The 144,179-nt window shown below is 45.2% G+C and overlaps 1 protein-coding gene across 5 annotated transcripts; it reads right to left on the reverse strand.

The window, feature by feature from the left end:
• Positions 1-15,445: 15,445 nt before the first annotated feature.
• Positions 15,446-89,433, reverse strand: SNX20 (sorting nexin 20). Of its 5 annotated transcripts, XM_077458405.1 has the most exons (6): positions 89,302-89,420; positions 87,949-88,215; positions 67,434-67,582; positions 60,961-61,079; positions 39,197-39,348; positions 15,446-16,507 (listed from the first exon to the last, which is right to left on the reverse strand). In XM_077458405.1, exons 4-6 carry the CDS (start codon positions 61,070-61,072, stop codon positions 15,848-15,850), a joined length of 924 nt encoding a protein of 307 aa, XP_077314531.1. In that variant the 5' UTR covers positions 61,073-61,079; positions 67,434-67,582; positions 87,949-88,215; positions 89,302-89,420; the 3' UTR covers positions 15,446-15,847. The 5 variants fall into 5 exon arrangements, with proteins under 5 accessions (XP_077314531.1, XP_077314532.1, XP_077314533.1 ...); XM_077458406.1 differs by lacking the exon at positions 87,949-88,215; XM_077458407.1 differs by lacking the exon at positions 67,434-67,582.
• Positions 89,434-144,179: the final 54,746 nt, after the last annotated feature.

Consider the following 144,179-nt stretch of genomic DNA (forward strand, 5'->3'; position numbering starts at 1 on the left):
AAGCTACAGAACACTTTTTGGATCAACATTTTCCCCTGTTGGGTGCCCAGAACGAATTTGTGGTGGAATTATTAGAATTTATGTTAAACAACAACTACTTTCTATTTATGGGTAAATATTATCAACAAATGAGGGTCACGAGCATGGGAGCACCATGGGCTCCTTCGTATGCATGCCTCCATCCTGTGCTCTGGGAGGAGGAGGTTGTTTATAAGTCCTCAATGTACCTCAGCCACTGCTCTTTGTGGCTGAGCTACATTGATGATGTTTTAATGATATAGGCGGGGTCACCTGAGCAATTGGAGGAATTCATGTCTCAATTAAATCTAAATGACAGAAATATTCGCTTGACGTTTACATATCATACTGAAACACTTCGCTTTTTGGATTTACAATTAAGGAGACATATGGAGGAAATAGTAACCAATATGTTCCATAAGGAGACAGCTGCAAACACCCTCCTCCTGGCCCAGAGCCACCACCCAAAATCCCTCATTGACGGTATCCCAATAGGAAGTTTCTTCGTATTAGAAGAAACTGATCTGAGGATGAACAATTTCAGAGTGAGGCACATGACCTGTATCAACAATTTAGACAAAGAGGGTATTCCCACAATGTTCTCAAAAAAGCTAAAAGTAGGGCACAAAACAAAAAACGGGAGGACCTCCTGATTAAATAATCAAAAAACAGTCATCGAAGATAATAGACACAGGACAAAGTTTTCCTAGGATTATCACTCGATTTGGCTAAGAACTGTCATATACTTAGTTCTGCGCCATTGCTGGCGGATATATTGGGTCCCAGACCTCTCCTCACTGCGAGAAGGGCTCGAAACCTGGGTGATTCTGAATATGTAAAAAGTGATAACTGGCTTATTAGAATAAAAGCTCCAAATGGAATGTATGCATCTGGTCACTGTAATATATGCAAATATGTTCATCAAACTGACGTGTTCACCAATCCCGAGGTGGAAAGAACTATAAAATCAAACAGTTTATAAACTGTTGTACTGCTCATGTTATATACATGTTAAGTTGTCCGTGGGACAAGCTTTACATAGGAAAGACCAAGCGACAACTCCGGGTTAGGATTGGTGAGCACGTCAGTAGCATCAGTAAGAAGGATGATTATCGTCCGATCCCTTTGCATTTTGCAAAATTCCATAATGGTAATCCCAGGGGCCTCTATGTAAAAGGTATTTATGTTCTTAATTTACCTACACGAAGGGGAGATTTTGATAATATACTTTTACGTAAAGAAAAAATGTGGACATACTATTTAGATTCCCTGGCACCTAAAGGGTTGAATACTGAATGTAGTTTGCAGCCATTCCTAGAAAAATAATTACTAAAGTAAATCGAGATCATTGGAAACAATCTTGATCTCTCTTTAGGTAAGTCCTGTGCTGTATAAAATCCATTATGAACGATATTTGGACAATAACCTAAATTAACTGTTGTACAGGACGCCGTGGCTGGGTCCTGGAAGGACGCTATGTTTCCCCTCTGTTTGGACTGTGGTCCCTTTAATGGAACAAAAGTGGTTAACTCACCTGTAAGAGGAAGTGTGTTTAAAAACAAGACAGGAAGTGGTAGATGGGTGTGGAGGAGTGTAGAGGACATGGTGGATGGTGTTGGGAGTTTGTTCTGGGTTGCAGCAACAAAAGTGGACAGCAGTGTCCTGCCTGGAAGCTTCCTGGCAGGGGAAGCTACCGGCCATAAAAGATCAAGTACTGTTTGGTTGAGACAGCTATTCTGGACTTTGCAAGTCGGTGAGACTAAAAACCTTTTCCTTTTGTTTTTTGGCTGCTGTAAAGCTGTTTAAGTTTAATAAACCCCTTGTTGTGTGAAAAGCCTGTGTCCTGCGATCTACCTGATCCCCCGAACATTACAAGTGGTGCTCGAATGCGGGCAGAACAAAGTAACAGCCATTTTTCTTGCTATTTTTTTTTTTTTTTTTGCATTGGATTTAAACTGACATTTAAAGGGACAGTACAGTGACTTTATGTCCTGGGTTAAAGCTGCACAACTGTTGAAAGCTGAAACAATGGAGGAGCTAATTAAACAGCTGTCCTTGGCTAATATGCAAGCGCAGACTCGCCATGAGGAAGCTAATCAGCGCTTAGCAGGCCAGCAAGCGACCCTACAAGGGGTTATGCAGGCTCAGATGGCTGCCTTAAAAGAAGCAATGCAACAGCTTTATTAGAGCCGTGAACAAGTGGCCGTTGCCTCTGGCAACCAGGTGACCATAAGGGCAAGCCATTTTTTGCAGAAACTGTCCCCAAGTGATGACGTAGAGGCGTTTCTGGTTACATTTGAGAGGACGGCAGAGAGAGAAGGGTGGCCCCAGGACCAGTGGGACGGCTTAATTGCTCCTTTCCTCACCGGAGATCCTCAAAAAGCCTATTTCGACCTACCACCAGAAGACGCTAAAGATTATCAAAAATTAAAGGCAGAAATACTGGCTCGGTTGGGGGTGACTACGGCTGTCCGGGCCCAATGAGTGCACCAATGGAAGTATCGTCCAGATCGGCCACCGCGGTCTCAAATGCATGAACTGGTGCAACTAGTAAAAAAATGGCTGCAGCCCGAAGTGTTGTCTGGTCCCCAAATTGTGGAGCGGGTCGTGCTGGACCGATACTTAAGGTCACTGCCAGATGACCTTCAACGGTGGGTTAGCCATGGAGACCCCAAAACGGTGAACCTCCTTGTCGAGATGGTGGAACGATATACAGTGGTGGAGGATCTGCTTGGCCCTACCAAGCGTCAAGGGCCCAGTCTGCCACGACCTTTCTGACTAACCGCCTGCCTTCGAAAGGATGTCCCCAGGAGCCCTGGAACCAACACCCCAGAAGGCCAAGAGTCACACCCGTTACCCCCTCAGCGACATGATCCTGTTCGGAGAGGAGGGGATGTACAATGTTGGCGATGTCATGCCTGGGGCCATACCCGGGCCCACTGCCCATTGCAGGAAGAGCCCATGGAATGCGGGGTTCTTCGAAGGGGGTCGTTTTATGCCCATGAAGCCTGTACAACACATCTTGACCTTGGAGAGGGGAAATTTGAGTGTGAAGTCCAAGTGAACCACCACCCTGCATGGGCTTTGCTGGACTCTGGAAGCATGGTAACCCTGGTTCACCCTAGAGTAATTGGGAAGATCGGTCCGGTAAGCAAAACTTTGCGGGTTGTGTGCATTCATGGGGACACTAGAGAGTACCCTCTCATCTCAGTGTCCATCTCCACAGCATTTGGCACTGGTACTCAAGAGGTGGAGGTGGTAAAGAACATGGTACATGACGTTATCATAGGACGAGACTGTCCATTATTTGCAAAACTTTGGGGACAAGGAGAACTATCTGAAAGGTCCAGAGACTGGGAAGAAACTAGTCCCTCTGTTCCTGTTGTTGAGGGTAATAACCCTGAGATGCCACATATTCGTAATATGGACCCAGTTGATAAAAATGCCAAGGCTTTGGTTAATGGTGATGAAAATAGTGCTAATACTGTTAAGGATGTCAAAATGTGGGGTTCTCAGACCTACCTGAACACTGAGGGGGGGGGGGACCTTCCCCACTCAGGTAATGCTGGGGGAAGAGGATGAGGAAGTGGCCTCTACCCTGCCTTGCCAGATTTGGGTGTTCCCCAGGGGGAATTTGGTACTGCCCAGATGCAGGACCCCACTTTGGCCAGGGCATGGGAACAGGTTGTAGTAATAAATGGGGAGCCCAAGAGCCAGGTGCTAATAAGCGGTGGCCACATTTTGCAATATGTAATGAATTGCTTTATCGGGTTACTAAAGTGAGAGAAAATGTGGTAGAACAATTATTGGTACCCCAGCAGTATAGATGCAAGGTCCTGGACCTGGCCCATGATGATGTTTTAGGTGGACACCTTGGAGTTGAAAAGACGGAGGTACGGATCGCGGACCGGTTTTACTGGCCAGGCTTGAAAGCAGAGGTAAGGAGATACTGTACCTCTTGTCCCACCTGTCAGTTGACCGCTCCGGCAAACCATTTCCAGAGCCCGTTGGTCCCTCTGCCCATAATTGAGGTCCCATTCGAGAGGATAGCCATGGATATAGTGGGTCCCTTGGTAAAGTCGGCTCGAGGTCATTCTTACATACTGGTGATCCTCGACTATGCCACTCGATATCTTGAGGCGCTACCCCTGCGGAATACCTCCTCTAAGGCTATTGCCCGGGAACTATTCCAGTTGTTTACATGGACAGGTTTCCCCAAGGAAATATTCACAGACCAGGGCACCCCGTTTATGTCGAAGGTTATGGCTGATGTATGCAAACTGTTTCGGATTAAACAGCTGCACACATCGGTCTACCATCCCCAAACAGATGGATTGGTGGAACGTTTTAATAAGACCCTTAAGTCTATGCTCAAGAGAGTGGTACAAAGGGATGGGAAAGACTGGGACTATCTGTTACCAGCTCTCCTGTTTGCTATCCGAGAAGTGCCCCAGGCCTCCACTGGGTTTTGACCCTTTGAACTGGTATATGGGCAGGGAGACCTCGCAGACTACTGGACTTTGTTAAAGAAGAATGGGAAAGTGAACCAATTCAGCATAAGAGTGTTCTTGAATATGTCTCTCAAATGCAGGAGAGGATCCGAACTATGATGCCCCTAGTTAAGAAACAATTAACAAAAAGCCCAGGAGGCTCAACGTCGGGTCTATAATAGGGCAGCCAAAATAAGGAACTTCCAAGTGGGGGATCGAGTAGCAGTGTTGATTCCCACTGTGGAAAGTAAATTCTTGGCCAGATGGCAAGGCCCTTTCGAGGTTGTAGAAAAAGTGGGCGAGGTAAATTATAGAGTCCACCAGTCAGGCAAGAGGAAACCCTATCAGATATATCATGTAAACTTGTTAAAGCCCTGGGCAGACAGGGAACCAGTGACCTCCCTGGCTAGTACAAAACTTGAGCCTCGGGTTGGGGTGGAGAGTGTCCAAGTAGCAAATACCCTGTCTAAAACCCAAAGTCAGCAGGCAAAGGAGTTCTTGCAGAGAAATAACGAAAAATTTTCAGACTTGCCAGGGCTCACTAGTGTCATAGAGCATGATATTATCACAGAACCAGGAGTCAAAGTTTTTGTCCGGCCCTACCGCATCCCAGAGGCTCAAAGGAAGGCCGTTGCCCATGTGACATAAAGCCATGTGACACCGCCCCTTGTCCCTATATAAGTGGCCGCGCAGTGCGTCCCTGGCATTCCGGCCGGAGAGATCGTCGAGGCAACATCTCCTGGAGAAGAAGAAGAAGAAGAAGAAGAAGAAGAACGGAAGGCGGCGGCGACGGCGGCGACAGAAGACCGGGCCACCGCCTGTAAAAGAGCTATAAGAAGGCGCGGTGGCCCTGCAGAAGAACCGAAGAGGGGGACAAGACCCCCGAAGTCGGGAGAAGAGGCCGGCGGCGAGGAAGAAAGCCGGACTCCTCCGCTAGCAAAAGAGCTACAAGAAGATAGCGGAGGAGTCCGGCGAGAAGACCCCCGAAGACGGAAGACCCCCGGAGCTGTGCAATAAAGTATTTTATCTCGTGTGTTGTGTTTTTTTTGTACTTTTATTTTACAGGTGAATGGGTAGGGGTACATTGTACCCCATACTCATTCACATAGGGTGGGGGGCCGGTATCCGGGGGCCCCCTTATTAAAGGGGGCTCCCGGATTCCGATAAGCCCCCCGCCCGCAGACCCCGACAACCAACGGCCAGGGTTGTCGGGAAGAGGCCCTTGTCCTCATCAACATGGGGACAAGGTGCTTTGGGGTGGGGGGGCCGCGCGGCCCCCCCTTCCCCAAGGCACCCCCCCATGTTGAGGGCACGCGGCCTGGTACGGCTCAGGAGGGGGGGCGCTCGCTCGACCCCCCTTTCCTGGCCGACCGGGTAGCGTGCTCGGACAAGGGCCTGTTGTGGACTTGGGGGGGACCCCCACGCCGATTTTTTTCGGCGTTGGGGTTCCCCTTTAAGTCCATACCAGGCGGCGGGGCCAGCGACGTCTCCTTCGCGGGCCCCGCCTACCTGGAGACGCACTCGAAATGAGCGGACTTTCCTCCACGTGTGTGGGCGAGTCCGTTCATTTCAAAAGTAGGGCGGATAGTATGGCGGACTTAGTACGCCGTATTAGTCCGCTCAAAAAGTGGTGTGTGTGGTCAAGTCCGTTCATTCGAAAGTATGACGGACTGTCCGTCGGATTGTCTGACGGACTAAGTTGGCCAGACAGTCCGCCCCGTGTGTACGCGGCTTAAGGCTGCTAGAGAGAAAACTGTTTTTTCTACAACAGAGGGGAGTTTTCAGTACAAAAGGATGCCTTTTGGATTGCAAACTGCTCCAGCCACGTTCCAGAGAGCAATGGATAGGATTTTACGACCTCACCGGAAGTATGCCTCAGTGTACTTGGACGATATAGTCATTTTTAGCAAAGACTGGGAATCACATTTGCCCAAAGTTCAGGCAGTTCTGGACTCTCTTTGGAAGGAGGGGTTTACAATAAACTCTGAAAAATGTGCTTTGGGAATGGAGGAGGTGAAATACCTGGGTTATATGGTGGGTAGAGGGGTAGTGAAACCTCAGGTCAACAAGATAGAGGCTATACAGAATTCGCCCCGCCCCCTCACAAAAAAGCAGGTACGTGCATTCCTGGGCATGGTGGGATACTACAGGTGATTTGTACCCAACTTTGCCACGTTGGCGGCTCCGTTGACCGATCTGACTAAGGGTCGGAAATCGGTCATGGTGGAGTGGAATGCAGATGCTGAGAAGGCTTTTTTGGAGCTCAAGTTGGCACTGTGCCAACACCCTGTCCTGGTAGCACCTAATTTTTCAAAAGAGTTTGTTGTCCAGACTGATGCTTCCGATGTAGGATTGGGAGCGGTGTTGTCACAGGTTATTCATGGCGAGGAACACCCGATAGTCTTCCTCAGCAGGAAGTTAACACCAGCGGAGAAAAACTATGCCATAATTGAACGAGAGTGTCTGGCCATTAAGTGGGCTCTGGAATCCCTCAGATATTACCTTTTGGGGAGGAAGTTTAGGTTGATTTCTGATCATGCCCCTTTAACATGGCTGAGACAAGGAAAAGGGACTAATGCCAGGGTCACTCGGTGGTTCCTGGCACTCCAGGAATTTAAGTTTGTAGTGGAGCATAGGCGCGGGAGACTGCATCAAAATGCAGATGCCCTCTCCCGAGTCCATTGCTTGAGCTTGTTGGGGCACAGGGGGGGGGATATGTACAGGACGCCGTGGCTGGGTCCTGGAAGGACGCTATGTTTCCCCTCTGTTTGGACTGTGGTCCCTTTAATGGTTAACTCACCTGTAAGAGGAAGTGTGTTTAAAAACAAGACAGGAAGTGGTAGATGGGTGTAGAGGAGTGTAGAGGACATGGTGGATGGTGTTTGGTGTTTGTTCTGGGTTGCAGCAACAGAAGTGGACAGCAGTGTCCTGCCTGGAAGCCTCCTGGCAGGGGAAGCTACCTGCCATAAAAGACCAAGTACTGTTTGGTTGTGACAGCTATTCTGGACTTTGCAAGTCGGTGAGACTAAAAACCTTTTCCTTTTGTTTTTTGGCTGCTGTAAAGTTGTTTAAGTTTAATAAACCCCTTGTTGTGTGAAAAGCCTGTGTCCTGCGATCTACCTGATCCCCCGAGCATTACACTGTGTAAATATAAAGTCTTTTATTTACATAGTGTTACCTCTATTCTGATGTGTTGTTACTTTGTATTTGTTATTATAAAAGTTTCCGAGGTTCACCTTCACTAATAATCATTACATGTTGCAAACAAGAAACCATGCTGAATGTTTGGCGTTGAATGTTGGTAAACATGACATCTAATGGCCAAAGATAGTAATTGCAGTATCGAAGGCCTATTTATACTAGTTAATGTTAACTCCTCCTTGCTCTGAAGAAACCAACGGCAATTGGTCGGTGAAACGTGTCAGCAGTGACGTCAGCATGCTATAGCGAGACCGCGCGCTGCTTAAGTTGAAGCTCTCTGCACACAGCGATGTTGGCATTTGGCTTGGACACTTCCAGATAACGATTGCAGACATACACAGACACCGAAAAAGTGGCTACAGTGTGCGATCTGAAGACAACTTAAATATTAGTAGCCGTTTTCACTTGGAGACACCACAGGGTAGAGGAATTAGTCTGACGGACGGAAGCATAATACAGTGGTGTTGAGAGTATCATAAGCTGTGTGTGATATCGTTTTTGTAATGAAAAGATATCTTTTGCTTCAAGTACTCCCCCAACGACTTTTATGAATTACCTGATGATTCTCTAGAGTTCTGTACATAACATTATCTATTAAAAATTAGCCATCGCCTATGCTATGAACACTAGCTATATACTAAAAGTATGGTGAGGCAGAGATCATCCATCGTATTGGATAAAAATACATTCACTTGTTCACCTACCCAGTATACCTGTTATACCATCTGCTATTGAGTGAACTCACTGGCAAAATATTTCTATGGACCTTTGAATAGTCAGTGGTATTTTGCTTGGTATGGTGACTGTGGTATGAGTGGAATGTATGCAGCCGTGGCCCCGTCTGTATATTTTTAATACAGTTGACAATGTTATCAATGTTTTTAAACAAGTTTGTGATATTTGTAAAACCTTTTTTCATATGGTTTTGTAATAATTAAAATAGTGGGTTTATGTAATAAACATTGATTTTGCACTAACTCCAGTGAAAACTTGTGGGTTGACACGCGCAATGGAACTGCTGTAATGCTAAAACCAATAGGAGAAAAACAGCCAGAAACTGCTGCCCCTACTTGCCACCACCCTAAGGTGGGGTAGAAGTGTAGGGAAAAGATATGATACAGTAGGTTTTGGCGCTGTTCCTTAAGCTTGTAAAACAATATCTATATGTGATATTCCTTATAGCTGACAGTTTTTACAAGGGAAAAATACTATATACTAGGCTAGAAAAAAACTTCATAAATGGTGACTCATCCCAAGACTCCAAGTGCCCTTATCGTATTTCAAAAAAGAAAATAAGAAGAAACAAGAAAAAAAGAAAAAAAATGTATTCTAAAAAAAAAAAAAAAATGTATATTTATGTTAGAGCCTCGGCCTGCATTTAATTATTGTCCACACAAAAAAACTTCTTTTAGGACTTTTTCCCTTAGATTGGGTAAAAAAATAAAATGTATATATATATATATATATTATATATATATATATATATATATATATATATATATATATATATATATATATATATATATATATATATATATATATAGTCACTTTTTTTACCCAATATAAAGGGAAAAAGTCCTAAAGAAGTTTATTTGTGGACAATAATTAAATGCAGGCCGGGGCGCTAACACAAATATAAATATAAATTTTTTTAGAATACATTTTTTTTTTTAAATAAGATAAGGGCACTTGGAGTCTTGGAATGAGTCACCATTTATGAATTTTTTTCTAGCCTAGTATATAGTATTTTTGCCTTGTAAAAACTATAAGGAACATCACATATATATATTCTTTTACAAGCTTAAGGAACAACGCTAAAACCTACTTTATCATATCTTTTCTCTAGTGTTCATTAGGGACCTACTTTTGGAGATATTATTTTTTCTCCAATTCTGTGGGGTCCCAGTAGTCTGGGCCTCAGCAGGTGCTGGATTGGGTCCCTGGAGAAGACTGCTAAACAATTTTTGCTGAAGAACATCATTTCTGGAGTTTTGGTCTGGAGATAGATTCCTGGCTTTCTCACTAGAAACTGGGTAGCAGACAGCTTATAGGACATTGTGAGAAAGACCTTGTTTTGAGATCTGCCTGTTCCAGAGGGAAGTGAGTGCCAGTAGTTGCTGTATGGTCTGAATCTGCTCTTATAAAGTTCTGGAGTTACTGGCCCTTCCCTACCTCCTCCAGTCAAGGCTGCTGTTAGAGTATTTGTGTTAGGTTTGTCCTCCAAATGTTTTCCTATATTGTTTTAGAGGATCCTGAACCCTTAAATTCCCCCTGTTTAAGTTTCTGTAAAAACAAAAAAATTATTCACAAAAAGACATTACCTAGACTGAGACTGTGTTGTCAGTGTGCTTGGAACTGTGACTGTGGCAGGCTGCCTCTGTACTAGACAGAGACAGAGACTTGGGTCAATTTTCCACTTCCCTTCCAGGGGTAAGCGCTACAGAGGTTAGGATGTCAGAACTAGGGATGAGCCGAACACCCCCCGGTTCGGTTCACACCAGAACTTTCGAACGGACCCCAAATTCGTACAAATGTTAGAACCCCATTGAAGTCTATGGGACTCGAGCGTTCCAAATTAAAAGTGCTAATTTTAACGGCTAATATGCAAGATGCTGTCCTAAAAAGGGTTTGGGGACCTGGCTCCTGCCCCAGGGGACATGGGTTAATGCCAAAAATGTTTTTAAAAATGGCCGTTTTGGCGGGAGCACTGATTTTAATGACGATTAAAGTGAAAAAAAAAGTGAAATATTCCTTTAAATATGGTGCCTGGGGGGTGTCTGTAGTATGCCTGTGAAGTGCCACGTGTTTCCCTGTGTTTAGAACAGTCCCTGCACAAAATGACATTTAACGGAAATAACATCATTTAAAACTGCTTGCGGTTTTAATGTTATATCTGGTTCCTGCAATATGGTTGAAAATCATTGAGAAAAATGGCATGGGTAGCCCTCCCTGCCCATTACCAGCCCCTTTGGGTCTTGTACGCATATTAAGGGGAACCCCGTACCCATATTAAAAAAAGGAAATGCGTGTGGCCCCCAGGCCCTATATACTCAGAACAGCAGTATACAGGCGGTGCAAACAAGACAGGGACTATGTAGGTTTGTTGTGTTAAGTTGAATCTGTTTGTAATTTTCAACAGGTACATTTTTAAAGTGTAGCTCCAGTCAAATAAAAAATATTTTTAAGCTTTTTGGAAAACATAGGGAAGGGTTATCACCCCTGTATAATTTGTTTTGTCGTCCATCTTTTTTCATCTCACTTGCTGTTGTCTCCTTCCGTTTGCAAGTAGGAGATGTTTGTAAGTTGGATGTTTGAAAGTAGGGGCCTGCCCTATATGCTCTGCAGAAATGGCGGAACAAGGTGTTGGTTTTGCCACAACATTGTAAGCTCTCAAAGTGACTCTTGGTGGGCGCTGGAGCGCCCTGCTGTGAACGATTATATCAAGAATTGTAATTACATGCCATTGTTGAACAGTGGTAGAAAAATTGACCTTTGGTGGTTGTGGTGCTGGTGCCACAACACTGTAAGTCCTCACAGTTACTCTGGGTGGGCACAGGAATGGGCCCTCCTGTGAAATATTATATCAAGAATTGTAATTACATGTCCCTGTTAAACAGGGGCAGAAAAATTGGGCCTTAGGCACTGGTGCTGGTGCCACGACACTGCAACCTCTCCCATATACTCTAGTTTTAGTGCAGGAATTAGCCCTGCTACAAAGCATTGCATCAAAAATTGTAATTAAATGCCCCTGTTAAACAGGGGCAGAAAAATTGGGCTGATGGCATCACCCAGAACCAAAAATGTTCTTCCAACATATCAGCGGAGGAGGAAGAGGATAGACAATCAACATAACAGGACAGTCACTCAGCATCAGCATAGGCAGTCTTGAAGGGATGTGATATTTCAAAAAAAATGATTCCGTTACATCAGCTTCAGGTGCTTGGTAGCTGTGGGTGATCCAAGACTGATTCATCTTGATGAAGGTCAGTCGATCAACTGATTCGGTGGACAGGCGCACCCTGTGATCGGTAACAAAGCCACCAGCAGCACTGAAGGTGCGTTTCGAAAGAACGCTGGATGCAGGACAGGCCAGTAGCTCAATTGCATACTGTGCAAGCTCTGGCCAGGGATCCATCCTCAAGACCCAGTAAGCCAGAGGATTTTCGGTGGGAAAGGTGTCCAAGTCTGACCTTGCCCCTAGGTATTCCTGCACCATGTAAATCAGACGCTGGCGATGGTTGCTGGAACCGATCATACCTTGGGGCTGCGGACTAAAAAATTGTCTGAAAGCATCGGTCAGGCGGCCACCTTCTCCACCGCTCCTTCTGACCGATGCCTCAGCAACCCGTTGTCCAGGACCAGGAGTTTGTAACCTCCCAGTCTCTGGGAACACGTTGCACAGACCTTTCTGCAAGGCCTCCCAGAGATGTCTCATCCTCTGCTCCCTCTGCGATGGCAAGATAAGGTCGGCAACCTTACTCTTGCCTTACCGTGGATCAAGGAGAGTGGCCAGCCAGTAATGGTCCCTCTCCTTGATCCGAAGAATACGAGGATCCTTCCGCAGGCTTTGCAGGATCAGGGAGGCCATGCAGCGTAGGTTAGCTGAGGCATTCGGTCCGGAGTCCTCTGGGTCACTAAGGACAACATGATCCGCAGCTACCTCCTCCCAGCCACATACAAGTCCACAGGTTTCTTGGGACTGTAAATCATCCCTACAAGACTGCTGCTGATGCTGAGTGCCAGCCTCCACCTCCATGCTGACACAATCATCCTCCTCCTCCTCCTCCTCCTCCTCTTCATCCTCTTCCTGTGTGATGGGTGGCACAGCAGGAACACTGTCTGGATAAAGGTTGCCTTGAGAGGCAAGGAAGTCCTCCTCTTCCTGCCTCTGTTCTGCCTCAAGTGCCCTGTCCATTATTCCACGCAGCGTATGCTCCAAGAGGTGGACAAGAGGTACAGTGTCACTGATGCATGCACTGTCACTGCTCACCATCCTTGTGTCCTCCTCAAACGGTGACAGGACAGTGCATGCATCCCTAAACATTCCCCACTGGCGTGGTGAAAATAAAACCGAGCTGCCCTGACCCTGTCCTGGTGCCGTAGTCACACAGGTACTCATTGATGGCTCTCTGCGCACAATCTCCTAGAACTGACTGCAAGCTCTATTTAAAATGAGCAAGATAGCTAGCTATATAGATGGATATAGTGGTGTATACTGGGTTCAGAGCACGCAGACAGCACGCACAATCTCCTACCACTGACTGCAAGCTCTATTTAGAACTAGCAAGATAGCTAGCTATATAGATGGATATAGCGGTGTATACTGGGTTCAGAGCACGCAGACAGCACGCACAATCTCCTACCACTGACTGCACGCTCTATTTAAAACGAGCAAGATAACTATCTATATAGATGGATATAGTGGTGTATACTGGGTTCAGAGCACGCAGACAGCACGCACAATCTCCTACCACTGACTGTAAGTTCTATTTAAAACGAGCAAGATAGCTAGCTATATAGATGGATATAGCGGTGTATACTGGGTTCAGAGCACGCAGACAGCACGCACAATCTCCTACCACTGACTGCAAGCTCTATTTAAAACGAGCAAGATAGCTAGCTATATAGATGGATATAGCGGTGTATACTGGGTTCAGAGCACGCAGACAGCACGCACAATCTCATACCACTGACTGCAAGCTCTATTTAAAACGAGCAAGATAGCTAGGTATATAGATGGATATAGCGGTGTATACTGGGTTCAGAGCACGCAGACAGCACGCACAATCTCCTACCACTGACTGCAAGCTCTATTTAAAACGAGCAAGATAGTTAGCTATATAGGTGGATACAGCGGTGTATACTGGGTTCAGAGCATGCAGACAGCACGCACAATCTCCTACCACTGACTGCAAGCTCTATTAAAAAAGAGAAATATAGCTAGCTATATAGGTGAATATAGCGGTGTATACTGCGGTCAGGGCACACAGACAACAACCACTACAGAAGAGCAAGAACGAAAAATCGGTCGATAACGATTGGTGTATACTGTGTTGAAGGTACACAGAACACCCACTAACTCCTACAGACGCCAACACACTACACAAGGCCTCCGCGCTGGCGGCCTTATATAGTGTGGGGCGTGTACTACACAGCCTGAGCTATAATTGGCCACAGGCATCCTGCCTGTGGCCAATCATGGCTCTCCTCGCTGCCGGCGCTGTGAATGGCCAAACATGCGGGGTCACAGTGCATGCTTGGCCAATCATGAGCCAGCAATGCACTGCGATGGCACAGTGCATTGTGGGCCGTGAGCGCCACACGAATTTGGCGCGAACGGCCCATAACGTTCGGAATTCGTGCACATGAAAAAAAAAAATCACAGATTTGACCTACATATATAAGCAATGAGTACTGTTCATGTCCAAGTACTGTCTTTCTCTGTCACATTTGCACTAATACAGCTACAATCACCTCGTATAAAAGCATTGAAATCAGTTTTTATACTGATTTGCATTCTGTTTTTTGCACCTTGGCATGAGTGGGTGTATGTTTTATTTAATGCATTTTCCCTATATCCTGTATCCTCACTTCCTTTTGCCTTTTTGTGTTGTGGATTGCATTGTATTTATGCGCATTTACGTGTATTTTACATGTGTTTCTGTGAGGAAAAATGCAGATCCCTGCAAATAGTGTAAAAAAGAAAAATGTTATTCCTATGGTGAAATGAAATGAAAAGGCAGAGATTGCTTTTCAAAAGCTAAAGGTAGAATTGTGTAAGGGACCAGTGTTAATCATGCCCATCTTCAGTCAAGAATTTATTGTGCAAACAGGTGCCTCTGATGTTAGCCTGAGAGCAGTCTTATCCCAGGAAATTAAAGTGGTTTTAAACCCTTCCACATAACTTTAGCCCATATTAATCATCAGTGAATAAACTGCAAATCGCTGTGTGTAAATGTTACTATACCCTCTCTGTTTGCTTGTTATCAGTCCTGTTCTATTTACTGACATCGCTTGTGCATATTGTCCCTGATTAACAGTATGCTATTTGTGTCGTTAGTCCACTAATATGTATCTGTCTCCTTCATTTCCTCTCTCTGCGGCACTGCGCAGAGATACCGTGAGATTTTAGCCCCATTCAGACCTGTCTGAAACCCATGTGACCTGGATCGTCAGAACAGGCCTGCTGTGATAGGCGGGACACAGTTGCCATAGCAATCCCAAAGCTAGAACGAGGCTTGGCTAAGGAAGCATTGAGCACGTGCGAGATTACAGCTAGGAATAGAAGAGAGGGCGGAAGTATATTACAATGCAGACCATACTTAAAATGGAAGCTGGCTTATACCAGGAAGCACAGATTTTAAAACTGCTGGAAAAAAGAAGTAACACACAAATGGGGTTAATATACTGTAGCTTATGTTGGAATACTTTATTATACTGGTTTATTTTAAAAACCACATCTGAGGGGCAGAGTTTACTTCCTCTTTAATAAGGAATAGTAACCAGTGGCATATCCCACCTGAAAACTAACCCCTGCAGAGAAGGGTTCAATAGTAAAAACAAAGCATCTGGCTATAAAGTGGACTCTAGAGTTTTTGAGGTATTATTTTTGGGTAGGTGGTTCAGAAATGCAAGGCATTATCCTCTACAGAGAACAATGCAAAGGACCCAAGATTGTTTCTGACTTTACACGACTTTACATTGTATGCAGAACACAGGCCAGGGACTCAGCAAAGGACTGTTGTAAGTATATTGGCCATAAGTACCAATACAAGTTGAACATGTTCATCTTACAATATATATACAATGTATCTTACAATATATAATACATAACGTACACCACTGAACAGGAAGAATCTAGCAGCTAGTGATACAAAATAACCAGAAGTAAGCCTTTAATACATTTTAGTGCTGAAATACATTGTCTGCTCTGTCCAAAATCTTCATAGGTCCAGTTGAATAAATCAGCCAGGGTATGTGCACTGCAGGAGCATTTATTACTTAGTTCCCTATTATATATGATATGCAAAAATAAGGTGGATTTAAAAACGGTTACAACAACAGTGATTTTAGACATTTCCTCGAACAGTACAACAAAAAAAAAAAACATAAATATATTTAACACACAACTGCAACCATTAATCTGTAGGTACTCTCTCCTTTACTACAAGCTCCTTCAAAGTAATCATTTCACCTTCAATTTTTTCTAATTTCTCCCTTAAAGACAGGAAGTCTTTTCCTAGTTTGTATGCTAATGATATCAAAGTGTCCAATAATGGGTTGTTATATCTGTGTCTTGGGTGTTTCTGTAGAAGTTCCAGTGCTTTCATTCCAGTCTCATAAGCCTTTTCTAATTGGTCCATATCCTTATGGCAGACAACTAGGGCACACAGGGTTGGCACCATTAGGATAGGACAATGTTCAACCAGTTTTTCTTGAAGATAAAGAACTTTTTCCAATGTCTCTGTAGCTCTTTTGTACTGTCCTCCTCTAATACAGCTGTATCCTTCCCCTAAATCTGATTCTATGAAAAATGAAACAAATTGACAGGATTTCCTTACATATCGTATAGCATACAACTCTCCAAGGTAGTCTTTAAGGGCAAGCATCCTCATACGAATTATCTCCTCAGTGAGGTTTCCCATCAGAATTTTCTTAGGAAAGACCACATCTTCCATTTCATCCTTAAAGTCTTTTAATAGGCTTCTATGAAGTCTCTCAAAATCTGAGTATCTTCGTTCAATGAAGACTTTTTTTCCATCAAAACTTCCTGTCTTGATGATCACAATCTTGTACAACTGTTCAAGGGAATGGGTATATATAAGTAATAATAGTGTAAGTAATATATATAGTCAATAAGTATATTGGGTTATTGCATTTTCTACCTTAAAATGTCTTTTCAATTTTGCATAGAGTTAGAAAGTGTAAATACCCCCATCTGATTGTATTGCTGTCAGAGTCCTCGTTGAGGAGATTCGCCCTATTTGTCTTGGTGACTGTTGTGTCTGAAACAGAAAGTGGTAATCCAAAATGTTGTCACAAGAACAAGAGCCGAGCAAGAATCTTCCAATGGGGAAACTGGTTTCTGGCCGGTAGTCTTACAAAATGTCGAACCTGGCAGAATGAGCAACCTTCATCACTTACGTTTTCTTTAAATAAACCATCATGAATTGCAGATTTTGACAAACTGCTGTTTATTTTCATAAATTGTTGTTTGGATACAACACTGGCTACTGGATAGAGTTCCGGTGCACAATATTATGAGTGGGGATTGTTACTCTACCCCGAAACTAACCAAGAAAATGTTCGCCTCCGAGGCGGTGACAACTTTGTCCTCGTTAGCTGCCGTGCTGTGAAACAGCAAAATCTTCCTGTACCAGACTGTATTCAGTAGCCAGTGTTGTGTCCAAACACCAATTCATCCAAATCAGCAATTACTGATGGTTTAAAGAAAGCGGAAGTGACGTAGTTAAATTTTCTGCCAAGTTGCCAATTTTGTCAGGACACCAGGACTGCCTAAGAGCAGATAGCTCCTTACTTTTTAGATATTTCCTCTTATGTTCTGTTGTGTCTCTTGAGCAACTAGTGAAGGAAAATCATTATTAGTCAAGGATGGGGGGGGGGGGGGGGGCACAAAGACATTACCAGCTCCAGTAATGTATGTACCCCTCCGTCACTGGAGTTTGAGCAGTTATACCGGGATAATGCCTGAAGGGCTAATAAAATTATCATATTGTGACATTTATCAAAATATAATGATATGCAGCTTCCACACACCCCATTGTGCAAGTAGACATCCCATAACTTTGCTGAAATCAGTTTAATGTTTAGAATAATCTTTTCACCCACAAATCCTACTCTTGTGTAGACTCGTAGCATACTTCTTTATTTCACTTCCCTTTTTTCACTACTTTTGTAAACACATTAAAAAAAACACTCCCCTTTGTGTGATCAATGTACATTGCAGGGATTTTATCACACTTTGTTGCCAATTCCTACCAGTTTGTGCTCTGAAGAAATAAATAGCTCTTTGATTATGTCAATGTGCAAATTGAATTTTAATGGGTGTGATTTTTTTTATTATTCAGCTGATGCAGATGCAGCATTTTCATTTGGAAAGTTGCAGTGTCTGCATCCCTTTAGAAGTAATTAACCCTCAGAGTATCTAACCAAAAATTCAATTTGTGTTGCAGAGGATGCCTAAAATCTGACTTTGATCATAGTGTAGGCTTCTGTGGAAATCAGCGAGCCAATCACACAAGTAGGAAATTACATTTCTGGTAGTGTTCTGTACACCAACAGTTTACTGAAGGCCTCCAGTTGAATTTTACAGAAAAGTACAAAACTTCAGATTGAAAAGGAAAGCTACTTTTTAATATACCTTTTAATATTCAATTACAATATGACTTGAGTCGCAATTGTAGGCGTATATATATATATATATATATATATATATATATATATATATATATATATATATATATATTTTGCTATTTTTTTCCCATGAACGTGAAGTTACCCTTAACAGCCCGTTCACACCTGAACGTTTTGTAGCCCTACGCCTGAAGCTACAAAACGCTGGAAAGGAAAAAATCCATTATTCTCAATGGAGATGGATCGCGCGAATTGGGCTGATTTGGGCGTTTTCATTCCCATAGAAACTAATGGAAACGCTCGATTCGAGCGTTTAGTGCGACAACGAGCGTTTCTACGGGCGTTTTGACGCTGTATCTGCTCAAGAAAAAATAAGCAGATGAAAAATATTTTTCCTATTGGCTGAAAAAAACGCCGAAGTTAAAAAACGCTCATTGTCGCGCGTTGTAGTGTGACAAAACGCTCGTTGTCGCGCGTTGTAGTGTGACAAAACGCTCGTTGTCGCACGACAAAACGCCGGTAAAAACGTTCAAACACGCTACGCTCAGGTGTGAATGCAGCCTAAGGGTCCTTTCACACGGGGCGGATCAGTTCTGATCCGCCCCGTGGATGTCCGTTTGCTCAGCGGGGATCACTCTGCCGATCCCCGCTGAGCAGGGAGATGACAGGTCTGTCTCTGCACACTGTGCAGGGACGGACCTGTCACAGCGCCGCTCTCCCCTATGGGAGATCGGATGACGACGGACCGCAGTGCCCGTCGTCATCCGATCCGATCCGCAGACGGATGGAAAAATAGCTTTTTCCTCCGTCACACTTTTTCGGATCGGAGCGGGTCGGATGTCAGCGGACATGTCACCGCTGACATCCGACGCTCCATAGAGCTCTATGGAGCACCCGTTCAGGTCCGCCTGAAAAACTGACAGGCGGGCCTGAACGGGACGTTAGTGTGAAAGGGGCCTTAAAGTCACACTGAATAAAAATCAACAAAAATCACAGCAATAAGATGCCTATACTTATTTTCCTGAAACGTCTATGCTGTTTACTCCTGGATAAAAGTAACTAAGCAAAGTAAAAGCATGACTCCTGACATCTTGTTTTTGTTGTTTTGGATGGAGCAAATAACACTTAACATGTTTAACCACTTGCCTAAAGGCACTTTTGTCCCCTTCCTGCCCAGGCCAATCTTCAGCTTTCAGCGTTGTCACACTTTGAATATCAATTGCGCCATCATGCAACACTGTAACCATATGACATTTTTATAATTTTTTCCCCGCAAATAGAGCTTTCTTTTGGTGGTAGATAATCACTGCTGAGGTTTTTATTTTTTTGTTTAAAAAAAAAAACGAAAAAATACCAAACAGGTTTTAGTTTTTCTCCTTTACTGTTGTGTGCTGATGAGGCTGCACTGATGGGCATGGATGAGGTGGCATTGATTAGCAGGCAATATTATACAGCACTGATTGGCACGGATAGGCAGTACTAATGGGCACTGATAGGTAGAACTTATGAGCAAAGAAAGCTGTCACTGATGGATGTCACTAATGGGCTATAACTATTAACACATCATTAAGGGATCTAAATATAAAAAAAAATCGCTTTTTTGACTGCCTCAATATTCACATGATAATCACAAATATTACAAAAATTGTGGGTATTATTTGTGAAAAGTCAGTTTCTATTGCCTTTTGCAGTACAAATGTAACATTCCCTATTCCCTAACATTTGAACATTTGACTGGAAGAGGTAAAAATCATTCAACCAATGAGAAAAGTGGCTTACACTATAGGTTAGTACAATCGACCAGAAGGGAAAATAATGCAAGAGAGCTGCACTGTATATAATATTATATGAGCTGCAGATACATTCACTGTTTGGGAGGTCCAGCAAACAGCTGAACAAAAGGGAATTTCCAGCTGATAAGTGAATGTAAATAAAGGGGGGGGGCAGCGTGAAAAAGATGATGTGGGGTCTCCCCTAACATTCATACCAGATCCTTTAGGACTGGTATTTTAAGGGGAACGTCACAAAAAGATGCCATAGGTTTACTTACAAAATCTAAAATCCAGACCCTTTCCTGATCACACAGCTGGGCATTCCAGGAAAGGGGAGAAGTTTTTTTTAATCACTTTTTCAATATTTTTTCACAGTGCTTCTGGGGAAGGGGGTGGGGGGTATGTGGCAGTGGATGGGGCCAGTAGTTTTTTATTTTTACGTATTGATTTTTTACAATTTAAATTATTTTACAATTTTTACAATTCTTTTTTGGGGGGAGTGGGTTGAGGCAGTGGACAGTGCTGGTAGGATAGCGGTGAATGGTGTCAGTCGTTTTTTATTTTATACTTTTAATTTTTGGGGGGCTTTGGTGAGATATCAGGGGTCTTAACAGACTCCTGACATCTCCCCTTTGAGACAGAGAAAGGACTAAGGACGCAGATTCCCCAGTCCTTTTCTCAGCACTGAAGATGAATGGAGAGGAGACAAAGGCTCCTCTCTATTCATAAACTGAAGCAGAGTAACATACATTGATTAAAATGATTCTGTTGGCTTGTCATTTTAACATAATTTTTTAACATAAAAATAAATGTTAATTAATTTACTTTGATATTTTAAGTACCTTACTTAATTTTCATTAGTTCTAAAAACAAACCTTTTACATTTACAAAAATAATGTATAATATTGAGTAATATAGACAAAACTTAAGGTGCGTGCATTTCCATATTCTAATTGAGTTTCATTTACTTGAAAAACATATCTTTTCATTTGACTGAAATTGTGGGAAGCATATATTTGCCAAACGTGCAACCGCATGAGTTTTGATGCTGTATATATTAAGGAGTTTGACATCTTTTGTAACTTTGAAAGCCTGCACAAGACAGTTCCCATACGTTTGAGGCCCATTAGGACAAAAGAGCGTCACCAGTGACAAGAATTTTTCCAAGTCACTCCAATGCCATTGAAATGTAAGATTGAACATTGAACAAATTATTGTTCGCATGCTTTAAGTGCCAGTTCACACTGAGGTAGCACGACTTGCAGCGTGACTCCCTCAGGAGACCTGGACACGACCGCTGCGGCGACTTGCAAAACGACATCTCTATATAAGTCAATGCAAGTCGCCCCCAAAGTCGTACTTTTTCTAAGTCGGAGCTACTTCCGTGTTGGTTCCATTGTACAGAACGGGACGCTACTTGTCAGGTGGCTAAGTCGCCAGACAAGTCGCCCCCAGTGTGAACCGACCCTAAATGTTGCTTAACATACCATCCAAAATGTTTATTTTATTTGCCGACTAATATATTTATAACAAATGGACATATATCTGTTGTATACACCTATGGGCCAACTCACTTGTGCGCACCCAAAGTTTGAACTTACTGCATAAGAGCAGAACGCAACCAAGATGCAGGGTGAGGGACCGCCATGTGTTAAGCTTAAAAACTATTTTGTGCCACAAAAATGAACATTTCAGCCGGGTCGGCTTTTGAGATATTGGAATTCAAATTCAGATTATGCAACATCAAGCCCCAACCCCCTTGCACCCAATGTTATTAAAATGTATAAACAAAGATAGCATTCGTTTGCACTGCATATGTGCCTATTTTTGCTGCAAAAACAAAGGTATGTGCTGGTTTGATTTCAGAGATATTGTGCATTATAGTTAATGAAACCTCTCCCACTTTGCACCACATTATTACATTTTAAAAACAATTTGTTTTTGCTGATTTGTATCACAAAAACAAACTTTCTGTTTGTTCAGTTTTTGAGATAGTGGACATTCAACGTAACATTATGCCCACTTTTCACTATGTTATTACATTTCAAAAACAAATGTACCCTATTTATACTGCATTGTCAGGAAGAACAAGCATATTGGTATAGTGTATTTTTTTTCATATACAGTTTGCAAAGGTATTCACCCCCCTTGGCATTTTTCATGTTTTGTTGCCTTTTTTATTCACCCCCCTTGGCATTTTTCGTTTTTTGTTGCCTCACAACCTGGAATTAACATGGATTGTTTGAGGATTTGTATCATTTAATTTACAGAACATGTCCACAACTTTGAAGATGATTTTTTTTTTATTGTGAAGCAAACAACAAATTGGACAAAATAACAGAAAAAGTCAATGTGCATAACTATTCACCCCCTAAAGTCAATAGTTTGTAGAGCCACCTTTTGCGGGTATCACAGCTCCAAGTAGCTTTGGATAAGTCTCTATGAGCTTGCCACATCTTACCACTGGGATTTTTGCCCATTCCTCCCTGCAAAACTGCTTCAGCTCCTTCAAACTGGATGGTTTGGGCTTGTGAACAGCAATCTTTGAAGTCTGACCACAGATTTTCTATTGGATTGAGGTCTGGGCTTTGACTAGGCCATTCCAACACATTTACAGGTTTCCCCTTAAACCACTTAAAGTGGTTGTAAACCCCTTACAACCACTTTAACCTAAAAAGGTTTAGATGATATTTGCAAAAATAGTGGCACCGATGTCTACGGTGCATGCGACTTAGACATCGGGTGCAGGCACACTGAGTGTGCCGTTTCTAATGGCGATCATGCCGTTAGTGGCGACACCAGTGCGCATGGGCGAGAGTGACATCATCGTGGCTCTGGCCAGTCACAGCGCCGGAGCTACGATATCTGGAAGTCACTCCAGGTATCATGGCGGCGACAGAGGTGGTGACCGAGGAACGCTGCGGGGGCTTTGATCTCAGATAAGTAATTCATAATGAGCTAGTATGCTATGCATGCTAGCTCATTATGCCTTTGTCTTTTTGTTTTTTCTTAAGAGACTTTACTTCCTCTTTAAGTGTTGCTTTAGCAGTGCGTTTGAGGTTATTGTTCTGCTGGAAGGGGAACATCTGCCCTAGCCTCAAATCACACACAGAGTGGTACAGGTTTTGCTCAAGATTATCCCTATATTTAGCACCATCCATCTTTCCCTCAACTCTGACCAGTTTCCCAGTCCCGACTGCTGAAAAACATCCCCACAGCATGATGCTGCCACCACAGCATGGGTGATGTGAAGTGTTGGGTTTGCACCAGACATAGCGTTTTTTTTGATCTCCAAAACGATCAATTTTATTCTCATCAGACCAGAGCACCTTCCTTCATACATTTTGGGAGTCTCCCACATGCCTTTTCGCAAACTCAAAACGTGCCATTTTGTTTTTTGCTGAAACAAATGGCTTTCTTCGGGCCACTCTGCCATAAAGCCCAACTCTATGGAGCGTACAGCTTATTGTCGTCCTATGTACAGATACTCCAGTCTCTGCTGTGGAACTCTGCAGCTCCTGCAGGGTTACCTTAGATCACTGTGCTGCCTGTCTGATTAATGCCCTCCTTGTCCGGTCCGTGAGTTGATGGCGCTCCTAGGGATCAGATTTGATAGATTTGATGGCGCTCCTGGGGATCATCAAAGATTTGGATATTTTTTTTATAACCTAACCCTGACTTGTACTTCTCAACAAAATTCTCTTGTCTTACTTGTTTTGAGAGTTCCTTGGTCTTCATGGCAGTGTTTGGTTAGTGGTGCCTCTTGCTTAGGTGTTGCAGCCTCTGGGTCCTTTCAAAAAAGTGTGTATGTGTAATGACAGATCATCTGACACTTAGATTGCACACAGGTGGACATCATTTCACTAATTATGTGACTTCTGAAGGTAATTGGTTGCACCAGAGCTTTTTATGGGCTTCATAACAAAGGGGGTGAATACATACGCACATGCCAATTATACGTTTTTTATTTCAGAAAAATAGTTTTATGTGTTTTTCAAATTTTACTTCACCAACTTAGACTATTGTGTTCTGATCCATCACATATAATTCAGATTAAAAAAACATTGCACTAAAGGATGTAATGTAACAAAAATAGGTAAAAAGCCGGGGGGGGGGGGGGTGAATACTTTTGCAAGGCACTGTAGCACCCTCATTTTGTGTCAGAAAGAATGATTATGGGACTCATTTATGCTTTTAGCTTGTGCTACCCTGAAAACCTAAAATATACCTTTGAAGTTTTTCAGAAGATCTTTTTAGAGCTAGATGTGGGGAATCCATCTTCAAAGGTCACACTTTAACGGCTTGCTGACCAGTCACCGTCATTATACTGTGGCAGGTCGGCTCTTCTGTGCAAACCACTGTAGGTGTACATCAGTCTTTGCACAGGAGATAGCGGGCATGCATGCACCTGCAGTTCCAGCAGACTCGATGTCCACCAGCGACCCGCAATTGCAGTGTACAGAAGCAGAACGGGGAACTGCATATGTAAACAAGGCAATTCCCCGTTCTGCCAGACGACATGACAGAGATGTTCTGTTCCCAGTGATTATCTCTGTCATGTCCCTGGTAGCCCATCCCCCTACAGTTAGAACACACCCAGGGAACACACTTAACCCCTTACCTGTTAGTGTCATTTATACATTGATCAGTGCATTTTTATAGCACTGATCAATGTACAAATGTCACTGGTCCCCAAAAAGTGTCATTTGGGGTCAGATTTTTCTGCTGCAATGTCGCAGTCTTGCTAAAAATCGCAGATCACCGCCATTACTAGTAAAAACAATAAAAAATAAATAAAAGTCCCTAAATCTATCCTATAGTTTGTAGATGCGATACCTTTTGCGCAAACTAATCATATGCCTATTGCCTATTTTTTGAACCAAAAATATGTAGAAGGATATATATCGGGCTAAACTGATGAATACTTTTTTTAATTATTTTTTTGGACATGTATTATAGCAGAAAGTAAGAAAAAAAAAAAGTATTTTTTTCTTTATGGCGCAAAAAATAAAAACCGCAGAGGTGATCAAATACCACCAAAAGAAAGCTCTATTTCTGGAAAAAAAAGGAAGTAAATGTTTGTTTGGGTACAGCGTTGCACGACTGCACAATTGTCAGTTAAAGCAACACAGTACCGTATCACAAAAAATGGCCTAGTCATTAAGGGGGCAAATCCTTACGAGACTGAAGTGGTTAAAGTGCAAATTACTTTCCTAAAAGGCTTTAGAAAAAGCGAATACATTCTCTATTCTATGCTCTTTACAGATGTACTGTATATACATTTGTGTGTTACAGTTTGATTTGTTAGCTGAGAAAGGCATTTTTTTCTCTCTTTTTTTTTTTTGCTTACATTTTTACATTTACATTTGATGCTGCTTTAACCAGTTCCCGACCAGTTTTACTGCGGCAGAGTAACACAGGTGGGTGAAATGACGTTACCTTATGTCAGGCCCTAGGCGGCCACGATAATCGGGTTTGTTTCAAAAACGATCAGTCTCCAGGCCCAGGCCAATGATTTCTGGCCTGGACCTGCTGATCCATTCTGACTAATGAAATGCTTCCCCTGCCTATAAGTGTAAATACAGGCAGGGGAAGTGATGTCATCTCCCTCTCTGGAATTCTTTTCTATTCCAGGGATAGGAGAAAGGACATCCAAACGTGAGTTGCACCAACACTACACTACATGTAGGCACACATTTCACACCCCAGTTAACCCCTTCATTCCCAGTCGCTGTGTCCCTAAATGCAGCGTTCATATTTTTCTTTGATCACTGTACTGGTGTCATTTGTGACACTAATCAGCATTAGGGTACTTAGTAGTAGGCCTAGATAGTGCTAGGGTCCCCCCTAAACCCCCCTAATAAAGGTTTAACCCATTTATCACCTCCTGTCACCAGTGATCACCGTATAAGTGTCACAGGTGACGCTGGTTAGTTATTTTTTATAGCGTTGGGGCACCCGCCATACATTACCTAATAAAAGGTTCAACCCCCCCGATCCCCCGGTGAGTTTTAGCGTCAGTTAGGGTCTGCGTCACACCAGGCAGCGTCAGATTAGTGCCAGTAGTGCTAACACCCATGCATGCATCATACACCTTCCTTAGCCCTTGTACACACGGTCGGAGAATCTGTCGGAATGAGTCTTATCGGACCGTGTCGTCAGATAATCCGACTGTGTGTGGTATGCATCGGACTGATTCCGTCCGAATCTCCGTCCGACCCAATTTTCCAACATGTTGGAAATATTTCCCGACCAACTGGGCCGGACGGACCTAATCCGATCATGTGTAGAGCATTTTCATTGGACCAAGTGCCACGCATGCTCAGATCAAATTCCTACATCAAAGCTATTGGCTACTAGCCTGAATGTAGTCCCATAGTAACGAAATTACGTCATCACGTTCTGAAAGATCGGATTTTTCGCCAACTTGGCCCGACCGTGTGTATGCAACAGTTTCGGACACAATCCGTCGGACTAAATCCGACGGGCAAAATCCAATGGATTTGGTTGCCAAAATCTCCGACCGTGTGTACGTGGGCTAAGTAGTATAGTGTCTGAACGGATCGATATCTTTGATCTGATCAGAACTATATTAGCATCCCCAAAACATGCCTCTCAGCAAATAGCTTGGGGTGTCTACTTTACAAAATGGGGTCATGGGGGGGAGGGGTTGTGCTATCTTGGCATTTTATGGCCTTCAAAACTGTGATAGGTAGTGAGAAGTGAAATCAAAAATGTACACCCTTAGAAATCCTGAAGGCGGTGCTTGTTTTTGGGGTCCTGTACACAGCTAGGCTCTCAAAAAGTCTTACACATGGTGTCTCCATACTCAGGGGAAGCAGCAGAATGTATTTTGGGTGTAATTCCACATATAACATGGTATGTGTGAGCAATATATCATTTAGTGACAACTTTGTGTCTTTTTTTGTAATTTTTCAATTGCTTGTGACAAAAAAATAAAAATAAAATATTCAATGGGTTTAACATGCCTCTCAGCAATTTCCTTGGGGTGTCTACTTTCCAAAATCTGAATGTACAATGTGTAGGTAAATTGATGTTGCTGTATAAATACTTCAAATAAATAAGTTAATTTATGTGTTCCTAGCTTAAACTTTTCTATAAACTGGAAAAATTGAGTTGGCTTTACTTGAACCTATGGTCTATAAACTGGAAAAATTTAGTTGGCTTTACTTAAAGTGGGGTACCCCTTAAAAAAAAAAAATTAAAAGTCAGCAGCTACAAATACTGCAGCTGCTGGCTTTTAATAATCGGACACTTACCTGCCCCAGGGTCCAGCGATGCGGGGGAACGAAGCCCCCCCCTCGCTCCCCGCTCCGCTCGCGGCGCCGTCATGCATACTGTGGGCCCCCGGCTGTGGCTTCACAGCCGGGCACCCACTGCGCATGCGCGAGCAGCGCAGGGCGCCGTGATACGCTGTACAGTCACCTGGGACACATGACAGGTCCCAGGTGAATGTGCGGCGCGAGGGGAAGTGATGTCACCAGCCCGGGCAATGAGGAAGGCAGATTACGAGGGACCCCCTAGCAACCGGTATTTAGAGGTGAGTAAAAAAATTTTTTTTTGCCAATTATTTTTTTTTTTTTTTTTTTACGAATTTTAAGCAGTTTTAATTTTTTGGTGGCAACACCACTTTAAGACAACAAAGTTGAAAACATGAAAAGTCTATTGAGTCAGACAAAAATAAGTTTAGTTGAGAGTACTTAAAAATCGGATGTAAATAGTTGCCTCAATTTTTTTTTTGAATAGACCCAGCACAATATTTTTTACAGTGTACAGTTTACTCTGCTCAGTTATCACAGGACAAATGAAGGAAAAAAAAAGAAAAGGAATGCAGCCAGCACATAAGACTGTTTGTTATTGGTCTATGATAACCCTTGCAGAGCAGGGCAGCCCACTACAGGGACCATTGTTTCCATCCTACACCAATGTGACAGACAGCTGGAACACTGCTGGGGACCACTCTATTGTACGGTTGTCATGGAGTGCCAATAGAAAGCTATGTGATCACTGCAAATGTGCAGAGGATATGGGAGGGACACAGCAATGGGCAGCAATCTCATGTGTTGGATGACATCCCTGCCTGGTTGCAGGCACTACATCACCACAGCAGCGATACCTACAATCCACTCACAGGCACTGTGCGGAATGTGGGAAAACACAGGCACACCTTCTCTTTTGTGTCCGCGAACCTGAATGGCAGATTTCTGGCCCACTCCCTGGGATGCTTTTGTCAGATGCAGTTTGGTTGGCTATGCTCTCAGCTCATTCTAGCTCTTGTCAGTTTGGAAAATGAGGGGAAAGCATCTATTAGGGATCTGATCCGCCGCCCGCCAAGTGAATGGCATGGCTGTGGTGGCCGCTTGGGCTGCTGTGTGGCTGCAGGCTGAGTGACAGTGCAGGCTCAGCTGGGAAATCGTGCCATACTCACAGGTGTCCGAGAGCCCACCGTCAAATACAAGAGACTCCCAAGAGTCACGGGAGACTTGAGATGTCTGTGAACCATACCAGGCTACATGCCCTCAACATAGGGTGGGTACTTTGCCGGGGGAAACCCCCAGCAAAGTAGCTTATACCCATGCTGATGATGATAATAGACTCTTCCCCACAACCCTGGCTCAGTGGTTTTGTGAATCTGTAGACGGGGCTTATCAGCATCTCAAAGCTCTCTTAAACAACGAGGGGGCCCTAGATACCAGCTTCCCCAGTGTGGATGAATATAATGTATATAGTACTCCTACTCATTCACAAAAAAATAATGTAAACAGGAAAAAAACACACAGTTTTTGTTTAGAAAAAAAAGTCTCACAAGGTAAATCCATAATTAAGCATGTTGCCTAGCAGTGCAGATTTATGTCAATAACAATTAGCGATGTCCATCAACCTGCCAAACAGAAAACCCTACAATAGCTAGGGGATAGGTCTCCCAGGTGATATCCCATGGTCATTGGCCAAATACAAGGTAGAACGCAACCCCTTGACCAGGGTAGTGGGGAAGAGGTCCTTATCTTCATCCACATGGGGACAAGATGCTTTTCCAGGGGGGTACACCACATGTTGATCCCCCCTTCCTGACCTATCAGGCTACATGCATGGATAAGGGTCTTTAATAGATTTTTGGGGGGCAGTGGATGGGTCCCTATGCCATTTTTTATGTATTTTTGGTGGTGTCTCCCTTGAAAGACCTAAATTACCTGGTATTAAATGTCATTTTTCACACTTTGCACCCCTTTATTTACATTTACTTGTCACTTAGGAATCCCTGGCTGACAACTCAACACTGCCGGGCAAGGATGTGGTTGGTTTTTAGGATGTCGGCAGGTGCTGGTTCCCTGTCAACCATTAGCCCTGAGCAGGAAGCTCACATTTAGCATCTGTATTAAAAGGGGTTATAAACGCTCAGCGTTTTTCACATTAACCGGTTCATAAATGGCTCACGTACATTTACTGCGGCACACACATTATTGGGCGGCACAGTGGTTTAGTGGTTAGCGCTCTCACCTAGCAGTAAGAAGGGTCGCTGGTTTGAATCCCAACCACGACACTACCTGCCTGGAGTTTGCATGTTCTCCCTGTGCCTGCGTGGGTTTCCTCCAGGTACTCCGGTTTCCTCCCACAATCCAAAGACATGCAGGTAGTTTAATTGGCTTCTGTCCAAAGTCAGCCCTAGTATATGAATGGGGACCTTGGATTGTGGGCTCCTTGAGGGTAGGGACTGATGTGAGTGTGCAATGTGCAGGGATAGGGGCAATTGTAGACACTCACTCTGGTTGAACTGGATGGACTGGTGTCTTTATTCAACCTTAGCGACTATGAAAGACTATGAATGGTACCACTGCATGAAACCCCGTATATATGCAGGGTTTCCTTTAAGAGCCACCAGAGGGTTGCTCCTAAATTTACCTGCCAGGTATCATTGCCTTGACCAATTGTAAGGGATCAATTGATTTGACCCTAAGTCTGGAATTGCTGCACTTCTCTCTTCTGTCACTATATGGCCGGAAATCTGGTGACATTAGATAAGACAAGGGCATTAAAAGCACAGATTAGGAATAGCTAGGGTATCTCAGCCAATGGGCAAGGATATTCTTGGGTACCTTGGCCTACTGGGAGAGCCTATTTATTTGGATGAGGTCAGATGATCAAGGTTCTGTGCCACCTGGATGGCCTTTTGGGTGGACGTATGTTGTGCTGCCTGGGCTGCCAGGCTAGATTTTGGGTCTATCCCAGGTACATCTGGCTGCTAGGCCGTCTGAGGACCTATCCAGAAGCAAGAGAGCGGCTTGCAGTACAACCAGAAGTGACGGTTCTGGCAGTCGGAGAACCTGTAGTGGTCGGAGGTAGAGGGGAAGCTGTCGCCAGTAATCGACCAACTACCTTGTTACCAGGGACTACAATGAGTAGCTGAAGCAAGTACCAGAGCAGTATTCTCACCAACTGGAGACAGTGTAGAATCTGGAAACTTCAGCAGGTGCCAAGCCAAGGACCCAGCAAGTGGGGTGATGAGGAGTATCTGGAGTGTCAAGCCAGGGACCCAGCAGGGAAGCGGGGGTGATGCTTGAGGAAGATACTATAGTAAGAAGATTAGAAGAGCTCACGGGATTCAGTGACAGTGAGTCAGCAAGTCTAGTGCGAGAGACTGTGAGCTCAGTGGGCTGAGAGTCTACAAGAAGTGACTGTATAAAAGCAAAGGAGTTTGTTACAATTTGTGTTAGGGACTGTTCTAAGACTGTTGCCATAGGAGACAGCTCTCCTACACATGCAGATGTGGTGTCTTGCTGGATGCCTTTCCCTGCATGGCTGTCTGCCTGTAGAAGTCTCAGGGTCTGCTAATTGACATTGCAACTTTCTAAGGGTGTCTTGGCACTAAACGCTCTCTCCCACTGTTCTGTTTAAGAGAAAATAAATCTCTTTGCATTCAAGAAGTGTCTGGCGCCCATTGATCTACCTTAAAGGGTTGTAAAGGTAAATGTTTTTTCACCTTAATACATTCTATGCATTAAGATGAAAAAACATCACAGTGCCGCCCAGTCCCCCCCGTTTTACTTACCTGACCCCTCGAAAGTCCCGCGCTCGCCCCCGATGTCCTCTTCGCTACTCAGCTTGGCCGCTGATTAGCTGGAGTGGATGGATTGAAAGCAGCGCAACCATTGGCTCGCACTGCTGTCAATCACATACAATGACGCGGCGCGCCGGGGGCGGGCCGTGTGATACAGCGAGCGGCTATAGCTGCGGGCTGTATCACAGGAGCATGCCCGCAGGTGCTCGCATGAACATGAGAAGTACCTGCGGGAGGAAGCAGAGACAGCTGCCGAGGGACCTCAGAAGAGCTGGTTCGGGGCCACGTTTAAAAAAAAAAAAAATACCTTTACAATCCCTTTAAAGTACACCCACTATGCCTTGCAACCCACTCTATTCAGAAGGATGTCAGCTGTCCCTGGCTCTGGAGGTTCTCATTAGACTAAAGGAGGCCCGGGACTTTGCTACATAAGTAAGGCTTATATTATTTTTTAGTTATATTGTATTAAGTTTTATACATGCAAAAAAGTGTGTGATCAGGGATCATGTTAAAGATAGTAATTGTCACTGTGTATATAAGTGACCATTTTGTTCTGTGATTAGTCATTTTTATCTTGGCACCAAATGGATGTTTCCCACCGCAGAATTTTTTTCAGCAAAAAAACAAAAAAAAAAAAAAACCCTATCAGCACTGAGAAAGCAGTCGTGATGCAACAGGTGTATAACAACTTTCCTATTTAGCTGTTAGGCATGTGCATTTCATCTGATTTATGAATACTTTTATTGAGGTGAGATATGTGCCTTTTGTTTGATTTATGCAACTTCGACAAGTTCAACCTGAACACAATTCTGTCACATAAGAAGCAGAGTGTCTCTGTACTACAGGTCTAACCTAATCTACATGTAGGACAAATACTTTATTATTATTATTATTATTATTATTATTATTATTATTATTCACGATTTATATAGCGCCAACAGTTTATGCAGTGCTTTACGATGTATGGGGGTCAACACAATTACAGTACAATACAAAAGGTACAGGAGGGCCCTGCTTGTAGAGCTTACATTCTAAAAGGGAGGGGGGGGTGGTACAAAAGGTAATAGCTGCAGAGAATGATTTGATGGGGGTGGCTCAGGGACAGTTCGGTGGGTGTGGGATAGGCTTCCCTGAATAAATGAGTTTTCAGGGAACTCCTAAAGGTGGACAGGGTAGGGGCTGATCGGACAGACTGGGGCAGGGAGTTCCAGGGGATGGGAGAGGCTCTGCAGAAGTCTTGAAGGCGAGCATGAGAGGAGGTAACAAGGGAGCTAGAAAGCAGGAGGTCCTGAGAGGAGCGGAGGGGACGATTTGGGCGATATCTGCAGATGAGGTTGGTGATGTAGATGGGGGCGATGTAATACATGCATATGTGTTAGGAGCAAAAATATGTTAAAAGATAAATACATTGTCAAAGCACCCATAGCATCCACAGACTTCTACGGGACCATCGCATAAATGTTTTCAGCTTCAGAAAGTTGCCCTATAGATTCTCAGAGACCTAACTGCAAAGACATGGCCAAAGAACGTTTGGGTTGCAGAAGGTAAACATAATGGAAGCCTGTAGCTCTGATACTCAGTTAAGCAGCTGGGGTGACAATTGGTAGTTTAACTTAATGGAGCTAGGAAGGTGTGCTTACCTATTTAAAATGCAAGTATAAGGTCTTGCTTGAGTTAATGTTCTGAAAACCTGGAAAATGAAAGTGGACCTCAACTCAAAAAGCAAAGATTTTCTGCCCTATAAGGTAGGGCTAAAAATGTAAAGTCCTGAACTACTAGCCAGGCCTTATGGGTTACTCGTCACCAGTTTCCCTGCCCCTAATTCCGCCCCTAAACACACCCTCATAAATTATCTCATTGAATGACACGTAAACGTTTTATGCAGGATTAAGTTACAAAAATAAATATTAACAACAACTTTATCAGTGCCCATCAGTGCAGCTTCACCCGTGCTCATTAAAGCAGCCTCACCTGTGCCCAACAATGCAGCCTAACTGTGTCCATCAAGGCGGCTTCACCTGTGCCCAACAATACAGCCTACCTGTGCCCAACAATGCAACCTACCTGTGTCCATTAATGCTACTTCACCTGTGCCCAATAATACAGCCTACCTGTGTCCATCAATGCCGCTTCACCTGTACCCAACAATGCAGCCTACCCATGTCCAATACTGAAGCCTACTTGTGCCCATCAATGCAGCCTACCTGTGCAAGGGAAGAGAGCAGAGGAATAGGATTGCCGGCTGGATCATCAGAGCGCCATGGAACATCGCTGTAACAGCTTTCATTTGAATTACCGAGTGTTCCCGCCGCTCACGGTCACATAAAGCCCCGCCTCCTGGCCCGGGTACTTTGATCTATATCACATTTCCTGGCATTGGATGGGTGATCCATCTATCAAAGTACCTGGGCCAGGTACAAGTGTGGGGGCCAAGTGTGGGGAACACTCAGCAATTCTAATGAAAGCTGCTACAGCGATATTCCTCTTCGTATTTATGATCCGGCTGCCTGCTCTCCTCTCTCTTCCCTGGGGTGATTGCTGGGAGAATGGCTCCCAGTCAACCCTGCCTGCCAGCGGTACCCCGCCCCCCGCTCCAAAGCAGCCCACGCTCACCCTTATTTTCATCTCGCAAAATGCGAGTAGAAAATTTGAGGGCTGCTAAAAGAAATATTTGAAAATTGTAATTTTACTTAAGCAGCACTCTGACGTATATACCCTGGCAAACAGATGACATTAGAAGTCTCAGGAGACACAGCCCTACTCCTGAGTGAATGTGGTGTAAAACGAAATCCCTGCAAGACTTTGCCTTCTACAAATCTGCCCTTCTCAAATACAACTCCTGCCTCCACACTGCAAAACAAACCTACTACATCACTCTCATTAAAACCTTTCTATCTTTAACCCTTTCATGACTAAGCCTATTTTTGGCATTTGGTGTTTACAAGTTAAAATCCATATTTTTTGCTAGAAAATTACTTGGAACCCCCAAACATTATATATATTTTTTTAGCAGAGACTCTTGAGAATAAAATGGCGATTGTTACAATATTTTATGTCACATGGTATTTGCGCAGCGGTGTTTTAAATGCAACTTTTTTGGAAAAGGGACACTTTCATGAATTAAAAAAAAATGAAACAGTAAAATTAGCCCAATTTTTTTGCATAGTGTGAAAGATAATGTTACGCCGAGTAAATAGATACCAAACATGTCACACTTTATAATTGCACGCACTCGTGGATTGACGACGGTACCTAAAAATCTCAATAGGCAACGCTTTAAATTTTTTTTACGGTTACCAGGTTTACATTACAAAGGAGGTCTAGTGCTAGAATTATTGCTCTCACTCTGACGATCGCGGCGATACCTCATATGTGTGATTTGAACACCGTTTACATATGCGGGCGCGACTTCCATATGCGTTTTCTTTGCTTCGCGAGCTCGCGGGGACGGCGGGTGCTTTAAAATTTTATTGCTGTCACAATGTAAACATCCCTTGTGACAGTAATAGGTGGTGACAGGTACTCTTTATGGAGGGATCAGGGGTCTAAAAGACCCCCACCCCTCCTTTACACTTCAATGTACTCAGATCGCCGAAAACGACGATTCTGAATACCGTATATTTTTTTTAAGCCGGCGCCATTGGCAGCCGAGTAAACGGGAAGTGATGTCATGACATCGCTTCCGTGTTTACAATTAGGATACTGGAACGAAGCTGATTACGGCTTCGTTCCAGTTCCTCCCCAGCAGCCGGAGGCGCCGGATCTTGAATCGGTGATCCCGATCGAGCGGGAGCACCGGTAACAGCGGCGGGAGGCGGTGGGAGGCGGCAGGAGGGGGGGACGTTCCCTCCCGCTCCTCCGACATAACAACTTTTAGCCACTTCGGTTGTTATGGCTGGATAGCCAATCGCCCGCTGAAAAAAACGGTACCGGGATGATGCCTGCAGGTAGCTGAGTACGCACATCTGCGTACGCTCGGCGGGAAGGGGTTAATTTCACACTGCCTCCACCCACTAACTTACTTACTGCCCAGGAGATTGCCAATCATTTCAAAAACAAGAACAATACAAATTGTGATGAGATCTTCAGTGTCCAGCTTCCTCCTCCAACATACGAAGTCCAATAAAAACACTCAATAGTTTCCTCCTTTGACCACGTTACCACTGAGGGAGTTTCCAACTTCCTTTCTGAGCCACATATCACTACCTATCCCCTCACAACTACTACGGCCATCTTTCTGCTCTATCCTACACTCTATAACCCACATATTCAACCTCTCCCTCTCCACCAGCACCCTTCCCTCCAAACATGCACCGGTTGAAAGGTTATGTTAAGCATCCATCTTGTTTCTGTCAGCCATCTTAATATTCACAAACTTCCATTTTACAATATGTACAGTTTGAACACCCCTTTAACTTCTCAGATAACTGTCTCAACATGAGATTCTTCTAACTCATTTGTTCTCACACACTTATCTAAAACTTTCACACATTTTCTCAGCATTCCTTTAGCTACTGGAGAAATCATGAACGGTCTCACATCTTGTTATCTTTTTCTCACATTATTTTAGCCAGCTTAGAACAAAGAACAATAGCGTTTTGTCTTGACCAGCTGTAATCGTCTTGATGTCTACTGCGCATGTCTTATTCTGTGTGACGTGTAATTTACTATATGAATCACTTTGTGATAACTCAATACAATTATTTCTTGAAGGACGCCATGGTGTGTGTGTGGTTTTATTTGTCCTTTGAGAATTTATTCCAGAGTACTCTGAATTTATACAATACATTGGATCTAAGGTCTGAGAGGTCCTCACATGTTTGAACAACTTAAGACCCTTCTTTATGCTCCCATTAGCCGCCAAGCTTTTTGAATGCCTTGTCCACAGCCATACGAGTTCCTACCTCACTGATAACAACCTTCTTGACCCCTGACAGTGGGGCTTCCATCCAAAACATTCCACAGAAACTGCCCTACTAAAACTCACTAATGACTTACTAACTTCTAAAACCAATGGGTATTACTCCATGCTCATTCTCTGACCTTTCTGCCGCCTTTGACACAGTTGACAACCCACTCCTCCTCAATAAACTCCAATCCCTTGGCCTCCGAGACTCTGCTCTTTCCTGGTTATCCTCCTATCTATCTCAATGCATCTTCAGTGCCACCTACAACTTTATCTCCTTTGCACCTCTTCCTTTTTCTGTTTGGGTACTCCAAGTCTCTCTTCTTGGGCCCCCCATTCTCCTTCTACACCTCTTCCCTGGGCCAGTTGCAAAACTCCCACAGCTTACAATACCACCTCTAAGCTAGCAACACCCAGATTGATCTCTCTACCCAACAGCTTACCCCGTTGATCTCCTCACATATAACACATTTACTGAGGAAATATCAGTATGGATGTCACACCATTTCCTCAAATGCAGTGTGTCTAAAACGGAGCTTGTAATATTTCTTCCTCCCCGATTTCCCTCTCATGACTTGAGATTAACAGCACAACTATTGGTTCCTTTACACATGCCAGAGTAACTAGACTTTGACCTCTCCTTCAGGCCCCACATCCAGTGGGAGGAATAGTGTCCCATCATTGGCGTCTGTGGGAGGAAATGTGCCCCATCATTAGTGTCTGTGGGAGGAATCATGCCCTGCCACTGGTGTCAGTGGGAGGAATGGTGCCCCATTATTTGTGTCGGTTGTGGAGGGAATAATGCCCCAAGAGCTGGATAGAGGCAAGTAAAGGGCCATATTTGGCCCCAGGGTTTGGAGACCACTGGTTTAGATTGTAAGCTCCATGAGCAGGGCCCTTCTATTTCTTCTGTTTTGAACTGTAATGTGATTATATTGTCTCCCTTTATCTTCTAATGCACTGCATAAACCTTTGGCGCTGTATAACTCCTGAATAATTAACTAATAATAAATATACCTTTTGTCTTAACCACTAGCCGACCAGCAGCCGTCATTATACTGCGGCAAGTTGGCTTATTCCTGCAAATCGACGTAGCTGTATATCGGCCCTTTAAACAGCTATAGCAGGCGCTGCATGGCAGGGGGACCCGATGAGTGTGGTTGGTGGGCACGATGTCAGAACTGGGATGTGTGTGTAAACACACAAATGCCTGTTCTGACAGGCGAGGAGAGACAGATCTTCAGTTCCTACTAAGTAGAAACAGCGATCTGTCTCCTCCTCTAGTGAATTCCACCCCCCCCCCCCCCCCCAGTTATAAGCACACGAGGGAACACATTTCACCCCCTAGTGTTAACCCCTTCCCTACCAGTGATATTTACACAGTAATAAGTGCATTTTTATAGCACTGATCGCTGTATAAGTGTCAATGGCTCCAAAAATGTGTCAAAAATGTCCAATCTGTTCGCCGAAATGTTGCAGTCCTGCTAAAAATTGCAGATCGATGCCATTACTAGTAAAAAAACAAAACAAAAAAAATATTTATATATATATATATATATATATATATATATATATATATATATATATATATATATATATATATATTATTATTTTTTTATTTATTAATAATAATGCCATAAATGTACTCCCTATTTTGCAGGCGCTATAACTTTTGTGCAAACCAATCAATATATGCTTATTGCGATCCCCAAAAAATATGTAGAAAAATATATATTTCAGCCTAAACGGATGAAGAAATGTATTTTTAAAAACAATTTTGGGATAATTATTACAGCAAAAAGTATAATATATATATTTTTTTCAAAATTGTTGCTTTTTTTGTTTATAGCACAAAAAATTAAAACTGCAGAGGGGATCAAATACCACCAAAAGAAAGCTCTAATTGTGGGGAAAAAATTACATACATTTTGCTTGGGTACAATGTTGCATGGCTGCGCAATTGTCAGTTAAAGCGATGACCCAGTGCCGTAGCGCAAAAAATGGCCTGGTCATTAAGGGGGCAAATCCTTCTGGGTCTGAAGTGGTTAAGTGTCTAGTATCCCACCATCCAAGAAGGGTGCCTCTTCTACCGCAGCCCAGCCTTGCTCACAGCTGTATATTTGCTGTGGGATAGGTAGCGTTGCCTCTGGCTGCCAGTCTTACAATATTTGAAGTGATATTTGGTGATGTCACTATTGTGTTTCTCACTTTTCTCCTTGCTGTAGAGAAAGTTGTAGTATAATGATCTCCCTGCTTCTACCTAATTAATTCTGCCTCCACACAGGGACCTAGTGCAGAACAAGTTATAGTAAGTTAGTAAATAGGAACAAAATCAGTTGCAGTGAGCCTACAGGTAATAATAATGATAACTAGTCCTTTGTCCTCTGCTTGCCTTTTTTTGGCACAGCCTCCATAGTTTAGGTCCTCTTTTAATTTGGGAAATTTCATATGTTCCATTATAAATAAACAATCTATTGTAATTTCTTTATTTCTTTCAACCCCCAGCTTCCTGTCCTTGGTTGGCTCCATACTGTATAATTATTTGTTGTGTCTACTTTAAGAAATTCTGAGTATTTTATGGTTAAAAAATTCCCTTTAGTAAACATGCCTTTTCATGTCACGAAATACAAACCGATACAAAATTTCCTAGGTTTTAGCAAGGTTTGAGGAACAGCTATGAATTTCAACATTTTCTTTGTCACATTGCATCTTCGTACTTACAACATTCAGTTTAGAAAAATGAAAAGGGAAGTAAAGTCAAAAACTTTGTTGTAGTTGTCATTTATTAACATGAAAGATTAATGCAGCGTGGCTGCCAAGTTAGACTTGAAGTAGAACTATAGGCAAATATATCCCCTGTCAATTCTGTATTTTTTTTGCCATCTGTGTTCCATTGCAGAGGTTTCTCTCCACTTCCTATGCCATAACATGGTGTTACACCTGCTTGAAGTCAGTCTTCCTATGAGCGTTTTATCTGTGATAAAGGTCTGATTTAAAAATCTCATAATAAAAGTGATTATGCATGTAATGCCACAGGAAGATAACTTTTCAAACATTGGGGTTGATTTACTAAAACTAGAGAGTGAAAAATCTGGTGCAGTTGTGCCAATCATCTTCTAACTTCTGCTTGTTCAATCAAGCTTTGACAAACAATCTTGAAGCTGATTGGTTTCTTTACGGAGCTGCGCCAGATTTTGCACTCTCCAATTGTAGTAAATCAACTCCAATGTCATCATCACCCTGGACCTAGAACATCATCCTTTCTTTAGTAAATCTTGATATTCTACACAACACTTATATGAAGAAATTTCCGGCCAGTTGACTATACTCAACTTATACTCATTTTATTTTTCCTTACCACAAACTTGGACAGAAAATCTTCAGCAATGCGAGTCGAATGAATTTGAAAAAGAAGCTTGACTGGCTTTCCGTCATATTTCTCATTCTGCCAGTACAGCTGGAGTTCTCTTGTAGTCATAAGATGGTGCTCACGAGAAGGGGAGTCGTTATCTAGTCATAAAAAATATAGATTTAGTTTGGAGGAAAAAAAAGTAATACATTCTGGCTATAAAATACACTAGTGTCATTTAATAATGTGTAGTGATGTTAAGTCATGAATTCTGTTACATTTAAGGGATTCTTTAAAAAAAATAAAGGGCAGCAGTAGGTATAAGCTATACTTGAAGGAACTATAGGAGCCCACACATACTTGCAGCATTCTCTCATTACTCTTTGCTACAGCTGAATGCCAGCTGTTTCCACCAGGAAAGCACCAGCACGTCTTTGTAGTCATGGACTTGCCCACACCTTCCTACCTTCCTGTTGGCCAAAGACACAGCTCATCATAGGTATGATTCCTTTCCATAGGAAAGGAATTGCAAGCTCCAATAGAGGTATCTGAGCTTCGCTCATTCAGAATGATAGGAATTTTGCCACCGAGGAGGATGAGAGCTGTAGGTACCTGCACTTTGTACTTGCTATCAGTGCTCTCTTTTTTAAGTATGAAGTCAAGTTACAGGTCCAGGCACCTGTAAACTGCAGTACAATGGTGTACAAGTCACAGGGGCCACATAGGCTATACATTTACTACTATAACAAAAATGTAGACAGACAAGCATATACAAATATGAAAGTTATGTCAATAATTGCTTAAAGATAAACACTACAATAATAATTTATAATATTTACTTACAGGAGATGTAGAACTTTCCTTTTAAGGATATATCCCCCCGTGTAAAAGGGAAGGATTTGGCTTTCTAAAACATTGGGCTGACCTTTCATTGGGGTACAACCTATATGCTAAAGAGGTTTATAAATAAGATTTGGAACTCTCACTCAGCTACTGCTGGAGCGAGACTGCTGCACTAACTCGAACTTAGCTTAAAAAAGAAATGCACTGTCTCTCTAAATATTACGTATTACAATTGGTACGTGATTTACATTCTAATGACATACAATATCCAAAAATGTCTCACATGTGCAAAATAGCAATATAAATTTAGAAAGTGCTAATCAATTAACAATTCATACACACAAAATCTTGAATATCAAATGTCCCAAAAGCAAGTGAAAGTGCAAAGTTAAAAAAAAAACTCATAAATAAGTGAATAAAAATAACTGAATATCAATTTATATTTTCAAAAAAAAACTCAAATCATTCAAAAAAGCCCATCCAGGTGCTTCAACAACAAAAAGTGCTTTGTGCTCAAAATCGTAAGAGGTACTTCAGTATCACAAATGTGCCCCTTAGACCAAAAAGACTGCTTTTCAGACCGATAGGATCCCACAAAAAGGAGATTATCAGCACTTTAGTGTATTCCACTTTTTTTTTTGTTCAATTTGTTGACTCAGCAACCACTTGCTGTGGTAAATGATCTAGACTCCACCGCTCACACACACACACACACACACACACACACACACACACACACACACACACACACACGTCAAAAGCAAGCAAAAGAACTCAGAGCTATACTGTAGCTTAAAGATTTACTAAGTAAAAAAGTATTGCACTTGCAAAGTATAAAATTTATTCAAGCAATCATCTCCAATAAGCATGGCCACAGTGACTCTCAACCTATCTATGCCCACTGACATCACACCGCTAGTTCTGGCCAATGCATTTCCCCATACAAGACGTCATCTGGTTTTCTGTTTTTTTTTGTAAACTTATTTTTATTAAGTTTTATAGAAGACATACAGTAGAAAAGTGACTCAGCACAGCACCAAGTCACTCACATGGCCAAACAATTTACATATTATAGTCAATATAACTAACAGTAACTCTAACTAGACATTCAGGTAACAGTCCTTAAGCCCCCCTCCCCCCAACAACACAAGGCTCAGTTCTCTTGCGCTCCATTCCAAAGCATTCATATTTGGACAATAGTGCACCTAGTACTCAATTCAAAACCTTGAGGATTGTTTGTGCAGTGCCCACTCACCTCCCGCATTAAATTCTATCAGCAATTGGAATTAAAAATCTCCAGAAGTATAGTCAACCCCAGGACATACTGGACCTCAAGGGTCTCCCATCTCTATCTTAGGTGTTAAAAGGATGTACTCAACAACTGACAATTACTGGTCTTTTTATCCCACCGTTAAATCAGAGTTATACCAGGCCTGCCACACCTTTTTGAATTTCTTCCCACATCCTCTTGACAAGTAAATTGCTTTATAATATGGCATCATTGAATTCGCCAGCCCTTTCCAGAAGGGAAAGCTAGGGGTCTCCAATTTCCTTCAGTGTAACAAAATGGCCTTCCTACCATAAAACAGTAGGATATTATTAAGTAGGGTTCTGTGTGATGGGACCACCTCCTCCACCAAACCCAGGAGGCAAACTCTGATTGTCAATGGCACCACTAGGACCTTTACTATGCAGGAGGTAAGCTTAGTCCAGGACTGTTGGATCTGAGGGCCCCTCCAGAAGATATGATCAGCAGCCTCCAGTGAAAAGGAACACCGATAACAGTTCGCCGAAACCTTCGGATATATGGCAGCCAGTTTAGCTGGAGTGTAGTAGATTTTATGCAAGAATTTAAAGTGAATCAGTCTATCTTATGCAGAGACCAGATGCTGAAAGGGATTATCCCACATGTCCTCCCATTCCTTTTGAATGTCATAGACCTCTGCCTTCCAACGTTTCCTACATCTAGCTACTGCCAACTGCCTTTTTTAAAAATACTCTTTATATGTTACAGATAACATTTTAGGAAGTTCCTCAGACATAAGGAAGTTCTCTAAATCTGAGGGAAAGGACTCAATGGGCCTGTCCTTAAACTGGGCCTGACAGGCATGATGCAGCTGGAGAAACCTGAAGTAATATGAGTTGGCAAATTCATGTCTGTGCTAGAGCTGGGTTTTATGCTATTGGAGCCTCTTATTTCTTTTATGGAAAGATAAACAACAGGCTTGAGTCTATTGGAGGTGGATTGAGGAGTGCGGGATCATCAGACCCTGGAGATTTCCTATCGGGGGACACCTACAGGAAGGTCTGAGGTCTAGGAGTGATACAGTTTCAGCAAAGCTTTCTGTGGCATCCTGTAAGGAGATACCATGGACTTCTGGTAAGAAGTAACTCTACCCTCTGGTGGAGGAATATCACAAACAGTCTTTTGAAGATTGCTTTGGTTGTTCTGGCTGCTGACGGATGTTTAATTTTTAATTTTTATTTCTCATGGGTGGATATTTTGCCTAGTTTTTTAAACCTTAGTATTCACAGGTGATCAAGGACTTTTTATGATGATATATTCAGAGATAATTTATTTTTTATTATTTTCAATTATTTCTATTTATTTCACTTACAATTTTTTTGGATATCTAGAGGCGATTTAGCGTCTCTTATTTTATTGTTAACATTCACTGCATGCATTTTGTTATATGTACAAGAGTATGAATTTCATGGTTTATGCACATGTGGTTTTATGTTAGACGGCGTTATATTCATTTAAGTCACTACTGTGATGATTTAATGTCTTTAGAGGGATTGTATCAAGCACAACTCTTGGGCTCATTATACATTAATAGTATATTTGATTCAGATATATCATATTAGGTTAGCGCAATTCTTTTATTTTCCAAACACAAATAGTAGATGTGAATGTTCACATAAAAAAAATCCCATCAGTACATTCAATAATGCCTGCAGAGACTTGACAATGTGATTCAAACATAATTCAAAATTTTGCTTGCTTTTAGCATTTGATTTTTGAATGAATGGAATTTCCAATATGAAAACCCCCTAAACTGTTGGAAAAGTGTTTGTTCAAGAATAATTTCCTTCCTGCCCCCTCAAATTCACTACGGTTGAAAACACACTGTTTTGACCCCACTGAGTGAGAATCAAAATTCTACTAGTGTATTCCCGCTTAAAGTCATTGTAAACCCTTTATTTTTTGGTTTACATTAAAAAACATGTCATACTTACAGTAGCTGCTGCGTGCAATGGTTTTGCACAGAACAGCCTACCACCAGTGTTCCTGGCTCCCCCCCCCCCCCCCCCCGCTGAGTGCCCACTTGCTATGGGAGCACTTGTGTGGGTTATCTCCTGAGCCCTGCTCTGTGTGTCCATTGACACACAGATATGTCCATTGACACATAGAGAATGGCTCCACCCTGACCCTTGCTCCCAGAGTGAGTAGCAGAACTAAATGATCACGGCTTCTGTTAGGCAAACAGCCCATATAAACGAACCTATCTGCTCCTCTGTAAAGCCGAGGAGTCAAAAACGATTCTACCTCCTCTAGCACCTACCTAGAAGGTTGCTACATATGTTTATGTCACTACTATTTCCCACATGCCCATATATTGCATTCACTAAGATGTCCATCTACACTGTAAATGTTTTTAGTTACCAGTAGAAAAACTTTCACCACTTTAACTGGCCTCTCTTTGCAACAGACCACCTTTATGACAAAGTCTCACACCTGCCCTTCCCTGACCTTGCCACTTCTGTCTAAAATAGCTCACTTTCATCCCTAGAAACATTGCCTACATAAAGAGTTAACACAGGGAATTATCAAGATTGGCGCTGTTAGGGATACAGCTAAGCTACAACATAATTATACACATGAATGTACTGTGGGGGTGTAGGATTATACTAAAAAGTCCATAGGTCCAAAAGATATCAGGGGCAGCTCCGCAATGAGACTGAAGTAATCTCTTTGCAATATATAAAGGAAACAGCAGAGGCTGAATGAATGAATGAATGAAATACTTGTATAGCGCACAATGCGAACTGAATCGCCTCTAGGCGCTGTGGCGAGCTTTGATTGAGCTTTGATCATCTGCTAAAAGAGGAAGGTCTTGAGTTTTTTCCTCAAAGCCAGGTGATTTTCTTCCAGGCGGATGTTGATTGGTAGAGCATTCCATAGCCGAGGACCTTGGACAGCGAATCTCCGATCCCCCTTGGATTTATACCGGGCTTTGGGCACGAGGAGGAGGTTTTTGTTGGCTGATCAAAGACTGCGGTTTGGTGTGTAATGATTTATTTTCTCCATTAGGTATTGCGGAGCTTCTCTATGCACGCATTTGCGGGTGAGGCAAAGGGTCTTGAACGTGATCCGTTTTTTTACGGTTAGCCAATGTAAGCTCCTCAGCGAAGGAGAGATGTATTCGCAGGGTTTTTTTCCTGTTATCAGCCTTGCCGCTGTGTTTTGGATCAGTTGTAATCGCGCAAGTTGAATTTGCGTAGTCCAGTCGTGAATTAATGATTGTTCCAACAACCACTGCTTTGTCATTCTTTGGGATAAAAGGGATCAGTCTGCGAAGCATGCGCAGCAGATGGTGAGATTCACTGTCTACTGCTCCTATTTGCGCATCCATTGACATTTGTGCGTCTAAAATAACCCCGAGACTCTTCGCTTTGGTCTTTGGGGAGATAGTCTGCCCAAAGACGGTTGGTGGAGACCAGGAGGTTTTGGTTGTGGGCTTATGATTTGGATGTAAGATAAGAAGCTCTGTCTTTGATTCATTCAGCTGGAGGGAGTTAGTGGTCATCCAATTCTCTATTGATTTGAGGCAGTTTTCAAGTTGTTGTTGGTGATCTTTTTTTCCATTGATCCGGAAATAAAGTTGCATGTTCTCAGTGTAAGAATGGAAGCAGAGATCTGAGCATCTGATGATTTGAAGGAGTGGGCGAATGTAAATGTTGAAGAGAACGGGTGACAAAGGAGAGCCTTGAGGGACTCTGCAGGTGACTGCCCGAGTTTCAGATAGGAATTTTCCTAGTTTCACTGTCTGTGACCGATTTCCTAGAAAGGACGCGAACCATTGGAGATCTATGTCTTGGACTCCGGTTACTTCTGTGAGGCGGACGAGTAGAGTATTGTGATCTACTGTATCAAACGCTGCACTTAGGTATAGCAGTACGAGGAGACACGGCTCTCCATCATCTGCTGCTTCTAGGGCGTCGTCCCAAATCTTGAGGAGAGCTGTTTCTGTTCCAAGACCCGGGCGGAAGCCTGATTGCAGCGGGTCCAGGAGTTTGAGTATTCAGGTGGAGTTGTAGTTGATGTACTACAGCTTTCTCCATGATCTTAGAAATGGTGTTGAGGCTTGTAATTGGCCTGCGGTTGTTTGGATCCTGAGGGTCCAGGTTTGGTCTCTTGAGTAGAGGTTTGACGATGCCTTGTTTGAGGGGAACAATCCTTGATGCTGGGAACAATCCCTTCGTGGAATGATCGGTTTATGAGGTGGGTTATGGTTGGAGCCACGATGTCGGAGCATTCTTTCAGTAGTTTTGTGGGGATGATGTCAATAGGTGAGGTACTGTCACGCAGTTTATTAATGATGTTTTTTGCGGTGTCTACGGTAATTGGGGATAGTGAAAATTTTGGCGGTTGCGGTATGTTGGTGAAGGCATCCTCTTTATGTATTTGCTGGCTGAGGTCGGATGTTTTCTTCTGACAGATTGTTTCCCTGATGGTTTTGACTTTATCGATGAAAAAATCAGACAGTTTGTCACAGTAATCCTGGGATTCACTTTCTGGGGGTTCTAGGCACTCCGGATTCATTGATTGATTAACCAGTTTAAACAGTCCTCGTGGTTGGTTTGCGGCCGTTGCGATTGTATATGAGAAGTGATCCTTTTTGGCTTTGAAGTCTGCTTTCCGATAATTCTCTGTGAGACCTTTGTAGTTAAAGTGGTCTTCCTCGGTGGTATTTCTTCTCCATGTTCTTTCCGCTCTTCTGCGTTCTTGCTTTAGTACGGCGAGGGAGCTATTAAATCATCCAGAGTTTTTCTTCCTGATGAGAGCCCTGCATTTTGGTGCTGCAGAGTCTGCTGATTGCAGCAATGCCCTGTTCAGGGAGTTGAGTGTTTCCTCCGTAGAGTGGTTTAAGGTTATTGTAGTTATCTTGTTGGACAGAGTGGATTTGAAGGATTCGGAGTACAGTTTTTTTATGCGATCTGGTCCAGTGCGTTGTTGTTACAGGATTCCGTTTTTGGTTGGTGATGTCGGTAGCGATTTTGAATTTGATGGCGTGGTGATCCGTCCATGGCAATGTTATGTTGTCGAGTATGTTGACGTCAATGTTCTGTTTGAAAATGAGGTCCAGGGTGTGTCCTGACCCATGCGTGGGAGTCTTTATCAGTTGCTGGAGACCCAGTTCTTCTAGTTGATTGATGCAGGCAGTCGCGATGGGGTCTTTGGGCTCGTTTGCCCAAAGGTTGAAATCTCCGAGTGCCAGGAAATTTTTGAATTTTAGGGTGTGCATTGCGAAGGATTCTGTGAGGGGTGAAAGAAGATTGGACTTTGGTCCTGGTGGTCTGTAGCACAGTAGAATATGAGTGGTGTCATGGGGTGTTGGTTGAAGATGTAGCATCAGGGTTTCCATAAAAGGCACTGGGTTCTGAGATGATGGTTTAGTGAGATCCATGTGACCTTTAAAGATCACTGCTAGGCCTCCTCCTTTTCTCCCTATCCGGTGTTCGGTTAGGATCCTGTCGTTTTCCGGCACCAATTCGGTGAGGATGGTGTTGCAGTCAGAGGTTAACCAGCTTTGCCGTGATGAAGAGGCAGTCTACATTGTTCTCGATGATGAAGTAGTGTACTTCCAGTCTATGTTTGACTGCAGACCTGGCTTTAATCAAGGCGCAATCTAATTGTAGAGGTCGAGTAGATGTCTTCCTGTGGTTGGGAGCTGCTTGTCATCCGGTTTTTAATAGTTGTTCTCTTTGAAGTATTTTTTGTATGGAAGATGGCAATGTGGTGTTGATGTTCCTTAGTCTGTGCAGAACTTCAGCTGAGTATTTGAAGTGGCACATGGTTTGTGGATGCTGTTGATGGTACTATGGGCCTAAGATGATGATCCTGATCAGGGTATTGATCCTGAGGAGGGGCTAGGTATCAGACTTGCCGCCGTGCTTGAGGCTATTAGCGCGCAAGTTGATCAGGGGGTGCCTATATGGATACGGAAGGAGTTGTTGTATTCGGTTGCTGGCTATTCCGGCTACCTTTACTTGAGGTGAAGGTCTCCGCTCAGAAAAGAAGTCTGGCTGTAATCTGGAGTAGTCATCCTAGGATAGCATGAAAAATGGAATGGAGGCCGGAGGTAAGGATATGCTAACCTACGGTTGTTCCTGATCGTTCCAGAGGAAGGTGAAAAAAAACCCTGGCATTAGCAGCCAAACGCGCCAGTGGGGCAAAAAATCCCTCCTGACCCCCGACCCCCGTAGGCGGAACAATCACTGGGGGGGGGGGAGTGGAGGTAAGAGCTTACCTGGCTGTGGTGGTCCCTATTAAACACTCTGGTTCCGGTGAATCTGGCTTGCTGTCAGCCTGACGTTTCTGGAGAGCTGTCTGGTTGCCCCTTGCAGTGGGATCTTTAAAATGGAGGGGAGGATGGAGGTAGGATAGAGGTTAGAGACTCCTGTCTTAACTGCTGTTTTCAACTCCTGGTTATTAACTCTCCACTTTAGTTCAAAAATCAACTTGTGTTCACAAAATCCACATGCAAGCCACCATCAGGGAGCAAGCTCCTAGAGGAGTTTGTATAACTACCTTTATACACCTGTGCACAATTAACCCCTCCCCTAAATTAGCAGGAAGAAAGAGAAAAAAAATGCCGTTTAACCAGTTGCCGACCGCCGCACGCCGATGTACGTCGGTACAATGGCACGGGCAGGCATAAGGACATACATGTACGTCCCTTGCCTCCCGCGGGTCGGGGGCCCGATCGGGCCCCCGCCCGGTGCCTGCGGCGGTCGGAATTCGTACGGGAGCGATCCCGGACGAGGGGACGGCCATTCATTCATGGCCACCCCCTCGCGATCGCTCCCGACGAATAGAAATCCCCGGTGACATCACTTCCTCTCCTGTAATGTAAACACAGGAGAGGAAGTGATGTATTCTCTCCTCCGTGTCGGTATTTTCCGTTCCGACACGGAGGAGAGCGGATCAGTAAGTTGCACCAACACTCACACACACAGTAGAACATGCCAGGCACACTCACACCCCCCCTTTACCCCCCCGATCACCCCCCCAATTACCCCTGCCCCCCAGTCACAGTGACACCAATGTCATTTTTTTTTTTTTTTTTTTTTTTTTTGCATTGGTGTCATTTGTGACTGTAATAACTGTTAGGGCAGTTAGAGTTAGCCCCCTTTAGTTCTAATGTACCCCCCTAACCCCCCCAATAAAGGTTTAACCCCGTGATCACCCCCCGTCGCCAGTGTCACTAAGGCTGGGTTCACATTGCAGCGGTTTATGAGAACGAATGTGATTCGCACCGCACTGCAGTGCAAATCACATCCGATCTCTGTGCGATTCGAGTTCAGCCATTCGCCGCACCCGCCACACCCGCCGCACCCGCCGCAAATTCGCACGGGACCCTTTTTTTGGCCCGCAGCAGAATCGGATCGCATGGGTGTTCACACCATGCGATCCGAGTTTGCAGATCGCACTGCGATATGCGAACTGATCTGGGGGTGTCAGTAACATTTCACTGACACTCCCAGCAGTTCGCATAGGGCAGTGTGAACTGCCGCCGGGAGGCATGCGATGCGGGAACCCGCCGCGGATTCGCGGCGTTTCCGCATCGCTCCAGTGTGAACCCAGCCTAATAAGCGATCATTTTTCTGATCGCCGTATTAGTGTCACAGGTGACGCTAGTTAGGCAGGTAGGTATTTAGGTTCGCCGCAGCTTTTTATAGCGCCAGGGACCCCCATATACTACCGCATAAAGCCCCCTGATTGCCCCCTAGTTAACCCTTTCACCAGTGATCACCATATAACTGTTACAGGTGACGCTGGTTGGTTAGTTATTTTTTTATAGTTTCAGGGCACCCGCCATTTATTACCTAATAAAGGTTTAACCCCCTGATCACCCGGCGGGTGTCATTTGTGACTAATAACTGTTAGGGCAGTTAGGGTTAGCCCCCTTTAGTTCTAAGGTACCCCCCTAACCCCCCCAATAAAGGTTTAACCCCGTGATCACCCCCCGTCGCCAGTGTCACTAAGGCTGGGTTCACATTGCAGCGGTTTATGAGAACGGATGTGATTCGCACCGCACTGCAGTGCAAATCACATCCGATCTCTGTGCGATTCGAGTTCAGCCATTCGCCGCACCCGCCGCACCCGCCGCAAATTCGCACGGGACCCTTTTTTTGGCCCGCAGCAGAATCGGATCGCATGGGTGTTCACACCATGCGATCCGAGTTTGCAGATCGCACTGCGATATGCGAACTGATCTGGGGGTGTCAGTAACATTTCACTGACACTCCCAGCAGTTCGCATAGGGCAGTGTGAACTGCCGCCGGGAGGCATGCGATGCGGGAACCCGCCGCGCATTCGTGGCGTTCCCGCATCGCTCCAGTGTGAACCCAGCCTAATAAGCGATCGTTTTTCTGATCGCTGTATTAGTGTCACAGGTGACGCTAGTTAGGCAGGTAGGTATTTAGGTTCGCTGCAGCTTTTTATAGCGCCAGGGACCCCCATATACTACCGCATAAAGCCCCCTGATTGCCCCCTAGTTAACCCTTTCACCAGTGATCACCATATAACTGTTACAGGTGACGCTGGTTGGTTAGTTATTTTTTTATAGTTTCAGGGCACCCGCCATTTATTACCTAGTCTCACTAGTGTACCCCTAAATTTAGGGGTGTCTACTTTCCAAAATGGGGTCATTTGGGGGGGGTTTGTGCCATCTTGGCATTTTATGGCCTTCAAAACTGTAACGCCCTTAGAAAGCCTGAAGGCGGTGCTTGGTTTTCGGGGCCCCGTACGCGGCTAGGCTCCCAAAAAGTCCCACATATGTGGTATCCCCATACTCAGGAGAAGCAGCAGAATTTATTTTGGGGTGTCATTTCACATATGCCCATGGCATGCGTGAGCAATATATCATTTAGTGACAACTTTGTGAAAAAAAAAAAAAAAAAAAAAAAGTTTGTAATTTTCCCGCAACTTGTGGCAAAATATAAAATATTCCATGGACTCAACATGCCTCTCAGCAAATAGCTTGGGGTGTCTACTTTCTAAAATGGGGTCATTTGTGGGGGTTTTGTGCCATCTTGGCATTTTATGGCCTTCAAAACTGTAATAGGTAGTGAGGAGTGAAATCAAAAAATTACGCCCTTAGAAAGCCTGAAGGCGGTGCTTGGTTTTCGGGGCCCCGTACGCGGCTAGGCTCCCAAAAAGTCCCACATATGTGGTATCCCCGTACTCAGGAGAAGCAGCAGAATTTATTTTGGGGTGTCATTTCACATATGCCCATGGCATGCATGAGCAATATATCATTTAGTGACAACTTTGTTAAAAAAAAAAAAAAAAAAAAAAAGTTTGTAATTTTCCCGCAACTTGTGGCAAAATATAAAATATTCCATGAACTCAACATGCCTCTCAGCAAATAGCTTGGGGTGTCTACTTTCTAAAATGGGGTCATTTGTGGGGGTTTTGTGCCATCTTGGCATTTTATGGCCTTCAAAACTGTAATAGGTAGTGAGAAGTGAACTCAAAAATTTACGCCCTTAGAAAGCCTGAAGGCGGTGCTTGGTTTTCGGGGCCCCGTACGCGGCTAGGCTCCCAAAAAGTCCCACATATGTGGTATCCCCATACTCAGGAGAAGCAGCAGAATTTATTTTGGGGTGTCATTTCACATACGCCCATAGCATGTGTGAGCAATATATCATTTAGTGACAACTTTGTGTAAAAAAAAAAAAAAATTTTTTTTTTTGTCATTATTCAATCGCTTGAGGCAAAAAAATAAAATATTCAATGGGCTCAACATGCCTCTTATCAATTTCCTTAGGGGGTCTACTTTCCAAAATGGGGTCATTTGGGGGGGTTTTGTACTGCCCTGCCATTTTAGCACCTCAAGAAATGAGATAGGCAGTCGTAAACTAAAAGCTGCGTAAATTCCAGAAAACGTACCTTAGTTTGTAGATGTGACAACTTTTGCGCAAACCAATAAATATACAATTATTGACTTTTTTTTTACCAAAGACATGTGGCTGAATACATTTTGGCCTAAATGTATGACTAAAATTGAGTTTATTGGATTTTTCTAATAACAAAAAGTAGAAAATATCATTTTTTTTCAAAATTTGCGGTCTTTTTACGTTTATATCGCAAAAAATAAAAATCGCAGAGGCAATCAAATACCATCAAAAGAAAGCTCTATTTGTGGGAAGAAAAGGACGCAAATTTTGTTTGGGTACAACATTGCATGACCGCGCAATTACCAGTTAAAGCAGCGCAGTGCCAAAGTGTAAAAAGACCTCTGGTCATTTACCAGCAAAATGGTCCGGTCTGAAAGTGGTTAAAAAGTGTCAGAAAAAAGGTCTTTTAAAAACTGCTAGCAAATGTATCAAATAAAGGAGGGGAAAAAAATAAATAAAAACACCCCTAAAACAACACTTGCAAGCAGAAGCAGTCAAAAGTACAACTCCTGGTTATTAACTCATCACTTTAGTTCAAAAAGCCACTTGTGTTCACAAAATCCACATGCAAGCCACCATCATGCTAAGTGCAGTATATAGAAAAAAATACTTTATTAAAAATCACAAGTGGCAGCACCTGCCTCCTGGCTCCTGAAGACACACTGAGGTTCAACAGCAAACCACACTGGCTGGCTTACTTGCTCCTATCCTTATGTATCTTGTGAGCTGCCACTTTAATAAGTGTTGAAGACTATGGAGTGAAACTAAATCTTTGCAAAACTTCACACTACATACAGTGCCTTGAAAAAGTATTCACCCCCTTGAAATTTTCCACATTTTGTTATGTTACAACCAAAAACCTAAATGTATTCTATTGGAATGTTATGTGATAGACCAACACAAAGTGGCACATAATTGTGAAGTGGAAGGAAAATGACAAATGGTTTTCAAAATGTTTTTAACTGCTTGCCGTCCGCCCACTGTCAAAGGATAGTGGGGTGGTGCGGCTCTGGTTCTGGGACAACGTCATTTGATGCCAGCCACGGGGGCACGCAGCACGGCGATTGCGGCCACGCTGTGTCACTAGGACACGGCGCGACCCCAATTTCTGTATCTCTTTAACCATGTGATCAGCTGTGTCCAATCACAGCCAGTCAAATGTAAACATGGAAATGCTGGAAATCGGCTCGCCTCGCCTCACACTGAAAGAGTGTGTGGCGAGGAGAGCCGATCAGCGGCATCTCCACACAGGGGGACATATAGGAATGTAATCAGGGCACTGATCATCAGTGCCCTGATTAAAATATAGAAATACAGTGCCACCAATCAGTGCCCACCATTGCCCACCAATGCCAGCAATCAGTGCCCACCAGTGGCAGCAATCAGTGCTCATTAGCAATGTCAGTCAGTGCCGCCTATCAGTGCTGTCTATCAATGCCCATCACTGCTGTCGATCAATGCCCATCAGTAATGCCCAACAGTGTTGCCCATTGGTGCCACCCATCAATGCCCATCAGTGCCCACCAGTGCCGCCTATCAGTGCTCAGTGCAACAAATCAGTGCCTATAAGTGCGGCATATTAATGCCTCCTCATCAGGCCACTAAATCGTTGCCCATAAGTGCCGCCTAATCAGTGCCCATAAGTGCCACCTCATCAATGCCCACCAGTTCAGCCTATCAGTGTCGCCTCATCAGTACACATCAAGGCGAAAAATTATTAAGTTATACAATTTACTGTCAAAAAAAAGTCAACTTTTTTTTCCAAATTTTTGGTCTTTTAAAAAAAAAATTGTCAAAAAAAACCCAGCAGTGATTAACTACCACCAAAATAAAGCTCTATTTGTGTGAAGAAAAGGACAAAAAATGTGTTTGGGTACAGTGTAGCACGATCGCGCAATTGTAATTCAAAGTGTGTCATCGCTGAAAGCTGAAAAATGGCTTGGGCAGTAAGTGTCCTGTAGGCAAGTGGTTAAATAAATATCTGAAAAGTGTGGTGTGCATTTGTCAATACTTTGTAGAACCACATTTCGCTGCAACTACTGCTGCAAGTCCTTTTGGGTATGTCTCTACCAGCTTTGCAAATCTAGAGTGTGACATTTTTGCCCATTCTTCATTGCAAAATAACTCAGATTGGATGGAGAGTGTCTGAACAAAAATGTTCAAGTCTTGCCACGCAGATTCTCAATTGGATTTAGGTTTGGATTTTGACTGGGCCATTCTAACACAAGAATATGCTTTAACTAGATGCTGACCGCCGGCTGTCAAATGACGGCCAGGCGGCGCACCTATTATGGCGGGAGGCTGTCATATGACGGCCTCCCGTTTAAACAGGGAATGCGCGCGATAGTGCGCGCACATCCCTGTTTCTTCGGTGGCGGCGTATCACGGAGACACCGCTCACCACCGAAGGGGGTGAACAGCCATTGGTTATGGCTGTTTACCACGTGATCGGCCGTGAGGAAGTCACGGGGGATCACAGATGGTCACACCCCGACTGTGCACGGCGCATGCGCGCGATCGTGAGCGCGCTGCGCGTGCACGTCAGTGGCGGCGTGTTCCCCGGGAACACTGCTCGTCACCGTCGCTGGTAAACAGCCATTGGCCGGCTGTTTACCCACGTGATCGGCTGTGATCCTTTCACAGCCGATCACTAAAATGTAAACAAACCGCGGTAACAAGATGTTACCGGGTTCTCCTCCTCACACACCGATCGTGTGTGAGGAGGAGATTGCGGTAACATCTCGTTACCGCCTACAGTGTACACCAATCATACTGATTGCCCCCCCCAATAAAGAGGACCTGTCACCACCCCTCATAGTACCTGTCAATCACAGTCCATCAGAGTACCTGTCACAGCCCATCAGAGTATTTGAGTACCTGTCACAGCCCATCAGAGTACCCGAGTACCTGTCCAAGCCCATCAGAGTACCCGAGTACCTGTCCCAGCCCATCAGAGTACTCGAGTACCTGTCCCAGCCCATCAGAGTACCCGAGTACCTGTCACGGCACATCAGAGTACCAGAGTACCTATTATGGCCCATCTGAGTACCCGAGTATCTGTCACGGTCCATCAGAGTACCCGAGTACCTGTCCCAGCCCATCACAGTACCCGAGTACCTGTCACGGCACATCAGAGTACCCGAGTACCTGTCACGGCCCATCAGAGTACCCGAGTACCTGTCACGGTCCATCAGAGTACCCGAGTACCTGTCACGGCCCATCAGAGTACCCGAGTACCTGTCACGGTCCATCAGAGTACCCGAGTACCTGTCACGGTCCATCAGAGTACCAGAGTACCTGTCACGGTTCATCCGAGTACCCGAGTAGCTGTCACAGCCCATCAAAGTACCCGAGTACCTGTCACGGTTCATCCGAGTTCCCGAGTACCTGTCACAGCCCATCTGAGTACCCGAGTACCTGTCACAGCCCATCTAAGTACCCGAGTACCTGTTCCAGTCCATTTGAGTACCCGAGTACCTGTCACAGTCCATCTGAGTACCCGAGTACCTGTCACAGTTCATCTGAGTACCCGAGTACCTGTCACAGTTCATCTTAGTACCCGAGTACCTGTCACGGCACATCAGAGTACCCGAATACCTGTCATGGCCCATCAGAGTACCCGAGTACCTGTCACGGTCCATCAGAGTACCCGAGTACCTGTCACTATCCATCAGGGTACCCGAGTACCTGTCACGGTCCATCAGGGTACCCGAGTACCTGTCACGGCCCATCAGAGTACCCGAGTACCTGTCACAGCACATCAGAGTACCTGTCACGGCACATCAGAGTACCCGAGTACCTGTCACGGCCCATCTGAGTACTCGAGTACCTGTCACGGCCCATCTGAGTACCCGAGTACCTGTCACGGTCCATCAGGGTACCTGAGTACCTGTCACAGTCCATCAGAGTACCCGAGTACCTGTCACGGCCCATCAGAGTACCCGAGTACCTGTCACGGTCCATCAGAGTACCAGAGTACCTGTCACGGTTCATCCGAGTACCCGAGTAGCTGTCACAGCCCATCCGAGTACCCGAGTACCTGTCACAGCCCATCTGAGTACCCGAGTACCTGTCACAGCCCATCTGAGTACCCGAGTACCTGTTCCAGTCCATTTGAGTACCCGAGTACCTGTCACAGTCCATCTGAGTACCCGAGTACCTGTCACAGTTCATCTGAGTACCCGAGTACCTGTCACAGTTCATCTTAGTACCCGAGTACCTGTCACAGTCCATATGAGTACCTGTCACCGCCCTTCAGAGTACCCAAATACCAGTCACCAAGCCATCAGAGTACCTGTCACCTGGCCATCAGAGTACCCGAGTACCTGTCACCAGGCCATCAGAGTACCCGAGTACCTGTCACCAGGCCATCAGAGTACCCGAGTACCTGTCACCAGGCCATCAAAGTACCCGAGTACCTATTTGCAGCCCATGTCTCATAGAATATAAGTTGGGGTGTTTGCTTTCCAAAATGGGGTCATTTTGTGGGTAATTTCACTGTCCTGGTGGTCCAGGACCTTCAAAAGTGTGATAGGTAGGAATGAAATGAGATGTGTCATTTATGCTCCTAGAACGCCTGAACGTACTACTTCAATGTTCGGCCTCTCTATGTGGCCAGGCTGTGTAAAAGTCCTACACGTGTGGTATCGCCATACTCGGGAGGAGTAGCAAAATGTATTTTGGGGTGTCATTTTTGCTATATACATGCTATGTGTTAGAAATATTTTATAAATTGACAATTTTGTGTAAAAAAAATGCGTTTTAATTTTTTTCTACATATTCCAAAAACTTCTGGAAAAAATTTAACCATTCAAAAGACTCATCATGCCTCACAGATTATACGTTGGGGTGTTTGCTTTCCAAAATGGGGTCATTTTATGGGAAATTCCATTGTCCTGGTACTCCAGGGCCTTCAAAAGTGTAATAGGTGGATGAGAAATGAGATGCGTAATTTTTGCTCGTAGAACGTCTGAAGGTACTACATCAATGTTGGTGCTCTATATGTGGCCAGGCTGTGTAAAAGTCTCACAAATGTGGTATCGCTGTACTCGGGAACAGTAGCAGAATGTATTTTGGGGTGTAATTTGTTGTATGCATATGCTGTGTGTGAGAAATAACCTGATAATATGACAATTTTGTAAAAGAAAATAATAATAAAAAAAAAATCTTCATTTTGCAAAGAATTGTGGGAAAAAATGACAACTTAAAAAAACTCACCATGCTACTTACTTAATACCTTGGAATTTCTACTTTGTAAAAAGGGGTCTTTTGGGGGGTATTTGTACTTTCCTGACTTGTTAGTGTCTCAAGAAATTAGGTACACCTGATGTACTGAAGGCCTGATCAGATGTGATCAATTTTCAGTGATTGGCACCATAGTTTGTAGACTCTATAACTTTCACAAAGACCAAATAATATATACTAATGTGGGTTATTTTTACCAAAGATATGTAGCAGTATAAATTTTGGCCAAAATTATGAAGAAAAATTACTAATTAGCAAAAATGTATGACAGAAACAAAGAAAAAGGCCTTTTTTTCACAAAATGTACGTTTTATTTTATTTATAGCACAAAAAATAAAAAACCCACTAGTGATTAAATACCACTAAAAGAAAGCTCTATTTGTGTGAAAAAAAGGACGCAAGTTTCATATAGATACAGTGTTGGATGACTGAGTAATTGTCATTCAAACTGTGAGAGCGCTGAAAGCTGAAAATTGGTTTGGTCAGGAAGGGGGTGTAACTGCACTGTTTTGAGGTGGTTAATCTAAACCATTCCATTGTAGCTCTGGCTGTATGTTTTAGGGTCGTTGTCCTTCTGGAATGTGAACCTCTACCCCACTCTTAAGTCTTTTGCAGACCCTAAGCCCTTGTACACACAGTCGGACATTCCGACAACAAAATCCGTCGGATTTTGTCCGACGGATTTTGTCAGAAACTGGTGTTGCATACACATGGTCGGACAAAGTTGTCGGAAAATCCAATCGTTCGTAACGTGATGACGTTATTTAGGTACGACGGGACTACCTTCAGGCTAGTAGCCAATAACTTTGGTCTAGGAATTTGATCTGAGCATGCGTGGCACTTTGTCCGATCGGAATTCTCTACAAACGATCGGGCAAAGTCCGATCGGGTCATGTTGTCGGAACATTTTTATATCCAGCTCTCAAACTTTCTTGGTCGGACATTCCGATGGAAAAAGTCAGATGAAGCCCACACACGGTCAGATTATCCGAAAACACGGTCTGATTAGACATTTTCCGTCTGAATGTCCGACCATGTGTACAAGGGCTAACAGGTTTTCTTCTAAGATTGCCCTGCATTTGGCTTCATCCATCTTCCCATCAACTCTGACCAGCTTCCCTGTCCCTGCTGAAGAAAAGCATCCCCACAACATGATGCTGCTGGTGTGTTCAGGGTGATGTGCAGTGTTAGTTTTCCACCACTCATAGCATTTTGCTTTTTGACCAGAAGTTTAATTTTGGTCTCATCTGACCAGAGCACCCGCTTCCACATGTTTGCTGTGTTCCCCAAATTACTTCTCGCAAACTGCAAACGGGCCTTTTCATCGCTTACTTTTAACAAAGGATTTCTTCTTGCCTTGCCACTCCATAAAGGCCAGATTTGTAGATTGCACGATTAAGCCTGGGTTCACACTGATGCTGGGATGTGGCTCGCAGCAGGGGGCCGGTGCATCCCTGTTTCTCCATTTCGGGGATGAATCAGGGCCGTATTTTTGCCAGAGTCAAAGACACACAGGGTCTCTGTGCAAGCCACTCCACAGCCGCCACAGAGATGTGTGAACCGGCTCCTTAGAGCCGGTCACAATCTCCTATCATGCAAATTGGATGCGGGGAAATCCGCATCCAATTCGCACTAGTGTGAACCTAGCCTTATGGTTGCCCTGTGAACAGATTCTCCCATCTGAGCTGTAGATCTATGAAGCTCCTCCAGATTTACCATGGGCCTCTTTTCTGCTTCGCTGATTAATGGAAGCTTTCAGAAATAGAGTAGGAAAGTCAGTCATTAGGCTATGCCCACATATCAAGGATAACTTGCCATAAATTTGTGTCAGTGTTGAATTGTAAGTCATTTTAACCTCCTGCACATTTTCACTGGAAAGTTGTAGCTGACACACCAATTTGTAGCAAATTTGAATGGCAAATCTCTAGCAAGCGCAAAGTTGCAGTGGTTAGTCTACAGAAAGAGCTCTGCAAGTTACAGTGACACTGTGGTGGGGTGACTATTGCACAACATAACTGAACCAGAACTTGCAGCAGACTTAGAGAATCATCATTATGCAGCATCTGTCCCGTTTTCAATTATGTGGGGTAGGTCCTGCAGAATGTCCTTTGTCAGACTGACACACAGGTGGAGGTGTGTCTTCAGCCTTGAGCTTGATGCGGCCTCTATCTGCCATAGGTCTGACAGTAAGGCTTAGTTTTCTCCAAGCCTTGCTCTCGGTTGCCGAGACACTCGAGGGCGCACGTGCTATGGGATCTCGAGCATCTGCGCGCTGCTCTTGATGTCACACGTCAAATGGCGTGGAGGGGTTAAATATGCGGGCCACGAGTAAGCAAGCAGGTAGAGGATACATAGTAAGTTGAGAGACTTTTTATTATGCATTGCTACTTACAAGAATTTTAATCGAGTACTTTATTGATCCTGGTGTGGGTAATGGTAATGGTTATGCCTTGCAACCGAGGTTGCTGATGGCAAACATAGCTACCCCTTCAGAGATATACATATACAATCTATAAAAAGCAAATGTAATCATTAATAATAGCAGCATATGTCTCTGTTAATATTTAACACATTTTTGTTTAGGTCTGTGAAGCCTCATACCTTACTGGTTTGGATAATCCAGACAAATATTTAAATCAAGTCTCAGCTTGCTCCCGAGTCCCGAGGTTCATTAATTTAAGATTCCTTGTAAGTTCACACTCTATGTACTCATGTTAGAATGATATTGAGTATGGATATATTCATGCTCAAAGTATGATTTTGAATATTTTATATAGCTTAGACCCTTTATGCCCTTTGTGGCTGCCTATTCAGCTGTCCAGACCATTAATGTATGGGTGTCAATTACCATCAAATATAACAGGTATGTAACAATAATTGTATTGATTGTGAATTTTCCAATATTTAGCTGGATGCACAATGTAATGGAATTTTTATGTTCTTTTTTTTTCAAAATTTTATATAAAACTATTTGGTATGTACTATTAAAAAGTTTAAGTATAAAATTCTTATAAATCTTTTATTGTTCTATTTAGATTGATGCATATACTCCTGAAGAACCTGTGTAATAAATTTGGTGAAACACGTCGAGTGGAAGCATCAATTTTCACATGAAATGTGATATATGTGTTTGCTGAACCCATTAACTTTATCAGATGAATTTTAACGATGTAATGTAACATAAATGTTGAAGATTTTTAAATATATTTGTGTCTACTTGCACCTTTAAAGTACAATAATTTCTTGTAATTTTTTGTACCTGCTTAGCAACTCATTTTCAAACTTGCAGCTCAATTGCTTGCTATCTGGGTGAATATTTATCTGACCATATTTATATGCTCCCATTGTGGCTGAGAAGAAGATAAATGTTTGGGAAGCTTGTTCAGTGCTCTCTCCTGGCCTGGGAAGTAGCTGTGTTACTGAGAAGCCAATAGATCTCATCTGAGGACTTGGAGGAACCTGGATTTAAAGATGTTTGCAGGAGTACACTACCTGAAAGCGGTTGTATAGTCAATTTTATTACTTTTACCTACAGGTAAGCCTATAATAAGGCTTACCTGTAGGTAAAAAGAATATCTCCTAAACCTGTACGGTTTAGGAGATATACCCCTCGCAATAAGCCACTGACGTCAGCAGCGCATGCGCAAAGGGGGTTCTCAGCTGAAAGCCCGGCAGACTCTGGACTTTGCGGGAAAGAAGTCTCCCGCGTGCATGCACGGGAGTGACGACATCACGGCTCTACCCACTCACAGTGCTGGAGCTGCGATACCCGGGAAGACACGCCAAGGCAACATGTCAGCTCCCTCAGCATGGACCAGGCGAGTTACCAATGCCTCGTTCTAAGGTAAGTACTTCATAATGAGCTAGTATGCGGTGCATACTAGCTCATTATGCCTTTTGCCTTACAGGTGTATAAAAAAAAAAAAAAAAAAAAAAATGTGGGGAGGTATAGAACCGATTTAAAGGGCTGAGCTGGAGAAGGCCCCATTTTCACTAAAGAGTGTTGCATGGAAGCTGGTTAGAGACTGCTGTCCTTGGCCATTGGGAGTAGGGCATTTGTGCCTAGGTCTCCAGGTGTGCCTATGCTCTGGGGGTTATAACGCTAGAGGTTGCTGCGACTGCTTTTCCAGAGTTTCAGATGGACTGGCTGTCTCTTCTACTTCCAGCAATATTTAAAACTGCTGCTAAAAGGATTTTTGCTTGAGAATCTGTCCTCCTGTACTTCCTGGCATTTTTGGAGTATCCTGCACCCCTCACCTGCATCCCTCTCTCCTATTTAATTACAGCAATAAAGCTACAAAAAACATCCCCTAGATTGAGTCCGTGTTTGTCAGTGTGCTCTGCAATTGCTAAATGGGCCTGGCAGCCTCCGAACAAATGAGACCTGAGTCATTTCTAATGGCCCATCTGTGGGTGAGCACTACATATTATCACATAGTAATTTGTACAAGTCAATAATCTGTGGTTTAAATTAGAGTTACTTTCTTAAGGCTGACCTTTGTTTGATTCATCATTTACTGCATTCCTAGAATGCTCTGCTTCCTCTGGTAATGTTGGGGAATCACGTATCCTTAGTGGTTCATCCTCTATAGAGCCTTCGGCACTCATACTGTCCCTGTAGGAAAGACAATGTGACTTAAAGCAACGGATAACCAGTTTTGAAATACTGATTTTCACAGTATATTTCATCAACAGAACACATTTCACAGCTAACCAACACAGAAGTTACAAACATGTGGTTGAAATAATGAAGTAATGTACTGTGTATAACTTTCAGGAGTAAATTTGATGTAGCAAAGATTGAAGACAGAAATTCAACCACAGAGTGTCAAGTAGGAATTTTAGGTAAATGTCTGCATTTTATTTTTTCCTGGATTTGAGATGCTAAAGGCATCCCTGGACACTATCTAAGGGGTGGCTGGTCTTTTCTAGGAACCTCCACAAGGAGGGTTGGATGATATGATGTAGAATTCTCAGGGTATGGCCCTAGGGTTTGCCACAATTCACAATCAACTTTATCTTCCAAAGCCCATACCTTATCATAATTGCGATTTATGCCAATCCGGCTTGTTTGCAACCACAATTTGGACCATCAGCAAACAATGATCATATTCTGAGCACATAGTTCCTGTTTTCTTAGAATTAATGTTTTGTGCCACCACTTTCTACCTCAGTTGACTAGCAAGACTGATATCACACAACACACACACACAAGATACTGAAAGTCTGTGGAAAACAGACAGTTCACCCATCTTGTCAAGTGCAAAGACAACCAACAGGTAGAACAGTAATATACTGCTAGCAGTTCTAGTTCTATGGATCCAGGGTAGGTAAACTGTAAGTGCACAGTAAAAAAATGTACAGACTAGTGATAGCTAATGATGACCCGGCTAGATTGTACTGGTAGGATAGCAGTCTAGAACACTGTATTATACACAGGAATGTGTTACTGACAGTCATCGGGATAATGTGTGGAAAGCTTTGTGACATGCCAACCAGCCCTGCTACCCAACGCCATTGGTTATATTGACTATGCAGTAATACCACCATAATTTTGAGGAATGCTCTAGCACTCCAAAATTATCAACTCAAATACGGTCATACACAGTGCAAAAAGCAGAAATTGGACCTGCCTTAGGGGAGATTTACTAAAACTGGAGCACTTAGAATCTGGTTTAGCTGTGCATGATAGCCAATCAGCTTCTAACTTCAGCTTGTTCAGTTAGGCTTGACATTAAAACCTGGAACCTATGCAGAGCTGCACCCGATTTTGCACACTCCAGTTTTAGTAAATCCCCCCCACAATTACGAGGTGCATGCAATCAGTTCCGTATTGTGGCTAGTAGATGACATGCATACTCGCCTAGAAAGAGTGTGCTCAGCCAGTGGTGAAAGATACCAGAGTGCAGAATTGGTAGTCTTCCATGGGAGGTGCTTGGGTGCTGCTGGTTCTTTATTCACTCTTTCCACCCCTCACAGCCATTTCTTGGGAAGTGGATAAATGTTACCCCCTTATATATAAAATTATAGAGAATGGAATGCCATAGAAATGGAAGACCATTTGAAAGGTATGTTTTGCCGAAATGCAATGCTGAAGAAAATTTGGTACATCGATAGTACACATTGCAACAAGTCATTAACACCCTCTTTGCAGGTAGTTCATAGGTAAGTGTGAGAGGTGAACTCAAATGTCTTTAGGACACCCTATGGCCAGGAACTTGGAGCTGCCTACAATTCCACGTTAAGACCCTGAGACAATGCTGCTTTAGTACATAGGTCTTCACAGAGATTATTCCTTTCAAAAAGAGAAGTGCAGACAGAATATAAATCAGATAAAAATGGTGAGGTTTATGGGGTGAATAATAAGACAGGAAAGAACAAGATAAAACTTTGGCTTTGGTGTTATTTTATACACTGGTCAAAATGTGATTGTGTTCTCAGATATAAAATGAATAGATCTAATGAATTATTGGGCTTGACAGGGATATCATCTCGAAACAGACTGTAGATATTAGTTTTGTGGTCAGTGTAAATTGGAGACAGCACCTTTACATTATCACAAATTATTCAGGGCAGATGTCGCAGTGGAGTAGATTTACTAAAACCAGTGCACTCAGAACCTTATGCAGCTGTGCATGGTAGCCAATCAGCTTATAACCTCAGCTTGCCTAGGCAATAAAATCTGGAAGCTGATTACCGTATTTATTGGCGTATAACACGAGCTGGCTTATAACATGCACCCCAAGTTTAAGGAAATTTTTTTTTTATTTTAAATGCCCATCAATGCAGCCTTATCAGTGTCCATCTGCAGCCTTGCACACTGTCCATCTGCAGCCTTGCCCAAAATTGTAGCATTATGGGTTTTTAAATTTAGCATTGCCGAGATACACAGATGTCGTGTGTATTCGGCTCCTCTTGGCTCCTCCCCACTGTCTGAGGGCAATAGTAGTGCCGCCGACATACTAAGCCGAGCTGAATGTACTGTGTACTTGGCTACTCAACTCCGCTCACAGTCACGCCCGGTCCTGCCTGCTATCATGGACACAACACCGGTCCAATGGCGGAATGTAAAGGCTAGGAGGCGGGACTTGGCATGACTGCGAGCTGAGCCAAGTAGAGCAGAGCTTAGCTGAGTACACAGTACACTCGGCTTGGCTCGGTCAATGTAAGCGGCGCTCCTCTTGCCCTCACAGACAGCGGGGATCGTCGTATAGCATGCGACCGCAATTTTCCCCTGATTTTAAAGAGGAAAAGAGCGCATGTTATATGCCGATAAAATATGGTGGTTTCTATTCAGAAGAAAGCCTGATTTTGCACTCTCCAGTTTTAGTAAATAAACCCCAGTAGGTCATAGGAGTTGATTTATTAAAGCTGGAGATTGCAAAACTTGAGGTAGTGCTAGCCAATCACGTATAACTTCAGCTTGTTCAATTAAGCTTTGACAATAAAACCTTCAAGCTGATTGGTTTCTTTGCAGAGCTGCACCAGATTTTGCACACTCCGGTTTTAGTAAATCAACCCCATGGCCTCCAAAAGAATACATCTTTGCAGTAATCATACACATATTGGAAAAAAAAAAAACAGTGTTGCAGGATTGTTAGAGCTCCACTTTCCAGAACTGAAACATCAACCTCCAAAAAGAAAGGACCATAACATGTATTGCTGCAGTTGTTCTGAATAAAATGTCGGGTTTAATTTTTTCCAAATACAAAGACAGCTTCCTATTGCTAAAGGTTCCTTTTGGTGATGAAAGTGCTCGCAGTGACCCGTTTGTAAAAGTCTCTTCTAAACAGTCAGTATTTGCAATTTGCAGCCTATGTATGCATTTCGCAAGGTCTTATTAAATTTATTAATCTTAAAAGAGAAGTATGAGTTTCTCCAAAGAAAAAAAAAATGATATACTCATCTAGATGGATGCAGACTAGATCCAATGCTGCATCTGTTCCCTGCCACCTCTAAACTGAGAACTGAGAGATCAAAACATGGTTGATCATTCAGTTCACCCCTATGCTTTGAGCAGGGAGCCGTGACTGTAAGCCACCAGCTCTCTGCTCTGTCCCTCCAGCACTCACAAGAGCGCTGAGGTGTGCAGGGGGCAGGAGAGGCTGGCTCAGTCTCCCAGCAGCTCGTTGAGAGGCTGAGCCAACTGCCGTTCCTGTCTGCTAGGTGGATCCTGACTGTAAGGTCGGTATTGATCCAAAGCCTGGACCGGCTGAGTGACTTCAACCGACATCGGGCTTTAGCCCCCTGTTGGCTGAAAACAGGCCACAGAAGTGCATAAGTAACTGCCCTCCTGTGATCCATAGGAGAAGTAGGACCAAAAAAGTGAGATAGCTCATAGGATCTATAGCAAAAATTGTAGTTTAAAAAAGGGCATCTTCTCCAGCTTGGTATAGAGATCATTAAAGCCGCGTACACACGGGCGGACTGTATGGCCTACTTAGTCCGTCATACAATCCGACGGACAGTCCGTCCTACTTTCGAATGAACGGACTTGACCACACACGGATGCACAAACAGTCCGTTGAAAGCTTGCGCGATGACGTGTACAGCACGTACGACGGGACTAGAAATAGGAAGTCCAATACACAGCAATGCAACCTTTCGCCGTGTAAATCCTTTCTGAGCATGCGCCATTCTTAGTCCGTCGAACTAGCCTACTGACGAGCGGATTGTCCGCTGAAACCAAAGTATGACGGACAGTATTTCGAAAAATCCGAAATACTTAGTACGCCAGACTGCACGCTGAAAAAGCCAGCTGAAGCCCACACACGAGCGAACTGTCCGCTGAAATGTGTTTCGACGGACTAAGTAGGCCATACAGTCCGCCCGTGTGTACGCGGCTTTACACATGCACAAAAATGTCCTTGTGAGCTCAAAGTTTTTTTTAGATCTGGGGGCTGCTTTTTTATCTTTTTAATAAGATTTTAGCATATAAACAACAAAACAAGCGAAACAAACAAAAATACATATTCACAGAGATAAACAAGTGTAAGGCTGACCACAGGTCAGTCTGTGTTTGTAGGAGGAGTCAGGCTGCATAAAGCCTGCCCCCCTTTGCCTCCTCCCCTCATGGTCATAAGCGCTCGTGTTCATGATGTTATTTCTGGGTCCTTGTTGTGCTTCAGTTGGCGGCAGTCATGGTGGTGGTTCCTCTCTCGGCGGGCACCACTGGTGAGACCGACCGCCTGTCTGCCTTCCTTCTCATAACCCCCTTGGGGTTATTTGACAGAAGGGGGGGCCGTCCACCTGCTCTCTTGTCATTTCTCCACCTGGCATTTTGGGGGGTGACCATCCTCCCTCTTTCTCCATAGCACGCCAGGCATGGGGGGGGGGGGGTGCATTCCCTGCTACAAGGACTATTAGGCAATTGGGTGCTGCTGTTCTTCTGTACACTGATGGTACGTTGGGTTGTTCATTGGGTGCTGCTGCTTTCCTCTATTATTTTTATAAATGTGTGCTGCAGCTCTCCTGTCTTCCATAGGTAAGTGGGGGCAGCTCCCCTGTACTCTGCAAGTAAGTGGGTGCTGCTTCTCCGCTGTACACTAATGTCATGCAACTTTGTGCTGGTGTTCTACTGCAGTGCTATAGCTGGCATTTTGTGGTTCCTTAGCCCAGGGGAGTCGAGCTTCTGGCCCATCAACTGGTTTGGCACCCCGGCCTTTTCTGTTACCTCTGCATGCTCGCAAGACGCAACAATCGGGGGCAACACTGTTATCAGGTTCTTGGAGCCTGGCAGGCCTGGTGCCCGGTGTTGGTTTTATACTAGCCCGTTAGTGCTACATTTGTCAACCCCTGGGATGGTCCTCTGTTGCCTTTTCCTATCGCTCCCCTCTCTGCATCTAAATGCATACTTCATTGCCACTCCCCTTTTTTGGCCAAACAGGGTCTGGACCCTAATGCATACTTTGGCTATTCAGTCAGGGCAGGAGTGGCTTCTGTGACTTTGTGCCAGGGGGCCCCCAACCCTTATGATTTGGTTTTTGGGTAGGTGGAGGTTGTCTTGTTTCTCTGGGCATGGCCCAGAGACACTTTCTTGTGATTCCACAAGCATTTGTAAATTTTGGCAGGCCACAAGTTAATTCACTGTGTAATATAATATGGTTGTCAAGCTTTCATCCTACTGGGTTATTTTTGCCCCCTTTTAGGCATACTGACCCCGTGACCCCAGCACACTTCAGGTTAATGTTCTCTGTTTCTCTTTGTTCCTTTCCTATACTATCCACAGATTGACTCCGAGTACAAGTGTAAGGCTGACCACAGGTCAGCCCGTGTTTGTAGGAGGAGTCAGGCTGCATAAAGCCTGCCCTCCTTTGCTTCCTCCCCTCATAGTCGTAGGCACTCGTGTCCCACCCACCCATCCCCTTTTCTTTCATTTTCATTTCATACTTGGGTATGCCCCCTTTTAGGCATACTGACCACGTGACCCCGGAACACTTCAGGTCTATGTTCTCTGTTGCTCTTTGTTCCTTTCCTATACTATCCACAGATTGACTACGAGTACAAACAAAGGTTTAAGATCAACTAGAGGGCTACTTTTATGAATGTGGAGGTGTGGCTCACACCAATGACATTATACACTCACAAAGCTAGTAATACTGCAAATTAAAACAAGTATGTATTGTATTGTATGTCTCACATAGAATATTAAAGAATGTGAAAGGAGGTAAACATTATGCTGTGGACATATCAGAAGCAGTGGAGGGTTCAGCTAGCCATTTAGACAATACTTTGTCATATTTCCTGGGGCAACCTCTATTGAAATACTTATCCATGTACAATGGTAGACTTTTGTTTACCAATTGCTTGCAAAATATGATAGAGGGAAGGATTTTCCAGTGTAACGTTATCACTTTTCTAGCACAGAAGAGAAGCAAAGTAACCCATGTGTGGCCGGCCACAGTGCGTACAATATTTTCTATCAAGCCCAGTAAGCCGATATACATAAAAAAAACCTAGTTAGACTTACCGGTAACGGTATTTCTACGAGTCTTTTAGGACAGCACCTGGAGAGAGAGTGCAGTTCCACCCATTTTCCCAGGAAACACTGCAGATTTTCTTTAAAGACCAGTCACTTCCACCATGGCCTCAGTTGTTCATAGAGTACCTCCAGCCATGCTGAAATTAGATAAGCAGAACACAGCAATAACACTACATTTTCAAACATAAATAGGGCGGGTCATCGGCGCTGTCCTGAAAGGCTCGTAGAAATATTGTTACCGGTAAGTCTAACTAGGGTTTTCTCCCCTCATCTTTCAGGACAGCACCTGGAGATAAGAGAGTACTTACTCTACGGTGGGGCCACCGCCTGCAGAAACTTTCTTCCAAATGATTGCAATGATGCTGACAGCAGGTCTAACCTGTAGTGGTGGGTGAAGGTGGAGAAATTTGTCCATGTGGCCGCTTTACAAATCCGACTCGGGGAGGCCCCTGCCCTTTCCGCCCAGGATGTTGCTACTGCTCGTGTGGAGTGGGCGACTACACCTGTGGGAGGCTCTACCCCAGATGCTTTATAGGCCTCGCAAATGGCCAATCGCAGCCATCTAGCTAAAGTGTTTTTGGAAGCACTGTAGCCTTTACGTGGTCCTGTGAATAAAATTAAGAGAGAGTTTGATTTTCTGAATTCTCTCGTGATCTCTAAATAGTGCAGTAGGCATCTTCTCACATCCAGGTTATGGAACAACCTTTCCTTGGGGCTGGATGGTGTAGGACAGAAGGTAGGGAGAATTATTTCTTGTGCCCTATCAAAAGATGTTGATACTTTTGCGAAAAAACCTGGGTCAGTTTTTAGCACTATCCAGTCCGGAAATATATAACAGAAAGGTTCAGCTATAGAAAGGGCTTGCAACTCGCTTACCCGTCTAGCTGATGTGACTGCAACTAAAAGAATCAGCTTAAGCGACCATAACTTGATCGTTGCTTCCTCTGGGGGTTCAAAAGGTTTTTTAGTCAAACCTTGTAAAACTAAAGATAAGTCCCATCTTGGAAAAAAATTAAGGTATTGGTTTAGCTCTGGTCAAAGCCTTAAAAAATCTAATGATAAGCGGCTCATGTGATAACTGTCTCAAGAAAAAATGATAAAGCAGCAACCTGAGCCTTCAGGGTACTGGCTGCCAACCCTAGCTCCATTCCATCATGAATAAACTCTAAAACTGAAGATATTTCCTGGGGTGAAAATGCTTTTGATAAGCACCAGGATTTAAAACGTTTTAAAATAAATTGCTCTAGTAGTATTTTTCCGACTACCTAAGAGGGTTGAGACCAACTTGTCAGATAATCCCAAACTTTTTAGGATCTGCTCCTCAGTAACCACCCTGTTAGACTGAGGTGCTCGATATTTGGATGCTGAAGAGTAGGGATGAGCCGAACACCCCCCCGGTTCGGTTCGCACCAGAACTTTCGAACGGACCCCAAATTCGTACGAACTTTAGAACCCCATTGAAGTCTATGGGACTCGAACGTTCGAAATTAAAAGTGCTAATTTTAACGGCTAATATACAAGATGCTGTCAAAAAAGGGTTTGGAGACCTGGCTCCTGCCCCAGGGGACATGGGTCAATGCCTAAAATGTTTTTAAAAATGGCAGTTTTGGCGGGAGCACTGATTTTAATGACGATTAAAGTGAAAGAAAAAGTGAAATATTTCTTTAAATATCATGTCTGGGGGGTGTCTGTAGTATGCCTGTGAAGTGCCACGTGTTTCCCGTGTTTAGAACAGTCCCTGCACAAAATGACATTTAACGGAAATAACGTCATTTAAAACTGCTTGCGGTTTTAATGTTATATCTGGTTCCTGCAATATGGTTGAAAATCATTGAGAAAAATGGCATGGGTAGCCCTCCCTGCCCATTACCAGCCCCTTTGGGTCTTGTACGCATATTAAGGGGAACCCCGTACCCATATTAAAAAAAGGAAATCCGTGTGGCCCCCAGGCCCTATATACTCAGAACAGCAGTATACAGGCGGTGCAAACAAGACAGGGACTGTGTAGGTTTGTTGTGTTAAGTTGAATCTGTTTGTAATTTTCAACTGGTACATTTTTAAAGTGTAGCTCCAGTCAAAAAAACTATTTTTAAGTTTTATGGAAAACATAGGGAAGGGTTATCACCCCTGTATAATTTGTTTTGCCGTCCGTCTTTTTTCATCTCACTTGCTGTTGTCTCCTTCCATTTGCAAGTAGGAGATGTTTGTAAGTTGGATGTTTGAAAGTAGTGTTCGTCACGGTCACGTGACTTCATCCCCTGATGAAGTCTGATGAAGTCTGATGAAGTCACGTGACCGTGACGAACACTAGTCGGGACGCTACCGGAAGTGACGCAATCGAGCTCGAGGCTCGTTTATACACCATACAAAAACTCTGTCTGTTTGTGAGTACCAAAGCTGTTTTTATAAATAAATTTCAATACTGTTGAAAAATACTATACTATGGGGCTCCCTTCCTCCTTATCTGTTTAACCCCTTGCATAAAACCGCCGAGGTATACCACCAATTCCCCCCCCCCACGCTGAAGTACCGCTGAGGGACCACTTACAGAGCCCAATACGGCACAGTAGGCAGGAGACGCCAGGACCCGGGGACACGTGAATAGGACCTCGAGGGATAAGGACCACCAGGAACCCTGAGGATACATATACCATATGCTGTTACCTTACAGCTGTAAGGTAAGGGGACACCCATATTCTGATTACACAGGACCACGTGGGAGATATCCACCATCACCATTATCACTGTTTAAATCTCTACCTTATAGTGCACATATATTTTAAGCACCAGCATTGCAGGCGACTGTCTTGTTACATGCTATTTTGGGCTAATCGCCACTTGTTGTTGCACCAGCTGAATGGACAATTTTAACTAGGATTACTGTTCCATTGTTATTTTTTTATATTTTTTATAGCTTCAAACACTGTGCACCTTTTTCCTTCTGTTTTGGATTATTCCCAGAGGGTTGTTTCCCTCTCACCAACACTTGGATCGTTTATGCGTTTTTGTTTTGATTCAACAATTTTATTTATTTTCTTTGATTGTATGATTCAATTTAGTGCACTGCACCGATATTTAAGTCTATGGTATAAAGACACCCGCACAGAGTCACTTTGCTTAACCCTCCCTTGGCTTTAACACCATATGCGATTTCTTTAGTCACAAGGCAAGCATTACTTACATCTTTTGCCTTATCTAGCTAATGATTACTTTTGCACACTGTTACACATATACTTTGACTTAGCAGATTTTCTTTTCAGATCTATTCATTGTTCAGCACTAGCACTTTGTATGCGTTTTTCGTCATTTTTAACAAATCGCATGGTGATTCACTTTATATATTTTTTATTTCGTCCACTATTTTATGTATAGTACTTTAGTCACTGAAACAAATACAGTAGTAGTTATTTTCACGGACCTTCTTTATATTCAGCACTGCCACTTTATGCAACTCTGCTACCTAAAAAATCGCATTGGGACCACCAGTCTTATTAATCATTAATTGTTTTTCTTATCCATTTGTCTACCACTCAAAATACTACTACGCATAGGAGTGAGGGTCCCTCACTATATATACATATATATATATATATATATTTTATATTTTTTATATACATATATTGTCTTTTCTTTTTCTACGTTCCATTTATTACCTGTAGTGGAGACGATATTACATTTATCTTCTAATCTTTTGAGTACCTATTGAATATATTAAACCTGTTTTAACTAGATTCTTCACCATAGTACCGCGCACCACTACCTTTTTACCTTTTGTCTTCTCCAATTGGGGTTCAAGTACCCCATTTCAGTGTGTGCAGCGGTGCAACAATTAGATTACTCTTTGATTAGGCGCAGGAATATTCTCTTTTATACACAGCAGGAACGCTGTCTGGATAAAGGGGGCCTTGAGAGGCAAGGAAGTCCTACTCTTCCTGCCTCTGTTCTGCCTCAAGTGCCCTGTCCACGCAGCGTATGCTCCAAGAGGTGGACAAGAGGTACAGTGTCACTGATGCATGCACTGTCACTGCTCACCATCCTTGTGGCCTCCTCAAACAGTGACAGGACAGTGCATGCATCCCTGATCATGCCCCACTGGCATGGTGAGAAAAAACTGAGCTCCCCTGACCCTGTCCTGGTGCCGTAGTCGCACAGGTACTCATTGATGGCCCTCTGCTGTGTGTGCAGCCGCTGCAGCATGGCCAACGTTGAGTTCCACCTGGTGGGCATGTCACATATAAGGCGGTTCTTGGGCAGGTTCAACTCCTTTTGGAGCTCAGCCAGCCGAGCACAGGCAATAAATGATCAGCGGAAATGCACACAGACTTTCCTGGCCTGCACCACCAGGTTAAGGACATGAGCCACACAGGGCACATGGGTCAGTTGTCCCTGTCGGAGGGCGGAGAGGAGGTTGGTGCCATTGTCGCAAACCACCATTCCTGGCTTAAGCTGGCGTGTCATCAACCACCTCTCGGCCTGCCCCTGCAGAGCTGACAAAACATCCACCCCAGTGTGGCTCCTGTCCCCCAAACAAACCAGCGCAAGCACGGCATGCCATTGTTTTGCCTGCGTACTTGTGCAGCCCCTGGAACGCCTACGGAGCACCGCTGGTTCCGAGGACAGAGCACTGGAAGAGGCCATGGAGGAAGAAGAAGAGGAGGGGGTGGAGGAGAGAGGTGTGTCACAACCAGTAGTAGCATTTTGGAGGCGTGGTAGCGGAACAACCTCCAACACTACTGCACCTTGTCCTGCATCCTTCCCAGCTGCCAGAAGAGTGACCCAATGGGCCGTGAAAGACAGGTAACGTCCCTCTCCATGCCTGCTGGACCATGAGTCAGCGGTACTATGCACCTTACCGCTGACCGCCCTGTCCAGCGAGGCAAGGTCATTGCCTTCCACATGCCGGTAGAGAGCCGGAATCGCCTTCCGTGAGAAAAAGTGGCGTTTGAGGACCTGCCACTGAGGAACTGCACATTGTACAAACTCACAGAAGGGGGCCGAGTCTACCAACTGAAAAGGCAGCAGTTGAAGTGCTAGCAATTTAGCCAAGCTAGCATTCAACCGCTGGGCATGTAGATGGCTGGGAGTGAACTTCTTTTGCCGGTCCAGCAGCTGGGGCAGGGACATTTGCCTGCTATAATCGGACGTGGGTGTACTGCTAGCAGAGTGCCCGGAAGCACTTGGCTGTGACACACCTAATTCTACACCTTCATTCCTCTCAGAGCAGGTTTCAGAGAGGACTGAAGGTCTAGTGGGGTTGGAGATGCCAGCTGATGAGGAGCAAGGCGAGGTCCGCTTTGTTCTTTGGTGTGGGTCTTTGAGGTACGCTTGCCAACGAGCTGCATGGCAGGTCAACATATGTCTGGTCAAGCATGTGGTGCCCAAGCGGCTGATGTTTTGGCCACGCGAGATACGCTTGAGACATATGTTGCAAATAGCAGCGGTGCGATCTGATGCACTCGTCTCAAAAAAGGCCCACACCAAAGAACTTTTAGAATAGCGCGCAGAGGCAGCTCCCTGCACAGGCGGAGCTCTGCGGTGTGATTCAGTCGGTGTGCTGCCCCTAAGCTGGCCCCCGGAGGGCATCCTGCCTCGTTGGACATGTGCCTCCTCCTCCTCTCTCCTACCAGGCACCCACGTGGAGTCAGTGCCCTCATCATCCCCTCCCTCTTCATCGCTGGAGCAAACCTGGCAGTATGCTGCAGCTTGTGGAACATGACTGCCAGATTGCTGTCCTTCTTGAGCATCCCCTCTCTCTGTATTCACACTACTGCCTTCCTCTAGCTGAGTATCATCATCAGAGCCTACAAAACACTGGGCATCCTCCTGGAGCATGTACCCAACACTGTGCTCAAAGAGTTCAGGAGACTCCTCAGGAGGACATGGTGGGTCTAAGGAAGGAGTCACTGATGATGACATTGAGAGGAGGGAAGACGATGCATTGGCAGCTGCTTTGCTAGTACCTTGAGCCTGGGTGAGAGAGGATGAGGAGGATGAAGAGGGCTTGGTCATCCACTCTACCAAGTCGTTGGCATGTTGCGGCTCAACATGTCCAGCTGCCGAAAAGAAGGACAAGCGTGTCTCATGGGCACGTGCTGATGATGACGATGCACCGCGTCCACGACCAGCACTGTTGTCTCTAGACACAGAGCCTGCTTGCCCTCTTTTATCGGCTCGCGCCTGTCTGCCTCTCCTTGCTGGCCTTCCAGACATGGTAATGGCCTGAAGGGAGTTGGGAAAACCAGCAATTGGGTAGTGTATATTGTGCTGGAGGCACACACAACTTCCACTAACTCCTGCAGATGGCGCAAATAGAGATGAGCTCTGTAGGTGGATATAGCGGTGTATACTGGGTTCAGAGCACGCACAATCTCCTACCGCTGACTGCAAGCTCTATTTAAAATAAGCAAGATAGTTAGCTATATAGGTGGATATAGCGGTGTATACTGGGTTCAGAGCACGCAGACAGCATGCACAATCTCCTACCGCTGACTGCAAGCTCTATTTAAAATGAGCAAGATAGTTAGCTATATAGATGGATATAGCGGTGTATACTAGGTTCAGAGCATGCAGACAGCACGCACAATCTCCTACCGCTGACTGCAAGCTCTATTTAAAACAAGCAAGATAGTTAGCGATATAGGTGGATTTAGCGGTGTATACTGCGTTCAGAGCACGCAGACAGCACGCACAATCTCCTAACACTGACTGCAAGCTCTATTATAAAAGATAGATAAATCGCTAGCTATATAGGTGAATATAGCGGTGTATACTGCGGTCAGGGTGAGAGAGGATGAGGAGGATGAAGAGGGCTTGGTCATCCACTTTACCAAGTCGTTGGCATGTTGCAGCTCAACATGTCCAGCTGCCGAAAAGAAGGACAAGCGTGTCCCATGGGCACGTGCTGATGATGACGATGCACCGCGTCCACGACCAGCACTGTTGTCTCTAGACACAGAGCCTGCTTGCCCTCTTTTATCGGCTCGCGCCTGTCTGCCTCTCCTTGCTGGCCTTCCAGACATGGTAATGGCCTGAAGGGAGTTGGGAAAACCAGCAATTGGGTAGTGTATATTGTGCTGGAGGCACACACAACTTCCACTAACTCCTGCAGATGGCGCAAATAGAGAAGAGCTCTGTAGGTGGATATAGCGGCGTATACTGGGTTCAGAGCACGCAGACAGCACGCACAATCTCCTACCGCTGACTGCAAGCTCTATTTAAAACAAGCAAGATAGTTAGCTATATAGGTGGATATAGCGGTGTATACTGGGTTCAGAGCACGCAGACAGCACGCACAATCTCCTACCGCTGACTGCAAGCTCTATTTAAAATGAGCAAGATAGTTAGCTATATAGATGGATATAGCGGTGTATACTAGGTTCAGAGCATGCAGACAGCACGCACAATCTCCTACCACTGACTGCAAGCTCTATTTAAAACAAGCAAGATAGTTAGCGATATAGGTGGATTTAGCGGTGTATACTGCGTTCAGAGCACGCAGACAGCACGCACAATCTCCTAACACTGACTGCAAGCTCTATTATAAAAGATAGATAAATCGCTAGCTATATAGGTGAATATAGCGGTGTATACTGCGGTCAGGGCACGCAGACAACAACCACTACAGAAGAGCAAGAACGAAAAATCGTCCGATAACGATCGGTGTATACTGTGTTGAAGGTACACAGAACACCCACTAACTGCTACAGACGCCAACACACTACACAAGGCTGCCGCGCTGGCGGCCTTATATAGTGTGGGGCGTGTACTACACAGCCTGAGCTATGATTGGCCACAGGCATCCTATCATGGCTCTCCTCGCTGCCGGCGCTGTGATTGGCCAAGCATGCGGGTTCATAGTGCATGCTTGGCCAATCATGAGCCAGCAATTCACTGCGCCATCGCAGTGCATTGTGGGCCGTGAGCGCCACACGAATTTGGCGCGAACGGACCAAAATGTTCGGACTTCGCCGAACGGACGAACAGCCGATGTTCGAGTCGAACATATGTTTGACTCGAACACGAAGCTCATCCCTACTGAAGAGGTCCCTGGGTTAAGAGGTCTTTCCTCAGGGGAAGAACACAATGGGGTTCCACTGCCATTTTCTGTATGGTTGCAAACCATGCTCTTTTGGGCCAAAAGGGAACCACTAGAATCATACTTGTGGACTCTCTTTGTAACTTCTTCAGGACCAAGGGAATCATCTGGAAGAGAGGAAAGGCGTAGCACAAGCGGATGTTTTATGGTTGTGCTAGCGCATCAACTACGGGGTTCAGACTCCATTCTGACTCTAGGACCCTTTCCCTGCTCAGGAAGTCTGCTACAAAATTCAGGTTGCCCTTTAGCTGTACCACTGTCAGGGACCTCAGGTTGCTTTCTGCCCAGGACAGGATCTGACCTGCCAATGATAGCAACACCCTGCTTCTTGTGCCACCCTGTCTTGTTATACAAGACACTGCTGTGGCGTTGTCTGACAGGACCTGGATATGGAGACCCTGGACCAGATTCTTGAAGGCCCAAAGTCCCAGTAGGATAGCCCTTAGTTCCTTCCAGTTGGAGGATCTCCTGGCCTCCTTGTTTGTCCAGTCCCCCTGAGCCATCTGACCCCCCCAGGTGGGCAGCCCATCCCCAGGAGCTTGCATCCGTTGTCAACCTCCTGTCTACCGGGAAATACCAAAGCAGACCCCTATCTAGGTTTGATTGACTCCTCCACCACCAGAGCTTCCTCCAAACTCGAGTAAGAATTCTGAATAGCTTCTCCAGGGACTCTCCATAGGACCAATTTCTCAATATTGCCTGCTGCAGATCCCTTGCGTGGAGGCGCGCCCATTAAACTGCTGGAATAGACGAGAACCCTTAACACTGACATTGCTGCCTTGATGGAAATTGGCAGATTTGTCTGGGTCTTTTTTACTGCGTTTTGGACTTTTATTATCTTCTTCTCCGGGAGAAAAATTCTCTCCTGTATGGAGTTGATGGTATACCCCAGGAATCTTATTGACTGAGATGGAATCATGTTTGATTTTTCCCTGTTTATTATCCATCCAAGGCCTTCCAAGTGCCCCTTTGTCCTTAGCAGGTCCTTCTCTAGTAGGTCCCCTGTTCTGGCAAATAAAAGAAGATGGTCTAGATATGGGACAATCGATACTCCCTGTACCCTGAGGGGAGCTAGGACTTCTGCCACGATTTTTGTAAATATCCTCAGGGATGAAGACAGTCCGAAAGGGAGAGGTCTGAACTGCAGATATAGGACTGAGCTTCCTGTTCTGACGGCAAACCTTAGGTGTTTTTGAGATGTTATGGCTATAGGCACATGAAGTTAGGCATCCCTCAGGTCCATGGATGCCATGAAACAAGGTTGGGTCAGGAGACTCTTTACTGAGAAAATAGTATCCATTCTGAATTTCTTGTACCTGATCGATCTGTTTAATATTTTGAAATTCAGAATCAGTCTGAATTTGCCTGACGGCTTCCTTACAAGAAATATTTGCAAATAACACCCCTGTCCTACTTCTTCGGGGGAACGTATATGATCACCATTTGTTGGAGCAATTCCTGTAGGATTGCAGTCATGGCCACTAATTTCTCTAGGTCTTGAGAAGCCTGAGTCACATAAAACCAAACAGGTGGAGGTTGAGAAAATTTCAGTCTGTAACCCTCTCTTATTGTTTTTAGGATAAAACGGACTGGTTGTGGTTAACTTCCACTGTGGAAGGAAAGCCTGTAGCCTCGCTCCCACAGCTGGAATACAGTCACTGGCTCTTTGTGTTTTGGGCCGGGGAGCGGAATAACACCCCCGACTTACCCCTGCCTCTCTGAGGTCTCCAGGGTTTTTTTATATACCGCTTCCTTAGTTTCTGGGGTTTTCCGAAAAGCACAAAAATTCTTGCTACCCTGAAGATTGACCTTTTTCTTTACTGGAAAGGCCTTTTTCTTATCGGCCATTCTGTCAAGTATGGCTTCTAGGTCTGGGCCAGAAACCAGGTCTCCTTCAAACGGCAGACCACATAGTTTTGTTTTTGGGGCCGTATCCCCGGTCCATGTTTTAACCCAAAGGGCCCTACGTGCTGAGTTTATCAGAGCTGAAGATCTGGCTGGCATCTTTATAGACTCAGCCGAAGCGTCTGCCATATATCCTACAGCTTTTAGAAGAACCAGCAGGGTATCCAACAGATCTTTACGGGAGATTCCTGCCTCAATGTGGTTTTTTAACTGTTCCAACCAGTGTTCCAGGTTTCTGCCTACCACTGTTGATGCCATCGCTGATTTTAGATTTGCTAAGGTTGAATCCCAAGCTTTCTTTAAGAGGGAGTCAGCCCTCTTGTCCATGGCATCTTTTAAGATGCCCATGTCCTCAAACGCTAGGTCTGTGTTGCTAGAAACTTGAGAGAACACTGCGTCAAGTTTAGGTTTTTTGTTCCAGACCTGAGAGCTATTCTCTTCAAAAGGAAACCTGCGTTTGAGGGATCTGGAAAAGAAAGGAGCCCTCTCTGGGTCCTTCCATTTCCATTTGATAGTTTTTACTAAAGAAACGTATGTACCGGAAACACCCTATGTTTCACCTCACCCATGCCCTGAAACATCCTATCGTGCAACGATAATTGGGCTTTATCCTCTGTGATGTTTAGAGTTGTGTGGATAGTTTTCAAAAGATCATCCACCTCTTCTGTTAAATTTGGGTGTTAGCCACCTCTCACCTTAGTAGAGATCAGGACTGATTCGGCCAATTTTTTTCACGATGTTCACCTGTATAATGACTTGATGAATAGATAGAAACACAATTTATATATATGCATGACTCTTCATACATTCTCTATTTTCATACAGATTCAGCCTCTTTTTCTTTTTTTTTTGACATGGCCAAATATTGTGGGAGTGCATTTGTTGGCTTAATGGACTCCTTTCAACAGTCTCAGAATGCTACGATTGGTGGTTTGTCGATGGATCGGTTCTTTCAAAGACTCCAGCGAATGTTGGAAAAGAAATCCCGTCTCTATTGGAACAAACAATATTTTTCTAAGTATATAGATGACCACATAACACCTTGGGGTTTGAGGATCCAAATTTTTCCTACTATTCATAAATTGGAATCTGAATTTAAGACGCAATGGGAAGCGAATTTGCAACATTGCTCAGTAATTATGATGCAATTACTCTGCACCCACTACTCCATGGAGTTGGAGATAGTGGATGCAGAAATCAAAAAACTGTATGATGTGAATCAATCCATCACTAATGAAACACTCTTCACTGATCGTGAGAATATATTAAAGACCAATCTAGAACAATATGTCACTGATCTTTTGAAAACGAAAGAAAGCAAATTTATGAGGGACAAACTGGCCTATGATAACCACCAAGCCTATAATTGGACACCACGTAATAAATCAAAGAAAACAACGTTCCCTAAAAGATTCTCTAATTCAAAATCTGGGATGTCCGAGTTCTCGGACTCGGACACATCCTCTCAATCATCTGTTTCTGTTTCTTTCTCACAGGCTACGGATCAACCAGGCACTTTTCGTCCACACGCACCTTATAGTCACAATCGCACTGATGGCACCGGGAAAGAACCGAGCGGTAAGCAAAAGTCTACTCAGATTCGCACGCCCATGAACACTCGTGCCGCACTCGCTAAATCGACTGGTAACGCTAGAACACACGCTTTACTCGATACCTCTATTGGTATGCCCGACTCGGCGCTACCTGCGACCCCGCCCGAAGGAATTTCGGGTCGGGCCGCGGCTGCCGCCGAGGCGGGTTTTCGCACAGCTCCAATATTCTCGCAACCGGTACACGATCCAAAGAAGGATTCAATGGGGACTGTCCCCAAACAACTCAAAATCATCTCGAAATAATTAATGTATCCTCTACTCCTTTAACCAATGCTCAAATTTCGGTTTTACAATTGGGATTAACATTCTGCCCCACTCAGAATATTGACAAATTTGAATTAGTGAAGGATCTCAAACTCTTTGCTCGTAAACTTACTTTTCGTGTCCTTTACGATCAATCTGGACCACCAAACCCAATATCACAACAATCTACTCTGCCAAAATCCACCCCGGCACCCAGCCTTAAGGATATTAAGGCCATGGAAGAATTGATGGAACTATGGGTGGAGGGACACATCGACGAGACGGACTTGGAGGAGGCTGATGATCTGTCTCGCGATGTGTCTGACCCCCATTGACTTATTTCACCCCCCCTTTTCTCTGCGCCACCTCCCAAAGAATATAGATCCAAATCAACCAAATTCCCTTCTTTACAAGGTAATCCCAGTATATGGGCCTTTACGCAGCAAGTATCGAATGGGATTTGCAAAACTGAGTGGGTGCCTCCAAAAAAATCAAATCTATCTACCCAACAAAAGGCAGCTTTGACTGCCTTACAAAATCAGTCTCATTTAATTATAAAACCTTCAGACAAGGGAGGCAATTTGGTTGTAATGGACACGGCCCAATACGAACAAATGGTCAATAAAATACTTCAAAATAAGGAATGGTACAGAAAAATCCCAGAGAGTCATGTGAACTATACCATTACTCAATTTCGGAAATTAATTGGAACATTTTACCATCAAGGAGTTATAAGCAAAAAAACGTGGGAATACTTGAATGTGGTTGACCCAAAGACCCCTACTTTATATGCGCTACCTAAAATTCATAAAAACGCTAAAAATCCACCGGGTCGCCCCATAGTTTCAGGTAATGGTTGCCTTACTGAACCTGCTAGTGCTCTTGTGGATGATTTCCTTCGACCTTTTGTGGAGGGCTTATCCTCCTATCTACAGGATACTAGAGACTTACTAAGAGCATTGGACGGAATGTGTATTCCCGAGAATTCCTGGCTCGTCACTCTCGATGTGGAGGCCCTCTACAACTCCATACCCAATGATTTGGGTTTGAGAGTTGTGGAGGGCTTCCTTTCCGAGACTGGCGAGATACAAACCAATTATAACCAATTTGTTCTAAAATTGCTTTCTTTCATCCTGAACAATAACATCTTTATCTTTGGGCGCTCTCACTACCTCCAGGTGCAGGGAGTGGCTATGGGGACCAAGTGTGCCCCCTCTTATGCTAACCTGTACCTGGGGGGGTGGGAGCGTCATATTTTTCATCGTGAGGATTTGGCTGAATATCTTTGCCGGATTCCGGTCTGGCGCAGATATATAGATGACATCTTCCTCATCTGGACAGGGACCGAGGCTGAGCTATCCATTTTTATGGAATTGCTCAAGACCAACATTTATAATTTAAAGTTCACGATGGAAAAGAGCAGGTCAACCATAACCTTTTTGGACATTCAAACTTAGGCCGCGTACACACGCGGGGACTGTTCGCCCAACTTTGTCCGCTGAACAGTGTTTCGGCGGACAGTCCGCCCGTGTGTGGGCTTTCAGCGGACAGTTTCAGCGAACAGTCTGCTGAACAAAGTTTTTCGGAATTTCCGAAAAACTGTCCGCTGAAACTTGGTTTCAGCGAACAGTCCCCTCGTGTGTAGGCTTGTTCGTCAAACTAAGTTCCGCGCATGCTCAGAAAGGATTTACACGCCGAAAGTTGTAATGCAGTGTATAGGACGTCGTATTTTCCGTCCCGTCGTACGTGCCGTTCACGTCATCGCGCACGGTTTCAGCAAACTGTTCGTTCGTCGTGTGTGGGCAAGTCCGTCCATGCTAATTTTGAGCGGACTGTTCGCTGAAACTGTTTGACGGACAAAGTTGAGCGAACAGTCCCCGCGTGTGTACGCGGCCTAACGCCAATGATAAAGGGGAAATTGGTTCCACTCTTTTTAGGAAACCCTCGGCTGCGAATACCGTCCTGCATGCCTCCAGCTCGCATCCAAAGCCATTGGTGGCTAGTATCCCCTATGGCCAATATCTCCGTCTCAAGCATAACTGTAGTAATGTAACTGACTTCGAATATGAGGCCAAAAAACTAAAAATGCGTCTACAACAGCGTGGCTATAGCAATAAATGCTTGAAAAGAGCATATGCTAGAGCAAAAAAACATGCCAGATCCTCTCTTTTGCATGACAACAAACCTACTCAATTAAATGAAAGAGTAAGACTGATCACCCGGTATTGTGCCCAACATTCCCAGATACGAGATATCCTAAGTAAATACTGGCATCTTCTTATAGGTGATCCAAAGATTTCAAAATTTCTAAGGGCCAATCCGGAGATAACTTTTAGAAAATCGAGATCAATCAAAGACACCCTGGTCAGGAGCCACTATGTCCCTCCAACTCTTACCCCCTTAAAACCGGCACTCGGGTCTAGGCCGTGTCACAAATGCAGTTTTTGCAGGTACATCTTTGCTTCGGACTCAATTCTGTTACCCAACAAACGACTTTATAAACCCAGGTTCTCTGTCACCTGTACATCGGTAGGCATTGTATACATTATGACTTGTGAATGTGGCGCCTACGATGTAGGCAAGACAAAGAGGTCTTTCTTTCACCGCATCAGGGACCATGTTTCCCTGGTGCGGGGAAAGAAAATGGAGACTCCAATCAGTCACCATATGGGCCTTTTTCACAACTTTGACGACACTAGAATGCATTTTTTCGCTTTAGAACATGTTAGTCCAGGTGACAGGGGAGGTAACTACAATCAGATTCTCTTACAGCGAGAGGCCCGTTGGATCTTTGACCTCAAGGCTACAGATGCACCGGGCCTCAATGAAGCCTTCAGTTTCAAACCCTTCTTATAGGGGTAACTGAGAATATCCCTTTTTTTTTTTTTTTTTTTTTTTCCTGTATCTGTAAATCTCTCCGAATTTGCCAATGCTCCAACTAACCACAACCACTGATTTTTATTTTTTGAATTCTTTGAACTAATTACAATCTTATATTTTAATAGGAGATTTGCCGCCAATCTTTAAATTGGGTTTCTGTACGGGCGCCCCGGGGAACATGAACCACTCTGTTGAGCTCTGTTGAATCAATCAGAGTCTCAACCTTTAATGTCCCCCATATCAATGGGACTTTTGGCTTTCACAGGTTTCTTCCTTTTTTCTGTTTTTCACAATTATTATTATTATAGCTAATTCAGATTGAGAATATGTTCGCTACAGGATGCCTACGCAATATTTGATCTGCACTGTATTTTTGGTGTTGGAATATACTAACTGGACATTGCGCTAAGATGAAAATGATGTTTGGTACATACAAACTTTTGTTTCACTCCTTTGATACTTTGCTATTTAGCGCTTTGCGCAAAATTTAGTGCCCTGCGAGCTGACTGCAGTTTCCCTTAGCTGTATATGTTTTTTTCTACCCGTTTGTGCACTAGGTTATGGCCTCCGCCGACAGAATCGGCATTCGATGCAATGCTGTACCAGTGATGGGCGTGCCCTGTGTCGGCTGCATGGATTTCCGTGTTTACCGATCTGTCTGACAAGCAGGGCATCAGCCTTCTTAAAAATGGCTGTTCGGCTTTTTCCTGTTGGGCACGCCTTGCGGAACGTAATTCACGTGACCGCATGAGCCTGCGCCGTCTATTAGATTTCTTAAGATGGCCGCCGAGGCATCCTTACGTGGTGCGCGTCAGGCATGGAGCCGTGACGCAATTTCCGCGCATGCGCACCTCCTCACAATTGTGAAGACACTTGGCCAGCCCCTTCCCTTTGTTTTTTCGCCCGTAGCTCGGCGGTGACGTCAGACGCTGCCGAGCTGGAGAGGCTTAAATCTCCCCATCCCTATCAGTTGCCTCTTGGCAATTGATGGGATCAGACGTGTACCTGTTAACCTTACGCAGCTACAATGGTAAGTTTATTTAACACTCAGCTACCTTTGATTTGATACTTTAAGCCATGACCTCGCTGGTGATCCACAAATAATGGATCTTACATGAGGTTTTTTTTGGCTTATTTATCCGTTTACTATATAGACCTTTTTCTAATTCTAACCCCTTTTCTTGCTTCAGCATTAACCTTCACATCTGCTACCTATAAAGTATATTGATTTCGTGCCCTCTGACACATCACTGAAGTCCCTCAAAACTCTTCTAGTAATCGCTATTGATTCAATGCAATTACTTAGGTAATTATTATGGATATCTACTCAAATCTAAAATTGGCCCCCTTTTTTTTTTTTTCTGTAGGGGCCAATACATTTTCTCCCCTCTTTTCAATTATTTTTGTTTTCTATGACCGTTTTATTCTTCTCTGCAGATCCCCATTAGGCGACAAATATCTCCTAATTTTTGCGACTTTATCGCTAAGTGACTACAGATTCTCTGTGTTGTCCTAAAACAATCTCTGATTGATACTTTGGATATGATTTGTTGACTTGTGGAGCCTTGGGCAATATCGGTGAGACTTTTAACTATTGTAATAATTTCTACAGTTTAATTATTATATCTACTATATGTATCTGTTTAAACTTCTGAAAAATCATTAAAAATTATTCGTTTTCATTATTTCATTTATCCCTTTTGGATTATTGCAAAATTGTTGTCACTCTATGCACTAATTTATAGTAACATTCATGTTTTATTGTTTTACTACTCTAGTGCTATTTCTTTGGCTGCTCAATCAGTTTTTCCTGAAGAAGCCCATTCCGGGCGAAACATGTTGAATGATTGCAGCTTCCTTTTTACCTCATTCTTCCTGTATGGTGAATGGAAAATGTGATTAAATGCAAATATGCTTGTTCTTGTATAAATAAATGCCAAATCACTGTTTTTATGAATGTTTAATTTATATTTTTGTATATTATGAATAAAATTATAATATTTTATTTCTAATTATCTGTAAACATTTTTTTGATTTGATACCGTTAAAGTCCCAGGGGTTGGTGATTCCCCAGCCCCTTCCTGGCCCTTTTCTTTTTTGTGCTCATAAATATTGGGACGTGGTATCTGGCCTGCTCAGATTCCTTTTCTCTCAAAAATTTTTGTTTCTTAAAGTCTCTTCTAAGGATAGTTTGTACCAAGAAGAAGATTCTTTTATTTCCTCTGCCTCTTCCTCGGAACCTGAGGACACACTACACCCCTCATCCTCTGAGTCACTGCCCCCTCTGGATACCGAAGTAGAGGAATGAGAACAGGGTACATTACTACCCGCTGCCGGGCGTCTATCCAAATAGGACCTAAAGGTCTCAAAAGTGTCTGACAACTCCTTCCTAAAGGAAGATAAACAGTTCTCCTTGCTGCGACGCAGGCACGGTAGGAGTGTTTTTTTCCTTAACCAAATCACTTATGCAAGATTTGCACAGGACTTTGGTCCAGGAATCTTAATACATTTTTGCATGACAGACATTTTCTTTTGCAAGGGGGGGATGGGAGGCATGTTTAGTTTTTTCTTTCACTTTCTGAAATATACCAAAAAAAAAACAACATTTCAGTTTAATACACAAACCATTTACAGAGATATGAAATGCTGACAAAAAATAAAAAATCAGAAAAGACTAACACTTTAACCCTGCTTTGCAGCCAGTGAATCCCCCCACAGACTCACTTACAACATGAAGTTACATTCTTCCTGAACAGTCAATACACAGGAAAGGAATGTAGCAGGTTCCCAATCAATTAGACCAAGGAAGGGAGACATTCACAAGGCCCATAGAGTAAAGCCAGAGACCACTGTCCTTGCTTCCCTGGGCCTGGCTGACCAGTGTGGCTCCTGCCCCTGCCACTGTCGCTTGATCCTCCTCCATTGTCCGCAAGGCATCAGGCACTTAGGTGCTTTAATTTTTTTAATTTTCGTGGTCTTTCGCCGCTGCAAAGACAGGAAGTGATGTCAGCTAAGACTACCCCCTCTTCCTGCGTTCCAGCAGCCGGAACCGGACGCCACGTCGTGCCGCTGGAAGTCTCGCCCCCGGCCGGAATGAAGCACTCGCCATCCGAACCCGGAAGGCATGAGGCTGGGAAGAACGGCATGAAATTCGAAAAGTGCCCCAGCCTCTGCCGCCGGTCTAGTAAAGAGAGCGGGACCTCCGGCAGCCAAAGACCCCCCTGGGCTTGAAGAAGAGGGAACACCGGAGCGACCCTCACACGTAAGGGAGGAGGTTGGGCTGGTCTAAGAACAAAAAAACAGACACCTGGTATGCTTCCAATTTCCAGCTCTCCCCACCTGGAGAAAGCGCAGCACCCCTTGGTTCCCTGCAGCGCTTCCACCATGGCTGGAGGAAACACTACGACTGAGGCCATGGTGGAAGTAACCGGTCTCTAAAGAAAATCTGCAGTGTTTCCTCGGAAAATGGGTGGAGCTGCGCTCTCTCTCCAGGTGCTGTCCTGAAAGACGAGGGGAGAAAAAAAGTTGTATGGAGACTGATGACATTTCATTTACTAGTGACAACACTTCCTCACAGAATCTGGTGATGGAGGGACATGTCCAGAAATTTTTGAAAAATCTCCAGGGGCACTCCCACACCACCAACAGTCTGGCAGGCATTAGGGGTTCATTTTGTGTAGACAGTAAGGAGCGTTGTATGCCCAATGGACAATTTTAAATTGCATCAATCCATCATGCAGAGAGACCAATGTTTGAAAGGGGAGATCCCAGATATCATCCCAATCATCGTTATCCAAATCTGGTGTGTCCCGCTGCCACCGAGCCCTAAGTTCCACTAGAGCAGATAAGGATGTTGCTAATAGATTGGAGTATAGATGGAAGGTGGGTTTCTCTGCAGAATCTGATCTGAGTACCTGTTCCAAAGTAGATTGAACAAGCATTATGAGGGATTGTGAGAACTGACAGCTGAAGGTAGTGAAACTGATAGTGTGTAGGGATAATGTAGATAGAAGAGGGTTTGGGCAACGATAACAATTACTGGCCGGAAACAATTTGAGAAGCCAATTTGATATTGTACTTGGTCCAAGTGTGCAGCTCTGGAAGCATGTGAAATTGGGGTAAGGAGGGAGTGTGCCACAAGGGAGTGTTTGGTGACACTGCCAGCTTGAGGTAGTGTTTTCACGTCAAGCCCGTCTTCCAGACTCTTAGAGTGGTAATCATGGAAGGTATTAACTGGTAAGAAGCATGGGGACCTCTAAATAATAAAAATTCAAGGGACTCTACGGAATTGATCACAGCAGCTTCTAAAAGTGTAGCAGGATTGGTAAGATCTGGAATCAGCCACCAGACAGCTGTGACTAATTGGGTGGCTAAGTAATCATTAAAACAATCAGGGAAGGCCAAACCTCCCTGAGAGGTAGGACGTATTAATGTGGGCAATCTATATCTCAAAGTATGTGGGGGCTGCCTTTTTATATTATTGTGAAAACAACATGCACCAACTGATGTAACTGAGTTCTCAGATTGGAACAAAAATATTTAATTTGAAAATACAAGAATTCTAGCATGACAAGACAATTCTCGCATGATTATGCAAGCAGCTGGGTAGCAATCTTTACACCTATTTATCACAAGAGATTTTGTGCCATGTTAGCCATTGATGAAGGGAGGAATTGTGCAGGTCAAATTCCAAACTTCCTGTTCTTATTTGTCTATTACTAAAGTCATCAAAAAGTTCCAATAAAGTTTTGTCAGGTCATCAAAAGCCCCATACACACTATCTGTTTTTCTGCTGAATTTTTCCTTCAGATTTACCAAAACCATATAATATGAGGTCAAACCATAGGAGTTTCAATTTGTATGCAATCAGGCAGGCCCTTGCACTACATGGTTTTGGTAAACCTGAAGGAAAAACTCAGCAGAAAAACTGAGAGTGTGTATGGGGCTTAAGTGGGTGTTCTCTTTCAATTATATTAGGCAAGAACATTCTAAAGATATTTCCCTAGTCCCTAGAATCTTATCCATAAGAGCTATTGACTTGGTAAATCACTGGAACTCCTTACTTTTAATCTTTAATAAAAAAAATGAATGTACAGGCGTACCCCACTTTTAAGTATACAATGGGGTTTATTTACTAAAGCTGAAAAGTGTAAAATCAGGCTCACTTCTGCATAGAAACCAATGAGCTTCCATGTTTTATTACAAAAGCTTAATTGAACAAGCTGGGGTTAGAAGCTCATTGTATTCTATGCAGAAGTGAGCCTGATTTTTCACTTTACAGCTTTAGTAAATAAACCCCATTGTGTACATAAACGTGGGGTATGTCTGTATTAAAATATATATTTATGTAGCCCTTCCCCCTCAAGAGTCACTGGATTTGTTTGGGTCCTCCTGCCCTTCTCAGTGATGACCCACCCTGTACTTGGATCTGACAGACACCATCACACTTGGAACTGGATATTTATTAAAAAGGGAAAAACGCTGAAAAGAAAATTTGGTTGGTTAATAATGAATAGGACTGCATTAGAACAACCGTGAAAGAACACAAACCCTGTCTAAGTCACTGGCTAGTGGAATAGCAACTACTCAGTCTTTCCGGCCTTGGTGCCCTTTAATTCTTGGTAGAGTATTCACTCTCCAAAGCATGAAAGCATTTTGTAATCCATGTGTAGGTGAATCAAATACCATTTGGCAGATTTTTTTATGGCAGACATAGTTATCAAACAGCAGCCTATTAAAAACACAGTAGTGGCCATAGACCTCTCACCACACTAGTGATTTAGTGAAGCCCTCCTAGGTACAAGACGTTCCCCGACTGCTATTCCTACAGTTAGGATGGAGATGGATAGAGTAGACTGCAGATTTTTTGGTGATCCCCTTCTTTCGGCTCAGCTCTTTATTTCTCTGGTACTGAAGCTCTCTCTGCACATCACAGCTCCCAGTCTAGTATCCCTCCAAATGACAGTCTGAACCCGACAGCTTGATTCTCAGCAGCACATGACCATGGGCTCTTTGGAACTCTTTAGGCTGTAGGCTGGGTAGGAGAATAAGGTATGTTAGGGGAGATCTCTATCATAAAGAAAATGGGTGGGAAGTAAATTGCATTAAGCAGAGGGGGTCATTTTGTTGGTACTTTGTGAAGTGGTCTGTGCGTAGGGCTTGTTCACACCAGTGGTTGGGGGTAGTAATACCCCTCAGCTAAACCGCCGTTTTACGACCTCCCAACCATTCCCCCCTTTAGCTGCAGCGGCAGCGGCTGGGGTGTACACACACTGTGGTCACAATGCTTTGGTTCATGGCCAGGGAAGAAATTCTAGGTCATTACTTATTGTTGGGTGCTTGCTAGTAAATTTATTTTTACATAAATAAAAAGGCACACACTGGAGATCTTTGATCTCCTCCTCTTAAAGGTTGCTACCCCTGCACTATGATATAATAATCAAAGCACCATATGGTCAGTCTAAACAAGGATATTGAATACAGAGACCAGAAGGAGACTAGTTCACTTTAAATATGTACAAGATTCTATCAGCAGTGCCATAAATATTAGTCCTCCATAGGGCTATAGATGAAATTTCAATGTTAACAAAGCCATCTGCACCTAGCCGCCAGCCAAAGCCAACCTAATTTCAATACTTTGTGTCACTGACTCAGAACAAACATGCAGCCCATAAATGCAAACTTGCTAATGTGAATTCATGTTTCATTCCATGATCTATTCTAAAATGCACTGAAGTCAGCCGAAAAATATGAGCAACAGTCAATCTGCATTTGAAAAAGAAAGGATCAAAAATAGTAATTTATATATTTCTCTTAAAGTGGAGTTTCCTTATTAAAATAAAAATAGTCTAAAAATGTAAAATGTTCTTTTTTAGGGTAAATACATTATATAAATGTAAAGACTCCATGGATATTATCAAGTATGTAAAATATATTTTAAAATGTAGACATTGACTATATAACTACAAGAAAGATTTATTTTTCTTCTAAAGATGTGTTTCTTTGAAAGAAAATTGCAAGTGAACCAGCTGTAGGCTTGACCAATAGGAAGGTGTAAAGAAAATAAGATACCTGCTGAAAGAGAAACAACGTACGAATGTAAAGGATTCCATTTGCTTACCTTTTTCTGGGGTTACAGCAAAGAAATATTCTTCTTTCATTACCAAATCTAAATGCTGTTTAACCTCCGGGATCAGTGCAGTTCTCTAGCAAACTCACAGTGCTACAGAAATGAGGAAGTGACGACTTTTCCTTCCCTTTTTTATTAAATACAATAACATGGTTGTGTGCACAGGGTGAAACTGCTCGTCTCACATTACTTTTACTTCAATGATACACACGCCTGTTAAGAGATGAAATTACTTTAGTTCTAAAGGCTAAGGCCTGGTTCACATCTATGCATTTTTTAATACATTTTCAGTTTTGCAGAAACACACTACAGTCTATTTGACATGGTTTCCTATGGGTCACGTTCACATCTGTGCATTTTATGGAAAGGGCCAGGGACTTTTTTCTGGTTTTTGGTTCCATAGACTTCAATGGATCAAAAACATGTGTTGAAAAATGCAAAATGCACCTGGAATATGCAAACTGCAATCTGCATAAGTGTGAACCAGGCCTTAAAGCGGATCTTCTGTGGTGTCTGAGCACCCCAAACCAAAAAACACAATTTAATTCATTTTTAATGCTTAAAGCAAACTCCCCAATCCATTCATGTTTCTTTGCTTTATTTTGTTGAGAAATCACTTTGAAAAACAACCCCTAGGTCGTGTCCAGAATGGCGCTGGGAGCAGATGTGTTCGTCTGAGCTCTTAAGGACTAGCGTTATAATCCTGTATTTACAGGGTGCCGACCCACCAAATACTACCCTCCTGTGCCTCTCCAGGCAGGGAAGAGGTTAACACTAGGGAGCGATCAAGGGGTTAAATGTGTTCCCTAGTGTGTGTTCTAACTGTGGTGGGAGTGGGACTGACTAGGAGACAGAGATCGGTGTTCATACATAGTATGAACACACGATCTGTCTCCTCTCCCCTGAGAGAACCGGGATCTGTGTGTTTACACACATAGATCCTGGTTCTTGCACTGTCACTAACGATCGCGGGTGCCCGGTGGTCATCGCGGCCGCCAGGCACTCGCAGCGCCTCCGGCGGCGTGCCACAGGCCAGTGCATGCCTCTGGCAGCACGCGCACACCCCCCAGTGGCCAAAAGGCGAAGTGACGTAGGGTAATGTTGTTTTGCCCAGGGGAGCCAACCTGCTGCAGCACAACTGCTGGTCGGGAAGTGGTTAAATGCTTGCTCTGGAAGGCTGTATAGGAGAGAGATTTGCAGATAAACATGTACAACTTATGTAGGAATATTTGTTTCATCTCTATCACAAGATACTAGTCACTTCACTGGGTATATGTAAGGGGTTTCAACCACTTTAATGCATTACAAAAATATAAAATCGGCCCTACGACTTACTTCTCACTTATGTGTACGTGTCTAAGGCTGCCAAACCAGAAAACCTGCTCTGCTAATTATGAGTTCTGTTATGTTTATGTATCACAAGATTTTCAGTAAAAAGTTTTATTGCATTCAGATTCAGAGTGAGTGTGTCCAGTCACGCTAGCTGCACTGCACTTTCTTTACAAAACCTAAGCAATAGGAGCTTGTGACAGCAGAGTTTGGGGACTGTGTTTGTTGGCAGATCAGGGGGAGGTGGGAAGCAGCTACAGTCATGTAAAAAAGAAAGTACACCCCATGAAGATTATTTACATTTTGATCATATCTGAAAAGGCAAAAATAAGAGTGAATTCAATGAAGCACTTGCGACACCTTTCTGGCAGTAAGGTCCCTGGTAATGTGATCACCTGCACCAAATTCATGAAAGCCATTCATGAAAGCTGACCATTTGATGCTAAAAGAAGTCTTCAAGAACCCCAGAATTAAATTGTGGAATCTGTAGGTAACTTTTACATTAGTTGATGTCAAAGTGCATGCTTCAACAAATAAAGCACTAATTTAACCTTCATAAAAGGTGTGCCAGGAAAAAGTCTTTAACATCAAGAAAGAACTCTAGAGCAAGACTATGGTTTGCCAATGAACATTTTGCCAAAATACCAGGCATTCTGGAACAATGTGCTGGGAAAGATGTTTGGCCACAGTGACAGGAGATATGTTTAGTGCAGACAGAAGACAGTATTTCTTGAGAAGAACAACATACTTAAAAGCATGCTGGTAGAAATGTTTTGTGTTTTGGTTTAGGGTTGCTTCGCTGCTTTAGGATAGGGATAGTTTGTAGTCATCAAGCCTACTATAAATTCCGCATCATATCAAAGCCTGCTTATTAAGAATGCGAGCCATTTGCTCAAAAGTTGAAACTGACCAGAAATAAATTGATCTTTTAACAGGATAAGGATCTAATGCCGTGTACACACGATCAAATTGTCCGGCGTACTTAGTCCGCTGGACCACATTTCACCTCACAATCCGATCGTGTGTGGGCTTCAGTGGACTTTTTCAGTGTAAAGTCCGGCGGACTTAGAAAGTAGTTTTGCAGCCCAATCTTTCCACCAGACTTGGGTTTCAGCGGACAATACGTTTGTGAGTATGCTAGTCCGGCGGACTAAGAATGCTGCATGCTCAGAAGCAAGTACGAAAAGGAAGCTATTGGCTACTGGCTATTGAACTTCCTTTTTCTAGTTCCGTCGTATGTGCTGTACATCATCGCGCTAGCAAGCGCCGGACTTTCCGCGTGTCCGTGTGTGGCCAAGTCCACTCGGTAGAAAGTCCACCGGATTGTTTGCCGGACTAAGTACGCCAGACAATTCGATCATGTGTACGCGGCATAAGGCACACTGGCAAATCCACCAAAGAATGCTGAAAAGGAAGAAATTGGGTGTTATAGATTAGGCAAGACAAAGCCCTGATTTTAACAGTGGGGGCAGTCAGTGAGCAGTCAGTGAGCAGGGTGTAGTGGGGGCAGTATGCAGTGAGGGAAGTGTGCTGTGGGGGCAGTCAGTGTGTAGTAGGGATGGGCCGAACACTCCCCCATTCGGTTCGCACCAGAACTTGCGAACAGGCAAAAAATTCCTGCCAGAGGGGACATGTATCAATGCAAAAAAAAGTTTTAAATTAGCCATTTTTTCGGGAGCAGTGATTTTAATAATGCCTAAAGTGAAACAATAAAAGTGTAATATTCCTTTACATTTCATACCTGGGGGGTGTCTATAGTATGCCTGTAAAGTGGCACAGGTTTCCCGTGTTTAGAACAGTCTGACAGCAAAATTACATCATTTCGGTCCGGCAATACACATAAAAGTTCATTGATGAAAACGGCATGGGATTCCCCCATAGGGGAACCCCGAACCAAAATGTAAAAAAAATGGTCCATCATCCAGAGATAATTCCTGAAATCATCAGGATTATTCTCCCGGATCTCACGAAGCAAAGGCATGTGCGAGAACCGGTCACGCTGGCACAACCAATTCTTGGTCCATGAACTCCTCCTCGCCCTGTTCATGGACCGGCTTGTGTCAAAGCTAAAAGCCCAACACCAAGCCCCTGCACAGCACAAACTCTACAATGAGTACATACACGAAACATGGCTTGAAAATGGTCAGCTGGTCAGAAAGGACAACAGAAAGCACCAATAAAGAGCAATGCCTGAAAGAACTAACTGAAAACCAGAAACGAGCAGGCAATAAGCAATGAAAATCAAAGCGTACTATACCAAGATATAGTCCACAATGAGCAACAAATGCTAACTGACTACACGCACTGATAAGCTGATAGGCACAAACTGAAGAGCAGTAACGATCTGAAGCACAAATCTGAAAAGCGCGAATCGTCTCTAACCAAACTTCTACTAACATGCGATAAACACGAGATCAGCAGAAGGAGCCCAAAGGGTGCCGGACGTGGTGCTGAACTTCCCTTTTCTAGTCCCGTCGTACGCGGCTTACATCACCGCATTCTTGCCAACCGGAAATTCCGACAACTTAGTCCGACCGTGTGTATGCAACACCACTTCCGGACTAAATCTGTCAGAATTTATCAGACGGATTTGGTTGTCGGAATGTCCGACCATGTGTACAAGGGCTAACAAACTGCAACTCCGATCTAGATAAAGAGTCTCTGACAGTGACTCTTTACCACGTGATCAGCTGTGTCCAATCACAGCTGATCACGATGTAAACAGGAAGAGCCGTTTATTGGCTTTTCTTCACTCGCGTCTGACAGACATGAGTAAAGGAAAGCCGATCGGCTGCTCCTCTGATGGGGGGGGGGGGGGGTCGGCGCTGACTGTTTATCTGCGTAACCCCCCTCGTATGCCCACCCAGGACCACCAGGGATGGCCACCACTGATGACCATCAGGGATGCCTCCTAATCAGTGATGCCAATCAGTGCCATCTATCAGTGTCATTCACTGCCACTCATCAGTGCCACCCTTAAGTACACATCAATGCACCCTTTCAGTGCCCATCTGTGCCACCTATGAGTGCCCATCTCTGCTGCCTATGAGTGCCCATATCAGTGCCCATCAGTGACACCTCATGGGTGCCACCTTATCAGTGCAGCCTCATCAGTGCCCAACAGTGAATAGGAAAATGTATTTATTTACAAAATGTTATAACAGAAACAAAGAAAACATTTTTTTTTAATTTTTCTTTTTGTTTTTTTATTTGTTTAGCAAAAAATTAAACCCAAATACCACCAAAAGAAAGCTCTATTTGGGTACAGCATAGCATGACTGCGCAATTGTCATTTAAACAGCAACAGCGCTGAAAGCTGAAAATTGGCTTGGGCAGGAAGTGCCCAGTATTGAAGTGGTTACATTGTGTTTTTGGTTTGTGGTGCTCAGATGCACTGAATCTGCTTTAAATTCTAGCATATGTTATACCTCTTAACAGTATAAACTATCATTCTCAAAACAGTATATAGTTATCTGCTGCGCTGATTGAAATAGCAATGAATGAAAATGTATATAACTGAATAAGTCTCTTAGGCATCCAGATCAAAATGATGAACAACAATAGAAACAATAATATAAAAAGGTGCAGCTTTCAAAAATAATGTCCTCAAAATAGACAAAGGTTGTTTTTGATGAAGAATGAAGAGGATAAACCGCACATGATGGGGTAAGTATAAAGATATGCAGAGAAGGAGAGAGCCACCACCGACACCCCAATAAACTGCCTCTTACCCTACCTTAATACCCTTATTACAGGGGTCAGATGAGCCTTGGATGCAGTACACCTTGATCACCACATGTGACGATAGGTAAACCAGGCATGGTAAACTTAGATGCTCAGCTCTCCACAATCTGTTCACAATGGCTTAAACCATTAACACCACACTTGTGCATGAGACATGTGATGAGAAGGAATAAAACCTCATGGTGCAGTGATCCTTAAAAGTACACTTTATTAACCACTTAAGCCCCGGACTAATTGTCAGCCTAAGGACCAGAGGTCTTTTTACAATTTTGCAGTGCACTGCTTTAACTGATAATTGCGCGGTCATGCAATGTTGTACCCAAACAAAATTTTCGTCCTTTTCTTCCCACAAATAGAGCTTTCTTTTTATGATATTTGATTGCCTCTGCGATTTTTATTTTTTGCGATATAAATGAAAAAAAAATAAAAAATTTGAAAAAAAAAAGATATTTTCTTTTTGTTATAAGAAAAATCCAATAAACTAAATTTTAGTCATACATTTAGGCCAAAATGTATTCAGCCACATGTCTTTAGTAAAAAAAAAAAATGTCAATAAGTGTATATTTATTGGTTTGCGCAAAAGTTATAGCGTCTACAAACGAGAGTAAATTTTCTGGAATTTACACAGCTTTTAATTTATGATTATAGAGTAGAGTGTACATATGGAGCTTTTGGATGCCTGTGACCATATCACCCGCCATTGCTCCTCCGTGAACACCTCACCCAGCGCCTCCTCCCATTTGAGCATGTATGCATGTTTGCCTTTAGAACCCATAGGAAATGCATTAATTATTTTGTAAATATCAGAGATCATCCCTCTCTGGACTGTGCCTGCTAGAATAATGTTTTCAAATGAGGTAGGCGGAGAGAAGCGTAGGTCGGAGGAGATGGTCTGGGCAAAGTGACGGATTTGCAAATAACTGTAGAATCCCTGACGGGGGAGGTCGAATTTGGATTTGAGGTCAACGTAGGGCAGTAGTCTCCTCGATCTGGGCTCCACCAGGCCCCCCAGGTGGAAGAGGTTTCGGGAAGACCAAGGGTGTGACATCTGATGGGATAAGCTATCTGGCACCTGGGGGTTGCATATAAAGGAGGTCAGGAGCGATTTATCCGAGGTCAAGCCAAACACTTTAGAGAGCTTACGCCAGAGGCGTTGCAGGTGGGACATGGATCCCAGTAATCGGGACTGGGGGATCAATGTCGCCGCACTGCAGAGCATAATGTTAGGGTGATTTGGGGCCAACCATAACTTCTCGATTTCCGTCCAGCGGTTATAAGATCTTTGGGTAAACCAGGAAGCAACCGCGCGGAGTTGGGCCGCTTGGTAGTACTTAACTAGATTAGGGAACGCTGAACCCCCATCTGATCGGGAGGCAGTCATGACAGATCGAGGTATTCTGTGGTGTTTGTAGTTCCACATGAATTGAAGCAGGTCCGTTTTGGCTCTATACAGAGAGCAAACAATAAGGGTGACAGAGGGCATCCCTGACGTGTGCCATTGGAGATAGAAAAGGTCGAAGAGGTGGCGAAGGGGGTCTTTACTTGAGAGGATGGGTTGGAGTAAAGATGACGTATGGCCCGCAAAAAAGGTCCCCCTATCCCTATGTGGGTCAATGTGGCGAACAAGAAGGGCCACCCCAATCTATCAAAGGCCTTCTCCGCGTCCAGACTTAGGAGCAAGGATGGCACACTCTCCCTATTCGCCACGTCGATCAGATCTCTTACCCTCCTAGTGTTATCCCCAGCCTGGCGGAGAGGGACAAAACCCATCTGGTCTTTGTGAATAAGGGAGGGTAGGACCATGTTGAGACGCAGAGATAGCAGTTTTGTGAAGATTTTCAAGTCTGCTTTCAGGAGCGCTATGGGCCTATAATTGGCACAGAGGCTGGGGTCCTTATCTGGTTTAGGGATCAAGGTAAGGAAGGAACGTTGCATATCCGAGGGGATGGGGTGTTCTGTAAGAAAGCATTAAAAAGTCTACTCATGTGCGGGAGTAGGAGGGGTAGAAATGCTTTATAATATTCATAGGGCAGGCCGTCTGGACCCGGGGATTTGTGCGCTGGGAGGGACTTAATGGTCAGTTCTACCTCTTCTGTGATGGGCGCATTTAAAGAGGCTAGGTCTGACTCTCGAATACGAAGGATGCCACTGTCTGATAGGTACTGCTGCATACGATGCGAGAGCTCGGCCGGTAGGGGGTTGCTGGGGATGTCAGGGCTATTATATAGCTCTGCATAGAAGCCTGCAAACGTGTCAACGACATCTTTGGGGTGGGAGACAACCTTATTGAGTTTATTTTTGATCTGATGTGGAGCGGACAGGAGGGCTTTGTCTCTAAGTTTCCTTGCTAAGAGAGAGTGCGCCTTATTGCCCCTATCATAGTACGTCTGTTTCATCCGCAGAAGAGCTTTTTCTACCCGGCGGAGTGCCAAGTCTCCGAGCGCCGAACGCAGGTTTGTGATTTTTCCGAGGAGTGGCAGGGACGGAGAGGTTTGTAATTTCTGTTCTAACTGTCTGACCTCCTTCTCTGTGTTTAATTTGGTGGCCGCGATGTCCCTCTTCATGGCTGTTGAAAGTGCCATACATTTACCTCGTATGACCGCCTTGTGGGCCTCCCACAAGGTGGGGAGGGAAACATCTGGGGTCATATTTTCTGTAGAATAGTGGTTCAGGGTCAAAAATAATTCCGATTGGGAGGGAAGGTGTTGTAGAAGGAAGGTGTTCAGTTTCCAATTATAGGGCCGAGCTACCGGGGAGCCCAATTCCAGGGTAAGCACGATCGGGGCATGATCCGACCATGAGATCGGTAGGATAAAAGCACTACATGTCGCTCTCAATGTAGCATTATTGGTAAAGAAATAATCGATGCGGGAGTGCATCTGGTGGGGGGCTGAGTAATACGTATATTGCCGATCCCCTGGGTGGAGGGCTCGCCGGGCACCGAAGAGTGCATAACGTCGGGTGAGTTGCCGAAAGAGTTTCGAGTCCCTGAGGGCCTTAATCGAAGGCACGCGGGTGGTCGCCACTAGGCGGTCCTCCGCAGCCGAATGAGCTAGATTAAAGTCTCCGCCCACCACCAAATATCCATGATCGGCTTTGAAGAGACGTGATAAGACTCTGGAGAGAAAGCTATGCTGATGGACGTTTGGAGCATACAGAGTACACAGGGTAATCGGTTGCGACTGCCACTTACCCTTAAGTGTCAGGAAGCCCCTCCGAGGGTTGCTGTAGTGGTCAATATAAGTAAACGGTGTTCCATGTCGGATCAGGATAGCCACCCCTGCTCTCTTATGGGACCCTGAGGATAGATACGCGAGGGGAAAGTGTCTGGAGGCGAAGGCAAAGGATCCCCCTTTGTCAAAATGTGTCTCCTGAACTAGGACAATATCTGCTCCTGACTGTTTAAATTCCCTTAGCGCCAGATGCCGTTTCCTGTTTGAATTTAAGCCATAAACATTCAGGGATAGAATCTTAGCCATCAGTCAAGTCATGTGGGGGGGATAGGTGTGTAGACGGAATCTTACCCGATAGCGACGTCCAGTTATGACCGCCAGGAGCCAGGAGCAGGCTTGCCCCAGCCGGAGGACCCAGCCACTACGTCTCCGGAACCTACAGACTGCGGAATGGTGACAAAGGGAAAAGGAGAGGGGGAGAGAAGAAGGGAGAGAGAAGAGAAATACGTTAGAGCAACAAAAGAGAATTCGTAAAGAAAACATGGATCCATAACAGGACCAGACATATAGCATTACTCGACCCTGAGGGAGCAAATCACTCGGGTCTGCTCGGATTCCCAGGGGGCCACCCGACCCAGCGCTCAAGGCCTGGGCCAGGCGGCCACATGGGAGTCCAGTTCTCCTCATTCAGCTCCTAGGAATGAATGAGTTAGTGCGGGCTGAAAAAAAAAACGATAAAATATGAATTGCAACAGTAAGTGCAAAGAGGAGCCTAGGGCCCCGGGTACACCACTTGTGTACTCGAGAAGGAGGGGGGGTCATGAGAGCGAGGGGGAACCCACTCTCTCGAGTCTCACAAATGCCAGCCTAAGAGCAGGAAGTCAATGTTAAGGCACCAGGGGGGAGGGGGGAATAGAAACAACAGGGACCAGCAGCAATGTAACGTCCAGGCACTAGACCACTGATCAGTCAAGAGAACAGTGAACCTTCATCCCTATAGCCACAAGGGCGGAGTGGGTCAACAAATGAGAAAAAAGAGTCCCAAAGAAAAAATTGGGGCTGGGTGTGTCAGCCAAAGCCCTGTCGACTAGACTTTTTAGGCGCATCCCGGTTTCTGGGTCATTGGCGAGATGGAACCTTCTGCCAGCGAGTAGCCACATGGTCCCAATCGGAGATCTGGGGAGGGCGGATGCCCAAATCCTCACAGAAGGCCTGTAGATCTTCAGGGTACCGCAGGGAGGCCGATTTGCCTTTATGTTTGGCGGTGAGGCTAAACGGGAAACCCCAGTGACAAGGAATGTTGGCCTCCTGCAAGGTGCGGAGCAGCGGCTGGAGAAGTCTGCGTTTTTGCAGGGTGATCCAGGAGAGGTCCGGAAAAAGTTGCACTGGAAGATCCCGGAAGGTCACCACTCGGGCCAAGCGGGCTTGCCTCATGATGTCCTCTTTAAGGTGAAACGAGTTAACTCTACAGATGATGTCTCTGGGCTGGAGTTAGCATTTTTGGGGCACAAGGCCCTATGGGCTCTGTCCATCTCAATAAACGTGGTGGTGGGTTCCCCTAGGAGGGTATTAAATACTTCCTGCAAGATAATCTGAACGTCCTCTGGGCCATCAGACTCCGGAATCCCCCGCACTCTTATGTTATGCCTGTGCCCTCTGTTATCCAAGTCCTCCACATGATGTTGCATATCTCTCAGTAACAGATGATGGTCAGCCCCTTGTGTTTGGGTCCTGTGGACCACTATTTTGGTCTCCTGAATCTCCTCCTCTGCCATCTCCACCCGGTCCGCAAGGTGCTTGAGGCCAGAGTGGAGCATTTGTATTTCCACTCTGCACGTGGATTTGACGTCTTCAATCAATTGCTTAAAATCCTCTTTGGTGGGTATCGCTTGCAAGTATAACTGCCACTGTGGGTGTAGCGGTGGGGGATTTGGCTCCCCAGGGTCGCCCCGATCTGGGCGGAGACGGGGTGGCAGGGGTCCAGGACCCACGGGCCCATCGACATGTGTGGGGGAAGCGGGCTCAAAAGGGGAGTCCCACATCCCTGCCCACTCAGATGCAGGGGCCAGGGGAGGTGGCCGATTCCGCCCCTCTCCTTCTTGTGAGGAGAAAGCTGTGGGGCCCCCGGAGTGTGCTGAGGAGGTCGGGGATCCTCCTTGGTAATGTGGGGGGCTGGAGGCCCGTGAAGGGGCCAGTCTTTGGGCTTTAGGTGGCGGTGACCCGGGGTCGGGGTCAGTGGCGGCCCGCCCATAGGGGGCGCCTGGGCGCCGCCCCCCCCCCCCCCAGGCAGTAAAAAGAAAATAAAAATGTTAAAAAGAAAAAAAAAATATTTAAACATGTCCCTTTAAATAATTTTTTTTAAAAATGTCCTTATGTGCACTGCGTCCCGGCGCTGGGCAGCGGGCGCACTGCAATATGGGAAGCGCCATGTCAATGCAATCACAAGATTGCAGACGAGGCGCTTCATTTGGCCAAAAAAAACTTGCTATGTGGCGCGGTCGAGCGCGCCACAGCTTCCGGCCAGGCGGGTGAGTGCAGCGCATAGACTCATATCCAATGAGCAGAGCTTCCGACGTCACTCACGGAAGTGACGTTGGCACTCATCCGCTCAGTCCAGCGGCAGAAGGAGGTAAATTAAGTGATGTTCTGCGGCGCTGACTGCAGCCCAAAACCCCCCCTGCTTATCAACCTCAACATTCGGTGAGCAGACGGCAGGACCTCCCCCCCATCCCCCGCTGCAACTAGATTCATTGTGTTCGTCTGTTTGTGCCGCTTATCAAGGGGGGGTGGGGTGGTGGCAGGACAGCAGCAGGATGGCAGCACCATAATTCCTTTTCAAATAGTTTTATTGAGAAGTCAAATAATTCACACTAGAATAAGCAGAACAATTTACAATGATAGCAGTAACAAAGAGTAACCAGATAGGCTGCATCTTAAGTTTGCAGAAGAAGTTACATTAGAAGATTCTAAAACAGGCCCATGGACCATTTATACATAAAGTATAGCAGATATACGGTATCCCAGGAGGGGACCGGGTAAAAGCAAACTTACGAACTCAGAAGAAGGAGAGTCATTTAACAAACATCGTTGAAATAACAACTATTACCAGAGGTGACTGTAGATAGAAGAGTTCCGCGAGATAAGTTTTACGTAAAGAAGAAAGAAAGTGAGGGAAAAAGAATTAGGAAAAAGGGAGAGGAATGAGAGGAAAGAAAGAGAAATAGGGACACAATAAGGGAAAGAGGAAATACCAGAGGATAGGGTAGAAGAGGTAAGAGGGAATGGGAATGGTCGGAAGGCCCACGCGAACCACGGACAGTATTTTTGCGCCCATTCTGGGCTAAGGAGCCATGAGACGAGTATCGAAATCTTTCGGTAGGTAATGGTCTACTCAAGGTTGCCATATTTTATTAAATAATGGGATCCTATCTAGGATGACTGCCTCTATCTTATCATGAATCATAGCCTGCGTGACTCTATGTTTTGTTTCAGTTATATTCAGGGAAGGTGTCCTCCAGGCTTTCGCAATCGTTTGTTTAGCCGCAGTTGTTACTTGAAGAAAGAGTCGGTTTTGGGCTTTAGTAAAATCTTGGGGTAGCCAATTTAGCAAGGCCATTGCTGGGTTGGGATCTATGGGGTGCTGCATCAATATAGATAGTAATTGAAAGATCATGGACCAAAAATTTTTCACGATGGGACAAGTCCACCATATGTGAACATGAGTGCCCCGATCTTTGCAACCCCTAAAACAGTCGGGTTAGTAGTTAGGTACAAATTTAGAAATTCTAGAGGGGACCAAATACCACCTCATCAGGACCTTATAGTTCGCTTCAGAGGCCACTACGTTCTGTGAGGAAGTATTGGTCCATATATCAGTCCATGACTCTGCATCAAGATTAAGTGACAGATCTGCAGCCCACATAGCAGCGTAACGTGGGAGGTCTTCAGATACGGTGGAGAGACAGGTATAAAGACATGAGATAATGCTTGGGGCATGTGGATCAGAGGAGCATATGGATTCAAATGGGGACATAGAGTTGAGATTGGGACTGGACTTAATGTGCGTCTGAAAAAAATGAACTATCTGAAGGTAGTGAAAACATTCTCTAGGGGGCAGTTGGGCCTGGGTCAGCAGGTCAGGGAATGTTGTGAAGGAATTACCTGAAGACAGGTCACACACTCGGGTAAGACGTGCGCGGGACCAAGCCAAAAAGGCGCCTGGCTCCGTGTAGGCCGGATAAAAGTTCGGGTGACCCATAAACGAGAGCAAGGGCAGATGAGGAGATTGCAATTTAAAAGGGGTGCGTACCATGCGCCATATTTTGAGGGAATGACATGTAACGGGATTAGTAAGTAATCTGTATGTCTGAGGGGGGAGCCAAAGTATATTTGAAACAGATATAGGGTGAGCCTCAACTGCTTCCAGACTGACCCATAGTGGGATTTCAGATATAGCGTGGTAAAGGGCCATTTGCGACAACTGAGCTGCGTAGTAATAATTTTTAAAATGTGGTATCCCCAGGCCCCCTCTGAGCTTATGTCGAAAAAGAACAGTCTTAGAAATCCTAGGCCTCGTATTACCCCAAATATACTTGAAAGTTCGACTTTGAATAGCCTTATGGAAGTATAGCGGGACCGTGACTGGGAGTACTCTGTATAAGTATAGCAATTTGGGCAGCAGGGACATTTTTACAACCGCAATGCGTCCTAGCCAGGAGACACATAGGGGTTGCCAGGAATTAAGGAGTGATGAAAGATTACGTAACATGAGTAGATAGTTAGCTTGGTATAAATGGGCTGGGTTACTAGTCAGTTTAACTCCTAAGTAGGGAATATAAGATGTGGACCATTGAAATGGATAGTTATCACGCAAACATTGGAGGGTCTCTGTAGGGAGGGACATAGCAAGGGCTCTGGATTTAGCCTGATTTACCTCGAGACCCGAGACTTGTGCGAATGTGTCAAGGACCTTAAAAAGGTTTGGCAGGGTAGTATGGGGTGAGGTGATAAAGAGAAGAGCGTCATCCGCAAAGAGGCATAATTTATGGGTCGTGGAGGGTATCTCTAATCCTTGGATGTCGGGGTTGGATCTGATCAGGGCTGCTAACGGTTCGATGGCGAGAGCAAAAAGCAGGGGGGACAAAGGGCACCCCTGCCTAGTGCCTCGTTGGATTGGGAATCTGCTAGAACTGAAGCCGGAGTAACGGACAAATGCTTGAGGGTGAGCATATAGGGCGTCAATCCAGCGGAGGAAATGCGGGCCAAAACCCCATCTTTGTAGTATGTGCTTAAGGTAGGGCCAAGACACGGTGTCAAAAGCTTTACAGATATCAAGAGATAAAAGGTGCATGGGAATACCTCGGGATCTGGCTAAATGCTGTAGTAAAATAACCCAGCGTACATTGTCACTCGCTTGGCGTTTGGGGATGAACCCAACCTGGTCTCTATGGATCAGCCCTCCAATGTGTGGGTTCAAACGTGAAGATAAAATCTTTGCTAGGAGTTTTATGTCAAGATTTAAAAGCGATATGGGTCTGTAATTAGACCAGACGGTGTGGTCGGTATCAGGCTTCGGTATCATAGAGACGGAGGCCGTGAGTGTGTCACTACCGAAGGCGCCCCCCTTAACAGGGCGTTGAAAGAGTTCGCCAGCAGAGGGGCCAGGATATCTGCAAATTTTTTATAGTATAGCCCTGTAAACCCATCTGGGCCAGGTTGCTTATGAGGTTTAAGCAATTTGATAGCCTGGAGTACCTCAAGAGGCGAAATCTCTGCCTCAATGGTAGTGCGAATCGGGGTTGAGAGGGAGGGGATCGGTAGATCACGGAATAGGGCCTCAGCCCTATCCTGGGAAAAGGGGCAGGAGGTTGGTATAGCTTGGCCAGGCGTTTGGAAAATTCAGTTACTATTCTAGCTGGATTACTAGTATGGGCCCCTTTATTTACTTTAAGCCTAATTGGTTTGTGGGTTCGCTCAGGGTGTCTAAGGCGGAGAGCCAGAAAAGTGTCTGGCTTGTTGGCTTTAGTACATATAGTATGATAGGCCCTGCGCAAGGTTTTGTCTGCCGCTTCCGAAAGAAGCAAGTCTAACTCCATTCGAGTTTTGTCTAAATTAGACTTATTCATTTCCGAAGGGGCAGTCTGGAACAATAGGAATTGGTGCTGGTAATCAGATTCAAATTGTTGTAAACGTTCCAGCCTATCTTTCTTAAGAAAGGAAGCGGTGGAAATACACTTGCCCCGTATGACTGGTTTATGAGCTTCCCATAAGAGAATGGAAGGGGTCTCCGGGGTGGCATTGTCCACGAGATAATCACGTAGTGCTACTTCAACATCAAGGCAAAAGGATTGGTTTTTTAGATATTTATCATTCATGCGCCAAGACCTTTCCTTAGATTGTGGTATGAGTGAAGAGATAGTGGTAATCACTGCACAATGGTCAGACCAGGTAATCGGGTGTATAGAGGATTGGATCAATATTGGGGAAGATGCTATGTGGTCTATTCTAGAGAACGAATTATGAGGGTTGGAATAAAAGGAATAATTTTTCTTTATAGGGTTACATTCCCTCCAGGTATCTAGTAGAGAATATTGTTGAAGCAGGGATCGAAATTGAATCGATAATGATTGATGGTCTGGTGCATAGGGAGATTTATCAATGGATGGATGAATGACTAGATTTGAGTCCCAGCACATGATCAAGGTGCCTTTAAGGTGGGTTTTGATCACCTGAAAGAGGTGTGAAAAGAAGGGAATGGGATTAGAATTGGGAGCATAATAAGAGACGAGAGTGACGTCCGATTCTTGGAGGGAGCCTATTAAAATTATATAACGGCCCTCAGGGTCCTTGATAGCAGAGGCAAGAGTAAATGGGAGGGAACGATGGAAAGCCAGGAGGACACCCCACTGCTTCGTAGCTGCAGAGGTCGTGTATACTAAAGGATATTTGTTATTGAAAAACTTGGGGGTATTGTGCAAGGAGAAGTGCGTCTCTTGGAGTGCCACTATGCCGGCCTGTAAGGATACGAAAGTGCGAAATGCTTTAACCCGCTTATTTGGGGAGTTAAGACCCTTTACATTTAACGTTAATATATTCAAGGGGGCCATAAGTCCAGATGTGGGTAGAAAATATGTCTAAGTCCGGGATCCACCCGGGCCAACCGACCATAGAGAGGAGCAAAGACAGAGAGGGGTAAGCAGGAGAAAGAGGAAGAATAGTGGGAGAAGAACAGAAAAACATTAGAACAAGTACGTAAGGCGAAGCATGAAAAGGCTGGTACGAAATGGGAAAATCCGAATCGCCCGACTTTATAGTGCGTGGTCTCTACAACCGGAAACCCCGCCATAGAGAGAACGCACTAGGTTGGGGGGGAGCAGTGACTATCCCCCGCAGCATACCGGGGAAGAATATAACATTTTCCGTACAAGCATATGGGATGGCATTGCAATTTAAAACAACTCTGGTAAGAATAGAAGTAGCAAACTTACAATAAACTCTATAGAGAATAGAAACATTAAATCTAATATCATTATTATCAAACCCTGTATGGAGGAGAGGGGGGAAAGGCCAAGTCACCATTAAAGGTGGCATAGGGAAGATCTATTGAGTACAGTATATCAACACTCCTCTGCTAATTATTGCTGAGGGCCTTAGGACCTCGATGGAGGGTAAGTGGTAAGTTCTCATGACAGTCAGAAAAGGCCATGGTGTTGAGGAGGGAAAAATGAAGGAACAAGAAATAAAAATCAAAAACCAAAAAACAAAAACAAAGTTTTCTCCAAACACACAGGAGACTATTAGACATGGCAGGCTAATCAAGCCGGTAGATCAGGGCTCAGAGTACCCATGAATCTGGGCAAGGTAAGGAAGCCAGTGGTGGGGGGACCGGAACAGTTCAGCGGGGTACAAAAACTCTAGGACTAGAGAGGCTTACGGCAGAGGCCCTTGCTGGTGTACCCTTCCAGATGGACCGCGGTGAGCGTAAGTCCCTGGGGTCCTGCTTGGGGGTAGCTGCATGAGGATATGGAGTTAAGCGGGCAGGGGTGCGTGGAAGTGTAGTCTCGACCTGCTGATCGGGAGTTGTCAGATGTAGAGATTCAAGGAGGCGTTGCAGAGCTTCCGGAGAGGTACAGGTGTATTGCTGACCATTGTAAGTAAAGTGGAGAGCGAATGGGAATTGCCACATATACTTAATCTGGTGGTGGATAAGTATTTGTAGCTGCGGCTTCATGGCTCTGCGTTTTGCAATTGTGAGGGGGGCCAGATCAGTGAACAATTGGTATGTGTGGCCCTGGAAGGTGAGAGTGTCCTCTTTATTTCGGGCAGCTGCGAGAAGTTGCTCTTTTGATCTTAAAAAGTGAAGTTTCACAATGATGTCTCGCGGCGGGCCCTCAGGTTGGCGGCGTGTCAGGGCCCTATGAATCCTGTCAAACTCCAGGCGTTCGATCGGGATCGATGGGGAAAGTTCTTGAAATAAGGCCGTGGTGAAAGACTGCAAATCTATCACTGATTCAGGAATGCCGCGAAGGCGCAAATTGGACCTTCTAGAGCGATTCTCGGCGTCTTCAAGCTGTGAAAGTAGCACAGAGTTCTCCTCACGGAGGGCCAGATGTTCCTGGGCATGTTCCCTGAGAGTTAGCTCCATGTCATCAGCCCTGGTTTCAAGGTCAGCAGTGCGCTGTCCAAATTCGCGTATTTCACGTGTCAGCTTATTAGTTATTTGCTCTGAGGTCGCTTTAAGGGCCTTATGGAGCATTCTTTCTATGTGGGTGAAGAAGTCCGCTTGTGACATACCTGGAGTTGGCAGTACTGGGAAGTCCTCTGAGCTGGGTCCGCACTCCTCTTCCTCATCATCACTGTGCAGGTTATCTGTGTCTGTGGGAGAGCTGGGACGCTGTGAGGCTGCCTGTGCTTGTGCCTTCGCCGCCATCTTGGAGGAGGCCCGCGCGAGCGCTTCCTTGATAGGCTTCGGCTTCGCTTTACCCCGGTGACCCGTTAGGACCATCCCGGGGGGTGCACGGTGGTATCGGCGGACCATACCGGCGAGGTGTGTGTCAGTTTCGCTACCGATAGCTCAAAACAGGCCCGGAACCGCTGCGGGGAATGCGGAGCTCTAATGAGAGGCGTCCGTCATGTCGAGCTGCGCGCATGCGCCCCAGCACCATAATTCCTAACTTATACAGTTACATTTAGCAGAAAATGGCCAGTTATAAAATAAATGAACATAGATTAGATATATTACAAAAGAAATGTGCTGGTACTCTAGGAGTGATGGCTGTTAACAAGCTCTAGAGATAACCTGGCATCAGAAGATAAATTTCAATACCTGTCTTCCCATATGATATCATTTATTTAACACATTTTATGCATGTTATTTACCCCTTATCAACGTGACTGAAGATGGACCAAATTTTCCCCACCTGCTGCCCAGTCACACCTGTACCTTGTAACACTAACAAGTTTTGCAAAAGGTGAAAAAAAGGAAAGTAAAAAATTTTGCAGACTGGTATTACCCATAAGTCGGTTGGACAGCAGCACACATCCCCCCGCTTCTGGAATGTATTCACTTTTTTTGGAGGTTTGACAGCAGCACAACACCCCCCATCCCCACTTATCAAACTCATTCATTTTTTTGGGTGGTTGGATGGCAGTATGATCTCAGAGAATTCATACCGGTGACTAATGATTGTGGTATGATCTTATACTTGTGACCAATGATCACAGTATAATCTCATACCTGTGACCAATGATCGCAGTATGTTCTCATACCTGTGACTGATGGTTGCAGTATGATGTCATACCTCTGGCCCATGACTGTAGTATGATCTCATACTACTACACAGAATGTGCAGAGGCCAATGTACAATGTGCAGCCTGGTATATGATGTGCAGAGCCCGGTGTATAATGTACAGCCTGGTATATGATGTGCAGAGCCCGGTGTATAATGTACAGCCTGGTATATGATGTGCAGAGCCCGGTGTATAATGTGCAGCCTGGTATATGCTGTGCAGACCCCCGTGTATAACGTGCAGCCTGGTATATGCTGTGCAGACCCCTGTGTATAATGTGCAGCCTGGTATATGATGTGCAGAACCCCGTGTATAATGTGCAGCCTGGTATATGATGTGCAGAACCCCGTGTATAATGTGCAGCCTGGTATATGATGTGCAGAGCCCGGTGTATAATGTACAGCCTGGTATATGATGTGCAGAGCCCTGTGTATAATGTGCAGCCTGGTATATGATGTGCAGAGCCCTGTATATGATGTGCAGAGCCCTGTGTATAATGTGCAGCCTGATATATGATGTGCAGAGCGCTGTGTATAATGTGCAGCCTGGTATATGATGTGCAGAGCCTTGTGTATAATGTGCAGCCTGATATATGATGTGCAAAGCCCTGTGTATAATGTGCAGCCTGGTATATGATGTGGATTATATAAGGGGTGTGACTTGTGCGAAGTGGGAGGGGCCAGCCGTGGAGTGGTGGGGTCTTGCGCCCCCCCATCCTAAAACTTCACCAGCCGCCACTGGTCGGGGTCCTGTTGGGGTCCTCCTATCCTCCCGGGCCCCTGGTACACCCAGGACAGTGGCTCCCCAGGAGGGGGGAGAGCAGGGATGTCCCCAGTGTCCAGAGAGGAGGGAGATCCCAGGGATGCGGCAGAGATAAAGGGGTCTGAGTTTGCCGGAGCAGCCTGGGGAGTGCCACTGAGCACTGAGTGTCTGGTGGAGGGGGGGACCCTCTCCCTGAGTGCCTCGGGCCTAGTTTCCCCGCCTCCCGGTTCAGTCCATCCCCGCAGGGATCTCTCATGCCTGTCACCCGATCCACTGGTGAATGGGAGGGGGACTGCTGTGCTGGGCGGTGTGGGTGCTGACTGGGCCCCAGTGGATGGCTGTCCGTGCACCGCTGCAGCGATGGGGGCGGCGTGGTAGGCCTCAAGCCTAGCTGGATGGCTTGAAGGGCGGCCGGGGGTTGACTCACCGCACCGGAGGCTGCAGGGGCCAAGGATGTCTGCTGCGGTATCCCAATACTCGTGGGTCCGGGCTGGCGGCTTGTCTGCAGGCTGCGGGCTGGAGAGGGGGCCCGTGATGGCGCGGTAGATGCAGCCGGCGCCATCTTGGAGGATCCGCCGGCCGGGAGTTCTGTCGCCAAAAAGAAGGAACCGAGGTCCGTGGCGGAGCCCGGCGGGACAGCGGAGGGTCCCCTGGAGGTAGATGAGCGGGTAGCCCTGGATCTACCCATCGGATGGCGACGGATGGTCCCCGTGGATGCCGTTTAGTGGAGGCTGGCGGGAGAGCGAGGGAGTTAGGCTTCCATCAAGGTCGGCTTCCGGTCACCCTTTTTTTTTATTTTAATGCATTAAACACACTATATTGTCCACATTTTTGATGAAATAAAAAAATGATCTTAGGCCGAGTACATGGATACCAAAGACGCCTTGCTTTAAAATTGTGTACAAATGGGCAGTGGCGACAAACTACATACATTTTTGAAAGACTTTACAGGTTACCACATTAGATATACAGAAGAGGTCTACTGTTAAAATTACTGCCCTCGATCTGACCTTCGCGGTGATACCTCACATGCATGGTGCAATTGCTGTTTACATGTGACGCCAGAACGACGCTTGAGTTCGCCTTTGCGCAAGAGCAGGGGGGGGGGGACAGGGGTGCTTTTTTTATTATTATTATTTATTTTGCTTTTTTATTTTATTTTTAAACTGTTCCTTCCATTTTTATTTTTTTTAATCATTTTTATTGTTATCTTACGGAATGTAAATGATAGCAATAGGTAGTGACAGGTAATCTTTTTTTAATAAAAATTGGGGTCTATTAGACCCTAGATCTTTCCTCTGACCTCAAAGCATCTGACCACACCAAGTTCGGTGTGATAAAATGCTTTCCCAATTTCCCAATGGCGCTGTTTATATCCGGGAGGGGGGACATTCCCTCCCACTGCTTGTAAAAGCAGTCTAGAGGCTAATTAGCCGCTATGATTGCTTTTACATGAAATCCGATCACTGACTGAAAAGAATGATACCAAGATGATACCTAAACCCGCAGGCATCATTTTGGTATAACCATTCAAAGTCCAGCAACATACCAGTACGCTGATGGTCCTTGTTGGACATATACTGTAATCTTTTTTTTAATGCAGCCTGTTGGCTGAATGAAAAAAAGAGATTGATTCGGTGGGTATGCCCACCATTAGAATACCTCCCGTCATCCACCCACTTCTAATGATGCATACATGCACCATTTATATATATGCGGAAGCATGAGGGCATCCTCCCGCAAAAGTTATGCCCCGTACACAAGGTCATACTTTTCCACGGCCAAGCCTCCGTCGGAATTTCGACCATATGTACGCGGCATTAGGAGCAAAATCGCTCCTCCGCCCCTGCTGCCCCCATGCTTCGGCATATATGCTCTTTTTTTTTAAACTGTGGTAGTGAAATCACTTCCTATAGTACTGGAGTCAGGGCTTTATGTATCGTGGGAGCAAACGCTGTTGCTGTCAAGATAAATAAATCTGCGCTGCAACTGAATGGCGTAACTGCTAAGAAAATTATGGTTAACATTAAAACAAAGTAACATTACAGTATAACAGTAAAACCTTACCATACCATACCTGCAAAGCAAATACCAAAAAAAAAAACATAGTACAAAATAAAACATTTTTTAAGCAACCTGTGCCTAAAATATATATATGCCAAAGCATGAGGGCATCCTCCCGCAAAAAAAGTTATGCCACGTACACACGGTCAGACTTTTCCACGGGCAAGTCTCCGTCGGAAATTTGATTGTATGTATGCAGCATTAGGAGCAAAATCGCTCCTCCGCCCCTGCTGCCCCCATGCTTCGGCATATATGCTCTTTTTTTTAAACTGTGGTAGTGAAATCACTTCCTATAGTACTGGAGTCACGGCTTTATGTATCGTGGGAGTAAACGCTGTTGCTGTCAAGATAAATAAATCCGCTCTGCAGATGAATGGCGCACCTGAAAGCAAAAAAATGGTTAAAAATAAAACACAGCAAACAGTAAAGTATAAAAAAATTACATACCTGAAAAGCAAGCATGATAAAACATAATAAAATATTGCAGAATAGAATACAGTAAAAAAGAGCAACACTAGAGAGAGAATAGAGAGAGAGAGAGAGAACAATAAAACGACAACTATTTTTATTTATTTTTTTATATACATTTTTTGTGGGTTTTTTTTGCACTTTTTTTTATAACTGTAACGGTTCGGGTCTCTCAAAATGCAATGGCATCTTGGGAGACCCTGTGTATGTGTGTCCTAGTCTGTGAAATGCTGTACCCTATGCTAAAACTTCACTAGTGTGTGGTAGCGTTCAAAACATTCACCAATGCAAAGACCAAGATTGTCAGGACAGCGTGGACAATAATAACTGGTGTCACGCCTATATCCGCACTTGGTACAGACACGACATCTTCTTTGGGGGGCTCGTTGGGTAGGGGTCCTCTGGAGGACATATACGGAAAATGCGGGCTTACTGCATTTGGTTGGGGAAGGTGAGGTGCAGAACTGTCTGGATACAGAAGGTCTGTGACAATATCTTCCTGGAATTTAAGGAAGGATAAAGTCCCGCCTGAAGCTCTGTACAGCACATGAGCGTTCAGCAAAGCCAATTGAAGTACGTAAGTAAACAGACACTTTTTTGGACCAGCGTCTGGCCTTACGGGCAACTAGATACGGCGCCAACAACTGGTTGTTGAGGTCCACCCCTCCCACATTTTGGTTATATTCGTGGACACAGAGGTGTTTCTCCACAACACCAGTCGCCGTAGTAATTTGGACTATCGTGTCTGCATGAAGGGAGGTAATAACGAAAACATTCTTATTATCCCTCCACTTCATAGCAAGCAAGTTGTTACACTGCAAGCAGGCTCTCTCCCCCAGCCTAAGACGAGAATCTACAAGTCGCTCGGGAAAGCCCCTGGCGATTAGGTTGCACGGTGCCACATGCTCCAATCTGCTGATCAAACAAATGACTAAACAGTGACACGCTCGTGTAATAATTGTCCACGTACAAGTGGTACCCTTTACCGAATAAGGGTGACACCAAGTTCCACACTATCTTGCCAGCGCTCCCTATGTAATCTGGGCAGTTCTCCGGCTCTACGTAACTATCTTTTCCCTCATAAACCGTAAAGCTCCATGTATAGCCTGTTGCCCTGTCACAGAACTTATAGAGCTTGACCCCGTATCTGCCACACTTGCTGGGAAGGTACTGTTTGAAAGACAAGAGGGCAGAAAATTTAATTAGGGACTCATCAACGCAGACAACTTGATCGGGAGTAAACAAGGCTGCAAAATGTTGGTTGAAGTGGTTTATGAGGGGCCGAATTTTGTAGAGCCAATTGTATTCAGGGTCTCCGCGAGGACGACAAAGTTCATTGTCGTTGAAGTGCATGAACCGCAAGATCTGCTCGTATTGTTTCCTGGACATGGAGGCAGAGAACAAAGGCATATGGTCAATTTATGAATGCCCATGTTGAGGGAAAGGCCCAGAAAGGTCTTAAATTCAGAAACCGTAACTGGTTTCCAATCTCTGGCAAGGGACGGCAACTGGGGATTAGTAGCGATGTGTTGACCAGCATATAAATTAGTTTGGTCCACAATAGATCTATAGAGATCTTCCTGAAAAAACAACGAATAAAAATCAAGTGGCGTAAAATCAGTTGTTTCCACCTGAATACCGGGTTGGTCAGTGAATGGGGGACGTACGGGTTCTGCAGAAGTGGTGGACACCCAATCAAGATTGGTGAATTCTGCAGGAAGGACACTATGGGAACGACGGGCCTGCCTTTGTCTTCTTGGTGGCAGCAGGACACTACTTGTGCTTGCCACCTCGCCAGCTTGAACTACACTTATGGGACTCCCCACGTCACCAAGTGTTACTGCAGTGCTGGATGTACGTCCAGGGTGTACTAGGCCGCTGGTGCTTGCCAGTTCACCAGAAGGAATAGCGGCACTAGTACTGGCTCTCTGCTCCATATGAGGGACCTGTGGTTCTTGCACCTCAACATCAGAAGATCGGGATCGTGTACACCTGACCTTAGCAGGGACCTCACCTTCGTCTCCAGAGCTATCTGTCATGGAGCCGCTGTCATCTATAGGTTCATATTCTGAGCCTGAATCTGACAGATAAGTGACCTCCTCTTCACTATCTGTCATGCTCAGAAACGTGTAGGCCTCTTCACTAGTGTACCTTCAATTTGCCATTTTTGGCTCTAAATTTACTGGTACAACTAGGGAGATTCACAGGTTAAAAAGCACCTAGGCTGTCAGCAAATGTATAAAACGCTACCAAAAAAACCTGTTAACGATCACAGGAATCAGGCCTGACTCTTGAACACTGCAGTTATGTGTGTTGTGTTTTGTAAGTGACGGTGATCGATCGATACTGCACTTGGGTGGGCTGGGCTGGGCAGGGCAGGGCAGGGCGGAGGGGCAAAACGCAGGTGCTAGCAGGTATCTTGCCTGATCCCGCTAACAATGCGTTTTTTGGAACCCTAAACTGCTGGGGACGCTAGTATAGATCTGATCAGATCAGATATTGATCTGTTCAGATACTATACCACTAAGGGAGGTGTATGCTTTGCGCATGGGTGTTAGCAGTACTGGCACTAACCTGAGGCTGCCTGGGGCAACGCAGACCCTATCTGATCCTAAAACCTAATTGATATTGTTGTGATTAAAATGGTATTTCTATATACCTGACAAAGACCAGCTAGGTATAATTACGGCAATTACCACATTTACGAAACCCTTACTCAGCACTGCAGACTAAGGAGACAACATCTTGCTGAACACAAGAAGAGATGAGTAAAGATTGGTGTTCAGGGGTTGTCTGGTTTATTCTGGGCGGGTCTACAATTTATATGCATCATTATCAGCCAATCATTCCATAGAACATGGGTGTGGTTAATACAGAGGTGTGCATTACATATCATTACATATCATTAATTATGTCATCTGCTTTCATGAGTTACAGTCATGAGTTCTGTGGCCCAGACATATTGTGACACAATTTCTTTATTTAGACAGTACAGAATAAAACTGCTTATGCAAGCTATATTTTCTTATATGTATGCTTTATAGGAAAACTGCTACAGTCTGTAAATACAGAGTTTAAACTAACTAATAGGTTAACCCAAGTTAATCTTATATGAACTTATAAAGATGGAGTCACTCTGGTTCAGCCATATCACAACAGATATCACCCGCCAGGCGATCAAGGGGTTAAACCTTTATTGGGTAATAAATGGCGGGTGCCCCAATGCTATAAAAAGCAAACTAACCAGTGTCACCTGTAACACTTATACGGTGATCACTGGTGAAAGGATTAACTCTAGGGGCAATCAGGGGGTTAAAACCTTTATTAGGTAATATTTGGGGGTACCTGACGCTATATAAAAACCTGATGGGGAACCTAAATAACTAAATAACTAACTGGCTAACCAGCGTCACCAGTGACACTTATACAGTGATCACTGGTGAAAGGGTTAACTCTAGGGGCAATCAGGGGGTTAAAACCTTTATTAGGTAATATATGGGGGTACCTGTTGCTATAAAACCTGGTGGTGAACCTAAAAAAATAACTGGCTACCTAAGCGGCACCAGTGACACTAATGCAGCGATCAGAAAAACGATCGCTTATGCCGCATACACACGATCAGACAATCTGGTGGAAAAGTCCCCCCGTGTGTGGGCTCCGGCTGTCTTTTTTACCCAAAAGTCCGGCGGACTAAGAAAGTAGTTTTGCACCAAAATATGTCCACCGAACTCGCAGTCCGGCGGACAATACAGCCGTGTGTGTGCTAGTCCGCTGTACTTTTGAAATGAACAGACTTTTCCCGCACGGAGAAAAGTCCATTCATTTTGAGCGCGGCTCCAGGTACGGACTTAAAGGGGAATGCTGGGACTGTGACATCATAATGGGCGGGGGCATCACCCGGCGATGTCCCTATATAAGTCGCTGCACTCCGCGCGCCTGTCATTATGGTCAGAGACAGCGACGAGTCAACAGCTCAAGAAGAGAAGACGAGAAGAAGAGAAGAACAGAAAGCGGCGAAGACAGCGGCGACAGCGGCGATAGAAGACCGGGCAACCGCTTGTAAAAGAGCTAGAAGAAGGCGCGGAGGACCGGCAAGAAGAAACGAAGAGGGGGACAAGACTCCCGAAGTCGGAAGAAGAGGGCAGCGATGAAGAAAGCCATGATCCTCCGCTAGTAAAAGAGCTAGCAGAAGATAGTGGAGTCCGGCGAGAAGACCCCCGAAGACGGAAGAAGACCCCCGGAGCTGTGCAATAAACAATTTTTAACCCTTGTGTGTTGTGTTTTTTTTTTCACAGGTGAATGGGTAGGGGTACATTGTACCCCATACTCATTCACACAGGGTGGGGGGCCGGGATCCGGGGGCCCCCTTATTAAAGGGGGCTCACGGATTCCAATAAGCCCCCCACCCGCAGACCCCATCAACCAACGGCCAGGGTTGTTGGGAAGAGGCCCTTGTCCTCATCAACATGGGAACAGGTGCTTTGGGGTGGGGGGCCGCGTGGCCCCCCTTCCCCAAAGCACCCCCCATGTTGAGGGCACGCGGACTGGTACGGCTCAGGAGGGGGGGGCGCTCGCTCGTCCCCACCCCCTTTCCTGACCAGCTGGGTTGCGTGCTCGGATAAGGGTCTGATATGGACCTGGGGGGACCCCACGCCGTTTTTTCGGCGTAGGGCTTCCCCTTTAGGCCCATACCAGGTGACGGGGCCAGCGACACTTCATTCGCTGGTCCCGGCTACCTGGAGCCGCACTCAAAATGAACGGACTTTCCTCTGTGCGTGTGGGCAAATCCGTTCATTTTAAAACCTAGTCCACCGGAAAAATCTCGTGTGTGCGCAGGTCCGCTCTTTCGAACAGTCCGGCGGACTTTACGGCGGTTTGACCGCCAGACTAAGTCCGCCGGATAGTCTGATCGTGTGTACGCGGCATTAGTGACACTGGCAAAAGGGGGTGAAAGGGTTACCTGGGGGGGCAATCAAATGGGTTAAGTTATTAGGGGGGGTAGGGGGCTACCCTGGACCTAAAGGGGCCTAAAGCTAACTGCCCTGACACTTTTTACAGTCACAAATGACACTAAATGCAGTTATCAGTAAATAAATGACCACTGCAATCAGTGACACTGTGACTGGGGGGGCTAGGGGGTGATCTGGGGGGTGATCGGGGGTGACTGGGGGGTGAAAAGTGTGCCTATGTGTACCTATGTGTTAGTTTACTGTTGGTGCACTTACTTGTGTCTTCTCTCCTTGCCTTCCGGTCAAAAAGACCGCCACGAGGAGAGTGACATCACTTCCTACTGCCAGTGTTTACAGTTCACAGGCAGGGGAAAGCTTCTCATTCGCCAGGAGCGATCGCGAGAAGGATCGCTCCTGAAGCGAAACGGATCGCTACCGCCAGTGGTGAGTTCCGATCGGACCCCCCATCCGCTGAAAAGCAGGCACGTACAGGTACGTGCATGTGCTTCTCCGTGCCATTGTGCCAACGTATATGTACAGGCAGCGGTACCTAAGTGGTTAAAAGAGTAGGATGTGTGCTCACATGGTCCCAGATAAAACATGCAATTGTTTGGTGACTTCTCACAACATGTACCGCCAGCAAGATGGTCGCTGCATCCTAACACACACCGCTCCATGTCTGGTCATTAGCTCATTCATATGCGTTTCATTATGAATTGACGTTGTCAAGAGCATGGCCAGATGTGAACTGGAGTGCATTATATAGTTGTAGCACTGACCCCCGAAGGAGCAGCTGGTTTTCTTGGGCTTACCGTTTACCTCCTCCGCCTTGTAACTCGTCTTCTTGTCTAGGGTTTGCCAAGGTTAATAGCCCAATAACTGCAGAGACTGACACTTGAATTCCTTTAGGAATTTTTATTTGCTTAAAACATTGAACAGAAACACAGTCTCTCAGTTGGGGATAGAGGGTATAGGTATGGAAGCTCAGTCACTTTGAAACTGCTGACACTTAATAAATGTCTTTCTCTGGGTAATCCAGGGAATAGCCACTCGCAACTGGATATTTCCACTGTCGGATAAATCCTGTTTAGGGATTTAGCAGCCGACAAATGACTCAAACTTAGCAAAGTCACTGCCACAGACTTAGTTGCAAACTTTAGATGAACACAGAAAGTCTCTCACAGGAACTTAGTTGAAAATAGGAACCTTTTTATGGTACCAGTATGGCGATACCGTAAGAAATGTGGATTCATTTAGTGTCCATACAGCTCAGCATCCAGGCTCTTACCGAGCAGCCAGCCTCGTGCGCGGCCCTCTTCCGAAGAGTCCTCCCCTGGTTGCATAACGAGTTGCTGGGTCTCTCCAAAAGCTGAGATGGCACCGGACCACTTTAGAATCCTCCTTCCAGTTACTGTGCCTCGGACTAGCCAGTTCCGAGACTCGGAAAGGGGTGGATCCGCACCCCAGGTCATGAGGGACCCTGGGGGCTGGTCAGGAGGACCAGGACCATGGAGTCAGAACATACTTCTGGACCGGAACCCAGAACCACATGACTTCAGCACCTTAAGTACCCTCTCCCGAAATACACAGCGAGACAACACACCCACTGATTGGCTCTGAGAGAGAGATTGGTACCCTATGCGTCCAACCAGACTATGTTCCAATGCCTGTCGAAGGTGCTACCTACACCTATGACCAGGCAGAACATTATTACAGCCCAGCTAAACTGATACCAAAACCACAATTTAGAACAATTAACCCCAAGACTCAACTATAGTCTTGGGAAAAAATTTAATTTACAGACATAGCGCATACTCTTCAGTAGTACCGGCGCTACATAGTTAAGACAACAGGTGCACAGTGGGACTAAATTGCGTTACAGCTAGCCGGAAGTCACGTCCATGATCAGAGAAGACCCTCCGCCCGCCGGAAGCATACAAATATGCATTCCAACCAGCAGGAAACAAATCCAGCAAACTAAACTGAATGGAAATCCTACTGGCCGGATGTCTCACCCACAGTAGTAATAACACCACTATGGATGAGCAAATAGCCTATATACATGTGCTAGCATAATGTAGAGGAACCCCGTCATTTGTGATCCAACACAATGACCGCATGCAACCACTGCACAGAAACAAATAATGAATATATAAAGTATACCACATGATTATTCAAAAACCTGATCAATTATATAGAGAGCGCTGAGTGTCAAGAGACAGCGCCATCTTGTGGAGTCAATCTAAACAACGTTATAAGTTAAATACATATATCATTCTCATAAGATGAGCTGCATCAAGTGACGCCAATAAGTAACAAACTGAGAAAGGGCTAGGTCACTTAGGAGCTCTCACAATGATGTACTAAGCATAGGCCTGAGGTAGTGGGTTTAATGTCAAATACAGATCTTCCCTCAGGATAAAGTTATCTGTATATAGTCCTGAGTAGGGATGAGCCAAACACCCCCCGGTTCGGTTCGCACCAGAACTTTCGAACGGACCCCAAATTCGTACGAACTTTAGAACCCCATTGAAGTCTATGGGACTCGAACGTTCTAAATTAAAAGTGCTAATTTTAACGGCTAATATACAAGATGCTGTCCTAAAAAGGGTTTGGGGACCTGGCTCCTGCCCCAGGGGACATGGGTCAATGCCTAAAATGTTTTAAAAAATGGGCATTTTGGCGGGAGCACTGATTTTAATGACGATTAAAGCGAAAAAAAAAGTGAAATATTCCTTTAAATATCGTGCCTGGGGGTGTCTGTAGTATGCCTGTGAAGTGCCACGTGTTTCCCGTGTTTAGAACAATCCCTGCACAAAATGACATTTAATGGAAATAACATCATTTAAAACTGCTTGCGGTTTTAATGTTATATCTGGTTCCTGCAATATGGTTGAAAATCATTGAGAAAAATGGCATGGGTAGCCCTCCCTGCCCATTACCAGCCCCTTTGGGTCTTGTACGCATATTAAGGGAAACCCCGTACCCATATTAAAAAAAGGAAATACGTGTGGCCCCCAGGCCCTATATACTCAGAACAGCAGTATACAGGCGGTGTAAACAAGACAGGGACTATGTAGGTTTGTTGTGTTAAGTTGAATCTGTTTGTAATTTTCAACTGGTACATTTTTAAAGTGTAGCTCCAGTCAAAAAAACTATTTTTAAGCTTTTTGGAAAACATAGGGAAGGGTTATCACCCCTGTATAATTTGTTTTGTCGTACATCTTTTTTCATCTCACTTGCTGTTGTCTCCTTCCGTTTGCAAGTAGGAGATGTTTGTAAGTTGGATGTTTGAAAGTAGGGGCCTGCCCTATATGCTCTGCAGAAATGGCGGAACAAGGTGTTGGTTTTGCCACAACATTGTAAGCCCTCAAAGTGACTCTTGGTGGGCGCTGGAGCGCCCTGCTGTGAACGATTATATCAAGAATTGTAATTACATGCCATTGTTGAACAGTGGTAGAAAAATTGACCTTTGGTGGTTGTGGTGCTGGTGCCACAACACTATAAGTCCTCACAGTTACTCTGGGTGGGCACAGGAATGGGCCCTCCTGTGAAATATTATATAAAGAATTGTAATTACATGTCCCTGTTAAACAGGGTCAGAAAAATTGGGCCTTAGGCACTGGTGCTGGTGCCACGACACTGCAACCTCTCCCATATACTCTAGTTTTAGTGTAGGAATTATCCCTGCTGCAAAGCATTGCATCAAAAATTGTAATTAAACGCCCCTGTTAAACAGGGGCAGAAAAATTGGGCCTTAGGCACTGGTGCTGGTGCCACGACACTGCAACCTCTCTCATATACTCTAGTTTTAGTGCAGGAATTAGCCCTGCTGCAAAGCATTGCATCAAAAATTGTAATTAAACGCCCCTGTTAAACAGGGGCAGAAAAATTGGGCCTTAGGCACTGGTGCTGGTGCCACGACACTGCAACCTCTCTCATATACTCTAGTTTTAGTGCAGGAATTAGCCCTGCTGCAAAGCATTGCATCAAAAATTGTAATTAAACGCCCCTGTTAAACAGGGGCAGAAAAATTGGGCTGATGGCACTGGTGCTGGTGCCACTACACTGCAACCTCTCCCATATACTCTAGTTGTAGTGCAGGAATTAGCCCTGCTGCAAAGCATTGCATCAAAAATTGTAATTAAACGCCCCTGTTAAACAGGGGCAGAAAAATTGGGCTGATGGCATCACCCAGAATCAGAAATGTTCTTCCAACATATCAGCAGAGGAGGAAGAGGATAGACAATCAACATAACAGGACAGTCACTCAGCATCAGCATAGGCAGTCTTGAAGGGATGTGATATTTCAAAAAAAATTATTCGGTTACATCAGCTTCAGGTGCTTGGTAGCTGTGGGTGATCCAAGACTGATTCATCTTGATGAAGGTCAGTCGATCAACTGATTCGGTGGACAGGCGCACCCTGTGATCGGTAACAAAGCCACCAGCAGCACTGAAGGTGCGTTCCGAAAGAACGCTGGATGCAGGACAGGCCAGTAGCTCAATTGCATACTGTGCAAGCTCTGGCCAGTGATCCATCCTCAAGACCCAGTAAGCCAGAGGATTTTCGGTGGGAAAGGTGTCCAAGTCTGACCTTGCCCCTAGGTATTCCTGCACCATGTAAATCAGACGCTGGCGATGGTTGCTGGAACCGATCATACCTTGGGGCTGCGGACTAAAAAATTGTCTGAAAGCATCGGTCAGACGGCCACCTTCTCCACCGCTCCTTCTGACCGATGCCTCAGCAACCCGTTGTCCAGGACCAGGAGTTTGTAACCTCCCAGTCTCTGGGAACGCGTTGCACAGACCTTTCTGCAAGGCCTCCCAGAGATGTCTCATCCTCTGCTCCCTCTGCGATGGCAAGAGGAGGTCGGCAACCTTACCCTTGTACCGTGGATCAAGGAGAGTGGCCAGCCAGTAATGGTCCCTCTCCTTGATCCGAAGAATACGAGGATCCTTCCGCAGGCTTTGCAGGATCAGGGAGGCCATGCAGCGTAGGTTAGCTGAGGCATTCGGTCCGGAGTCCTCTGGGACACTAAGGACAACATGATCCGCAGCTACCTCCTCCCAGCCACGTACAAGTCCACGGGTTTCTTGGGACTGTAAATCATCCCTACAAGACTGCTGCTGCTGCTGACAGGACAGTGCATGCATCCCTGATCATGCCCCACTGGCGTGGTGAGAAAAAACCGAGCTCCCCTGACCCTGTCCTGGTGCCGTAGTCGCACAGGTACTCATTGATGGCCTCTGCTGCGTGTGCAGCCGCTGCAGCATGGACAACGTTGAGTTCCACCTGGTGGGCATGTCACATATAAGGCGGTTCTTGGGCAGGTTCAACTCCTTTTGGAGCTGAGCCAGCCGAGCACAGGCATTAAATGATCGGCGGAAATGCACACAGACTTTCCTGGCCTGCTTGAGGACATCCTGTAAGCCCGGGTACCTGCCCAAGAACCGCTGCACCACCAGGTTCAGGACGTGAGCTAAACAGGGCACATGGGTCAGTTGTCCCTGTCGGAGGGCGGAGAGGAGGTTGGTGCCATTGTCGCAAACCACCATTCCTGGCTTAAGCTGGCGTGGCATCAACCACCTCTCGGCCTGCCCCTGCAGAGCTGACAAAACATCCGCCCCAGTGTGGCTCCTGTCCCCCAAACAAACCAGCGCAAGCACGGCAGGGCATCGTTTTGCCTGCGTACTTGCGTAGCCCCTGGAACGCCTACGGAGCACCGCTGGTTCTGAGGACAGAGCACTGGAAGAGGCCATGGAGGAAGAAGAAGAAGAGGAGGGGGTGGAGGAGAGAGGTGTGTCACAACCAATAGTAGCATTTTGGAGGCGTGGTGGCAGAACAACCTCCAACACTACTGCACCTTGTCCTGCATCCTTCCCAGCTGCCAGAAGAGTGACCCAATGGTCTGTGAAAGACAGGTAACGTCCCTGTCCATGCCTGCTGGACCATGAGTCAGCGGTAATATGCACCTTACCGCTGACCGCCCTGTCCAGCGAGGCAAGGACATTGCCTTCCACATGCCGGTAGAGAGCCGGAATCGCCTTCCATGAGAAAAAGTGGCGTTTGGGGACCTGCCACTGAGGAACCGCACATTGTACAAACTCACGGAAGGGGGCCGAGTCTACCAACTGAAAAGGCAGCAGTTGAAGTGCTAGCAATTTATCCAAGCTGGGCATGTGGATGGCTGGGAGTGAACTTCTTTCCCCGGTCCAGCAGCTGGGGCAGGGACATTTGCCTGCTATAATCGGACGTGGGTGTACTGCTAGCAGGGTGCCCGGAAGCACTTGGCTGTGACACACCTAATTCTATACCTTCATTCCTCTCAGAGCAGGTTTCAGAGAGGACTGAAGGTCTAGTGGGGTTGGAGATGCCAGCTGATGAGGAGAAAGGAGAGGTCTGCTTTGTTCTTTGGTGTGGGTCTTTGAGGTACGCTTGCCAACGAGCTGCATGGCAGGTCAACATATGTCTGGTCAAGCATGTGGTGCCCAAGCTGCTGATGTTTTGGCCACGCGAGATACGCTTGAGACATATGTTGCAAATAGCAGCGGTGCGATCTGATGCACTCGTCTCAAAAAAGGCCCACACCAAAGAACTTTTAGAATAACGCACAGAGGCAGCGCCCTGCACAGGCGGAGCTCTGCGGTGTGATTCAGTCGGTGTGCTGCCCCTAAGCTGGCCCCCAGAGGGCATCCTGCCTCGTTGGACATGTGCCTCCTCCTCTTTCTCCCTCCTACCAGGCAGCACGTGGAGTCAGTGCCCTCATCATCCCCTCCCTCTTCATCGCTGGTGCAAACCTGGCAGTATGCTGCAGCTTGTGGAACATGACTGCCAGATTGCTGTCTTTCTTGAGCATCCCCTCTCTCTGCATTCACGCTACTGCCTTCCTCTAGCTGAGTATCATCATCAGAGCCTACAAAACACCTGCTTGCCCTCTTTTATCGGCTCGCGCCTGTCTGTCTCTCCTTGCTGGCCTTCCAGACATGGTAATGGCCTGAAGGGAGTTGGGAAAAACAGCAATTGGGTAGTGTATATTGTGCTGGAGGCACACTCAACTTCCACTAACTCCTGCAGATGGCAGATGGCTCAAATAGAGAAGAGCTATGTAGGTGGATATAGCGGTGTATATTGGGTTCAGAGCACGCAGACAGCACGCACAAGCTCCTACCGCTGACTGCAAGCTCTATTTAAAACGAGCAAGATAGTTTGCTATATAGGTGGATATAGCGGTGTATACTTGGTTCAGAGCACGCAGACAGCACGCACAAGCTCCTACCGCTGACTGCAAGCTCTATTTAAAACGAGCAAGATAGTTTGCTATATAGGTGGATATAGCGGGGTATACTGGGTTCAGAGCATGCAGACAGCACGCACAAGCTCCTACCGCTGACTGCAAGCTATATTTAAAACGAGCAAGATAGTTTGCTATATAGGTGGATATAGCGGTGTATACTGGGTTCAGAGCACGCAGACAGCACGCACAAGCTCCTACCGCTGACTGCAAGCTCTATTTAAAACGAGCAAGATTGTTTGCTAAATGGGTGGATATAGCGGTGTATACTGGGTTCAGAGCACACAGACAGCACGCACAAGCTCCTACCGCTGACTGCAAGCTCTATTTAAAACGAGCAAGATAGTTTGCTATATAGGTGGATATAGCGGTGTATACTGGGTTCAGAGCACGCAGACAGCACGCACAAGCTCCTACCGCTGACTGCAAGCTCTATTTAAAACGAGCAAGATAGTTTGCTATATAGGTGGATATAGCGGTGTATACTGGGTTCAGAGCACGCAGACAGCACGCACAAGCTCCTAACACTGACTGCAAGCTCTATTATAAAAGATAGATAGATCGCTAGCTATATAGGTGAATATAGCGGTGTATACTGCGGTCAGGGCACGCAGACAACAACCACTACAGAAGAGCAAGAACAAAAAATCGGCCAATAACGATCGGTGTATACTGTGTTGAAGGTACACAGAACACCCACTAACTGCTTCAGACGCCAACACACTACACAAGGCCGCCGCGCTGGCGGCCTTATATAGTGTGGAGCGTGTACTACACAGCCTGAGCTATGATTGGCCACAGGCATCCTGCCTGTGGCCAATCATGGCTCTCCTCGCTGCCGGCACTGTGATTGGCCAAGCATGCGGGGGTCACAGTGCATGCTTGGCCAATCATGAGCCAGCAATGCACTGCGCCATCGCAGTGCATTGTGGGCTGTGAGCGCCACACGAATTTGGCGCGAACAGCCCATAACGTTCGGAATTCGCCGAACGGGCGAACAGCCGATGTTCGAGTCAAACGTATGTTCGACTCGAACACGAAGCTCATCGCTAGTCCTGAATATTAGTCTGCTGCCAGCTAAGTTAGGGGCCCTTGAAGACTTTGGCACGCATGAATAAGGTATGTCTATGATGTGAGTAGTGCACCCAGTGGGTTGGGCTGAAAATGAAAAGTATAGAGAGAGCTTTAACCACTTCAGGACCGCCGTATTGCCAATGTACGTCAACACAATGGCACAGGCAGGCACAATCACGTAGATGTACGTGCCTGCCTTCCAGCGGGTGGGGGGTCCGATCGGACCCCCTCCCGTTGGATACGACGGTCCGGTTCGCTCCAGGAGCGCTCCGTGATGAGGGGATGGCCGTTGGTTTTCGGCCACCCCCTCTGGATCGCTCCTGGCCAATGAGAAGCTTCCTCCCACTGTGTATTGTTTACACAGGAAGGAGGAAGTGATGTCATTCTCCTCGGGGCGGTCTTTTTGACCGGACTACGAGGAGAAGACTAATAGTAAGTGTGCACCAACACTACACTGACATGTAGGTACACACAGGCACACAAACTCCCCCCCGATCCCCCCCCCGATCGCCCCCCGATCCCCCCCCCTCCCCCCCCAGTCACAGTGTCACTGATTGCATTGATCATTTCTTTACTGATCAATGCATTCAGTGTCAGTTGTGACAGTAAAAACTGTCAGGACAGTTAGTGTTAGGTCCAGGGTAGCCCCCTATCACCCCCCAATAAAGATTTAACCCCCTGATTGCCCCTAGAGTTAACCCTTTCACCCCCTTTTGCCAGTGTCACTAAGCGATCATTTTTCTGATCGCTGCATGTGTCGCTAGGTAGCTAGTTATTTTTTTAGGTTCACCGCCAGGTTTTTATATCGCTAGGTACCCCGATATACTACCCAATAATGGTTTTAACCCCCTGATTGCCGCTAGTTAACCCTTTCACCCCCTTTTGCCAGTGTCACTAAGCGATCGTTTTTCTGATCGCTGCATTAGTGTCGCTACAGTCGCTAGGTAGCTAGTTATTTTTTTAGGTTCACCGCCAGGTTTTTATAGCGCTAGGTACCCCGATATACTACCCAATAATGGTTTTAACCCCCTGATTGCCGCTAGTTAACCCTTTCACCCCCTTTTGCCAGTGTCACTAAGCGATCATTTTTCTGATCGCTGCATCAGTGTCGCTAGTGTCGCTAGGTAGCTAGTTATTTTTTTAGGTTCACCGCCAGGTTTTTATATCGCTAGGTACCCCGATATACTACCCAATAATGGTTTTAACCCTCTGATTTCCGCTAGTTAACCCTTTCACCCCTTTTGCCAGTGTCACTAAGCGATCGTTTTTCTGATCGCTGCATTAGTGTCGCTACAGTCGCTAGGTAGCTAGTTATTTTTTTAGGTTCACCGCCAGGTTTTTATAGCGCTAGGTACCCCGATATACTACCCAATAATGGTTTTAACCCCCTGATTGCCGCTAGTTAACCCTTTCACCCCCTTTTGTCAGTGTCACTAAGCGATAATTTTCTGATCGCTGCATCAGTGTCGCTAGTGTCGCTAGGTAGCTAGTTATTTTTTTAGGTTCACCGCCAGGTTTTTATAGCGCTAGGTACCCCGATATACTACCCAATAATGGTTTTAACCCCCTGATTGCTGCTAGTTAACCCTTTCACCCCCTTTCACCAGCGATCACAGTATAAGTGTCACTGGTGACGCTGGTTAGCCAGTTAGTTATTTAGGTTCCCCGTCAGGTTTTTATATAGCGCCAGGGACCCCCATATACTACCTAATAAAAATTTGAACCCCCTGATTGCCCCTAGTTAACCCTTTCACCACTGATCACGTATAAGTGTTACGGGTGACTCTGGTTAGTTTGTTTTTTATAGCATCAGGGCACCCACCATTTATTACCCAATAAAGGTTTAACCCCCTGATCACCCGGCGGGTGATATCAATTAGGTTTTAGGGTCAGGGTCTGCGTCGCCCCAGGCAGCGCTAGGTTAGTGCCAGTACCGCTAACACCCACACGCAAAGCATACACCTCCCGTAGTGCTATAGAATCTGAACAGATCAATATCTGATCTGATCAGATCTATACTAGCGTCCCCAGCAGTTTAGGGTTCCAAAAAAACGCATTGTTAGTGGGATCAGCCCAGATACCTGCTAGCACCTGCGTTTTGCCCCTCTGCCCAGCCCACCCAAGTGCAGTATCGATCGATCACTGTCACTTACAAAACACTAAACACATAACTGCAGTGATCGCAGAGTCAGGCCTGATCCCTGCCATCGCTAACAGGTTTTTTGGTAGCATTTTATATTTAAATCCGGAAGGCAGTGCTTGGTTTTCGGGGTCCCGTACGTGGCTAGGCTCCCAAAAAGTCCCCCACATGTGGTATCCCCGTACTCGGGAGAAGCAGCAGAATTTATTTTGGGGTGTAATTTGACTTCTGCCCATAGCATGTGTGAGCAATATATCATTTAGTGACAACTTTGTGCAAAAAAAAAAAAGTTTGTAATATTCCCGCAACTTTTGGCAAAATATAAAATATTTCATGGACTCAACATGCCTCTCAGTAAATAGCTTGGGGTGTCTACTTTCCAAAATGGGGTCATTTGGGGGGGTTTTGTGCTATTTTGGCATTTTATGGCCTTCGAAACTGTGATAGGTAGTGAGGAGTTAAATCAAAAATTTGCACCCTTAGAAATCCTGAAGGTGGTGATTGGTTTTCGGGGTGCCGTGCGCGACTAGACTCCCAAAAAGTCCCACACATGTGGTATCCCCGTACTCAGGAGAAGCAGCAGAATGTATTTTGGGGTGTCATTTCACATATGCCCATAGCATGTGTGAGCAATATATCATTTAGTGACAACTTTGTGCAAAAAAAAAAGTTTGTAATATTCCCGCAACTTGTGGCAAAATATAAAATATTCCATGGACTCAACATGCCTCTCAGTAAATAGCTTGGGGTGTCTACTTTCCAAAATGGGGTCATTTTGGGGGGTTTTGTGCTATTTTGGCATTTTATGGCCTTCGAAACTGTGATAGGTAGTGAGGAGTTAAATCAAAAATTTGCACCCTTAGAAATCCTGAAGGTGGTGATTGGTTTTCGGGGTGCCGTGCGCGACTAGACTCCCATAAAGTCCCACACATGTGGTATCCCCATACTCGGGAGAAGTAGCGGAATATATATTTTTTTTTTTTGTCATTATTCAATCCCTTAGGACAAAAAAAATAAATATTCAATGGGCTCAACATACCCATCAGCAATTTCCTTGGGGTGTCTACTTTCCAAAATGGGGTCATTTGGGGGGGATTTGTACTGCCCTGCCATTTTAGCACCTCAAGAAATGAGATCGGCAGTCATAAATTAAATGCTGTGTAAATTCCAGAAAATGTACTCTAGTTTGTAGACGCTATAACTTTTGCGCAAACCAAAAAATATACGCTTATTGACATTTTTTTTACTAAAGACATGTGGCTGAATAAATTTTGCCCTCAATGTATGACTAAAATTTAGTTTATTCGATTTTTCTTATAACAAAAAGAAGAAAATATATTTTTTTTTCAAAATTTTCGCTCTTTTTCCATTTATATTGCAAAAAAAAAAAATCGCAGAGGCAATCAAATACCATCAAAAGAAAGCTCTATTTGTGGGAAGAAAAGGACGCAAATTTCGTTTGGGTGCAATATTGCATGACCGCGCAATTACCAGTTAAAGCAGCGCAGTGCGAAATTGCAAAAAGACCTCTGGTCCTTAAGGTGTTTAGTGGTCCGGAGCTGAAGTGGTTAAGGTACAGTTAAGCATTTGCATGAAAGGAGCAAGTATATTGACAAGTTAGGCCTAGCTCAGCATCAGCAGAACACTAGGACAGTGGTGTCAAAGTTTGAAACTGCAAGCTTCTCGCAAGTGGACAATATAAACACTTAACAAGTGCAGAACAGATATTCCCAACTTTAACCAAAGCCTGCTAGGCCATCTCTCCTAAGCTCAGCCCATACAATAAAGGAGATCTGTCAAGGACGCACTGGCCATTGCGCAGCTAAGCTCTGAAGCAGATGCAAATGCGCATACACGGCCCTGCAAGTGCACGTCTTGCCAGGCACACAAATATTTGCACACAGATGCAAGCACCTATGCACATGTGTGTTTGCCATTAATACTGGCGCCATATGGCCTATATAAGTGCAGCAGCTGCACTAGTCCATGGCTTTCTGATCTGTAGCTGTACCCGTGTTCCTGAATCGTATTCTGTTAGTTCTGTGTTTAATCCAGCTTGCTCTTGACTTTGCTTGAACACTACCCGATCCTGGCCTGTTTCTGGACTTTGCCTCTGCCTTCTACTCATGCCTGATCTCGTGCTGCCAACCTCTGCCTGTACCTTGACCAATCCTTACCTACATTCTATGCCTGCATCCAGGGCCGTCTTTAAAATTGATTGGACCCTGGGCAAAAATTTTCTTAGGGCCCCTCTCCCCCCATGCAATTTCGCTCTCCACCTTCTCTGAGACATACAATAAATAGCAGCTTGACTTAAAATCAGTTTACTGTATCAGATCAGGCAGCGATTGTGATTGGTTGCCAGAGGTTACAGCATATCATTACTGCTTACTGACTGGTTGCTAGAGGTTACAGCACTCCTTAAGGCTCACTGATTAGTTGCTAGAGGTTACAGCACATTTCTGCTTGTTGATTGGCTGCTAGAGATTTCTGTACAGTAATACTGCTCACTGGTTGCTATAGGTTACAGTACATCTTCTCCTCACTGCAGGGGGGCATGATATACCTATGAATGCTGCCTTTATTTACATATCAATGCAGTTGGACTCAGCGATTTACATATGCATGTCACTGCTATTTACATATTAATGCAAGTATGAGGCAGCTGCTTTGGGCCCCACAACAATGACAGGGCCCAGGGCAGCTGCCCCTTTTGCCCTGCCCTAAAGATGGCCCTGCCTGCATCTGACCATCTGTTGCTGGTCAGGCTTGGCTGACCACGCATCCAGTCTTTCATCTACTCTGCATGCACCTGCTTGGTTCCCGCTGGAGCTTCCTCCACTGTGCGTCACCGGTCTTCCTGCACCAGCTATCAGCCATTGCCTACTGCTGCCTGTTGCCCACCAGCCCCGGGTCTGCTGTTCTTGCTGACATCTGCTGCTTCAGCTATCCAGCCTAGCTCTGGTGATGCACCTGCCATGCACCTCTGTGACCAACGGAAGATCTTACAGGTATTCTTACCTCACTGCGCTCTCGCAGCCACTGTGAGAACATCAGTGGTCTATGGGCCAGGGCTGTACGAGAGGACTTCCTTTACACGTCAGGCTCTGCCATAAGGTACGTGACAGGATCACACCAAGGTTTGGAGTCACAATGGCCATTGTAGCTTTTTTATAAGCAAATTAAATTAAATAATATAATATTCCTTAAAACAGAAACAAAGAATGAAAGCTTTCTGGTCTTTGAATACACTAAACACATCCTGTTATTTTACTGCAGGAAAATCTTTGCTTATAGTAGGCCCCAGCCGTAACACTCCGGCTCAGAGACAATCCTCACTATCTGAAGTGAGCTCCACTTTCCATATTTCAAGTTAATTTCTGGTTAACAGGAATGTACCCGAGGACAGCACACCACCAATAGGTCCTAAACCCTGAATTTTACCTCCTCCAAAGACCAACAACCCCAGGCTGCCATAACAACCACAGAACCACAACCAAAAAAAAAACAGGAAGGATGGGTAGCTCTCCTAGCTTTATACCACTACCAGTCAGGTAAGGTATTGACAATTTAAACCTTATGCCTATTTTTTTTTAACCCTTTACCATGTTGTGACCCCCTATTTAATCTGGCATGTCTTCTCTATGCTTTTTAGTTTTTTTTCTTTAGACCTTCCTCTCTGTATTCCAACCTAACTGTGGATCTGCAACCCTCTCACCACTTTTCCTAGGGATCTCCTGCAGTGACTAGCTGAGATGTTGGAAGGGCCCTCCTTTGTTGGACTTTATTGGCTGGATAGGAAAGATTATGAGTACCATAGCATTGGTATGTCTCTGTTGCTTTTGCAACAGCAACTTGGGTCTCAGGTTGCTGATTCAGACTAGCACAGGAGCAGCCGAGAGTACAGACTGTTTAGCTCAGTCCAGCAGTCTCTGTCAAGATACAGCAGCACCCGCTGGCTCCTTCTTCCCTTAGCGAGTGGGAACCTGTATGTCAAACTGACAGCCCAGCCCCACATATGTCAATGGGAGAGCAGCTCTTCTAGTGTGTTGTGCGGGCAGGGCTGACCCAAGACATTGTTGCTGCCTGGGTCCAAGAATAAAATGCTACCCCCAGCAAAAAAAAAATCACCTCCGCCCAAATCATGTGTCCCTGTGCAGATTGTAATGTGTGCAGACTCATAGATCCCCCCCATCATCCGACTCACTTGATCCAAAGACTCTTCTTGTGGACATCCCTGAAGTCCTCGTACAGACGTTACTACTGGCACCTTGAGCAGCCTTTACATAGCAGGGGTGAAAACACAAGACATGTGGGGGGCGGGGCTGTGTTGAAGGAGGTGGGCATGGACAGGTGGGGGCAGAGGGACAGGTGGGGGGTAGCATCACGGGAGGTGGGCAGAAGGACATTTGGGAGCAGCATCACAGGAAGAGGGCAGAGGGACAGGAGGTGGTCAGAGGGACATTAGGGGGGCATGCATCACAGGAGGGGGCAGCATCACAGGAAGTGGGCAGAGGGACAGGAGAGTGCAGAGGGAAAGGAGAGGGGCAGAAGGAAAAGTAGGGAGCAGAGGGACAAGAGGGGGGCATGCGTCACAGGAGGTGGGCGGAGGGACAGGGGGGCATGCATCACAGGAGGGGAGCAGAGGGACAGGTGGGGTGCAGCACCACAGGAGGGGAGCAAGGGACAGGTGGGGAGCAGCACCACAGGAGGGGGGCAGAGGGACAGGAGGGGGCATGCAACACAGGAGGGGGCAAAGGGAGAGGAGGGGGCGTGCATCATAGTAGGGGGGCAGAGGGACAGGAGGGGGCATGCTTTACAGGAGGGGGCAGAGGAACAGGTGGGGGTCAGAGAAACAGGATAGAGGAGAACCTCTCCAGCATCAGGTCATCAGCATTTGCAGTCCCAATTAGGGAGGTGAGCGTGGGGGGGGGGGAGAGTAAGAGGTGCTCATAGGCCAGGGTACAGTGGTCAGGAGTTAGAGGGTTTCAGGCAGGTGTCTAACACTGACAGCTGCTGAGCTCCTCCTTCCTATCTTCTCTCAGCGAGGAAGCTGAGCTACACTATGCCGCTAGAAAGGATGAGCCCTGTGTCCTCTGCTCACCTCCGATGCCGACTCCCCCCTCCTCCTCCTCCTCCCCGCTGCCTCCTGTCTGACTCACGCTCAGTCGCTCCATCTAGGCGGCAGGGCGGTCACTCTAAATGTATCATCTCCATTGCACAAACTAGGTGCGCTCCTCTCCTATGTGGAACCGGCCTCCCCCCTGCTCACTATGCCGTTGGTCAGGTGTGCAGGGGATCCTGTAAAAGTGACAGTGCAGGTTACCACTTCGCTGCTCTATCTTGGCTCCCTAAGGCATAGATGCAGGCAGTATTTCAGAGCTAAATGAAGAGCCACCTCTGCCACCCCTCTCAAGTCTTGCGGGAACGCATGGGAACAGAGTTCCTGTGCTTTTCCCATAACAGGAACTCAGTTCCCCTTAGCAGCCGCATCCTGCATATGCCTGAGTAACTGGTTGCTAGGCTGAGCAGAGCTTCCGAGAGAGAGCAGCCAGCCACAGACACCACACTAGACAGAGCCACACTTACTGCTGGTAAGGATCCAGCCTGTGCCCACTGCCCAGTCAGTGCCAGACAGTCCCGGGGCCGCCGCCAACTATTCCCACAGCCGCTGTAGCACATTGCCAGCAGTGCAGCCCAACTCTGAGCTGCCAGACTTCTCCAGTTCAACTTCTCCTCTCCTCCACACTCTCCTGAGCTGAGCCTCCAAGTCCTCCCACCCACGAGGTCCGCCGCGAGTTTGCCGCCCGCTAGAGTCATTGACAAACTTCCAGCTTAGTGTGTTACACACACTTTGTTAGTTACAGTGAGCATGCTCCCCCTCCATTCTGCTACTGTGCCCCCCACTCCTCCTCCGTTCTGCTGCTGTCTCCCCCACTCCCCCTCCGTTCTGCTGCTTACCCCCACTCCCCCTCCGTTCTGCTGCTGTCCCCCACCCCCCCTCCGTTCTGCTGCTGTCCCCCACCCCCCCTCCGTCCTGCTGCTTTGTGTGGCCCCCACTCCCCCTCCGTTCTGCTGCTGTGTCCCCCACTCCCCCTCCGTTCTGCTGCTGTGTCCCCCACTCCCCCTCCTTTCTGCTGCTGTCCGCCTCCAGTTTTCCTCCATGTCCCCCTCCGTTCTGCTGTCCCCCTCCGTTCTTGTGGTGATTATTCTGTTAGTTTGACAAGTTAACTTATTTTGTTTTTGTAAACTGGCACTTTACAATAAATGTTGCACTGTATTTTCTGTGAAATATATATGCATATGAGCGTATGATTTATTTATTTTTTGGTGTGGGAGTGGATCTTTGGTGGGAGTTCCCACACTTTTTTCCCCTGGACTTGACCCCTGGTTTTGCCCATCCCCAACCCTTAGGCTGGATTCACACCTATGGATTTTTAGTGCTTTTTGCATTTTGCAGATTTGCACTACAGTCCATTTAACATGGTTTCCTATGGAACACATTCTGCAGTGCAAATCTGCAAAATGCAAAAAGCACTAAAAGTGCATAGGTGTGAATCCAGCCTTAGGACTGGATAGGAGAAATGGATAAACATGTAATGTTTGAGAAATATACTAATGCTCAAAGGAGCAATGGTTCTCATGAATTTGAAAAAAATCTGTCAATACATACTACTGAAATAATATATTGGTGTATTATAAATGTTATCCTGGAGCATTTTTGAAATATGTGATGGTATTGAAATATATGTGCCAAATTTGTTATTTACTTTTGGTGCGTTTATTGCCTTTTTTTTCTCTTTTAGTATTTGTTCTTACAAAAAAAATCTAGGAGTCATAAATGTGTCTAGAAGACCAGTAAGTAGCTTCAGTAATAGGGCTGGATTCCCACCTATGCATTTTTAATGCTTTTTGCATTTTGCAGATTTGCACTACAGAACGTGTTCCATAAGAAACCATGTTAAATGGACTGTAGTGCAAATCTGCAAAATGCAAAAGCACTAAAACTGCATAGATGTGAATCCAGCCTAAATGGACTGTAGTGTGTTTCTGCAAAACTGAAAATGCACTACAAAATGCATAGGTGTAAACCAGGCCTAAGGCCTGATTCACACTTATGCATTTTTAGACCTTTTTGCATTTTGCAGATTTGCACCACAGTCCATTTACCATGGTTTCCCATGGAACACGTTCTGTAGTGCAAATCTGCAAAAAGCACTGAAAATGCATAGGTGTGAATCAGGCCTAAAGGAGCTTATTAGGGGTGAAAAATTCTGCAATGACTTAATTGGAAAGGAAGGACAGGCACCAAGAGGTGTTATGGGGGGCCATCCTGTGACAACTGAAAGTGGAACTACACTGGGCAGAGGGACCACCACAAACCAAAAATGCTATTTAATTTATTATTAATATTCAAAGCAAACCCCCTATCCATTCATGTCTCCATGCATTATTATGCTGAGAAATCACTTTCAAAAGCACCCCCTAGCATTGCTGGCTAGGGCAGATAATTCATGCAGCATTTACTTCCTGAAAGCCATCTTCAGGCATGCAAGCGGGGGGCGTGCTTAGCAGAAAAAACCCTCCCGAACACTTCTAATATGTATGACATAATTTGCATAGGCCTGGAGACCAGGTAGTAACTGAAGAAATGTAAATATAAAAAAAGTTTAAAACGACTAAATATGATATACCTTCCTACTATTTATTAATGCTAGTAGCAAAAGGATTAAAACGAGTCAATGTTGGTTGAAAGAATGAAGTTCAGCTTGAATAACATTATACTTCTTGGAACTATAGGGGAGAATTTACAAAAAATGCAGTGCTCAAAATAAAGAAATATAATTCTATGAACACAATAAAATACTCCCTGCATAATTTGTGCTATCTCTGATTGCTATCATGAATTTATATTATATTTGTAAACCAATTTGCATCCTCCAAATGTTATAAAACAGCAAAGGACAAAAACATTAACAAGTAAAAATGGCTTCTGCTTTATTATAGGCCCATACTTTTATTGAAAGTTATGTTTTGTCTTCATCTAGTGGTCGCTTTTGGTAACACAGAGTTAAAACACAAATACACGCACATTATGCATGTTACAACAGATTTGACTTCGAAGTAAAAAAACAAAGTGTTTACTTATATTTTTCTAGGGTTTAATAAATTCCTGCATTTAAGAACTTTCATTTTTACTTCAATTGTTTTAATTGTCTTTTAACATATTTATTATCATTAACTAGATGCTGACCGCCGGCTGTCAAATAACGGCCAGGCGGGGCACCTATTGTGGCTGGAGGCCGTCATATGACGGCCTCCCGTTTAAACAGGGAATGCGCGCGATCGTGCGCGCGCATCTCTGTTTCTTCAGTGGCGGCGTGTCACGGAGACACCGCTCGCCACCGAAGGGGGTGAACAGCCATAGGTTATGGCTGTTTACCACGTGACTTCATCACAGCCGATCACAGATGGTCACACCCCGACTTTGCACAGCGCATGCGCGCGATCGTGAGCCATTGGCCGGCTGTTTACCCACGTGATCGGCTGTGATCCTTTCACAGCCAATCACTAAAATGTAAACAAACCGCGGTAACGAGATGTTACCGGGTTCTCCTCCTCACACACCGATCGTGTGTGAGGAGGAGATTGCGGTAACATCTCGTTACTGCCTACAGTGTACACCAATCATACTGATTGCCCCCCCCCCAATAAAGAGGACCTGTCACCACCCTTCATAGTACCTGTCAATCACAGTCCATTAGAGTACCTGTCACAGTCCATCAGAGTATTTGAGTACCTGTCACAGTCCATCAGAGTATTTGAGTAACTGCCACAGCCCATCAGAGTACCCGAGTACCTGTCACAGCCCATCAGAGTACCCGAGTACCTGTCCCAGCCCATCAGAGTACCCGAGTACCTGTCACGGCACATCAGAGTACCCGAGTACCTGTCATGGCCCATCTGAGTACCCGAGTACCTGTCACGGTCCATCAGGGTACCCGAGTACCTGTCACGGTCCATCAGGGTACCCGAGTACCTGTCACAGTCCATTAGAGGACCAAGTACCTGTCACAGTCCATCAGGGTACCCGAGTATCTGTCACGGTACATCAGAGTACCCGAGTATCTGTCACAGTCCATCAGAGTACCCGAGTAGCTGTCACAGCCCATCAAAGTACCCGAGTACCTGTCACGGTTAATCCGAGTACCCGAGTACCTGTCAGAGCCCATCTGAGTACCCGAGTACCTGTCACAGCCCATCTGAGTACCCGAGTACCTGTCACAGCCCATCTGAGTACCCAAATACCTGTCACAGTCCATCTGAGTACCCGAGTACCTGTCCCAGTCCATCTGAGTACCCGAGTACCTGTCACAGTTCATCTTAGTAAACAAGTACCTGTCACAGTCCATATGAGTACCTGTCACCGCCCTTCAGAGTACTCAAATACCAGTCACCAAGCCATCAGAGTACCCGAGTACCTGTCACCAGGCAATCAGAGTACCCGAGTACCTGTCACCAGGCCATCAGAGTGCCCGAGTACCTGTCACCAGGCCATCAGAGTACCAGAGTACCTATCTCCAGCCCATCAGAGTACCCGAGTACCTATTTGCAGCCCATGTCTCATAGAATATACGTTGGGGTGTTTGCTTTCCAAAATGGGGTCATTTTGTGGGTAATTTCACTGTTCTGGTGGTCCAGGACCTTCAAAAGTGTGATAGGTAGGAATGAAATGAGACGTGTCATTTATGCTCCTAGAACGCCTGAACGTACTACTTCAATGTTCGGCCTCTCTATGTGGCCAGGCTGCGTAAAAGTCCTACACATGTGGTATCGCCATACTCGGGAGGAGTAGCAGAATGTATTTTTGGGTGTAATTTTTGCTATATACATGCTATGTGTTAGAAATATCTTATAAATTGACAATTTTGTGTAAAAAAAAAAAAAATTGCGTTTTAATTTTTTTCCACATATTCCAAAAACTTCTGGAAAAAAATTAACCATTCAAAAAACTCATTATGCCTCACAGATTATACATTGGGGTGTTTGCTTTCCAAAATGGGGTCATTGTATGGGAAATTCCATTGTGCTGGTACTCCAGGGCGTTCAAAAATGTAATAGGTGGTTGAGAAATGAGATGCGTCATTTTTGCTTGTAGCCATGCTGTGTAAAAGTCTCACACATGTGGTATTGCTGTACTCGGGAAGAGAAGCAGAATGTATTTTGGGGTGTAATTTGTTGTATGCATATGTTGTGTGTGAGAAATAACCTGATAATATGACAATTTTGTAAAAAAAAAATAATAATAAAAAAAAAAATCTTCATTTTGCAAAGAATTGTGGGAAAAAATGACAACTTAAAAAAACTCACCATACTACTTACTTAATACCTTGGAATGTCTACTTTGTAAAAAGGGGTCATTTGGGGGGTATTTGTACTTTCCTGACTTGTTAGTGTCTTAAGAAATGAGGTACACCTAATGTACTGAAGGCCTGATCAGAAGTGATCAATTTTCAGCGATTGGCACCGTAGTTTGTAGACTCTATAATTTTCACAAAGACCAAATAATATAATCTAATGTGTGTTATTTTTACCAAAGATAGGTAGCAGTATAAATTTTGGCCAAAATTTATGAAGAAAAATTACTAATTAGCAAAAATTTATGACAGAAACAAAGAAAAAGGCATTTTTTTCACAAAATTTACGTTTTATTTTATTTATAGCACAAAAAAAAAAACCCCACTAGTGATTAAATACCACTAAAAGAAAGCTCTATTTATGTGGAAAAAAGGACGCAAGTTTCATATGGATACAGTGTTGGATGACTGAGTAATTGTTATTCAAACTGTGAGAGCGCTGAAAGCTAAAAATTGGTCTGGTCAGGAAGGGGGTGTAACTGCACTGTATTGAGGTGGTTAAATCATTTAGATTGTCAGCTCTGAGGAGCAGGGCCCTCGGATTCCTCCTGTATTGAATTGTATTGTAACTGTACTGTCTGCCCTCATGTTGTAAAGCACTGCACAAACTGTAGGCGCTATATAAATTCTGAATAATAATGATAATAATAATAATGATGTCCACACATTATTAATGCAGTAGCATTTATAGTGTGTTTTCATGCGTGTATAATAACTGCAAGGTAAACACTGATGATTATGTGCCTTTAGTAAGCAATAAGATCTGTGATTTATAAAAAAATTGTGCTTACGGCATTTCTTTTATATTATAGCTGTTATCAGAAAATAATTTTGTACAGCGTAAAGGTTGTAACCTGGCTGTCCCCAGAAAATTGAAAGTGAAACTCTCCTATATCTTCAATTATATACAGTACCCCAGATAGCAAGCATAACTTGCCACAAATTTGTGTATTAACCCGTCAGTCTGGCCAACCGCCAGACCACCAGGGAGGACTCCATACCTGTGATGGGTCCTAAATTTTATCAATACCTCATCTTAACTGTGTAACTTTGTATCTGCTGTCAAGGACCCAACCGCCACCGCGGAACAAGTGTGACACCTTTCACTTGTGCCAGCCGCCACACCTGCATTGCCCTCCTGATACCGTCTTCCAATCCCAGTGCCCACAGGTCGATCCTGACCAGGTTGAGGTGCACCCCATCTCCCCTCAGATACCTCCAGGTGTCCACTTCTAATTCCCAATGCCTGACCACTATGCCTCAATTCCAGGCCACGAACCTCCCAACCTCCTTATTCACCTTAATCCTAATTTTATAAATTCTTTCCGAAGAACGAGCCCCCCTCCAAGACATGCGTGCCACAATATCAGACCACACAATCATCATGTCCGGGAAGGAGGTCCAGAGCCTAATGAAATCCCACTGGATGTCCTTGATAACCTGACGCATAGGGCCAACTAGGGATGAGTCGAACACCCCCCGGTTTGGTTCGCACCAGAACTTTCAAACGGACCAAAAATTTGTGCAAACTTAAGAACCCCATTGAAGTCAATGGGACTCGAACATTCGAAATAAAAAGTGCTAATTTTAATGGCTAATATGCAAGATATTGTCCTAAAAAGGGTTTGGGGATCAGGCTCCTTCCCCAGGGGACATGGGTCAATGCCTAAAATGTTTTTAAAAAGGGCTGTTTTGGCGGGAGCACTGATTTTAATGACGATTAAAGTGAAAAAAAAGTGAAATATTCCTTTAAATGTCATGCCTGGGGGGTGTCTATAGTATTCCTGTGAAGTGGCACGTGTTTCCCATGTTTAGAACAGTCCCTGCACAAAATGACATTTAATGGAAAAAAAGTCATTTAAAACTGCTTGCGGTTTTAATGTAATATCTGGTTCCGGCAATACGGATGAAAATCCTTGAGAAAAATGGCATGGGTAGCCCCCCTGCCCATTACTAGCCCTTTTGGGTCTTGTACGGATATTAAGGGGAACCCCGTACCCAAATATAAAAAAAATGTAAAGCTGTGGGGCCCCCAGGCCCTATATACTCAGAACAGCAGTATACAGGCAGTGTAAACAAGACAGGGACTGTGTAGGTTTGTTGTGTTAAGTAAAATCTGTTTGTCATTTTGAAATGGTACATCTTTAAAGTGTAGCTCCAGTCAAAAAATCTATTTTTAAGCTTTTTGGAAAACATAGGGAAGGGTATAATTTTTTTGTCCGTCCGTCTTTTTTCATCTCACTTCCTGTTGTCTCCTTCCATTTGCAAGTAGGAGACGTTTGTAAGTTGGATGTTTGAAAGTAGGGGCCTGCCCTATATGCTCTGTAGAAATGGCAGAACAAGGTGTTGGTGTTGCCACAACACTGTAAGCCCTCAAAGTGACTCTTGGTGGGCGCTGGAGCGCCCTGCTGTGAACGATTATATCAAGAATTGTAATTACATGCCATTGTTTAACAGTGGTAGAAAAATTGGGCCTTTGGTGGTTGTGGTGGTGGTGCTGGTGCCACAACACTATAAGTCCTCACAGTTAGTCTCGGCGGGCGCAGGAACAGGCCCTGCTGTGAAATATTATATCAAGAATTGCAATTGCATGCCCCTGTTAAACAGGGGCTGAAAATTGGGCCTTAGGCACGGCTTGCTGATGCCACAACACTGCATCCTCTCCTAGATACTCTAGTTGGAGTGCAGGAATGAGCCCTGCTGCAAAGCATTGCATCAAACATTGTATTACATGCCCCTGTTAAACAGGGGCTTAAAAATTGGGCCTTAGGCACTGGTGCTGGTGCCACGACACTGCAACCTCTACCATATATTCTAGTTGGAGTGCAGGAATGAGCCCTGCTGCAAAGCATTGCATCAAAAATTGTAATTACACGTCCCTGTTAAACAGGGGTTGAAAAAGTGGGCTGGTGGCACTGGTGCCACGACACTGCAACCTCTCCCATATACTCTCTTTGGAGTAGAGGAATGAGCCCTGCTGCAAAACATTGCATCAAAAATTGTGATTAAACGCCCCTGTTAAACAGGGCCTGCAAAATTGGGCTGGTGGCATCACCTAGAACCAAAAATGTTCTTCAAAGATATCAGTGGGATCATTGAGGAGGAAGAGGATAGTCAGTTAACATAACAGGACAGTCACTCAGCATCAGCATAGGCAGTCTTGAAGGGATGTGACATTTAAAAAAAAAATATTTGGTTACATCAGCTTCAGGTGCTTGGTAGCTGGTGGTGATCCAAGACTGATTCATCTTCATGAAGGTCAGTTGATCAACCAATGAGTCGGTGGACAGGAGCACCCTCTGATCGGTTACAAAGCCACCAGCAGCACTGAAGGTGTGTTCCAAAAGAACGCTGAATGCAGGACAGGCCAGTAGCTCAATTGCATACTGTGAAAGCTCTGGCCAGTGATAAGACACTGGCGATGGTTGCTGGAATCGATCATACCTTGGGGCTCCGGACTAAAAAATTGTCTGAACGCATCGGCCAGATGGCCACCTTCTCCACCGCTCCTTCTGTGACTGACCGAAGCCTCAGCAACACGTTGTCCAGGACCAGGAGTTTGTAACCTCCCAGTCTCTGGGAACGCGTTGCACAGACCTTTCTGCAAGGCCTCCCGGAGATGTCTCATCCTCTGCTCCCTCTGCGATGGCAAGATAAGGTCCACAAACTTACCCTTGTACCGTGGATCAAGGAGAGTGGCCAGCCAGTAATGGTCCCTCTCCTTGATTCGAAGAATACAAGGATCCTTCCGCAGGCTTTGCAGGATCAGGGAGGCCATGCAGTGTAGGTTAGCTGAGGCATTCGGTCCGGAGTCCTCTGGGTCACTAAGGACAACATGATCCGCAGCCACCTCCTCCCAGCCACGTACAAGTCCACGTGTTTCTTGGGACTGTAAATCATCCCTAAAAGACTGCTGCTGCTGATGCTGAGTGCTAGGCTCCACCTCCATGCTGACACAAGCCTCCTCGTCCTCTTCCTGTGTGATGGGTGGGACAGCAGGAACACTGTCTGGATAAAGGGGGCCTTGAGAGACAAGGAAGTCCTCCTCTTCCTGCCTCTGTTCTGCTTCAAGTGCCCTGTCCATTATTCCACGCAGCGTATGCTCCAACAGGTGGACAAGAGGTACAGTGTCCCTGATGCATGCACTGTCACTACTCACCATCCTCGTGGCCTCTTCAAATGGTGACAGGAGAGTGCATGCATCCCTGATCATGCCCCACTGGCGTGGTGAGAAAAAAACGAGCTACCCTGACCATGTCCTGGTGCCATAGTCGCACAGGTACTCATTGATGGCCCTCTGCTGCGTGTGCAGCCGCTGCAGCATGGCCAACGTTGAGTTCCACCTGGTGGGCATGTCACACATAAGGCAGTTCTTGGGCAGGTTCAACTCCTTTTGGAGCTTAGCCAGCCGAGCACTGGCATTAAATGATCGGCAGAAATGCACACAGACTTATACATATACAGAGCACCGCTGGTTCCGAGGACAAAGCACTGGAAGAGGCCATGGAGGAAGAAGAAGAGGAGGGGGTGGAAGAAAGAGGTGTGTCACAACCAGTAGTAGCATTTTGGAGGCATGGTGGCGGAACAACCTCCAACACTACTGCACCTTGTCTTGCATCCTTCCCAGCTGCCAGAAGAGTGACCCAATGGGCCGTGAAAGATAGGTAACGTCCCTGTCCATGCCTGCTGGACCATGAGTCAGCAGTAATATGCACCTTACCGCTGACCGCCCTGTCCCTCAAGGCAAGGACATTGCCTTCCACATGCCGGTAGAGAGAAAGTGGTGTTTGGGGATCTGCCACTAAGGAACCGCACATTGCACAAACTCACGGAAGGGGGCCGAGTCTACCAACGGAAAAGGCAGCAGTTGAAGTGCTAGCAATTTAGCCAAGCTAGCATTCAACCACTGGGCATGTGGATGGCTGGGAGTGAACTTCTTTCGACTGTCCAGCAGCTGGGGCAGGGAAATTTGCCTGCTACAATCGGACGTGAGTGTACTGCTAGCAGAGTGCCCGCAAGTACTTAGCTGTGACACACCTAATTCTACACCTTCATTCCTCTCAGTGCAGGTTTCAGAGAGGACTGAAGGTCTAGTGGGGTTGGAGATCCCAGCTGATGAGGAGCAAGGAGAGGTCCGCTTTGTTCTTTGGTGTGGGTCTTTAAGGTACGCCAACGAGCTGCATGGCAGGTCAACATATGTCTGGTCAAGCATGTGGTGCCCAAGCGGCTGATGTTTTGGCCACGCGAGATACGCTTGAGACATATGTTGCAAATAGCAGCGGAGCGATCTGATGTACTCGTCTCAAAAAAGGCCCACACCAAAGAACTTTTGGAATAATGCGCAGAGGCAGCGCCCTGCACAGGTGGAGCTCTGCGGCATGATTCAGTCGGTGTGCTGCCCCTAAGCTGGCCCCCGGAGGGCATCCTGCCTCATTGGAGATTTGCCTCCTCCTCCTCCTCTCTCTTATCAGGCACCCACATGGAGTCAGTGACCTCATCATCCCCTCCCTTTTCATCGCGGGAGCAAACCTGGCAGTATGCTGCAGCTGGTGGAACATGACTGCCAGATCGCTGTCCTTCTTGAGCATCCCCTCTCTCTGCGCTCACGCTACTGCCTTCCTTTAGCTGGGCATCATCAGAGCCTTCAAAACGCTGGGCATCTTCCCAGAGCATGTACCCAACACTGTGCTCAAACAGTTCGGGGGACTCCTCAGGAGGACATGGTGGGTCTAAGGAAGGAGTGACTGATGATAACATTGAGATGAGGGAAGAGGACGCGTTGGCAGCTGCTTTGCTAGTACCCTGAGCCTGGGTGAGAGAGGATGAGGATGAGGATGAGACAATGACCAGCACTGTTGTCTCTAGGCACGGAGCCTGCTTGCCCTCTTTTATTGGCTTGTGACAGTCTGCCTCTCCTTGTTGGTCTTCCAGACATAGTATTGGCCTGCAGGGAGATGGGAAAACCAGCAATTGGGTAGTGTATATTGTGCTGGAGGCACACAACACCCAATAACTACTGCAGATGCCTGTATGAGAGAACACCAGCAATAAAAGGTAGATACAGGTGTATACTGTGCTGTGCTGTAGGCACACAACACCCACTAACTACTGCAGATGCCTGTATGAGAGAACACCAGCTATAAAGGGTAGATACACTTGTATACTGTGCTGGAGGCACACAACACCCACCAACTCCTGCAGATGCCTGAGAAAAGAACACACTTTCCCTGCCTATCTAGCTCTTTCCCTGCACGCCGGAACACACTACACAAGGCCACCTCGCTGGCGGCCTTATGTAGTGTGGGGCGTGTACTAAACCCCCCTGAGCTATAATTGGCCACAGGCATCTTGTCTGTGGCCAATTATTGTTCTCTTCACTGCCGGCGCTATGATTGGCCAAGCATGTGGGGTTACAGTGCATGCTTGGCCAATCATGGGCCAGCAATGCACTGCGATGGCGTAGTGCATTGTGGGCCGTGAGCGCGATTTTGGCGTGAACGGCCCAATAGCATTTGGTATTCGCCGAACGTTCAAACAGCCGATGTTCGAGTCAAACATATGTTCGACTTGAACACCAAGCTCATCCCTACCGCCAACACGTAGGACCAGAATGTACGGAGGCCGATCAAGCCCTGCAAAGCGGTGTACTTCCAGTAAAACTTTGTGCCACATCATACCGGGACCCCAATCCACCAGATTCTGCCTTCTTCCCTGGCCATTTTGAGCTGCCTGCCATCCGGCCTGACATCCGCCCTTCTAGCACCCCAGAACACATAGGAATGTCCCATAATCCCAATAAGACATCCCGGCTCTGCAAAACATAACAAAATCAAATCTAACAAATAACCCAATAACTAACAACAATAACTTATACTTACTATAATCCCTCGCCTTCACATAAGGTGTGGGCGTACATATATTTGATAACATGTGGACTCCCATCTCCCGATCCTCTTCATGATCTCAACTGGAAGACCACACCTGGCCGCTTCCGTAGCCGCCCCAATACGAAAGGAATGGGCTGCATACTCACCCGGGGGTAAACCTCCCTCCTTCAAACATTTCCTCAACACCGCCGTGAACTGAAATCTAGATAGGCACGATCCATCCTCGTTGATAAACAATGCCCCCTTTGCAGCAGGGTGAACTTCCAAAAATTGCCTCAACGCCGCCACCGGGCATACCCCTGGCTCTGACCCTTGAAACAATTCCACCACTATCCCTTTACCAAGCTGATCCGTCTTCGACTGCCTAATCCAAAGGACCACCGATGACTGTGCCCAACCAATATCCTTGCGCCCTAGCCCACCTGGCACCCGTTTGGATGGCGACACTAGTTCCCCTTATTCTCAGCGCCCCAAAAAATGCTATCAGAAAGGCTGCTCGGAAAAGTTTTTTCTCAAAAACTGTGGAACACACCTTTCCCAACTTTTCTAATAAAATCCCCAAAACTGCAAACAAAATCGGGCGTCTGGGGTCCTTCCGCACTGGACCCCTTCTATATCCCCGCAATGCCTTACGAACCAGAAAACTTTTAGTAACATCCGGTAAACCTCTACACTGGAGCCAAAATGCCAGAGCCGACATCTTCTTTCCTATCGCCGGATTTGACACCCCTTTGGAATAATTGGCGCAAATAAAGCAGAACAACCAGGTCAAGAGTCC

The sequence above is a fragment of the Lithobates pipiens genome, unplaced genomic scaffold, assembly GCF_037356315.1.
Source record: "Lithobates pipiens isolate NorthernLeopardFrog02 unplaced genomic scaffold, aLitPip1_a1.2 Scaffold_10, whole genome shotgun sequence".
In the NCBI taxonomy this organism is placed as follows: Eukaryota; Metazoa; Chordata; class Amphibia; order Anura; family Ranidae; genus Lithobates; species Lithobates pipiens.

Bases quoted from the DNA above. Each gene is read 5' to 3' on its own strand.
- SNX20 (XM_077458404.1), bottom strand. From the start codon at position 61,072: ATGAGTGCCGAAGGCTCTATAGAGGATGAACCACTAAGGATACGTGAT. The intron at 39,349-60,960 runs GTCAGCCTTAAG...TTTTATGACTAG, and splicing joins AAATGATGAATCAAACAAAG to ATAACGACTCCCCTTCTCGT. The intron at 16,508-39,196 runs GTAAGGAAAAAT...TCCCTTGAACAG, and splicing joins ATTTTCTGTCCAAGTTTGTG to TTGTACAAGATTGTGATCAT.